At 31.3% G+C, this 129,070-nt stretch overlaps 8 protein-coding genes and 1 long non-coding RNA gene across 15 annotated transcripts in view; 5 read left to right on the forward strand and 4 right to left on the reverse strand.

The window, feature by feature from the left end:
* LOC133694421 (putative glucan endo-1,3-beta-glucosidase GVI) overlaps positions 1-46 on the reverse strand; it is a 1,008-nt gene extending 962 nt beyond the window's left edge. The window contains exon 1 of the mRNA XM_062115920.1: positions 1-46. This exon is cut by the window's left edge and continues 27 nt beyond it. Within this exon, the coding sequence (XP_061971904.1) occupies positions 1-46 (46 nt within the window).
* Positions 47-9,342: 9,296 nt separating this feature from the next.
* LOC133694374 (dof zinc finger protein DOF3.4-like) lies at positions 9,343-10,702 on the reverse strand. Its single transcript, XM_062115874.1, has one exon. The coding sequence runs from the start codon at positions 10,411-10,413 to the stop codon at positions 9,652-9,654; it is 762 nt and encodes a 253-aa protein (XP_061971858.1). The 5' UTR covers positions 10,414-10,702; the 3' UTR covers positions 9,343-9,651.
* Positions 10,703-24,926: 14,224 nt separating this feature from the next.
* On the forward strand, positions 24,927-31,856 carry LOC133693770 (uncharacterized). Of its 4 annotated transcripts, none has more exons than XM_062115077.1 (11): positions 24,927-25,190; positions 26,016-26,221; positions 26,321-26,568; positions 26,712-26,796; positions 26,917-27,066; positions 27,330-27,460; positions 27,665-27,934; positions 28,042-30,650; positions 30,741-30,849; positions 30,924-31,004; positions 31,469-31,856. In XM_062115077.1, exons 2-11 carry the CDS (start codon positions 26,029-26,031, stop codon positions 31,553-31,555), a joined length of 3,963 nt encoding a protein of 1,320 aa, XP_061971061.1. In that variant the 5' UTR covers positions 24,927-25,190; positions 26,016-26,028; the 3' UTR covers positions 31,556-31,856. The 4 variants fall into 4 exon arrangements, with proteins under 4 accessions (XP_061971061.1, XP_061971062.1, XP_061971065.1 ...); XM_062115078.1 differs by having other exon boundaries at positions 27,333-27,460; XM_062115081.1 differs by lacking the exons at positions 24,927-25,190; positions 26,016-26,221; positions 26,321-26,568; positions 26,712-26,796 and having other exon boundaries at positions 26,934-27,066; positions 27,333-27,455.
* A 13,135-nt stretch (positions 31,857-44,991) lies between these two features.
* LOC133693383 (uncharacterized) lies at positions 44,992-48,818 on the forward strand. 2 transcript variants are annotated; one of them, XM_062114588.1, is made up of 3 exons: positions 44,994-45,072; positions 45,199-45,235; positions 45,744-48,818. In XM_062114588.1, exons 1-3 carry the CDS (start codon positions 45,033-45,035, stop codon positions 48,613-48,615), a joined length of 2,949 nt encoding a protein of 982 aa, XP_061970572.1. In that variant the 5' UTR covers positions 44,994-45,032; the 3' UTR covers positions 48,616-48,818. The 2 variants fall into 2 exon arrangements, with proteins under 2 accessions (XP_061970573.1, XP_061970572.1); XM_062114589.1 differs by lacking the exon at positions 45,199-45,235 and having other exon boundaries at positions 44,992-45,072; positions 45,769-48,818.
* Positions 48,819-54,369: 5,551 nt separating this feature from the next.
* On the reverse strand, positions 54,370-60,419 carry LOC133694319 (extra-large guanine nucleotide-binding protein 1-like). Its single transcript, XM_062115813.1, has 8 exons — positions 58,883-60,419; positions 58,638-58,775; positions 58,442-58,546; positions 58,162-58,347; positions 56,993-57,173; positions 56,270-56,511; positions 55,552-55,715; positions 54,370-55,317 (listed from the first exon to the last, which is right to left on the reverse strand). Exons 1-8 carry the CDS (start codon positions 60,020-60,022, stop codon positions 54,726-54,728), a joined length of 2,748 nt encoding a protein of 915 aa, XP_061971797.1. The 5' UTR covers positions 60,023-60,419; the 3' UTR covers positions 54,370-54,725.
* An 8,570-nt stretch (positions 60,420-68,989) lies between these two features.
* LOC133694423 (protein JINGUBANG-like) lies at positions 68,990-70,460 on the reverse strand. Its single transcript, XM_062115922.1, has one exon. It carries the CDS (start codon positions 70,458-70,460, stop codon positions 69,054-69,056), a length of 1,407 nt encoding a protein of 468 aa, XP_061971906.1. The 3' UTR covers positions 68,990-69,053.
* Positions 70,461-88,293: 17,833 nt separating this feature from the next.
* Positions 88,294-92,662, forward strand: LOC133693440 (uncharacterized). Its single transcript, XR_009842128.1, has 3 exons — positions 88,294-88,765; positions 90,997-91,173; positions 92,583-92,662. It is a non-coding gene; the product is annotated as an uncharacterized LOC133693440 (long non-coding RNA).
* A 15,372-nt stretch (positions 92,663-108,034) lies between these two features.
* Positions 108,035-112,323, forward strand: LOC133695264 (wall-associated receptor kinase-like 14). Of its 2 annotated transcripts, XM_062117173.1 has the most exons (4): positions 108,035-108,347; positions 108,668-109,465; positions 110,577-110,651; positions 110,918-112,323. In XM_062117173.1, exons 2-4 carry the CDS (start codon positions 108,706-108,708, stop codon positions 112,189-112,191), a joined length of 2,109 nt encoding a protein of 702 aa, XP_061973157.1. In that variant the 5' UTR covers positions 108,035-108,347; positions 108,668-108,705; the 3' UTR covers positions 112,192-112,323. The 2 variants fall into 2 exon arrangements, with proteins under 2 accessions (XP_061973157.1, XP_061973158.1); XM_062117174.1 differs by lacking the exon at positions 108,035-108,347 and having other exon boundaries at positions 108,351-109,465.
* A 6,663-nt stretch (positions 112,324-118,986) lies between these two features.
* On the forward strand, positions 118,987-122,762 carry LOC133694814 (uncharacterized). 2 transcript variants are annotated; one of them, XM_062116518.1, is made up of 7 exons: positions 118,987-119,363; positions 119,954-120,210; positions 120,976-121,182; positions 121,387-121,477; positions 121,671-121,941; positions 122,022-122,404; positions 122,533-122,762. In XM_062116518.1, the coding sequence occupies exons 1-6, from the start codon at positions 119,095-119,097 to the stop codon at positions 122,355-122,357; spliced, it is 1,431 nt and encodes a 476-aa protein (XP_061972502.1). In that variant the 5' UTR covers positions 118,987-119,094; the 3' UTR covers positions 122,358-122,404; positions 122,533-122,762. The 2 variants fall into 2 exon arrangements, with proteins under 2 accessions (XP_061972502.1, XP_061972501.1); XM_062116517.1 differs by having other exon boundaries at positions 122,022-122,762.
* Positions 122,763-129,070: the final 6,308 nt, after the last annotated feature.

Below are 129,070 nucleotides of genomic sequence, written 5' to 3' on the forward strand. Positions count from 1 at the left end.
TGTTTTTGCTCCTTTTCTGGTTGTTCCACTTGTTCGGCTTGGGCATCTTCAATTCTTTGGTAAATTTATGGTTGACTGAGTCCAGCAATACTTCTAGGGAGTTCGCTACAAAATGTCAAGTTTTTAATTGTTTGTAAAGTTAACTAGTCCTAAATCTCTCCTCTCTTCTTTTTATTCTTTTTTTTTTCCTTTCTTTTTTGGTTGAAAAGGAGTCGGAAAAAAAAATGCTGATATATATTCAGTTCAATCAAAGTTCTTCTAAGATTTTGAGTGCATGTATAGTTTTAAAAATTTTGGAAGGAGGTTTTGATTGAGAACTCACATCATTCTGCTTAATTTGAGCTACTTATGTGGTCATATGCATTTTTTTTCTTAAGAAAAATATCATTTTTCACTCTATGTTGTATGTATAGGCTCTTCTAGTTAAAATATATATCTATGATGGCTCTTCTATAATTCAAAAGCAGGCCTTTTTTTTTTTTTTGGAGGAATGATTGCTTTTAGAATGCAATAGTTAGGTGCCAGCGCTGCGCGGCAGGTTTATTTTTTATTTTTATAAAAAATACTGTAAAAATTTATAATACAAGAAATAATATTTTTTTAATATTAATAATAATTTTTTTCAAATTTATTAATTAGTTTATTAATACTATTAATTATAATAAAAAGAATAATATTTATAACACAAATAATACTATTTTTTATATGAATATTTAGAATTATAATAAAAACAATAATATTTATCACATAAATAATTATATTAAGAATTCTTTGAGTTATAATAAAAATAATAATATTTGTAAAACAAACAATAATATTTTTTATATGAACACTTTGAATTATAAGAGAAATAATAATATTTATAACATACATTAATATATTAAGAAAACCGACGTGGGGTTGGGTGTTGACGCGTCCAGATCTAATATGGAGTTGGGCGCGAACACGTTTAGACCCAACGTTGGGTTGGCCGCGGTCACGTCCAAGCCCAACATGGTCGCGTCCAGCCCAACGTGGGGTTAGGTGTGGACGCGTCCAGGGCTAGCATGGAGTTGGACGCGGTTGCGTCCAGGCCCAATATGGGGTTGGGCGGAGTCGCGTTCAGACCCAACATGAGGTTACGCGGGGATGCATCTAGGACCAACATGGAGTTGGCCGCGGTTGGCGCCATTCCCAACGTGGGGTTGGGTGTGGACGCGTCGAGGCCCAACATAGAGTTGGGCGCAATCGCGTCCAGACCCAACGTGAAGTTGAGGGGGGACGCGTCCAGGTCCAACATGGAGGTGGCCGCGGTCACGTCTAGACCTAACGTGGGGTTGGGCGGGGACACGTCCAGGTCCAACATGGAGGTGGTCACGGTCGCGTCCAAACCCAATATAGGGTTGGGCAGGGATGCGTCCAGGCCCAACATGAGGTTGGGCGCCGTGGAGTTGGGTGAGGACGCGTCCCGGTCCAACATAGAGGTGGACGTTGTTGCATCCAGCCCCAACGTGGGGTTGGGCGCGGACGCGTTGAGGTCTAATATGGAGGTGGCTGCGGTCGCGTCCAGGCCCAACGTGGGGTTAGGTGCAATTGCGTCTAGTCACAACGTGGGATTGGGCAAGGACGCGTCCCAATCCAACATGGAGGTGGACGCGGTCACGTCCAAACCCAACGTGGGGTTGAGTTTGGAAAAATCACAGCCCAACCAGGTAAGTTTTAACGTGTGAAGTTTATTTTTTTATATATAAAATTGTAATTTGTTTTGTTATTTTTTTATGTTTAATGAATCTTTGAACTAGATTATATGGATTAGAAGTATAACACACTTACATATGCTAAGAGAAGAGAAGAGTTAAATGACTTTGAAGTGTGAAAGAATTCTAGACCTCCCTACATCACTAAGAGTAATTGGAGAGATATCTAGAATTCTTGACGTCGAAGGGTTTTAGGAGGTGATCACAGAATGAGTCCTCAAATAGAAACAAGGATACTCATGGTTTTATTAGCAAGAATATCGGTGGATCGCTTCCTCTTACTAACCATACAAAACATCAATAGGAGCTTGTGTTATTTTTAAATGTTTTTCTTAAACAGCTAGTGATTATTTGTTACAGTATTTAACTAATGAGTTATTTTTCAAGTTACACAACTTGGGGACAGACTAACTTTGATGGAGTTATATATGGAAACACATATACAAAGAGATGATAGATATATAAGGGTACAATGTAACACCCTGCACATTCTAATGTGTTTATACTTATTTCCATTGATCGAGTGTGTAAAAATATGAGCAATTTTTTTTATATAAGAAAAGTCTCAAAAAAAATTCAAAAATTTTATTAATGAACACAATTTATTAAAACTCATGTTAAAATCACATTCACGTTATCTAAAAATACAAATATTCTTTCTACATAAAACTAGGTAACTTAGTGACCTAAGAAATTGATTTCCTCAAAGGAATTTACCTATGACACATAAAATTAAAATTTTAATCATATTAAACATTTATATCATTCTAGTTAAGAACGTTTAATAACTATACAATCAAAACTAATTTCATAAATTTTTCTTTAAGAACGTTGATTTTATATCAATTTCCAACAATATACATTTTCATAATTCCCTGAAAAATATTATTTCCGTCATTTTATCCATCACATTATCATTCTTACATTATGATAACTTTTTCCTTCATAATCTAGTTTGAAACATCAATATACGATTTATTCCTTACAACTTTAAAATTGATTGGACTCATTTAAACACTTTCTTACAATGTTTCTTTTCATCTCAGATTTATTTCATAACTCTTTCTACTTTTTGAATATATTCAGTTTATATTATTATTTCATAACACATGGGATTTACCCCACAATTTATTTCCTCAACACATAAATAATATAATATTTTCCTCTCTCAACCATCTTTAATGCATATCGTAACTTATTATGTAAGCATATTTAATTTACATCGTTATTTAATCCACAACATATTTAATTCATGTTGTTATTTTACTTCTCTAGCATTTATTATATCTATGATACATCGTATTTTAGTTCATATAACATCCTTGTTATATTGAAAAATTTTCTTGATTCATTATTTATTTCTTGTCCATTTCTATTATTTATAATTTATCACATAATCTTCCATTATTTTTATACTTGCAAAACATACTCAAATCATCTTTCTTTTTTTATTGAACTTTATTTGTAGGGCTAATTGAATACCCAATCATTAACATGTCAACATAGCTAAACTCATATACACCTCCATAAACTCATATAGACCTCCATTATATGTTATTGTTAATACCAAATACATGATCTATAACTCGACACAATGTTACAAAGTACCTTAAAAAAATTTAATACCAAATACAATCAGCTTTATACATAATGATTATTTGCTATTATCTCTTCTATATATTTACTACGTCAATTACCAAACAATTTATTTTTTTACCTTTAACCTTACAAATAAGTACAATTAGCAAAATTTAAGGACATATCAATGTCCTCTCTAGCCTAAACCGGGCATTTGCTTCGTTACTAAAGTAATTGGTTTCTTTGATTGCTCATTTACCAGGGTAATTAGTTTTTCTGATTGCCCATTAACCAGGGCAATTAACCAGGGCATAAATCCTATTAATTAGGGTCATTAGTTTCTCAAATAGCCTATTATCTAGGGCACTATTCCTATTAATCAGAGTAACTAGTTCCATTGTCTATTACCAGGCACTAACCTCATTATCAAATAACTAGTTTCATACATATTAATAGAAAAATAAGAACATACCACATTTAATGTATTTATCATTACTTGAAATAATGAATTTGTTGAATAAGTTATCATGGTGTCAAACACCTTTTCCATAACAATATTTATTCACCTACCAACTATCTCACACGTTAGTTATTTTAGAGTTCTCATCACACACACACACACACACACACACATTAATTTCTATAATGATAGTCTAATACGAATTACATGTGATTCTGACCATATCAATCAGTAGTAGATACAAGGTTTTTTTTTTCATTGTGGTCAATCACATCTAATAATGTACTTACATTACCACCTATACGATTAATTACAATTTACATATCAATTTTTGCCTAGAAGGCATACGACTTCCATTAGCAATAACAACAATAATACACTACACAATTTAATTATCATTATAATTCAAACTATTATAAAAGCATGTATAAATAATTAAAAAGGCAAAGGGGGCAATCCCTTACCGTAAATCTTGTTATCCAAGCTTCTAAGAAGTCATGTTTCTTTCCATATGTTTCTCCTATAATTCCCAACCAAAATATCATTACTACTTACAACATAAATTAAATTAAATTGCTAGCATATCCATAGATCGTAATAACTCTTTCATGTAAATAAACACACATCGAAATTTTTAAATTTCCTTAATACATGCCTAATACAACATCACATCCTAATAAAAATTCATGATTACGTTTCCTTAACACTCAAACACATCATTTCAGTAATATCACATTATCTTTTATACATTCCCATTAATTGAATATTCAATACAATTCCTTAATTCTTTTCAATTTCTTTAAACTAACAATTTGGACAATTTAAAAATATCATTTTCCATCTTCCTATACATCTCAAAATCATTAAAATGAGCATTTAATTACATGCCACTAAGATTAATTGCTCATAGTTCCTTTCATCGACTTTACAAAATCATTGCATATGGCTAAAGTTTTGGTATCAAGATTTTCTTTTAACCAATCTCATTTAAACATTATATGCATGCTTGTAGTTTTAGTTATATAACTACACATACACTTTGCATATCATTAAATGACTTCTTTCCTATTGTTATTTTATTTTATTTAGCCAAAACCAAAAGCACATAAGTTGCTAAGTATTCTTTCCAACTCTTACAACATTTTCCACGTGTTCAAGTTAATACAATTTCCTAATTTTCTCCATTTATAGTTTACAATATACTTTGATTAATTGCACATTCACATTAAAGTTTTCAATCATCCACATACTTACATAACTATCACAAAATTGGAAACCCCCCCCCAAACATCTCATTTGGCCGAAACCTAATACTCCCATATTATTAAATATTCTTTTCAATTTTATTTTATTTTATTTTTTTCATTAAATTCCACATGTTTTCAAAATGACAACTTATGTTATAACCTTTTTTTTTTCATTTCTTACCACCTATCTTTAATTTCACAACTTGATTTCAAATACCTTAAATGTGCCCCTAATTATACTTCTCAATATTTTTCCAGGTTAAAAACCTACGTGATTGTACGCAGGCTTAATTTGATGGTAAGAGTCATTTACGCGTAAAATCATACATTAATTTATTTCTAAAAAAATTCCAAAATACTTTTCTAAACATTTTCACCTTAGATTTATAAAATTTTCCATATTCATCATTAATTCATAAATTTTCGAATCATAGGTCTACATTGTACCCTTTATATTTGTCGGGTTATATTTCCAAGATTCAAACATATTTTTAACACCAAATTTAAGATGACTAGATTGAATTTCATCATATTATATCCCATAATATTGCTTTCCTCTTTTACCTCTTCTATTTGGTTTTTTATTTCTATTTCTTTGTTTTTTTTTAATTTTTCCGCCATTTTCATATTTTTATTTTTAAATTAACACACGAACATTTTATTTCAAATCTTCCAAGTATATCATCATCTTCATACATTAAATGTTCACCTTACACATTTAACATAGTATTTTCCTTATTAACTTTATGAATTTTATCTCGGGATTTACATGCATAAGTTTATGGATAGTCGAGCTGAAACGTTTGTTGCAACTGAACTTTGAAACCTTTTGTATGTTTTTTGGACTACTATTTTTTTATTGACAACTTTTACTTTTTCGTGTAGAAACAATATAACACCGGCATGTGTGCCAAACATGGAGACGATTCTTCAACCCATCTAGAATACAATCTGGAGTTGTAATTGAAGGCTGAAGTAATCATACACTCAATAGGAATATGAAGTTTATGGTATATTTATGACTACAACTCGTGATATAAGGTTGAGTTATATACCGATGGATTAGCCGATAGAAAAATAGTCGACAACTTTTTTTTACGTGAATATTTGCTGATATTTCCATTGCTATTTAAATCATCGACTGAATGATTGATGGATCTGAAATTCCTAATAAAACATTTATCGATGATATGTCTCTATAAAAAAATCCATTGGTGATTATCATATTGATATAAATACAACTTATACACTGACAGAATATTCTGTTGATGTAAATTAATTTTCTAGTTGTGTAAGTAGCCGCCTTATGTACACACCATTATACTTAGATGAGAATTTTAATGAAGGTTGGCCATGCAAGCCTAACATGTAGATGTGACCTAACTGGCTTGGTTGGAGGAATTCTTGTCTTGTGGTAATCTTAAAACTTTTAGGAATTAATATATTGTAAAGGAATTAGTTAAAATAGAGCAAAAAGAATATCAATGGAAATAAATTGTGATTCTCTTTTGCGTTTCTCTCTCTCTTATCTCTCACTTCCTCTCTATGTTGCTTCTTTCTTTTCTTTTTTTATCAAAGCATCCATTTTTATTGTATACACTAGGAAGTACATTATTCAATGGAAGCCTAACCACAATATGTAAGTTTCATTTCCTTTCCTACATGATAAAAAAAATAAACAACAATGGATAATTTTTGAATAATTAATTTCAATGAACAAATGGAATTTCAAGTTCACAAATATAGAGACTACTCATACAATAATATCTATGATGAAATTATCGATGAAAGTGCCTTTGTTTCAGTGAAGTTAGATTTTCAAAAATCCTGAATGAAAACCTATGATTGATATTTGGTTCAGAAAGTTCAAGGTTAATATATACATAAATATTTTATTATTATTTTATTTAGTTAGTTTTTTAATTTTCATAAACTAATTATTTTATAAAATTGACTAGTAAGGAAGAATTTTACTGGGAGAAGGCTGACAACGTTGTTTCCATGAGAGTATAGGAGAATCACAGTGTCATTAGGTAAGATTGAAATTTAAAATGTGATATATTTTTTAAAAACATGTTCAAGTTTTATTTTTCATAATCTCGATGAAATAAATTTTTTTTTTACAAACCAGGTTGTGTGAAATCCGGTATGAGATGCAGAAAAAATCAAAAAAATATGCAAAAGAAAGAGGTCTTCGAGGCTAGGACAACATGGTCGTGTGGAGGAATTTCAGACCTCCATACATCTTGGAGGCTATTTGAGATGCTAATATCCATCATATGATGTATAAGCATTTTGTGCTGCAGTCACAGTTTAATGCAGAGAATTGGAACAATGAGATGCATGGTTCCATTATAACGCACATTGGTAGATCTATTTTGTTCATTGTACATGAAAAAGAAAATGGTAAGATTCTATTTTATAAGATATTTTTTTAATTGTTGTATTATATAAAAAAAATTTAACTAACAATAACTTTCATTTGTAAGCTACAGTACTTGGACGCGATTCAAGACCGATGAAGCTTTTTTTTAAAAAAAAATCATATGTGAAATGATGATCATTGGAAAAGGGGTGCAACAACTCATGGATAATTGAGCTCAGAAGTTTGTGGTAAGTTGGATTTCAACAATTGTTTTCTTAATTTTTTATTTTTTTAAATTTTTCTTACTTTTTTTTCTTTTTAGAAAACATATAACACCTGATTGTAGAAGAGATACGAAGACAATCCTTCGATCCATCCGGAATTCAATTTGGATTTGTGATTAGAGGCTAGGTCGTCTGGTGAACCTGATAGAAATTAGATTTATGGTATCTCTAACACTAGGATCGTGGATATATAGACAAATCATAGTGTATTGACTGTTAGTTCCTCACAATCGAGTTCAAACAGCAATCCTCAACTATCTAGGTGATTGTACAAGAACAAGTTGAAGCTCAAACAACCTGGTTTAGTGTTAAGACGACCTAACTTGGGTCTGATATGGCTGACCTGAGGGATAAAGTGAATGTCTTCAAGCAATTGCAGTCAACCCTCACTAGTACATGTGATCTACCTCGTCGCCCACCTGGTTCCAATAAAGATCTGTCTCTAACACCCCCTCCTCCTTTATCTTTTGTCCACTAGATAAATTGTATTCAATATTGTTTTTAAAATTAATAATAAAATTTTAGTTTTATTCTTTTTTTAATTTTTTCCTTGTTTTGTTTATTTTATTTTTTTCTAAAAAATATTAAATAAATATTGATGAAATTACTGACTAACTTTGAATCACAAACAGAATAAGTCTTTTGAAATTTTCTAGAGAGTTGGAAAAACAACTACAGGACCTGCAACTATTTGATGTAAATCTTTGTGGTTTAATTTTGTTGGTAATATGCATATGATCACAGATGGATTTACCAATGGTTTATTTTGTCGGTAATATGCCATAGTCATTGATGGATTTGCCGAAGTAATGGATGCTAGTAATTTTTTTTGTTTGACATGATATTTTCAACTGTAAATCCATTATAAAATATATTACTGATGGATTTATCAACATAATAGAAATCATTGATGATGTTTTCTAATGATATTTTTTTGTATGTAGTTCCATCAAAAAATTTATTTACAACTGAATCAATGTGTAAACATTAATGGAATATTTTGTCGGTGATATACAATAGTCTGATAGTGACACTCATCGATGACGTTTCCATCAATGATTATTATATTGAAGGAAATACGGTTTATACACTGACGAAATATTCTATCAATGTAAATCAATTTTCTAGTTGTGTAAGAAGTCATCTTATGTACACATTGTTTTACTTAGGTGATGTTTGGCATTGCGGTCCAACTATATTTTTGAAAATTTTTAAAGTTTTATTAGCTTCAAATTAAATTTTTTTTTATATTTTTAGATTATTTTGATACGCTGATATTAAAAATAAATTTTAAAAAATAAAAAATATTATTTTAATATATTTTTAAATAAAAATATTTTAAAAGTAATATGTAACTATAAAAAGAGAACTCTTCGCCGTGGTACTCTTGATACTTCATGGAATTGATATATTGTAAAGGAATTACTGCATAAAGAATATCAACGAAATGAATTGCGATTCTCTCCTGTCGCTCTCTCCCTCTCTCTCTGTCTCTGTCTCTGTCTCTCTCTCTCTCTCTCTCTCATCTCGCATTTCTTCTCTGAGTTGCTTTTTTCTTCTTCTTCTCAAAGCATCCATTTTCATTGTAATCCAATTTGAACCGATCCATCATTATCCCTATATAGATATGGATAATCTTGTTCATAATCTCAACAGAAGGTAGCGAATTCGGTAAAACAAATATGGACCATGCATGTTATAAACAAATTAATATGTGTCCTCAAACAGACTCACTTTCTGACATAGCTCTTGAAGATAATTATAAACGATCATTAATCTTCCTCAAACAACTTAATTAAGAAGGCCATGTAATGATATCATAGCACTTAAATACTACATGGTAATTTTGTTTCTAAATATCAAGCGTAATTTACCATCTCAACACTTAAATACTACATGGTAATTTGACCCTCCCAATCCATAATTAGAACCAAAATCCAGAAGACAAAAACAGGATACAGCAAAACAACATACTACTCCATCATTTAAAACCATTTGCAGGAGTTGAAATTGCAAGCTCAGGCCAAGAAAAGCAATCCCCGCCAACAAAACCATTTTGCCCAGCACTCCCAAACTGCCATGTGTTGTCCAATCCAGCTGTGACAGTAACCCCGCCATGACCACCTACACCAGCACCACCATCTCCTATTCCGGGAAAAGACCAGAGCCCTCTTCCAAGCCCACACCCCACATCTTCAAGCCCGTGCCCAAGTCCATGTCCAAATCTTCCGAGAGCCAAGATCCCAGCTGGGCCTGGAGTATTCAACAAAGAAGTAAAACTCCCACCCAGAGCACCACTACCACAACCACCGTTGCCCTTCCCATCACCGCCACCACCAAAATGTACCGAAAAACCCTGACTGGCTGTGAGGGGAACCAGCACTGGGGCAGCAGGCAACGGTAAGTGATCAATGTTGTTGTCGATAATAGGACCCGCAAAGGAGGCAGCTGTAGTGGCTGAAGTACGTGACCTTTTAGCATTTTTCCGAGTGCCACCACCAACAGGGATGTCTCGGAGAGTGCCACCGTGAGTCCAGTAACGGCGGCAAGACTTACAGAAGTGACGAGGCTGAGAGAAATTGTAGTTGTTGTAGTAACAAAACTTAGTGTTTGTTGAGTCACAACGTGGACATGGCAAGTGCTCTTGTTCTTGAGGTGGTGCCCCTCCAGGCTTATTTAATGTTGGTGTCGTCGATAGCGGTGGTCTCCTAGTTTTTTCACTGCTTGATAACTCTGTTGGCATTTTTGGCTTTTGGTGGCAAAGAAAGTGTTGAATACTTGAAGTTTGGTTATGTTTTCCTGTGTTTGAAGATAGAAACAGAGTTTGTGATCAGGTATTGCAATGTGGAAGACAAAGGGGATGGTGATAGAGGGAATTTATGGGGAGAGAGAGCGGGGTGGCGAGGGGCGGAGAATCTGAGAATTCTGAGGGATATAAGAGGGGGCAGGGGAGAGAGAGAGAGAGAGCAAATTTTACAGTGTTCTGTTATACGGGAGTAGGCAGGCAGAGGCACGACATATTCAGTCGGCTCCAGAAACGGGTTTCTTAAGGGGGTGGGGTCGGCTAGTGAGCTCTACGGTATGCGGCTTCTGTAAGCTCTACGAAACAACATGCTGCTGCTGCTGCTGCTTTGTTCTTGAAATACACAATTCAGATTGGTGTCTGCCTATTCTTTTCTTGGTTTATGAGGTGAATTTGACTTGGAGTCTATGTAACAATGTTGTTTTATTTCATTAGCTTTTGTAATTGTAGTTAAATCTTTATAATTTAATATTATTGACACCATGAAAATTTATTAATTAATTGAAATACTATTTAATTAATAATTTATTAATTTATGTATTAATTTATAAAGGTATTTTTTTTATTTTCAAATATTGAACTTTTTTTTTACCTAATTGTATTTGAAAATTATGAATTGTAATGTATTATGAATTAATATATTTCAAGAATATTAGGTAAAGCAAAAACATCTATAAAACAAAAATATACAATATCACAAATGGTAGAACTAAACATGATAAATTTTTATTTTAAAGGTGTAAAAAAATCAATAATAACATATAAATAAGTGCAACATAAAAAGTTCAACTTGCATCCAAAAGCAATAGCAATCACGAGTGTCAAAAAGTTTAAGCCAAACAACAATATCAAATACAACCAAGGATTATCAAAGTAACTAATAACCAATATTGAAAAAGATGATGTCAAGAGACACAAAACCACAATAATCCCAAAGCTAGAGAAAGTTCTTTATTAGTGGTTTGTTCAATACAAAGAACATGTGAATATAACCGAAGACCTAATCATGAAGAAGCAAAAGGGAGTTTCTTAAAATGATGCACCTTATAGATACACTAGAATTATATTTTTCTCATAGTTAGATCAAGCACTTCAAATCAAGACATATCATCATTTCAAATAATTAGATCGGTTGATATAAAGCTTGTGAAGAGCAATTTGAATTCCATATAAGAGAAACTAAATCAATTTCTCATGGAAGATGTTTTCAATAACACATTATTGTTTTATAAGCTACAACTAGATCATTTTCTCATAATAAAATACTTTAAAGGTAAAAAACCAAGACAATGAAAAAATTGCAATTGTTATTTATTGAAATAAGGATGGTTTTGAGAAAATTCCTTTATGATTCATTGACAAGTACGTTAAACCACTGTGTTTTAATATGTGACCATGAAGAACTATATTTTAAAAATGTGACCTTGAACAATATAAATTGCGAGTATCATGCTAACCAATAAGTATAGATGAATATGATTTTATTCTAGAATATGCTCAACAATTTGATAGAAAAATAGAAGGTAGAAAAGTTCTCTTGCTTGTTGATATTATCCTACTCATCCAAAAACTATTGAAGGTTTGGACAATATTAAAATATTTTCTTACCCCCTAACACAACATCAATGATTTAGCCTTATAATGTGGGGATCGTACGAGTTTTTAAGATGCATTATCATGGTTAATTTCATCAAAATATTTTAGAAGGTTATGAAATTGGGATCTCAAATCCAAGAAAAATAAATGTTTTAGATAAAATGAATCTTGCAATCTTAGCTTGAATAATAGATGCTTAAGCAAGTACAATTACAAATTATTTTTGACATTATAAAATTAGGTCTATGAATAGTATGACTTCATATAACTTGGATCAGCCACACATATGATGAAGATGTTCAACAATTGCATGTTCTAATTAAAAAAAAGAAGTTAAAGTATCGATACAATGAATATTGAATAGCTTTTGAACTACATATGAGAAAACAAAGCAACTTTATAGTTGTTGAGTGATGGGCAAATTATCGAGAATATCATGAAAAATAACATAAAATATGAAATTGAATATGATAATTCTATGTTGGAGCCTATCTTGTGCAAATATGCACTCCAAGAAACAATTACATTGCATATTTTTTTATGGCAATCGAGAACATAACACTAGAACTTCTTATTTCACTAAAAGAAGTTAAAAATGAGGTTAAGAGAGATATCAATTTCAAGAGAAAACAAGTAACATTGGAGTCATATTTTACAAAGGTGACATAGACGAAAGTAACATAAGAAAGACGATAAGCACATGAACACAAAATTATATTGAATATGAATCACACAAAAATCTTAATTAAAAACTTTATTACTAAGTATTTTCTCTTCAAGTAGTCTACCTCTCTAAAATGTTTACATCTCCTTAAATAAATTCAAAATTAACCTAAATAAACTAGAAAACGTGAAAATAAAGGAAAAGCAATGAGAGTAATAAACAAAGCTGGAAAAATAATAAAAGAGTTATAAACCAAATTAAAAAAAACTTAAATCAACTACGAAAATATAGCAAATCCTAAATAATTACTCCTACATCAAAAGATCTTTTAATTGAGTAATGTATATATGTATGTACAATAAGATTATTAATTTATATATTAAGTGATATCTATGTGTATTTTTTTTAAGAATATATTATCTTATAAATTTAGTAAATTATTAATTCACCACATTGGTCCTGAGTTGGGATCCATCAAAAATAATTTTTAATCGATGTTATTAATTTATCAAAGTTATATTGTATTATTTATGTCAAATTTATTTTATTTTATTTTATTTTATTCTTATAACTGAATTAAGTAAAAAAAAATCTTTTATTCATTTTTCCATAACCAGAGAATTCAAATAAATATTACTTTGAAATTACTGTGTCATGCAATTCAGTCTTAAGATTAGTAATTTAGTATCAAAGAGGGTCTAGAGGATTGAGGGAATTGATTTTACACAGTACTCATGTCTCGCAAATGGAAATCGTGCAGTAAATTACATTATCATAAAGAAAGTAAAAGTATTCTAACCAATTGGTATACTCAGGTACTAATTTTTTTTTATTAATTACGAGAATAAGAAACAAGGATATGGATTAACAATACTATATAATTTTCATCATTAGTATACTTTCATTAATTACTGTCACTAATATTATTAAATAATAACATGCGTTACAGCGTTAGTTACTCATAACATGTAATATTTCATTGATGTATATTTTTGTCCATATATTTTAATTTTATTACAAATAAGTCATTGGTTGAATTTTTTGACCTCGTATTTTGCAAAAGATGCAATGTAGTCCCAAAATGATTTTTTCAGTAAAATCCCTAGCTACATGTCAAAACTTAAACTTGATCACAATGGTGTTTATATATATATATATATATATATGGAAATAAAATTTTTATTTTTTAATAAGGATGTCTATTTAAATTCATTTAGAAATAATATATTGATGATGATATGAAAAAAATTAAAATTAAAACATTTCAATGGCATGGCAATAATAATCTAATTTTCAATTAAAAAAACTGTTTTTTATAATATTATAAGAATATTATGAGGATATATAAGTTTTATTTTTTCAATCATCACATCTATTTAAAACTCGATCCATATCTTGTCCATCAACCCATTTAAATTATAGAAAAAAATATTAAGATGATATGAGGGGAAAAAATTAAAGCTAGAGTAAAATCATTTCAATGAACTAATAATAGTAATTTATTTTTAATAAAAAATGAAGTTTTTTTAAAAAGAAGCTCATGAATATTATAGTATAATTATTTAGAGAAAAAATATATTCTCATAATAATAGTTATAAGATATTATAGAAAACAATAATTTTTAATAAAAAAATAAATGACTATCGTTACGTCATTGAAGATTTTTTTATTTTTACTTTGATTTTTTTTCTCATATCATCATAAATATATTATTTATAATAACTTTTTTATATTATTTAAATTGATTGATGAAACTAATTAAGTAATTTAAATAGATATGCTCACAAAAAAAAACTTTTGTTTTCAATAACATCACTTATTTATTATAAATATTTTAAGAATTGATATACGAGAACTTAATTGAAAAAATATTTAAGGACTAAGTTACATCAGTCATTAAAATACGAGGATAAAAAATTCTATTAATAACTTATTTATAAAAAAATAAAATACAGGGATCAAAATAAAAAAATCTAAAAAAAACTTAGTTATCAAAATATACATCAATGAAATATCATACATTATAAAATGAAATATTATATATTATATATTATGAGCAGTTGAAATGTGTCATGATTTAACCATATTACTTATAATCACTTATGAAATAACCTAAACATGATAATCACGCAACGCATAGAGATAATATATATATATATATATATATATATATATATATATATATATAAACAAAATACTACAAAGATCTTTCAGACACAGGAATAATAATACAAATTAAGACGTACAACATCATCATGTTTTTTTTTTTTAATTTTTAATGACATTGTTTCTTTGGTGGTGGGGAAGAGATGTGATAAGTTAGGTAGAAACTTTAGCATTATTAATCCAACAGGACCACCTCTTTAATTCTTGGTTGATCTACTATGGAACTCGAAAAACATGGGATTGGAAAATGAGAACAAAAAAACAAAAAGAAAATACACCACGTCAACAAACCGATAGAATACTACACCTTGATAAGGATAGTAGTGACAAAAGAATTAGCTAGATCCAAACAAGTAGCTACCTTCCAAATTCAAATAATACAGGCATTATAAGAGAACACAACTTTTCTTTTTTCTCTTTTAGATTCCTTGATTAATGCAATTATAGGTAATACATAAGTACCTAAATCATAAATTATTTCAACTAAAAGTTAATTTCTTTTTCAGTTAAAGATTTAACGTGGAATAACTGTCTCGGTCGAAAAACTTAAGTTGTTATGGAAGGTTTCACAAGATATAATTTATAGTATTTTTTAATATATCTTCTCAAGTAAAAGTTTTTTGGACCTGAAACTTGTACAATCCCATACCAACTTGTGTTATTAATTATTTTTAATTAGAAGAGAGAACGACGGTAGTAGATTTGAAATCACAACTGTTTGGTCAACACGATTCTGATATCATGTCGAAGAACTATCTTAATTTAAAAATTTAAGTTGTTAGATCAAGTTTCATGATGTAATTTTATATTATTCTTTCCAATATAATAAATCAAGGCTTATAGATTGCAACTCACAACATTTTTCTTCACCATGCAAGAAAATCCCAGCATTGCTTGCGTAAATATTATATAGCAAATGCAATTATTTAAAATAGATTTAAACAATAATATCTCAGTGAGATTAAAAAAATATAGTAATATAGTAATATAGTAATATATATATATATATATATATATATATATATATATATATATATATATATGCCAACTTCTTTCTTCCATAGTCATAACTAGAATGTTACAACACAATTTTTAAGCAAAGATACCCCAATCCATCAATATAATATAAAACTACAAGTTCATGCTACATATTTTACTATCCCTAGTTGCCACCCAAATTAATGCATAGAATTTGTGGTATGCTGCACATGATCCTAAACATAATCCCAAACATAATCCCACTCTAAACTCTATAATTGGTAAAAATGTTGGATAAAAAAATATAATATGGCTAATGGACAGGCTACAGAGAGCAAAAAAAAATAATTCAAGAAGCCAAGTCTAAGCGTGAGAACAGAGGACAGGGATTTTGAGAGACTGAGAGGAACTTTTGATAAGATAGAAGTAGAAGGAGGGAGGTGGTGGTGGGACAGAGCCGACAGAATCATGGTGTCGGGCAGCGTGGGATACAATAATTGGGTCTTCCCTCTGATTTCGGACGCGTCACGTCGGCATCAGATTCCCTTCCTCCTCCGTACCACTATCTAGCTAGCCATGCCTAGCTACTAGCAAATAGCTACTCTCCTCTCCTCTCTGACTATACTCCTACAACACCAATCTCTTACCGGATTTTACGCTTCACGGTTCTCATTACCAAACAGCACTGTTTCCTTCTTTGGACACACATTATCCTTTCAATGTATCATCACCCTTTTCGTTTCAATCTGTCATGGAGTGCGATGAATTCAAATGAATCTGATTGGTGGTTGGTAATCAAAGTCACTCTGAGCTATATGTTGCAGTCAAAGATTGAATGGTATATATATATAGATGGAGCAATCCTTTTTTATTATTAATGTTAATATTGGTGTCCAACTCTTTTCGTGTGTTTTAGTTCTAAAATTAATGATAATATAAGTTTCTTGTAACCTGAAATTTATGGAATCAAATTAATAATTTTTAAAAAATAAATCTAAAATCTAACCCATTAAAATAACATTAGGGTTAAACATAGAGCATTGTTTGTGCATGTGGAATCAACGGAGAAGAATTCTTGTATATAATATATATATCCAGCATGCAGTTCGTTGGGTTGGAATTTGAAGCTTTAAAACCTGTCATGTTCTTGCTAAATCCACTAATCTCAGGAGTGAGAAGGTGGTGAAACGCAGAAGGCAAATCAGGAGCGTCGTAGTATTTATCTTCTAACACTTGCATGTCATGGGAAAGCTAGGATCTCTGCAGTGTTTTTGCTTGTGCTTGTTGCGTTATTTGCTTCTGTAAAGTGAATATATATGTTGCAGCAATTCTCTTGTTGGCTACCTTACCTTTTATTTTCTGTGATAAAATGCAACTCATTATTCTCACCAAAAAAAGAAAAAAGAAAAGGAAAACATACTTGTATTCGATCGATCCATACATTGATGATGTCGTCATTCACATGGGATATGGATAGATAAAGGATGCCATCATCTTTTTTATTTCACCTGAAAAAAGAAAATCTCTTCATTTTTTGAACAGGACGGACAGCACTGACAAAACATCTCGATGATTGAGGCGGCTAGCTTTGGGCAATTCGCAGTTTTCTTTCCTTGTTTTTCTAGTCATTGTCAAGATGTTAGAGTGTGTTTTTCCCCGAGCCTATCCATTAAATTTTGGGTTTGAGAATTCAAAATGTTATCTCAATCGTTTGCAAAGTGAGACTATCGGTGTGGAGAACTTATTTCATAATAAAACAAAGAACAGTTTTTTTGGGTCCCTACGTAGAACAAAAGAGTTAGTAGAGGCATTGTTACAAATTTGACTACAAGTATCAAACGAAGACCACCATAAACAATCAAACAAGTTACCACACCGAGGAGTCCACTTAAATTTCCAACAAAAACATATATAGAATATTTTTGAGCTGTAACACTTCTTAAAAAAAATAATACAGTACAATTTATTTTATATTGAAAATAGATAGTTTAAAGAGTCACTGATAATGTGCACAACTCTCTCTAAAATAAAAAAATAGGCTAATATAATTTACAATAAATAAAAAAGGAGAGAGAGAGAAGAATAATGATAAAAAAAAAAGATCTCAAACACATATTAAAACTCGGATAATGACACACCAGTATTGTTGGAAATATATTGACGAGATGAATTTAACGATAATAAAAAAGAGTATGCCACGCGAGTTGTCTGAGGGCAAATGAGGCCCAACACATTTGGATGGCTCATATGGACCACTTAGCATTATTTTTTGTCTTATCGATATCTTTTCAATTGTACCGGTGGTGTCATCATCCGAGTTTCGGTGTGTTCTCGGGGTCTCTTTCTTGCTTTCCTTATTTTTCTTTGTCTCTCCTCTCTCTTTATTTTAAATTGTGCTAGCTTATTTTTAGAATTTAAGAGAGTCGCATATGACACTTGCGACTCACGAGTCACATATGTCATATGTAATTCTCTTAGCTGTGCTATTTTTCTAAATATTTTATGTACTTTGTTATTTTATCAATTTTAAAAAAAGTGCTAAAAACCAACAAAAAAATTCGCTTTTATAGCTACTTCTTTAAAAAGGAAATAGATGCTCTACCTCACCAATTAACAAAAAACTCTAAAACCCGTTGAGAAAACAATTCACGCACTTTAAGACCCCGTTTGTTTTATGGAATGTGGTTTTTTATAAATCACTATCTAAATTGTTTTATGTTTGTTTACAATTAAAAAAGTTGGTCAACAAAAAACACTTTCTAGTAAAAAAAAATTTAGCTTGATTTCCAGGAAAATATTTTTATTTTTATTTTGGACGGAAAACACTTTTTAAAAGTTGTGAAAAATTCATAAATGACTCGTTATTTGTTGGTTATATCATACTTAGTCATTAATCTTTTGATTGCTATATATTTTATTTTGAATCAATTTTTTTTTCAATTTCATCCATTAGAATTTGATTTTATTTAATTTTAATATCAACTTTGAACCTTATTCTTTTGATTATTATTTGCTTTTCTCTTATCCTTTTATTAATTGAGATTTTTTATTTATCAAGTTTGGTCTCCATTATTTTTATTGCTATTTATTTTATTTGATTTCATTTATGAAATTAGATTTTTTTTATCTCTCAGATATAGTTTTCATCATTTTGATTGTTATTTATTTTATTTGAAATCATTTATGAAATTAGATTTTTTTTTCAATTTTTATCCTTCTTTAACTTTTTTATCTGTAAAATTTGGTCCTCATTCTTTTAATAAACTTGAAAAAAATGAAAATATTAATAAATTATTCTCCAACTCATTTTTCATGTATAGCCAAATACTGAAAAATATTTTCCAACTCATTTTTCATGACACTACTAAATATCGAAAAATAATTCACTTTTCAGGAACCTATTTTCCATGTAACCTACTTTCTAACAAACAAACAAAGCCTAAATTTATTATTCAATGGTAAAGTATAATGATTATTGTGCCCTTCCAAGAAAGAATAAGAAGACTATAAGTAGGGGTAGTTCGGTCTTTTTGCATGACCTATTGGTCATTAATGAATTGACCAAAGGTATATGTGACTTTTTAGGTTTTTACAAAGAGAAAAATGAATTCAATACCCTTCAGATAAAAAAATTAAATTATCACCTGAGGGTATTTAAGTCTTTCACTTTTTTAAATATAGTGAAAAGACATCTTTAGCTTTGCAATAAAAAAACAAAACATGCGCCCAAGGGCTTTTAATCTTTTCACATTGGTTTTTTTGTTATTTGCACAACCATCAGGGGTTCTTTTAGATCAATTAGTTAATATTGAAAATTAAAAAGTTGATGAGTGATGTACATGCTCCAGAGTGTGGGAGATGCCTACACCTTTATTCTCCTAAAGGTGGTGCGACAGTTTGTTGCCAACGAGCCTGTTTTTTTTCTCTCCTTAAAAAATACAGCTTAGTCTTTTTTATTTTTGGTATTTTGATTTAATTAGTAATTCTCTTGATTTCTAAATTTTATTTTTTGAACTTTTAATACAAGTTTTATTTGTTTTCGATTTAGTCATTTAATTCCAATTTATCATGTTTTACCTTTTCAATTCAGTCCTTATTCTTTTGATTTCTAATTTTTTTTTCCTTGGATATTTTGTAAAAGTGTTGTTGGTTTTCAATTTCATCTTTCAAGTTTATGGTGTAATGTTTTTTTTTCCAATTTGGTCCTTATTCTTTTGACTTTTTTTCCTTTTGTTAAAATTAATTTTCTTTCAATTCAACCCTCTAATCAAGAATTTAGGGTTGCCTTCTAATTTTTTTATTTATATTTTCATCATCATTCTTTTAATTGCTTGCTTTTTTTAATCTTAGATCCTTTTATGTAATTGATTATTTTTCTTGATTTTATCCTTCAATGTTTAATTTGCAAGGAATTGAGCTTTGCATTTTCTTAATGTATGGTGCTTTCAAACTAATGACTTGAGTCACAAGTTTGAAAATTAACGAGTGGTCGACATCCTTTTTTTGCATATTTTGTTTTTTGTTTTCATCATTCAACAATAGTTTTTTAAAACAAGATTGGATTTATGATTTTTTTATATCAACCACCAATATTTTTTTTTAAAGGGTGAGCCAACCTGGGTTAACCCCTATTGTTTATGAGTCAAACATGCATCCAATTTAAATAAAATCTAAACTAATTAAAATAAGGTTTAAAAATAATAAAAATAAATAAAACAATAGTCTAAAATTAGTTTTCACCCATTACCAATATAATAGTGAAAAATACCCAAGATAAATAATTGTTGAAGGATCCTTACTGAATAAAATCCTAATGCCTTGTAAAATAAGAATTAATTTTTGATAAATTAATTTTTTTTTGTTTGTTATGGAATCCTTGTAAAATAAGTAAGCCAAAGGTTGTCATATAAGTTTCCAATATCATTAAGGACTCCTTGTAGTGAATGGAATCCATAACTCTTAAGGAAATAATATTTTTTTTTTGTTTTTGCACTTTGTTGACATATTTTATGCTTAACTTAAAAAACATCTTTTTTTCTTGTCTTGATGAATTTGAGGGTCTACCATATATCATTGAAAATGTACAAATATCTAGTTTCTAATTCAATTGGAATCGCATCCAAATCCTCTTAAATATGATTTGAAAAGTAAACAAAACTCTAGAGTAGCAGATTTGACTTAACTTATTGAACTCTTTTTGGATCCATTTGGTTTTAGGCCTTATAATAGATCCAATGGACACTTTTGATGGATTATTTGATGTTGTAACCAAGATCACATCACTTTATTTTTTGTTTTTCCTCTCTCCTCCTTGTAATTTATGAAGAGATAAAAGAGAGAGAAAGTAAAAAAACCATAGAGACATTAAAGCTCTTATGATAACACCACGAGTACCATAAAAAATATCTTGACAAGACGAATCCAACAATAACAAATAAGGTTGTAAAAGGTGAACGAAGTAAGCCACACGAGCCGTCTAAAGGTGTTCAGGCTCACTTGTCTTTGGGCTGCTCATATGGTCCACTCCGGTCACTGTTAATAACCTTTCTCTCTCCAACTAACAACCACTACCCAAAAACGCTTTTCCTTTTACTGAAAACCTCCTCCTTAATTATAGCCTAGGTCACACAACTACAACATAACCATCTTCATCCCCTCTCACTTCACTTGAATCAATCACCTTTTCTCTTAAAGGATCACCATCAGACCCAAAACTACTAGTCATCATCCCCTTTTACTTTGACCAAACAACCAATCAAATCCATTAAAAAACCCTAATATAACCATACATCATATCATAGCCACGCCCAAACCAACCCATGACAAAATCTTTATAAACAACTAACTCATCAACAACAACATTATAGACAACAACATTTTTCCTCTCCTTCCACTCTAAACCAAATGGCAGAGTAATAATGACCCTTATTCCTCATGTCTAAATAACTAATGACCTAAAAACCTTTTTTCCCTTCTGATCTCAATCCCTCAGCTTGAAATCATAACCTTTTTCTCAACAAAATCAACCTAAAAATAAGCCCGAGATCTATATCAAATCCTAGCCAAAATAACCTAAATTGTTTTTGCCTATATTAAGACCCAACATCCAATGGTTTTAACCTTTTTTTACAAGTCAGTGATGGTGCGTGAAGCTTAGGTGTCACAGTCCACCTACGTTATCTATGCGTTGAAATTATCTAGTCCTGATGCTTCTAGTTAGCATTGGTAACTCCTAAAGGTCATTTTGGAACCCTAACATATTGGATTATTTATTATGGGTAATTGTTAACATGATATTGATTTTTTTTTATATTGATGAATAATTGAAGTGTTGTGTGTCTACATTATTATGTGGCAGCCCGAGGGTATGAAGCTGTTGTAGATTTATTTTTTAAGGTGAAATAAGGATAAAAATCAGTACCTTACAATGGAGTTAGGAGGATTAAGTTTGAGTTTGAATGATCTGAGGTGTAATGGTTTAGTCTCGGTATAGAAATTTGATGCATATATGATTATGTTTGTGTATCGACAATATTTTATTCAAGAACTCAATTTAGGATGAAATGATATGTTATCAGCTCTTATTCTTGGACATTGACTATTGATAGAACTGGTTGATACATGTTTACATATTTTTTTGTGTTGTTTTCATAATTTCCCCTTGACTATGTTATGTATAAAGTTATCTTTTATTCAAGAACTCAAAATAGGATTAGATGACTTATTAAACAACTCATATCCTTAAATATTGATTATCACATCTTTGAATTGGTTAATATTTGTGTGTTATTTATTGTGTGCCTTTTATTCAAGAACCCAACTTATGATTAGATGATCCATTTTTTACTCTTTTCATTGGACGTTGATTATCAAGTATATGAATTGGTGAATATGCATATTTTTTTCATTCATCATGTGCTTCATTTTGTATATGGTGTATGTGTTATGACTTATTTTGAGAACTCGACTTAAGAATAGAGGATATATTATTGGCTTCTATCTTTAGATGTTAACCATCGAGTATTCAAATTGGCAAACACATATTTAGGTACTGTATTATGTTTATTTCTATATTTGATGAATGAGCTTTCATTTATTTTGAGAACTCGTTCAAGAATTAGAGGACCTATTCTTGGTTCCTATCCTTATATGTTGACCACTAGGTACTTGAATTGGTGAATACATATATATAATCATATTGATTTATGGAGCATCTTCCTTGATATTATGAGCAAGTTGGGTTATATTGACATGATCCCACATAATCCATAAGGGTTCAACACCTATCGTTAACTCACTATCATGTAAGGTCAATGCCTGACAGTTGTTAAAGTAGAGAGTAGGATGTTGTCAAGCTTAAATCCATAACCACTCTCTTACATTAGATAAAAGACAAATATAAAGATAGAAATGGGTTTCTATCTTTGTCTCGAGATAATTTTTAGTTGTTTTATTGTCCATCTAAAAAGAAGGAACATAGAGGACAAAAATATAGACATAATTATTTTTTTTCTATAGATGTCTCTTTAAACCTTCTATAACTTCAATCTCTATCATTACATTAAGATACAAATAATTGATTTCAATTAACTTAATTTTCAGATAAGAAAATATAAAAGCAAAACTCATAAAAATATGAGAAACATAAACAAGAGAGAGAAAGAGAAATAGAGAATAAAGAGAAAATGTTGACTAGATGAAATACAATCAAATTACTAAACAAGATCCCCCCAAATGCAAGCTCTTATAACAAGAAGCTCATAGACACCTAATTTGGCAATTTTATTATCCCATTCGAGAGATACATAGATTTGGAGTTCTAGATCTAAAACGTTTAAAATTTAATTTTTATGTAGATTAGTTGTTAAAAATGATTTTTAATGTTAATTTTGTGTTTATAATCTTAAGTGGAATGTTTTCATCTCATTTTTTATATGAAAATGAAGCAGTAAATTAATATTTTCTCAGATGACTGGTTAGTTAATCAAAATTCAATAATAAAATCCAAAAACCAAATAGAGTTTGGAAAAGACAATGATAAATGACGAGTTGTTAAATTTTTTTAGCCCAAGCATCTCAGTTTGATTCCAAACCTAGTAATGATTGGACTTGGTCATAAGCTTGGACATAAATGTCTTTTTTAACTTAAATATGTCTTATCACACACACACACACAACACATTAATTTTTATGAATATTTTTTAAGAATGTAAGTGTACTAAAAGTTTGTTTTCTTATTTCATCAAACCATGGGAAAATGAATTGCTAAAAATAAAATAAAGTATTTTATACAATTTAATAATTTATAACATTAATATCATTATTGAAAAATTAATATAATAGAGAAATGAAAATTGATCATGTTGTCAAAGAAATTGTATTTAATGATGAAGAGATGGGGATTGAATGATAATAAAAAAATCTGTATTTGTGATGAAATTATTATCTTGCATGATAAATTTATTGTTTTAATTATTTATTTTATTATTAAATATATTTAAAAATGATTTAATGATTGAGTAAATTATAATTTAATTATATTATTTTTAATAATGTATTCTCTTTTTTACAATGATTATAATTTTCTTAGCATGACTTTGATGGGTGAAAAAAATTATTATTTCAAGTTAATTAAAAAACAAATCCTCATTATAGACTAGAATAAAAATACTAATATTTATTTATTGTTTCAAAGTTTTATATCAAGGATAAAACAAACTTTTTTCAACATTTTGTTCTATTTTGTTTCTCATCATTCAAACAAAATACAAAAATATTCATCATCTTGTATAACCTTGCCAGCACAACTCCGTATCTTTGTCTTATCCCATACGTTCCATCTATTTCCGTTTTTTTTTATTTTTATTATCCCGACGAGATAATTACTAGAGATTCTGATGAGTTGCATGGGTCTTGAATTTGGGCTCCTGGATCATGGACAGGCCGGGCCGTTCTTAATCCAAAACCAACGGATAGAATTTATTTTATTTTATTTTTTTGTATAAAAACGAAACAAAAAAAATACTTTTTAACGAATGGATAGTTTTGTAATTTGGAAGTTTGATTTTCAATTCCCGCTTCCCATTTCCCAATTTCCAAATCTGAAATCCCTAACCGCTACTATTGCTGACAGCACCAACACCAAGAACTGAAGTATAATAAACTGAAAAGAGTAAAATTTTGCTTTTACATTTGTCTTTGTAATGTAATTGAAGAGAAAAAAATGAAATGTGATTCGCGGAGGAGAAAAGATCGTTCGCTTTGCTGCTTCTTCAACGCCCTGCCTATTTTATGTCTCCAGATCTAATCTCGGTATCTGCTGCATCCTTCTCCAAATTAGGGTTTCTAATTCTTTTCCTTTTTCAACTTCAAATCCAATGGTTAATATTTCTCCTTTTTGTTCATTCCTATTAGTAGTATGATTTTCTTTTTCAATTTTTATGCAAATGACTGCTGAGGCGAAGACATTTTGGATGAAGATTAATTTTATTATTTAGGTTTACTTCTGAAGAAACTTGTATCGATTAATCTTGTTTGCAGCCAAAGGTTTTGCACTTAGAAGAGACTTTGTTAGGTTCCAAATCTGGAAAGTTATATACGAAAACTTCTGAAACTGACACCTTATCTTCATTATTTCGTGGAACATAACAGGTTAATGTTCGCCTTAGCCCTACTATTCTGTTGCAATTGTGATTTTTATGGGAAATGTGGCTCACTTGAAATAGATTTGCAGCAGTAGGCAGTTTTTCATGATAATTTTCATAGGAAGAATATGGAACTATGTTCTATGCTGCGAACTAATGTTGGGAGTTGATAGAAAAGCTACATGTGGATTGCATTTGTGCTCTCTCCTGTTGAATCTCAGATGTTTGTGTGGCCAATAAGGAAAGAAAAAATTGTTTTCCAAAGTGGGGTTCTGGAGAAGTTGCTGTAACCTTGTTTATGAGGCATTACTTGGAAAAACTGATTATCACTTCAACTTGGATTTTTTTAAGAGATCTTATGAATAGTTGATTACTGCTAGATACACATTAAAATTTAATTTTGGGATTGTAAGAGAAACATGCACTTCTCACCTTCATGTCTCACACGTGTTGTTCTCACCAGCTTCTGCTTGTTGACTTTTTTATGGTGCAGAAAGAAATAGAGTATGAAGTGCAATGGGAAAGATACTTGTAAATCAAGCTCCTCATCATGTATGGATGTTATGATTGATGAGGAAAGTGTTACCATGGACAAACTACATGTGCCCAGACTTAATCTTGAGCCACAGCAAATGAAGCGAAAGAAATACAATCTGCGGAAAAGCTTAGCATGGGACAAAGCTTTTTTCACTGAAGAAGGTGAACAATGAACCTCGGAATCAATTGTTCTCTTTGGTTACTAATGTTTTGCACCTCAACTTTACCATCGAACCTTGGGGTTCCTTTCTTTTTGGCCAGGTGTTTTAGATCCATTAGAATTATCAACACTCAGTACAAGAGTTGACAGGCATGTGTCCCGTGGAGGGAGAGAGTTACTATCCGGTGGTTTGGACTGCATCAATGAGCTACCAGATATGCAAGCACTTGAAGATAATTTGTTCAAGGAATTGCCTCCAAACACTCTTGCTGATGGAGGCATGGCTGCTCGTGTCTTCTCTTCAAAGCCTGTTTCATTAGCAAGAGATGAAGCTGGCCCAGCTTCTGTGGTTGGTTTTTCCAAGTTCATCTGCACCCCATTTCTTTATACTTTTTTATTGCTTAAGCTGTTCTATTTCTCTTGTTTCATTCATCGCATTGTTTAAAAATTGAAGGAAATTTTACTATTCTTTTTGTTATACATGCTTTTCAGGCCAAGCGAAAAATTCTTTCAGCCACTAATATTAGTCAAAGTGCATCCAAACGCAGTGGTTGCCCGCGACCGGTGGCATCATCTTCATATCCTTTAGGTTCTGTTTTGTAATAAATAATGAAACAATGGATTGTCCCCATAGGCTTATCAATGTTGTTCTTAATCTATTTGTTCCCATGGAAATGTTATTCTTAACTTCTTTGAACTCTTAGAAGGCCTCCCACTACAAACAAAACTAAAGCGACAGCAAAAGACTCAAAAGTTTCAAAACTATTAGCTCCAAAGCCAGATCCCTCGAATGTTTATGCTGCTCCTAGATCCAGCCACTTGAAACGTAATCAGATTCCTCATCCAGGTGGTCTTTGTGTATATTTGTGTATTTCATCTGTAACGCGGTTTAGATTTTTATGTCTTTCTTGTAAGTTTCAAACCTATTTTTTCATCTGCATGACTTTCAAAAAAATAATAAGATTTCATAATTAGTTCATGGGTGATAAATTTTGCTTACAGAGGGTTTTCTTGTTCAATTTATAGTTTCTTTTCTGTTATATCTGAATTTGAATAGTCAATTTCACATAGAAAAGCAAATTGATATTTCTATTTTCTGTTGATTTATAGTAGGTGATGGTCAGAAGAATATTAGATCAAAGGGCACTTCAACTAATACCAGAAACGTTCGAAAAGACATGGAGCTTGGTCCTTCTGACAAACTGTTGCCAAAATCCATTGCTCATCATGCTAGAAGTAAGGTAGTGAGAGCCTGAACTTTTCGAAGTTTTGTAATACTAAACGTGACCTAGAATATCATGTTCCTGGTATTGCTGGTTGTATATCAAGATATTAGTTTTTTTTTTTTTTTTTCAGATTACAGGAGACTAGCAGATTCTGTATCATATCAGTATGTCCTTATTTTCTAATATGCTTGCTTCATTGGGATCTTTTAATATGTACAGGTCAGCCTGGTGCCAAAAAAACATTCATCAACAAATAAACAGCACCCCCAGGTTAACCTAGCAAATAATTGCTCAGAAGTGATCCCAGATCTTGTACGTCCAGTTGCTGCACATCCACTAAAGGGCTCTGATAATAGTACCAGCAAAATTGCAGTTTCTTTCTCGCAAAATGCTTCCTGCAACAGTGAAAACATGCAATGTACAGAGTCTCAAACAGCAAAAGCATCAGGCTTGCGGATGCCATCGCCATCACTGGGATTTTTTAGTCAGGTATGCTCACTTAAACATGACCACATAAATATAATAAGTTGCATTTTAACAGAAATAATGTTTGATTAGATGCTTGTTTTTTTCCCTTCTGTTCATTTATGGTGCAGTCGAAACCTGCTGGTTCGCTTAGCCTCCTAGAAAGAACTCAAACTAGCAAACTTCGTGAGTCTAACATTCCTAGTTTGCACAAAGCTGCCCTCTCAAATTATCAGTGTCCCTGGCAACCATCCAATAAAACATCTGCATCCTTGAATATGAGGAGCAATGCTGCTGCTTCTGTCAATCCTACTTCACAGGGAAAGATCAAAGGCAATTCAGAATTAAAAAATAAAGAGAAGATGTTTCAGGCACCGCTTAACTCTAGGACTTGTGATGGGCTAGATAATCAGCAGCAGTTGCACGACATTCATGACAATCAGTTGCTCTTGCAAGGTGGCCCTTGTGAACAACTGAAGAAAGGTCAACATAGCAAGAAAGTCACTGAGCTTTGCCTCAAAGGTAGAGATACGACTGCGGCTGGATTAGACTACCCCCATTCTAGATTCAATGTTAGCCTCGTAGCAGAAGTTGATAGTCTTTCAGAGAAAAATTGTGTGACTGCCAATCATCACATTGAAGACAGACAATACATTCCTGTCATCAAGGATAACAGTGACTATTCAGATTTTCCATCTCTAGGTATGAGTACTGATAGTGATGAGGGTACCCAAAAAGTGCACGTTCAGTTAGCTAGGATGCAGGGAGTCAATGACCAGACTGTGAAACAATCTGAGCCAATGAAGCTTGACACCTGTCATGTTTATCTTGTTCCTAATGCAGAGAGTTTGAGCCTATGCTTGAACAATGGTACTTCAATTGAGGAGAGATCAGCTGAAGAGTTTAACAACTGTTGTGGTTCAAATCGTGCAAATGCAGTTCTTAAATCCCAAGACTGTAGTACAGCTGAACCGGAAATTCCTTATAGGCCATCTTGCTGTAATGATATACTGTACACAAACAATGAATCTAGTGAAAGTGGAAGCTTGTATACGGAATTGTATGTGGAAAATGTGCAGCTGCAGTCTGTAGATGGTAATCTAACAGTCAAAAGGGACGAGAAAAGTATGCCAAACACTTTGCCAGAGTATAATCTGCCGTCAATGAGTATTAGTGATCCAAGTGAAAAAACTGCAAAACAGACAGAGCTTCCATTTCCATGCCTTGTAACAGAACAAGCTATGGCAGATGATTGTGGATTGCAACATGATGGTTATTTATTGCATGGAAAAAGATTCTTCTCTGAAGAATCCAAGGAGAAGAATCTCCTTCAAAGTGCTGAAGATATGGTATCAAATGTTAATGCTTCTGGAGGTATATTGGAAAGTTCCGGAGTTCTTAGTTCAAAATCACCTGCCAAGCAAGATTCTAGTTCTAATGCAGCTGGAAAGTCAGAGTGCTTGCATGTGGAAAACCCTTTGGTATCTTCCGTAGACAAAGGGCTAGTTAAGGTTGCTTCTGAGATAAATGATATGAGTGGGGACAAAAGTTTAGTAAGTAAATGTGATTCTTCGGTTAAAAAATTCATTGTTTCCTCTTATTTACAGCGAGGAAATGATGCCAATGGAAGGGGTTCTTCCATTCCGGAGAATAATTGCTCCACTTGTATGCATGATGTGAAAGAAGACATGGAGAAAACTAAGGTGATAACTTCTTTCTGTGAATCTGATCAGGACAATCAGAGTCAAAGAGCATTTGATGATATGTTGTATTCTAAGAGCCGATCTCTTGAAGAACAAAGGGAATGCAGTAATAGTAACATTGCAAATGTCAGAGGAACTATTGCAAGTGAAGTGGAAAGTCTAAATGGTATTCACCAATGTGAAATAATGGAACAAACAAATGAACTTGCTCAAGTTAATAGAATTACAAAGGAAACAGTAATGCAAAATGCATACGTGCAGTCCTCAGAAGAAAGTCTGTTATCTGATAGCCACAATTGTAACATTAGTCCTTTGGTATCAAATAAAACTTCTACAGTAATGGTTGATGACATTCGAGAACTTGAAGAACATCTAGCAGTTCAAAATCCTTACGTGATGATTGAGCAAGCTCCCCTGGAAAATCATGAATTTTGTTCGGATGATAGCCTGTTTCTCATGAATAATACTTCTGTAGAACTGCAAAAAGGAGAAGCTCTTCAAAATGTTCTGGGTGTTGGTTTAGAACAGGGTGATGGCTCGTGTGAATCAAGATGTTTTGATGTTGACACTCAAGTACCTCCTATTAAAAATGGTTCAGATATGGATAAAAAAGCTGAGCACACATTTATAGTTAATACAGAGCCAGGTTTCATGGAGATTCTGCCATCAATTGAAAACTACAAATGCAGTATGGATAGTAAGAATAGGAGCGATGATGAGCTGATTGATCAAGCTGCTTCCTTGGAATTTAATTCATCTTCAGACAAGAGCAGGCATCAAATTGCATCATCAGTGGATAATTGTGACTCTAGTTCGTTTTGCTGTTTGAATGAGAAGTCTAAGTTATTAATGAAAACGAAAGAGAAATCAAGTCAGAGAGTCCAGCAGGATGCTGAAGTTGATTTATCAGATAGGAATATTTTGCCAGAGGAAGCTCAGATTAAAGTTCCTCAGACCAGTAGCAGTCCCAGCATTGAAGTGCAGCATGAGTTGGATGTAATGTACCCCACGGAAGATAAGGCTGCAACATTGTCACTGTAAGTGTTTTAATCTGAATCACTCTGATTTGTTATTTTTATAGACATACTCCAATTCTTCAGAATCCAACTGAAAATTTGTAATGACAGCCAGAAACCTGTTAAAAACAAGAAACAAGATGCTTGTGTTATAAAACCACCACCAAATGTGGTTCCTTTTTCCGATGAGTGGTTGGCGGCATTTGAAGCTGCTGGAGAGGTAATTGACTGAGACTACAGTAAATGATTTTTATGAAACATAAGTAGTGGCCTCTAATTAAAAAACTTCTGCAGGAAATTCTAACCATGAAAGGTGGTGCTGTACGAAATTCACCCCCTGACAAGGTTCAACATGAACCTGGTCCGTGGTCCCCGGTATGATCCTGTTTGCTCTACCCTCTTTTCAAATAATGTCAGTAAGTTGTTGATGCAATGGGACTTTTTCGGTGGGTCAAGGGAGGAGGGGACGTTTCTTATATAATTAATGTCTTGAAAATGGTACTGGTGGACGAGTAGGATTCGTTTGGGAGCTGAACTAAATAATCATTTTCTTGGTGATAAAATCTATAAATTTCAGTTAAGATACAGCAGAGCTCATCCGCTTGCTATAATATTCTAGTTAAGAGTTTAATTCACTATTGATCTACAGTAGGACATGATACGAGGAAATCATACTTAATTTTTATGAATCTGGTCATTAGCTTCTGGTTGAATGCATGACTGTTTTGAGAAGTGTGTAGGAGACTGATGCAGGGGAAGTCTACCCTGAGAATTTATGGAAGAGAAGCTGATTATTTACCAGTATTTGGTTTGATAAATATAACTTGCATGGTTTACAGGTACGCCGGAAGAACGCTCAAGGGATTGGGCCATTTGATTGTACAAAATTCACGAACAACAACACCCCACCTTCCACTTCTAATTGAGGCGACATGGTTCGCTAAAAAATCTAGGGCCTGGACCATTGCATCCTATGTCTCTGTTCTAATTGAGGAGATTCAGCTGATCATTCTTCTATGACTAACAATGTCACTCTCTAAAATCACGATATAAAAAAAAAAAAAACAAATTCTGATTATGTTTTTAATTTTCTAATTTATGATTTCTGTTTCCTTCAACTCGGGGAATAGCACTTGTAATATTTGATGCTAAAATGATCACATGTGGAAACAGCACTTTGACATTTGAATATTGATGCTTGAATTCATGAACTTCATTTTCTTTGCATTTTACTTCCACCTGCAGTGTTCTCGGACAAAAATACTTGGATTTTGAATTTCAGAATTTGCTGACAAATGTATTTTATAGAGATATAGCAATATCTCGCTTGCTTCTTAAAAAATGAGGGTTCAAACAGGATTTTTGACCTTGGTAGTGTGATTTATATACTCGCAGTGTTATCATTTAAATCACTTTTTGGATCTCAATTTGCACACATCCTCAACTATTGACTCTTTAGTTGTGTAATTATTAAGCGATGATAACTTTGAATTCCTGCTACTAAATTTCGACACCTTTCTTATGGATGATAATGAGTTTTTACAATTTTTATATTTTATCATAAGAAACTTAAATCTTTATATTCAAATCATGGAGTTTTGAGTATAGATATAACTTATAAGTATTTATTATAAGAGTATTATTTATTATTTAAAATAAAATAAAATAATAGTAATTTCATTATTTAAACTATGTTAAATCAATATTGAGATATGAATATGTTATACTGAATCAGGTTTTAAGATAAATTTGATAATATATATGTTCTATTCATTACCCATCGAGCAAAATAATGATAAATATAATGTCATTGTTATTGTGATCTTCAAAGTGTATCTTGTCAATAGTATCTTTATTTGAAGAAGAATCATTCTATGAATTGTTCTGGTCTCAATTTTACTCGGGCGTGTGGTCCTGAAGTGGACTACAAATTAAAAAAAAACCTAAGACCATTATGGAGAGGAGGCCTTTGACCAAAGTCAACATATTTCCAAGGGACTGAGTTCGCAAAAAAAATTACAGATGTTATGTCATCATTATCTCTTATTTTTAAGAAAGTCAAACTCCTTTTTATTCTAATTTGCTCCTCATGAGTGCTCAACGACTCTTTACTTTTAACAGACACTTTTAGAGATGTCATTTGTTGCTTGTTCTTACTAATAAAACCAACCATTGGCATTTGAAGAGATTAAATGTTATATGGAGATTTTGTTAGGTTCCAACCTTTTTTTCATTTTTAACACTGAAATACTTTTCATGAAATTGAAAATAACTCTTGATACTTATTAATGAGTCTCAAAATCCAAGATGTTTAGAAATAAAGCTGTTGTGTTGGATAATTGATTGATCTCTCAGTTCAAGTAATTTGATTCATTTTCTATAATCAAGATATCTGATGACTTGATATGAAAAGCCTAGAGGGTTGGTAAGTGGTAGCAGGTGATGTCTGATAAGTCAAGTGACTGGTAACTATAGTAGTAGCAAGTGGTGCCTGATAAGTTAGGTGACCGGTAGTTATAATAGTAGTAGGTGGTGCCTGATAAGTTAGATGACCAGTAGTTATAATAGTAGCAGATGATGCTTGATAAGCCAATATGACTAGTAGTTGTGGTAGTAGCAGCTGGTGTCTAGTAGCTGTGGTAGTAAAAGATAGTGTTGGGGAAGCTAGGTGCCTGATAACTATGGTAGTAGTGGGTGGTGCCTGGTAAGTCAGGTGATCGGTAGCTCTGGTAGTAGGAGATAATATCTGGTAAGTCAAGTGATTAGTAACTGGTACCTATAAAATATCCCTTTTGATGGATGTCAGGACTCTCCAACGGTAAAGTCAGTAACTTTGTAGAAAGAGAAAGTGCAATGATATTTTAGAGAGATAGGTTCTAAAAATACATGTGCTAAAAATATTGAGAATGAAGAAATTGTGAACCTTTGACTTAAAGGATTCATGATATATTTATAGCTCATGAATCTTATCCTTTTATAGAGAGGAGAGGATAGAGTGTACTTTTATTCTTTTGATATTTAAGTTATATTCTACTCAAAATAATACGTATTTGATTAGTATAAAATATTAAAAAACTCGTATGATATCCTTGAAAAATCCCCGGTAAGTGTTAGGCTTGGGCTCATTAGAGGTAAGAAATGGGTCCAAATGCATTGCCAAAACCCAAATATGTTGGGCTCGAGGTGCTCTCCCAAGCCTGAGTATGTTTGGCTTGGACATAGAAGCCTAAGCCCACGGGGGTGCACGCCTAGCATGGGCGTACGCCCTACATGGGCTTTGGTTTCTTGCCCGGGCCTATGCCTTCTAAAGAGGTAGGCTCAGACTGTATCTCGAGCCCAAGCTCCTTGGGTGTTGGGCTTGAGCTACCACACTCACGCGCACTCTCTTTGAGCCCTCTGTTGTACATTTTGCTCGGGGTACCAAGCTCGAGCCCAATAAATGATTTTTTAGCCTATATTAGGGGAATGTTTTTGGGTTTATTTGGAGGGGTTGATCCATTTTATTTGGATCCATCACTTATTTTACTTAATACGAGTAACAAGTGTATTGTTAACGACTACAAGATTTATCATTTATTGGCTGAAAACTTTCCTATTAATAATGAAGTTTGTCGGTTGCTAGATATGGTTCTTACATTTTGTAATAAAATATCTTGTATTTTCTCAGGTATGCTACTTCAATATTGTTTTCTTTCCATCATATACTACTCAAAATAGAAATTAGACGTGTCTATGATTTTTTGATCCTTTAAAATGAGACATACAAATTGAATTCTATAGTTGCTCCAAGAAGTAATTGGTTCATATCATTTGCTCTAAGAAGTAACCACCACCAATTAAGGAATATTAATTCAAATATCTCGAAGTTGCTTGAGATTCATGGGAGATATGCATCTTGTGTCTCCATCCAATGGTTGCCTAGCAAGTATGAGTTTGGGCAACCTTACTTAGATGATAAGGGTCCTAAAATACATGTTTAGACTGATCTTGGCATAAGCTAAAAGTTTTTCCACATGAACTTGTCCTTGCAAATTATCCTGCATTTAGTAGAAAAACTTCACACTGAAATGGACTTTCCCTAGTTGAATTTTGGGATTGTGTTGTTCCTGGGAATAAGGGTCACTCTGATACTTAAGTTAGTATTTGAGTTTGGTTGATCAAATGACAAGCATGTAAAAAATCAATGGGATGAAAAATGATTTCTAGTTGTGTGTAGAGAAGCTCTGTGTGTTCTTTCTATCTTGTTGAGGTGAAAAATATTTGTATTCTCTCTCACTACACTTGAGAATATATAGTCTTTCTTGGAAAAAATTTAGAGTAACTTACCATGAAAGGTGACAATTTTATTTCGTAGTCCACTCATGTCACATGGTAGTTGGCATTGCGGTAGCTCTAACTGAAGTCATAGTTGAAGTTGTAACTTATACATCTCAACATACATGGTGGTAACACATAAAAATAAAGTCTAATAATAAAAAAAAAAAGAGAAAAGAAAAAGAGATAAAAGATGTTAAGCTTGTTGGGCTCTGCAAATTTGCTCAACCAAGTTACATGGTAGCCAGGTCTATCAAGTTTACACATGACAACCTAGATCAAGGTTGCACCAGCCTCAGTGTGGGTTGTATGTGTAGCCTACATCTGGGTTATCAAGTCCAGACCAAACCTTGTTTTTTTCATTATTATTATCATTTGCCTTTCCAAATCTTGTAAACACATGTTTGGAAGACATTAGCGAGTTAAAGAGTGGGAGAAAATACAAAGTGTAAAAAATTATCTTTACCATGCTTGCACAAAATTTTTACTTTATAGGCGTGTCTTGGAATGTTATCTATTTTTGGTGAATTTATGAGAGATTTTTGTCAATATTTTCTAGAGAAAAATAAATGATCTTTTTAGAAACAATAGTCACATGGACTTAGAGAAATATCTATAATTCTTGTGAAGACAAGTGGTCACGAGGACTTAGAAATAATTTGTTACAAGAACTTGAAAACAGTTCACGGGAACCTGGAAATAAGTGATCACGGGAACTTGAAGACATGATAGAGATTTAATGGAGATTTTACCATGAAAATTTCATGGAGACATTTTATATTTGGAAAAAACTGGATGAGTTCAAGAGCAAGAACGAGAATCAATTATCAAGCAGCAGAAATATGGCTAATGAAGGTCAGACAAAAAGGACATTGACTTTTTCAAGCAGTGAGGCTGCAGTCTAAGAAGGTGAAATCTGCAAAGGTCAACCGTGAGGTTCATGTCAACCTTGATTTATCAAAGCCTCAATCTGAAGAAATGAATGATGAGTTGGAAATAGAAAAGCACATGCAAAGCAATGGAAATCGGGCCACAGCTTGTCAGACAGACGGGTTATTGGTGTTTTTTGGAAGTGAAGCAAGATCCAAGAACATCGAATCAGCAGGCTCCCATGAGATTTATGACTATCTTGCATTATCAAAGCCTAAATTTGAAGATGCGTGAAAATGAGTTCAAAAGTGAGGAAGGGAAGAAGGAATTGCACTTGACTTAAAAAGAGAACGTTGAAGGCAATATTCTGCAGGAAAGTTAATTGCCTGAAAAGAAGTGGCCAAGATGACGCAGAGATTATGGGGGTGAATTAATGAGAAAAACTCTGATGTGAAATCAGCTGTAAACAGTGTCGTCAGACCGAAGCATGGAGGAAGAGAATGAAATGCACGGTGCAGAACGATAACATGTTGATACCGCTGGTGTATTGGAAAGCAGTCCAAACCTCAAGAAGTGTGCCTGTGCTATTGAACCAGACCCAGATAGTATTGGTGCAAGATTACGACAGAGGCGTAGAAAAAGTAATGGCCAAGATGATGCAGAGTTCATGGGGGTGAATGACAAAACCTCTGTTGTTACAGCAGCTGTTAAAACCATGTCATCAAACCAAAACAAGAGAATAAAAATGAAATGCATGTTGAGGATGGTAAATGTGCTGATGGCACTGCTATCTTGGAGAGCAGTCCAGAGCTCAAGAAGCATGCTCATGCTGCTGAATTAAGCGCAGATAGTGTTGGTGCAAGATTAAGACTGGGGCGGAAAAATGGGCAAAGGCCATGAAAACGAGGAGTTGCTCGGGACAAATGAGAGAACTTAAAATATTTAGGAGGCCCTCTTCTTGAGAAGTTGAGGTCAAAATGAAGCTTATCAAGTATTAGAAAACCTGATTTTGAAGCCTGGGAAATAAACAACATGAAGATCAAGGTATCTTTTCCTTTTTTGTCAGCATCAGCAGGATTGGATATTAAAATAATGCAGCATCGTAAATGCTGCTGGAAACAATGGCTTGCTGGTTTTAGTGCAGTTTGTAAGACATTGGGTTTACCAAAATCCTAGTTCTTTTTGGCTAGGATAAATTTACCTGTTGCGGGATGCAAAATTTTATTGGGGAGCAATCAAGCTGCGCGAGTTTGATGCTTATGAAAAAACCACCTCTTCATAGGCCAAGTAATATCTAATTACTCTCTAATTCCAATTAAATCATGAAAATAACAACCTAGCACTGCGACCAAGTCCTTACGTTTATGAGATAATTATATATTAAACTAAGTTAATTTGTGAGCATCAAACTCGAGTGAATGAATTCACTGATGATATATATATCGCGCGCGTCTTAAGATGTATATGCAGTCATCTTCCATGAAAACTTTATACCAATGTATCAAAATGATCATGTGTCACTATATATCATGATTTTTCTTTAGTAAATTTTTGCAAAACAACGTCCAAAATTAATATAAACTGGTCCCAAAATATGCAACCGTCATCAAAACATAGGATGGTATATGAAATTTCTTCAAACTTGGTCTGAAGTTGATGTTTCTGCATATAGTTACAGATACAGAATAATCAACAAGGTCAATGGGCTTGCCTCTTTCAATTTATCATGATGGCTTCAACTCATAACTAGGACATGGATACGAGAGCAGCATCTTCCAAGTGAAATGCCAAAAAGTTTAGTTTCCAATCCCATTTTATAACGCATCCTCACCTAACACTTTTTCAGTAAACTTGGAAAGAATGGAACACCATGGGGAATAAAAAAAAGGAGAACCAGGAAAGCCTTGTAAAGAAAAAGGGCATAATTACAGAGAAGGAGATAATTCCCTACTCATTACGCTCAATTCAAAACGGAGTTTCCTAAGCCCAGCTTTGACACAGCGAGCTATTGTCTTCCTGCTATAAAAAAGCATATCATTTTGCTTTTCATTTGGCATGGCCATGGTGGGGCTTCAGAGACATGCTAAGTGAGGGACAGTAGGCAAGCCATTTCTTATTTGTCTTGTTAAAGAAGCATGCAAAGCCTTGGAGCCAGCTGATTTGAGCAAAGAGTAATTCTGCTCTCCCTGCATCATTCTTTTTCTTCTTCTTTTTTGACTGGTAAATGATTCGTTCCTTGGCACTTTTGATGCAGTCCGTTCCTTGCGTTTGACCATCGACAATTTAGCCTGAACGCAAATCTCCGTTGAAGATAATCAGTGATTTGAATGTTTAATTAAATTGGATATAATTAAATTATAGAAACAAAATCCGATTAGAGCTAGCTAGTGGAAATAATTAAGACTAGTTTTAGACGAAACACATTGTGCAACTAATTAATTAAGGCAGTGGTTTCTCACCTTAGGCTGTAGTTTTCAATAATTAAACAAGCAAGCACATGCTCTTCCTAGTCAACCATCAGAACAAGTTGAGGATTAATCTTCTTCAAGAATAATATGTTCCTAATCAGATTGATAGAGATGGAAACAAGAATTGAATTGAAAGATAATTAATTAGACAAATCAAATTTGTTGACCATGAAGATAAATTTGATTTGATTACTAATTTGTATTTGTATTGTTCAATTAGGTGACTTTTAAGAGCTTGATTTGTACGTATTATCCCTTTTCTACTTTTCAAATAATGTCACTTTAATTGGTTTATGAAATAAATATATATAAAAAAAGAGCAATAGTTTTTATTTTATAGTTTGATAATGCATGTTGCTCTTAAAATTATTTATAAGTAGCGAATTTTTATTGTCACGGACATAAGAGATGGGATTGTAAAAACAAAAGAAACAGGATAAAAAAAATAAAACAAAGTTATGTTTGATAATGATATATAAAATAAATTTATTGTTTTTGTATCTTGTTTGTTTACGATAGATAAAATAAAATAAAATATATAAAAAAATTATTTTACCTTTAATATATATTGTTGTCAAACTTATATATTTTAAAAAATAATTAGATTTTTTTTTACTTTAGTTTATACTGAGTAATGAAATTAATAATATATCCTTAGATATAAAATCAAGACTGGCTTCACAGGTTGACTTGAGGTCTGAACCAGTCTGAGATTAAGAAAAAATAGAGAAATGATTGATTCGGTCAAAAACTCAGGTCAACCCAGGATAAAACACAGGTCCAAAACCTGTTGAATATTTTGAAAACAAATCTGGTTAAAACAATGTTGTTTTGATAATTGTTTTTGTAAAAAATGGGTATGTCGTGTTAACCCTCCATACTTAGACTTGAGCATTGTCTCGGATCGACTCTCGAGTCATGTTTAAAAACTATGATAATAACAATTTTTATCTATATATTTGACTCTTTTGACACGTGCTTTAGGCTTTGTCTAGGTAGACCCCCAAGTCAGGTTTTAAAACTATAATAATAAAAGTTTGTAATAATAATTACTTTTATTTTATGTTGACCCGGATTAACCTTGCTTTGCTCAGATCGATCATCGAGTTGAGTTTTAAAACTATAATAATTATTATTTTTAATTTTACATGTCTTAGTTGGATAATTTTGAAGTTGAGACTGTTCCATGTATCTCCTATTCTAGAAGTAAAAAATTACTCTAAATTTTTTTTCAAAAACATATATATTTTTATATTTTTATCTTTATTTCTTTAATCAAATATAATTTGATCCCTAATGTCTCTTTCTTTTTTATTATATGATTGTAATCAAATGCTACCGTAAAGAATGGTGGAGCTTTAACTTACAACAACGAACTTGATGAGAGAAGATTGCAATGAAGGTCCCACCGGTTGGTTGGGCATCTAATAGTTTGAATCATAATAATCAGAAACTATATTCTATGATATTTTAGGAATAAATAAATAAAGTGTATATAATTTTCTTCTTGAGGTGGACCACTTTTTCGAAGAATTCCTTAGCCTCGACATATGAACCAGATTATTATTATTATTATTATTATTATTAGTATTATTATAACTTTTGTGGCCTTCGGTCAATTTGTCAAGATAGCAAAGTAGTGTAGCTAATTGGCCGTTTTGGGGGGCTGTGCAGAAGTCCTGCTTGCTACTGAAGAACTGGGAATCCGAGGACCTTACAGGAACCTAACATTTTTATCATCTTCCTCTCTCTCTGAACACTATTAAATATCTCATGTGATAGCCTCATCATGCCTACCTTCGAGTTGACCTAACATTTTTTGTACGTATTCCCAAACATAAATACCTAGGGAACTAGCTTTCCCAACTTATATATTTATTTATTTTTATTTTTTTTATTTTTTTATTTGTGGTGTTGGATTTTCCTATTTATATTTAATAAATACTAACAAGCATGTGGAGGCTGAATATTAGGATGTTTTATGAAAGGGTGTGTTAAAAAGGGACTGTTGGAAGTTTCAGCTGAATTTAGATATTTAAATTCAGTGAGATAAATAAAATTATAAGAAATTAAGTTATTTTTTATTTATTGTACACCAAATCTATTTAATTTTTTTTAGTTTAACATGAGTGTCCGGGCTAGTTTGCGCGCACCTCGACTAATCCTACAAGCCATGAAGTTAACGACCATGTAAACCTCTAGTGACTATCATATGAGCAATCACAGAGCTCAAACCTGATATCATAACTATTTAATTTAAATTTAGAGCAATATGGTTATATAAAAATAAATAAAATTATGAAGTAAAATTGTATTTTTCATCAAAACTATATTTTTTTTATTCATGTAATTTTTTGTGTTGTGACAATAAATTATTCTTTTATTAGTAGTAGCAATACAGAAAAGATATTCACAAAAATTATAATTATTTGAATGAAAAAGGGAAAAATATATTTGTAACCAATAACTTTTTTTTAGTCATGTATTTCTTATTTTCTTGACGAAAACATGCCTTTTCTAAGAGAAACATTGAAAAAAAAAACATATTATGATTGTAAAAGCAAGTCCAATTAAAAAAGTCATGAATTGATCATTTTTACGCATCTATATGAAAAAAAAAACTATAAAAATAATAAATATAAGAAAATTATATTAAAAAATAAAATAAAAATAGATATTTTAATCTCATTCATTTTTAATAATCAAATTATTTTAAAAAGTTTTGTATTTTAGGTTAATACATGATTATTCATAAAAACAATTGCTAATAGTATCATAAAAAGCTCTAATTCTCTTAAAAAAAACATAATAAATAAAATAAAATCATTTTCAATCTTAAAACACCTTCTAATAACTTTAAAATTCAAAACCCAACAGAATAAAAAAAAACTTTATGGATCACAATCGATGCATATTTATAAAGAAAAACTACATTCATTAAACTTTTATCTCCAACACCATCTCATTATACTAAGATCAAGTTTTAATTGGCTGTAATATGTCAACTAAGCCTATTTTCTCTTTATCTCCCTTTTTCTTATGATTTTCTCTCTTTTTTTTTATATCTAGGGACCAAAATGTAATAAAAAATAAAGTTTAGAACTAGAACATATATAAAAAAAAATCATAGGGTCTAAATTGAAGTTTTCTATGCTCCATAAACATTAAATAAACAAAAAAAAAGTTTTGTTTTTTTATTTTAACTTCTATTCTTATTATTCAATTTTTTAAAATTATAAACTAAAATTTTGTTATGTAATATTGATCTTTAATTTAATATCATAGTGTTTCATGCCAACATGAATAAGATAGATCGAGCAAATAAAAAAAATTAGCATAAAATCATCCCAACTTATATAATAATATATAAGGATGAATTAAAAAGAAAAAAGTTTTAGTGACCATAAGTGCGTAATTTTTCAAGTATAAAAAAAGGAGAAAAAAAAAGCTGTGCAATTGCAGTCAAAAGTACAATAATAGAAACCGTGAAAGATCGTTTTAATTTTGTTTTTTTTTATAATGTGAATAGTTAAAAAAACATTATCATAAAAATAATACTTATTTAATGTTATAATCATTATCATTGATTTTTTATTCATTTTATAATATAATCTTATAAGAAATATAGCATGATAAATATATTTAGATTATATTTAATAAGATAACGTCTCACATTGGAGTAATAGTTATTTTTTAAGATGTTTTTTTATTTAAAAATAAATTAAAATAATATATTTTTATTTTTTAAATTTTATTTTTAATAATGAAAAAATCATAATTGAAAGAATACTATTGATCTGGATCAGTGTTCCTTTAACACATGTTTCCCTCTTCCTTGGGTTTGTACTTAAATCATACGAGGGGCTGGAATAGTGAGAGTGTCTCAATGATTTTTTATTTTATTTTATTTTATTTTATTTTATTTTGTGGAGACAGGAGGCCCCACATCACCTAGCACCTTCAATGGGGGCATGTCATGAACACAAAACATTAATACTTGCGAATGCATGTTGTAAATTGACCTGATTTAAAACCTTTATTGCTAACTCTTGAGCAGTTGGCAGTCCACCTAATTACAATCCAACCTGAGGATCCAAGAAAAAAAAAACCTATCTATTCTAAGATATCAAATTCTATGGAAAATACGAAGGTTTCTAAGAAAACGATGGCATTAATTAATTCAAAATTCAAGTAGTGTAGAAGAATCTGAACAGGTTGAGAGGGTTGCTGAGTTATTTAATTTATGTGGCTAACATCCGATGAAGAACTGTTAATGCAATTTATAAGATGCTTAAGATGTCTTCCTTTTTCTTTTTGGTTATAAACTAAAATCGATGACGCTTCAAAATCCAAAATGTCAAGGAAGTTACTTTTCATTGTGTTTAGATGATGGATGATCGTGTGTTCATGTCCATCTCCTATTTTTTATAACTGAGAACTCGAAGGTTTGATGATGAGGGCTGGACTTCTTATAAAAGAGTTCTTTTTTAAGAATTTTAGAGACTCTTCAATGATTAAGTTAGTGATTTTATTATATAAAAAATTATAATAAATGAGCATTAAATTTTTTCTTTAATTTTTTTGGTCCCTTGTAAGAGAGTGAAATAGTGAATTTCTTTCTGGTCAGACTGTATTTATAATCTTAATTTTTCCTTTTCTTACACGAGGGTAGTATGTCTTTTCCTTTTTTTTTTATATCCAAGTGGAAGGAAAACCCTTATAATCAGCATTAATATTGATTGTAAGTGTCTCCTTCTATGACATTAATTATTTATGGAAGTATCGCATGCTTATAAAAGACGATCCTACATCAATATATATATACGACATTAATGTTAGTGGGATTATCTCTTATATTCAATATTAATATTGATTGATGTATAGATGATCTTTATAAGATTTTTTGTACAATTAGGATGTCGGGAGATGATGACCCTAAATTTTTATTTTGGGTCTTGTATCTAGATGAATCTTTGGCTTAAAATGGCTTTGACTCTAGAACCTTGGGTCTGGTGTGTAACCGAACCTAAAGAGATTGAGTTGAATATCTTACTAGATCTATAAGAGTTTGATCTTCATGCATAATCAAGCTTAATTGGAGGACTGAGCCTAATATTTTATCTGACTATCTTGCCATGGGATTTGAACAATCCTGTGTTTCTATAATATATTTTTTATTTTTTTTTATTATATTTTTGGTCCTTGTAGCCATAAACTTCACGAGAAGAAAAGGCTTTACAGTGTCAAATGCATCCATCCATAAAAAATGATTTAATTATCCTCGAATAAAACAAGTAAAGTCCATCCAAGTTGGGTTTTTTTTTCATTAGTTTATCTTGGAATGCCTTGCCTCTAAAGAATTAATATTCATGAACATTATCTTAGTCTCGCACTCGAAGTAAAACCCAAAAGTAAGAAATAATATATTTCACCTACTTCTACCCATAACTAAGACCCAAGCATGACTATAAACAATTTTAATCACCAGAAACTTCTGGGAATTTTCTTAGAATTTGCTTAACTATTTGAAATGAAAAGGACACTGAACTTGTATATATATGGTTAGATGAAGCCAAATGCAGTACATAATTGCCTTTCGTTGCTACAATAAAAAAAAATTAATAAGGTCAATGTTCCTTTTTATATTATGGTCCAAGGCATTTCAAGCGTCATGCACAAATGTGGAGGATAAAAAAACAGTGATATTTTTATCTGTCACATTAAAATTATGTTATATTCATGAGATTTCATTTAGGTGTGACCCAAATTTAAAATGACAAATATCACTTGTAAAAAAATATATTTGCACACTCATGTTAGTAGACAATAATACAACAAATTTTAAAGGTCATCAGTTCGAGTCTCACAAACTTTAGAGTCACTGAAGACTTACATGGTTGTTAATTTCAGGATTCATGAGATTAGTCGAGATGCGTGCTAACTGGCCGGACATCCACATTAATAAAAAAAAACAGCAAATCCACTAGCATTTAAAATTAATTATAGTTTCTTAAATTTGTGAAAAACAAACTTGTATCAGGCATAAGATTCTTCACCAAAATTATTTATTTTTAGAGGATGAAAAAAATTACAAGCACCTACTTTTTCAGAATGAGCTAAAATAATCATTATTAAACTCATTCATAATTTATTAACCCAACTCAAATTTTAAATTGAATTATAAAATATACTAACCTAATAAAACTTGATTAATTTAACTAGATTTCTGGTAAAGTAAATTGATTGATAGGCCAAACTCAATTAAGTTAACTCTAATAATTTTTTTTTAAAATCAAAATAACATAATTATTAATGAATGATTAAAATACCTAATTTAAATTCATCAAATATTTCAATAGTGTGCGTGTGTGTCTATATATATATATATATATATATATATATATATATATATATATATATATCTTTTTGATTCAGTTATCAAATCTAACAACTATTATTATGATTAAAAGACTAAAATAGAAGAAAAAAAACTAAGTAGCAAAATATGAATTGAGGTTTTGTAAGGGAAGCTGAACTTTGGAGCTGCATAGTTGGACAGAAAACAGCTTTTACAAGCCACCAGCTGATTATTTGACTTTTTAGCAAGGACACTGAAGAAAAATGGCAGAGTAGGTCCCACCACACACACAACTCATTAAAAAAAGAAAAAACCCCTTAATTGGCCAAAAACAATACATTGATTACTAGCATAATTAATAAAACTAAACACAGTCACAAAAAACACCTCTGGATGAGCAAAGTCAATGTCCTTTCCATCACTGTTTGCCAAGGTAAGAGAGTCAATTGAGAGGGAGCAGAGTGGGGTTATTATAACTTATCATTATCGAAGCAAAACTGGGCATGTTTTACTTTGATTGGAGTTGTAGTAAATGATCTTTCTTATTTGTGTTGTGCAGTGAGAGAAAGAGAGAGACTTAAAAGAAAAAGAAAGACGTATCCTTTCTCTGAGCTCTCTTTAAGTTTGTGTTAATGGAGTCTTGAGGATACAAGAGTGTTTAGAAAGGGGTTCTTTAAACTGTGTGTCCATTTAATGTGAAACCCTCTTTCTGTTTTCTTTCTTTTGGTAAGATTTGGGGATCTGGATTTTGGGTTCTAGGTCTTAGCTCTCTCTCCCTCTCTTTCTTGGGTTTCTTCTAAATTTGTTTTCTTTCTTATACTCTTTACTGAAATGGGAGTTTGGACGTTCTGGAATTGAGACTTTCCATTCTGAGCTCTGGTTTTTTACCCGCAATTTGTTGAAGTTTACATCTTTGTACAGATTCTGTTTCTTGTTTTTGGGTTCCTTATGAAAAGTCTGATTCTTTGTGGGGGAAAAATCTGTGTTCCTTTCTGAGCTTTTCTTGATCTGGTTAGGGTTTTGAAACTTAGCCTTGTTTTTGAGAAATTTGAGTTTTTCTTAGATGGGCTAAACCAAAATTGTTTTCGTTGAATCTTGAGCTAGATTTGCTTTCTTGGTTTTGTCTCAGTTGATTGGTAAGTTACAAGATTTGATGCATCTTTCTCTGTGGAAGCCTATATCTCAGTGTGCTGCTCTGCTCTTGGACAAGAAGAGCAGAAGGAAAGATGGGTCTGAATCCAGTCTTGATATCAAGAGGGACTCATCTATTCTTCGAAAACTTCAAGAACACAAGCTCAGGGAGGCTCTTGAAGAAGCATCTGAAGATGGGTTACTCCTTAAATCTCAAGATATGGAGTCTGAGACTCTTGCAAACCAAGATGAGAGTCTTGGGAGATCAAGATCCCTAGCAAGACTCCATGCGCAGCGAGAATTCTTGCGTGCCACAGCGTTAGCTGCTGAACGAATATTTGAGAATGAAGAATCTATACCTGACCTTCATGAGGCATTCTCCAAGTTCCTCATGATGTATCCAAAGTATCAGTCTTCAGAGAAGGTGGATCAGTTAAGGTCAGATGAGTATGCACATTTGTCTCCAAAGGTATGCCTTGATTACTGTGGATTTGGGCTTTTTTCATATCTTCAGTCTTTGCATTATTGGGATTCTTCAACATTTAGCTTGTCGGAGATAACTGCAAATTTGAGTAATCATGCTCTGTATGGTGGTGCTGAAAAGGGCACTGTGGAATATGATATAAAGACTAGAATAATGGATTATTTGAATATCCCTGAGCATGAGTATGGTCTTGTTTTTACTGTGAGTAGAGGGTCGGCCTTTAAATTGCTTGCTGAATCGTACCCTTTTCATACCAATAAGAAGTTGTTGACTATGTTTGATTACGAGAGCCAGTCTGTGAATTGGATGGCTCAAAGTGCCAAAGAGAAGGGTGCTAAAGTTTATAGTTCGTGGTTTAAATGGCCAACTCTTAAACTTTGTTCCACTGATTTGAGAAAGCAAATTTCAAATAAGAAGAGGAGGAAGAAGGATTCAGCAGTTGGTTTGTTTGTATTTCCAGTGCAGTCGAGAGTTACTGGGGCAAAGTATTCGTACCAGTGGATGGCACTAGCTCAACAGAACCATTGGCATGTCTTGCTTGATGCTGGTTCATTGGGTCCTAAAGATATGGATTCACTTGGGCTGTCCTTGTTTCGTCCTGACTTCATTATCACGTCATTTTACAGAGTATTTGGATATGATCCTACTGGTTTTGGATGTCTTCTTATCAAGAAATCAGTGATGGGAAGCCTCCAAAATCAGTCTGGCAGTACAGGGTCTGGAATGGTAAAGATTACACCTGAGTTTCCTATGTATTTGAGTGATTCTGTGGATGGGTTGGATGGGTTGGTTGGCATTGAAGATGATGAGGTTGCTGGGAATGCTGAAAAAGCCACAGAAAATCATCCAGTAACACAGTTGCCTGCCTTTTCTGGTGCTTTCACATCTTCTCAGGTGAGGGATGTATTCGAGACTGAGATGGAGCATGAGAACAGTTCTGACAGAGATGGAACGAGCACCATATTTGAAGAAACTGAAAGTATTTCAGTGGGGGAAGTGATGAAAAGCCCTGTCTTCAGCGAAGATGAATCATCGGACAACTCATTCTGGATTGATTTGGGTCAGAGTCCCTTGGGATCAGACAGTGCAGGCCAATTGAACAAGCCGAAACTGGCCTCTCCATTACCACCTTTCTGGTTTTCTGGAAAGAAGAACAACGCGAGACTCTCCCCAAAACCAACATCCAAAGTATATGGCAGCCCAATGTATGATGACAAAGGGGTAAACTCGGGGTCACATGATGACCACCATGTGTTGTCTTTCGATGCTGCTGTTCTATCAGTTTCACAGGAACTGGACCATGTTAAGGAGGTTTCTGAAGAAGAACAATTTTCAGGAACAGACCTCTCTTCAAGAAACAATAAGAAGGGCTCAGATCGTTTGCATGTTCATGAGATTGAGGAGGAACCTGGAACTAGCTTCTTTTCAAACTCTGCCATAAACAGATCCCATCTCAATAATTCAACCTCTGGTTTGCAACATAACCTAACCAATGGCTCAACCGCTGCAATTCGCTCGGAGATGAAAGAAAGTGCCATAAGACGAGAAACAGAAGGTGAATTCAGATTGTTGGGGAGAAGGGAAGGGAGTAGATATGGTGGTGGTAGTAGATTCTTTGGGTTGGAAGAGAATGGACATTCAAGCAGGGGAAGAAGGGTATCATTTAGCATGGAGGACAACCACAAAGAGCGTCTGAGCCATACTCTGGAGCCAGGAGAGATATCTGCAACCAGCCTGGATGATGAAGATTACAGCACTGATGGAGAATATGTCGATGGGCAAGATTGGGATCGAAGGGAACCTGAGATAATTTGCCGACACTTGGACCATGTGAATATGTTGGGTCTCAACAAAACTACTCTCCGACTGAGATATTTGATCAACTGGCTAGTAACCTCTTTACTTCAACTCAGGTTACCCAGTCCAGATGGAGATGGAAGGGTGAATCTTGTACACATCTATGGCCCAAAAATAAAATATGAAAGGGGTGCAGCAGTAGCTTTCAATGTCAGGGATAGAAACCGGGGGCTTATAAATCCAGAAGTTGTTCAGAAGCTAGCTGAAAGAGAAGGTGTCTCTCTTGGTATTGGTTTCCTTAGTCACATAAGGATTCTAGATAGCCCAAGACCACAATACGGTGCTGTGAACCTTGAAGATACTTCTTTATGCAGACCAATGGAAAATGGGCATCATAATGGTAAAAGTGGGTTCATAAGGGTTGAGGTAGTCACCGCATCTCTGGGATTCCTGACCAACTTTGAGGATGTGTACAAGTTGTGGGCTTTTGTTTCCAAGTTTCTTAATCCAACCTTTATCAACGACGGTGGCCTCCCAACTGTTGAAGAGGGCACGGAGGCTTGAGTTTTGGGATACATGTATTAATAGTTTTGTTCCAGGATGAAAACAAATGAACTTAGAAGGCATGGACAATCAATTAGGGTGCAAAATCTGAGAGTCAGAGCCGAAGATTGAGGGCTGTTAAATCTGTGTGGCCAGATCCTTTTGCTCTTCCTCATGACTCTCTGATGCAATGGGTGAATTTGTTAATTCTTGTTTGTTTGATATTTCCCCCTTTCTCCCTTTTATCATTATTTTTTTTTTTTTGGGTAGAGGTGGCTTTAGAATCTGTATCAACCCGGGAAGTTATGTTGACCTCCAAGCAGAATTATATGGATAGAACTTTCAGCACCCAAAACGTTCCTGCTTATGCTCCATATCTGGAAAAAAAAAACTCAAACCTTATTTTGCCTGTTAGTCTATGATAGCTTGAATTTGAGACTGCATGCTTAAGTATTAGCTTTGTTACCACTTAAGTTGTACCTCAAGAGAATCGTGTTTTGTTGGGAAGAGGAACTGGTATCCCATGAAATTCGCAACCTAGTGCATATCTGTTAGGAGATGATGCTGGATATCGACTGTAATTAGGATAACTAGGTTTAACTTGTACTGCAATGCTGGTCTAATTCCGCTTGACAAGCCAACATGAAGCTCGACTAGGACTGAGTTTTTTTTTTAAAAAAAAAATTCAGGTGATTTTCGGAGTCAACTTGTAATTTGGTTGATTCAGTCAAATCAAACACTTCAAGAATATATCTTTCTTTCTTTTTTTAACCCTTTTTTTTTCTCTCTAAAATGAAGTCGTTTTTGTTTTTTGTTTTAATTTAAAAGAATAATAGAAATGGTCTTTAAACTACGTTCTCCTGCCAGCGTCCTCTTGGCTGAGGAAGCATGTAGTTTGGTCTTTAAACTGCCGGCTTTGTCCTTCACATCCTTGTCTTGGTAGATTGCAGGTAGTGCTAAGCAGTAACGTTTGATACGTCTTCATCCAAAGTAGTTGTCTTATTGTTAATCTGCTTCTCTTTTCTTTTAACTTTAAAGCTAACAGTATGGAAAAGAAACGTCCAAGACCATTAGTATGGGCAAAGTCCTGCACCGAGGAATAGTGAGTTGATGTTAGCAGGGAGTGGATATCTCCTTGCATAATGCAAAGCTCATCATCAAGTTCAGGGGGTCTCTATTTCCTTTAGTAATAATCATCATTGGGCCACACCCATTTAACTTTGTTTCCCATGGAAATAATGGTGGACGTATGCATGATTCTGCTTCCTTTTCTTTTGCTGATTGTGGATTCTCGCTGATCAGTGTTCTTGGAGAGCCTGGGCGAGTCCTTTTCGTAAAGTAGGTGTGGGCATGGCATTGCAAATTTCATTTTGAAACCATATCATGATGATCACTACATGCTTTTTCCTAGAAAAAAGAAAAAGGAAAAGGAAAAGAAACCTCAACACTTGACTAACTGCCAGATACTCTTAGTTACCATTTCAAATGGGAAATCCTCTGTACAATTCAGCATAGCATAATAAACTAAGAAAAGAATGGCGCTTGTTTGACAAAACAGCTCTCCTGTCGGGGGGGAGTTGCTTCTAAAGGGAACTTTTACGCTGTTGTTGGTGACCCTGAATCGTTGACAAGCTTCACCTGATGAGATGAGGCTGTTCGTGGTAGCCTGGTTGGCTACTAAACTGAAAGACTTGGAAGATATTGCATGTCATAATCATAAACAAGAAATGTTGCTTGGATCAACGAAGATACTTAAAATGTTCAGCCTAATGCTTCCCATGCCAAATTATTATATCATATTATCAAGAGAGAAGGGTAAGAGTTCCTTCCGATTCAAACTATAATTTTGTTTTCTAAATTCTTTTTAATAGAATAAGATTGATAAGGACAAATAAAAAAAATTCCAATCTCAATAGGAGAAAGCAACATCTCACCAGAAATTGAAGGTCTGGTGTGTCTGTACAAAGTTATTTCTGTCCACTACGCATATTAAAAATTTAAAACCACTGCAATTTCAGCAGGCCAGATCAACCATTTTTAAGCTCTGAGATATTAAACCAAATGTCACTTAAATATTAACAAAAAGCAAAAGTGAAGAATTCCTTCAGCTTGTGATTGGGTCCCGGTTGGTAACTAAAGGAAGATCCAAATCTCAGATCTTCGCAAGATGATATCCCACTTCGCCAGCTTATGGAAAGGATTAACAAATTCTTAACTGGCACTAATGAACACGACTTCATGATCCCATCATCTTCATAAGGATTGCAGTGACTCCTTGCACTGCAGGTATCTGTTTTCTTCCACTATATCTGTAGCCAAATTAAAGCATGTTCACGAGCTCGGGCAGCCCATTTTGATGCGTCTCAAACCCCAAATCTGAAAGATGTCGAAGATAAAGCTCATAATAAGCATATCCCACTAGAGACAAAAGAAAAGGAAGAGCAATCATTGTTTCTAAAAGATGAAAAGAAGAACCACTTCGGCACATAAAGAAGAACCACTTCGGCACATAAAACATGTAATACCAATATTTTATCTGGAAAAGAATTAAATAAGAGTCTTGAATCAGCCATTGCGTTAGGAATCAAAGCCATGAAGTGGATGATATATATATTTCAAGCAAGAATTATGGATCGCTCTAACAAAGAACATGTATTCATAATAATACGTCGGTGTGCACGCGTGCGAGGTATCTCTCTGGTACGACTTCATTTAATAGCAGAAGATTAGCATCCCTCAGTCCCTCTTTCAGGAACTGCACTTAATAAACACAAATTGTGAAAAAGTACGAAGATCCGTCTACGATGTGGGTTTCTTGAAATTCAAGTAGGACATCTATGATATATGCTTGAAGTTAAACCAGTTTATCCACGTTGCAGTTTGCAGCAAAAGTCAGCATCTCTCTACGTGAATTGGATGATGTACTTTGCAAGCTTGATAAAAAAAAAAAAGGCTACTATTCAAAGATGCTTTTTACGGCCAACCGCAGTTTGAAATGCGGGTGCGGTTGGAACACACACTTTAGTTTACTCAGTAATTTTGGTCTTGCCACTATCTAAGGACTTCACCAACTTTGCATGTGTCAAAGAAGAAAAAAGAAAAAAATTCTTTCATGTTTGAGTGTAGGCGTGAGCATGGACTATACAAAGAAAACCTGACAATATGTAGCAAACTACCGTCTGTTAAAGGGTGAGTTATGTATTAACACAGAAGGGGAGTCATATTTCTTACCATTATTCACTTTCTAATCTCATGTTTTTCTTATATTAAACTTAACAGCTTTACTAATCGGTATGTTTTCTTTATTAGGGTTGTAATACAAGGATCTTATGTTTTATTATTTTGCTATGTGCCGTATGGATGCTACTATTATAACTTATTTACTTATGTTATGGTAGTTATGATATTTGGTCATGCTAGCTATTGTGATTGTTATATTAGGTTTACGATGAGGGTGAGCGAAAAAACCAAAAAACCAAGAAAACCAAGAAAATTGAAAAAAAATAATTGAAAAAACCGAATCGTAAAAAAACCGATTAAAATTTTGAAAAAACTGACTGGTTCGGTTCGGTTTCGGTTTTATAAGCCTAAAACTGAAAAAACCAAACCCAAACCGAAAAAACCGGAAAAAAACCGAGTCAAACCGGAAAAAACCGAGCCAAACCAGTTTGAACCAGTTTTTGTCCTAAAAAACCGAACCGAAACCGGCCAGTTTGAACCGGTTTCGATTTTTTTAAAAAAAACTTTCGGTTTGGTTATTTTTTTTTTTATATAAAAACTGAACTGAACTGAAAATAATAACTTCTAATTTAGGATGGTTGAAATATATATATATATTTTTTTGTTATGTTATTCCGTCATCTCTTTACTCTTGATTGTAATCCTTTTTTGATGTGCCAAAAGGGGAGAAAATATAAGGAGGTGATTGTGTTATAAACATATGCCAAGGAGGACAAATAATAATATGTGATTCAAGGGGAGAATAGTAGTATGTGATTATGATTATGAAGAAACTAGACCTGGGCCTATGCTATGCTGGAGGTCAGTATTTTTTCGTATAAAAAAATAATGTCTAGATATTACAAGCGTATTTTAAAGAAATAATAATGTGATTAAAAAAGAAAAATAAATTATAATTATGAAAAAATGTTTGGGAAGAAAATATTTGCCATGCTTATGAATATAGGAGAGCATGAAAAATATGGTTATAATGCATGCATAAACTTAATTATTAATACTTTTTATGGTATGCTATATTTTTAAACCAGGCAAATTTTGTAGGGGGTCATAATATACTTTTTCTACACTTCGGTCCATGTAGTTTCAAACTTTTATTTTAAACATCAAGCTTTATTTTATTTTATTTTTACATTTTAGTCATTAGAAATTGAGATAGAAGAAAAATAAGTTATTGTAAAAGGAAATGAGAGAGAATCTTATTCCGACTATTAAATTCATTGATTTTGGTGTTGATAAATTGTATTTTGATAAGGATAATTCTATAAAGGTTTATTCATTTAATTATGCTAAACAAAATAGATTGAGCTAGAGATATTATACTATGACTTATTTGATTTTGAATTTTTAAGCTTATTAAAATGTGTTTTGTGGTTAGTAATATAATTATTGAGGTTTTTTTTTATTGTTTTTTTTTTATATTTTTTTATACTTCATGTGAAAAACAAGTTAATCTGAGCTTTAAATTTTAAGTTTTGATTTTCTAGCAATTGAATTTAGCTGAAAAATTATCTAAGCTCATGGAGTATTCATTTTAGAGATTATAAGTTTGATATTATGATAGCGATTATTTTTTAAATAATTTTTTATGTTAAAATATATATTAATAATTTTTTTTATTTTTTAAAAATTATTTTTAATATCAACACATTAAAACGATTCAAAACATATAAATTATATTAAATTTTAACAAAAAAAAATAATTAAAAATATAATTTTCAACGCGTTACCAGACAATTTTATTTGTCTACCGCTTAGGCCACGAAGCAGATGGCCTTTATTTTCAAAGGCAAGGAGCGAAGGCTTGCTGAGGCATATTTTGAATATTCTTTCAAGCACACAGAAGTATGCCTAGCCTTGCAAACCTGTATTGTGTTTGGGTTGTTCTTTAAAATAAAATTCTTTTTAAATTAAATTAATTGTTATAATAATATTTTAAAAATCATCTCTTAGGCATACTTTTTAAATAAGATTAGATATTTTTATGTTAATATTTTCAATTACTTTTATAATAATTATATATGATCCTAATATGCCAAAAAAAAAAACAAAACAAAAATTACACAAGAATATTGAATGAAAATAAAATATTTTTTATTATTTTCTTATTGTGAATTTCTTATATATTTTTATAAATCAATTATTCTTTTTTTTTCATATAGCCATATAAAAATTATCAAAACATGATTTTTTAATTTTTTTCTCTAATCATCATGAGAAGTTTTTGTTTTATTTTACCAATGAAGAAAACACATGTTTTTGTTAAAAAATAAAATAAGGAAAACGAAGTTTTCCTTTATTAAATAAACCATGTTGACAAAAATACAAAAAAAAAAAAAACATGCCTCGTAAAAACAAATGCATGAATAAAAAAAAAGGGAATGTTTTGACATAAAAAATATATTCTCATTCAAAATTTAAATCCTCTTACGAATATTTATTTTAATTAATGTTAAATTGACTTTGCAAATTACTGAGCAGCATAAAGCATGCACGATAGTTGCTAGATATATACCTGATGTCTGAGGAAAGGCGGCATTTAGAAGATCTGATGTCATCTTATATTGCAAATGAATATTCGGACCCTGTTCAGATGGAGAAAGAACTACAAGCAAGGTACAAAAACAACATCAAGCGATTCCTTCACAGAGCGTCGAGGAGAGCTAATGTTTCACCCTAATTTCTATGCTAGTATTCTTATATTGTAAATAATTTTTTTGCTGAATGACATTGAGATAAACCTAAAAGGCCGGCTTGACAATCTTCCAGCTGCAACAACTCACGCATGAAGAACTTCTTCTCTCGCTAATTTACATGCCATTATATGTACAGTGGCAATGAGGACTGCTGTTAAGAGCTTGGACCCATATACAAAGTGCTTCTTCCTTTACTCATCAGGGGGAATAGGAGCTTGCCTCGGTGCTATACATTGAATACTCACTGAGACTGAAGTTGGGTTTTTCTTCATCCCACTTCATAATCTCCCTCGCATATTTAAGAGCCGCGTCAACGCTATCAGGTACGAGTCCCTTGACCACAGAAGCATACAACTTCCTTCCGGTGAGTAGAGAGTAAAGCCTCTTGAACTTGACTGCCATATAGTGGGCACCCAGCTGACCAAGTGAGGGGCTAGTATTAATGCTGTTGCTGTTGCTGTTGGAGCGATGGCTACTGATCACTGGATGGAAATCATCAAACCATTCACATTGAGTCAACGGTACTCGCTCAATTTTCTCCTCAAACAGATCAAATTTATTTAGTATCAAAAGAAAATCCATCTGCTCAAATGTTGGATGAGTAACAATGCTCTCAAAGAATTTCCTGCTCAGCAACATCTTGTTAGTAGACAAGCCATTCCCATCAACTGCATACTGATCATAGTCATTCATGGCAACACAGAAAATGACCATCCCAACATCTTCAAACATCTCTAGCCACTTGCAGTTCTCTCCAAGCCCCCGTGAATGTACACTAATTAGTTGGTACCTGGTGACCAGAGTAAAGGGGGGAAATGTTAACAATAAAAGGATACCTCTACAAATAATTACATATTTAATAATGTCCGTGTGATGAGATAGAAGAATTAGGCGAGCCATGCCAGAGGTCCAGCACATAGCACAGAAGCAATACTGTGATTGCTTACGAGCTACTTCATAACAGAGGTGAGAACTAAAACCATCAGAAATTTAAAGGCACTTCTTAATAAACTACAGCTCCTACCTAAGCAAAGTGTCATGCTGGTCTTCAGTGTCATAGTTATCATCAGATGCTGATTGGGGATATGAGAAATCCAAGCAAGCAAGCCCATTTGATGAAGTAACACCCTCAGCGTATAGGATATCCAAATCTGAGGGCTCGTAGTCTGTTCTCAATATATCAACAGCCTGCAGAGAGAATAATTTTAGTAGCGACAACAAAGAAACTGCAGTTGCGTTATCATGTAGATATATTTGGCAAGAGAACAATGACATGAAACAAAATAGTCTGTAAACCTTTGTTCAACACAATGCATAAAGCTTAAACATTACCAATATCTAATGAGCGAAACTAAAGCAGCACTTGGCTCAACCTAGGAAAGCTGAGGAACCAAAATGAATCCCATTTTAACCACGAATCATGTACTATCAGCATGAATACAATACCATCAGGCAACTGTTAAAGCAGAATACAATATCGCTCTTTTTTTCATAAATAAATAAATTAAAAAATAAAAAAAAAAACAATATCAGTCAGTTCCTCTATATCAGTCAGAAAATCAAAATTATTCTCTTTTAAGATATTTTATGGCTCTAACTTCAGCCAGAAATGATGCAAGCATGAAAACAGAAAACTTCACATCTTGACTAAAAACTACCAAGTAACAACAGAGAAGCATGTATAGACCAAATATAGTCTAACAAATTTGAACCAAGCAAATGAACCTGACAAAAGATCTTACCCGCTCCAAGAAATAACTTGACACACTAGGTAGCATTTCCAACTCATTTCTCCGCTTATAAGTGGCCTGAATGGCTTCATCCTTCAACAACTCTTCAACTAGTGGCGCATATTCGCGAGTAGCAGCAGGAAAAATTGCTTCCAAATTCCCAGAAACCATAGTCTTCAGAAGCCAATCCGAGAATGCTTTAAGCCTTGGACCAATTGAGTAGATAGTTTGGTGGTTGGTGTTACTTGTACTCCCTATCATCACACAACATTTTCTTTCAGGCACTTAACAGAATATAAACCCGAGAAGAGTTTTAAAGTAAATGTATATCAATCAGCTGTCACACACCTACTTTTACATTGTAAGTTGTTAGTGGTTTCAATACATTCTGCAACTGCATGCTATTCATCAATGCTACAAATCATATTTATCTAATCACATCTTGAAGACAGAACAACTTCTTAGGGCCATCCCAGTTCCCACATAAAATCTGTTTCCTTATATACACTACTTGGAGACGAGAGGAAGTAAGAATCTAATGTATTCCCATACAACAAAAGAGATTGTTAAAAATTACAAATGTTACAACATCTTTTCCTTTCCCCCCCTTTATGCACACCCACCCACATGTGTTAGCGATAAACACGAGGGTCATTCTCTGAAGAAAAAATACAAAGAAGAAGGAAAAAAATATACAAGTTGAGAAGAAATCAAGAATAGAGAGACTCAACATACCAATATGTTCTGTTTCATCAGTAGATTGCTCTTTTGTCACTGCAGTTAAACTTTCCTCTTCAAATCGATCACGGCCCTCAAGAAGTATACCAAGATAACCATACACATTACTCTGGATTGTCAATTTAATGTTTTCACGCTCATCTTCAGTGAAAGGGACAGGTTTATAAAGAATCTTTGCCTGAAAAAAACATCAAATTAAAATGAAGTAAGCTAGTTTTTAACAGCATTGACTAGCATGTCATAAAAGCCATTGCTTTGCAGGATAAGGTATGATACCAAAATTACCAAAGGCAGAATTAGAGTAACCAAGTATAAGCATCCGTGTACAGAGATCAATGCTTACTAAAAGTATGACACTTACAGAACAAGGTTCATTTACAAGAACTCTTTCAATGTGTAGTCAGGTGTTATAAACCAGTCCCTTATGGGCAATGACAAATGGTGCAATGGCACAACAACCACATGGCCACATAAATTAGTTGTCCTTTTAATTGATCTGGCAGTTTTGAGCCTATTGAACTCACTTTTAATCTATATACATTGCTTTTGTTGATGGTTTTCTTAGTTTCAAAGTTTAACTTTGGCTTACCATTTTTAAGCATAATATCTATGATTGGATTGGAAAAGTTCTGCTTTCTTAAATAAACATCTTTTACTCTCAATTTTTCCCATTTTATCCTTCATTAAATATCATTTATCACACCGTGGGATCTGCTATGGTAAGCACAAAGAAATATAAATGGGATTCACGTTTACTAAAAGTTAAAGTTTTGAGCAAATAAAATAAGGAAATATAATTTGGGACAGAGGGAATGTTTGACAGTTGCTTGAGAATATGCATAGCTTGAATATTGTTACTGGTTTTTACTTCATCATCCAAGGTTCTCCAACTAAATTTGATAATCAAAGCAATGCATTAACATAAGCTAACAGAATAACATCCATGCACCTATATTGAAACATCACTTGGATGTGCTTAGACAGGAAAAGAGACCACAAGCATATAAAACAAAGTAAAGACAGCAAACCCCACTAACATCCATCTACTTTTTGAAACATCTTCGGATGTTTTAAGATGGAAAATGAGACCATGACAATATGAGACTGAGCAAAGATAGGTGATCCTTAACATGAACAAATTTTGAGGAGCCTAGTTGAGAAAGTACCTGCTTAAAGATAGTACTTGTTCCAGAGCCACTAAATCCAACTAAAAGAAGCTTCAGAAGTGTTCTCTGCTCAAGATAGTCTGGGATGCTTCTGCTAATCAGACTGTTAACTTGCTCTCCACAAGAATTCGAAGGTTTGGAAGGAACAGGTAGTGATAAGAAAGCACAAACAAGTTTCATTCCCGCCTGTTAAGTAACAAGCAGACAAATGATTCCAAATGCATTCATAAATGCGGAAAGGGAAAATTCAGGCAGAGATGAGGTTCCATATAAAGCATACCTTGCCCCAAATGTAACCTTTAGTGTTCTTCTGTCCCTCTTCTTGGTATGATCCATCCTCATTCACCCAAAAATGTGGGTTGCCAGCGCATTGAACTCCTGCCAGCTGCAATTTCAACGAAATGTCTCTATACTAAAACCCTTGACATTAAATCATTCAAAACAAACAAAAAGAAGAGCATGTACTGGAACTCAACCTGCAACATCCTAAGCTCAACTTTTGTGATCTCCCGGCCATTCATGAAAACCTGTGTGTTTCCATTGCTAGCATTTGCATTAATTGGACCCCCAACATTCAAATGAGGACTTATAATCTGGGAAGGCTTTTGCCCTACCTGTTAAATTGAAAATTTGAAACAACCATCAAAGTCCATAATAAAGAAACAAACCGTATCAAATCATGACAAGAACATAACCACCAAAAGTATTATGCTAAATTCACCTTTCCCCAAAGACCGGACACTTTATCATACCAATAGTTTCCAGGTTTCATTTTCTTAGGCGGGTTCGAACAAGTCTGCAAAACAACTAACTCCTCATGACACAGAGGTTCTCCATTCACATAAACATACTCCGGGGGCAACTGATTTGCCTCGCACAACTCCTCTGCCTTCATTATCTGTCTAACCTCCAAATTATTCAACAGCCTCTTGAGCATCCTCGAACACTTCCCTAAACTCCCACGCTTTGATTCATCAATTGGAAATCCAATACAAGTAACACACTTTCTCCCTTCTGGCATCGATCCCATCGCTCTAAGCACACAATTGATACAATACTTCGCATCGCAAACAAGACAAACTTCCTTCTCCGTGAACCTACTCCCTTTAAAACACCTATAACAACTCCCTTTCTTCCCTTTACTTCTGGCCTCTGGTTTAATCCGTAGAACCCTCTCCTCCTCCTCGAAAAACCCCTCGTTGCCACCAAACCCATCATCAATATCACCACCACCACCATCATCATTCGATTCAATATCGCGGAAAGTAACAACTGGGGCTTTTCTACCCTCACCATTCACCTCATTATTTGAAACCTTAACACTAGAAACACGCGAAGACGGGTACTCATCATCAACATCAGCACTACTTAAAACAGATTCATTTGACTCCCAATCTCGATTCGAAGACAATTCATTAGAAACCCTCAACTTTAGCAAACTTTCATCACGCGATTTATCATCAAAACTATTAGTACTTGAACTTGTACCAGCATCATTTGATAAACCTGAACTACTTAACTCGCTAGAAAAAACACATTCTTGCAAATTATGATCTACAGCTCTCTCTATAACGGAAGTTGGTGAAACAGTTATAGCCGCCTCTTCAGATCCACAATCCTTACCTGGGTTTTTACCGGTATTAACAGATTTTGGGTTTTTTCTGGGATCAGAGGCGGGTAACAGAGGTTTTACTACAGGTAAAGTGATATTTTGTTGGAAATTAATGAGGGGAACTACGGCGGCGACAGGGATGTTGTTGACGTTGATTGGGACGGCGCGTGGGATGTCGTAGCCCACCGGGGGTCCGGTGTATTCAAGTGCAAATGAGCATTGAACTCCATCTTCAGTAACTGAACACATTTTGGTAAATTTTTAGATCAAAGTGAAGCCCTAATCTTAACCTCAAAGAGAAGAAGAGGAAACATTTGTTTTTTGTTTTGGTTTATGTTTGGGTTGTTGGGTTTTGAAAATAAAGTGAGATTCTACAAAAAGAGAAAAGAATAATAATGCTTGGAGAAGAGGGAAATGGATGAGCTGATTGAAAGTGAAATCTACAAGGAAAGAAGAAGTAGCTTGGAAGGAGAGGACAAAGTATTTGGGGGGAAGTAAGCAGGTGTTCGGGGAGAAGTAGAAAGAGAATATGTTGGGGGGAGTGAAGAAAGTGACAGTAGAAGAAGAAAACCAGGCAGCAGGAACTCCTATGCTTGCTTTATCCTTTAATGGAGTATTGTAAGCTCAATCAACCAATGTTCAGTATTTTATATTTTATTATGTATTTCTTTCTTTGATTGAGATGGATTAGTCTGTAATATATTTGCCGTGATCCGTTGATTCTTAGTAGTACCATTAGATTTAATTAAATAGTTTAATTTTATAATTTGTCAATTTGATTTTTTTAAAAAAATTAAATTTCAAATTAAATTATATAAAAATTATTTAGAATAAATTATTTAATTTAATAAGCTAAAAAATAATTTGAAAAATTAATAAAAATATAACATAACTTTTTTAAAAAACTTTAAGATGATAAATTTTTTTATATTGAGACTATAATAAATTAGATCGATTTTGATCATCTTGCGACCTAGATCATATATTTCAATAAGTTTAATAACTTTATTTTTTTATAAATAATTTTTATTTAATTTTATGATAATATTATATGTTTTTAAAATCGAGCATCAACCATAAAAATAACATTTATTTGAGATCATGATAACCCTATAAAAAATAAAAAAATAAACCATGAATTACTTTTCTCAACCAATCTAATATTAAAAAAAATTAAATTAAAAATTAAAGGACCTAAAACTAAAAAAATAATTATTAGGTTTGATCGGTAAACTCGTTAATTTGCTAACATGTTAAACTCGCAAACCAAGTAATGAATTTCATTGAGATTAATAACTTGTTTTTTTACTAAATTATTATTTATTTAACTATATGATAATAAAAATAGACGATCACGTTATTAAAATAGACGATTGCAAAATCGAGCGTCAAACCAATATTAAGACTTTTTTTTTTAGATTATGATAACTTCATATAAAACAAAACGAAACAAATTATAAAACTCAATTCTCAATTAATCCAATATCGAAAGATAAAAGTGAAAATATGAGTTAAAAAAAAAGTTAAACTCGTTATATTCGTCAACAGGTCCATATACTTTCTAAAATTTAATAACATGTTTTTTTTTCCAAAACTATTTTTTAACTATATGATAAAAAGAAAATAAACAATCACGTAATTGAGTTCAATTAAAAAAAAGGTTCACCACTAAACCCATAACCCGAGGCAACTAAGGTTATTTAGTCAAACTCTCAAACTGAATCATTGACTTCATAAAGTTTAATAATTTAGTTTTTTTAAAATTATTTTTTATTTAACTAAATTTTTTAAAAAATAGATGATACCGCAATGCTAATATATTTTTCTGATACCAACTCGATATTAAGATTTTTTTTAATATTACGATAACCATATAAAAGATAAATTAAAATAAATTATCAACTTTAAATATCTATAAACACATCATTTACATATTAAATTAAAAAAAACCACTAACTAAAAGAAAAATAAAAAAATAGTTAACATTATAAATTACTATTGTAATTAAAAGATTGAATTGGTAAAATGGATAGAAGCTCTTTATATGATTTTTAGTTTAATTTTATATGTTCACAAATATTTGATAGCCACGATTTGCACTATGTAAGTTGTGTTTTACAATCGTATGATTAAGATTATTTTTTAAAATATTTTTATTTAAAGATATATTAAAATAATATTATTTTATTTTTTTAAATTATTTTTAATATCAATGTATCAAAATAATTTAAAAATATAAAAAAATATTAATTTAAAGTAAAATAATAAAAAAAATTAAATTTTTTTCAAAATAATTTTAAAACACAAAAATAAACAATTTCATGTCATCAAGAAACAGGTCAACTAACTTTATATATCACCCTATCATTTTCAGCTTTTATTTATTTATTTATTCAGAATGAAGGTCATCTAACTTTTACGTTACCCAATCAAAGGCTAATCTATAACCAGTGCAATAATTAAATTAATTTCTTTTCTCACCGCATCTTAACCAAAACTATCTATATTTTTAATATTGGTGGCATTTCTTAAGAAGCTTTGCAATCTCACCCAAAATCATAATTGAAGATCAAACTTATTTATACTACAAAAATAATTACCAAACAATTTAACAATCTCTGAATTTGGACGTCAAAGTTAGCATTTGAATAAAATAAAGTTATATCACATGTATAAATAGACGGCGGGCACGGTCCCGTATGTATTCTAATTAAAATTATATATATGTATATATATATATATATATATATATATATATATATATATATATATATATATATATAACAAGAATTGATTTTTCTTTTCTGGACATAGAAGGAGTGTAAGATTTGTATGCATAAAGAAAATTCCCTACAATTAGAAATACGGTTAAAACCGCATTTCATGAAAAAAAAAATTTTACTTGAATTTAATTTTTTTATATTTTCAGATTATTTTAATGTATTAATATCAAAAATAATTTTAAAAAATAAAAAAATATTATTTTAAAATATTTTTAAACAAAAAAAAATTTTAAAAAATAACAACTACAATATTTTCAAGAATTTTTTTTTTGATTCACGTGGGGTGTCCGGGCTAGCTTGCGCGCACCACGACTATTCTCCACGGCCCACTGGACATCCTGCAAGCCCAGGGACAGGTTAGGCACCACGGGGTGACAAACATACACATAGAGAATCGAACCCGGAACGGGACGGAACAAGTCATACGTTGTTAATTTTTTTAGTATATAAGGTGTGGGGTTGGATATGTTTTTCTTCGTTATTATTAGATAGAGGAGGTAACTGGAGGAGAGGCTGGGGATGGTGGGGCATGTGGGTGGAGGGGCACAAACTTTTGTCTTTTCCGTCGTGGGGGTGGAATCGGGGGATAGATGTGGGGCTCGGTTGGGCCCGGGGACCACCGCCACCACCCAACGGGAGGAAGAATATTGCTCTGTATTCTGCGAGGTTGGGGGCTTGATACAGTTTTTTCAGTTGTGTGCTTGGGAAGGTATGTTTTTTCCATGGGAAGTTAGGTGGGTGGTTGCTTGTTGAAAGACAAAGTTGAATTGCACTTGCACAAGGTTTTCGTGATAGCTATAGCATCTCTAATGGATATGGAAAGGAAAAAAAAATCAAAATAATGACTTTGACTTTTTCTTTATTGATTTTGGGTTTATAAGGGTTAATCATGTGGGATGATAAAATATCTTTTAATGTTTACGCTCTGTTACACACTGAATTAAAAGTTAATTTTAGTGTAAAAAGGAATTATGGTAATTTTTTATTTTTTTTTAAAAATAGAAATATTTTAAATTTTTGATATAATTATATGATAACAAAATTAAAAAAAATAAGGAAAAGTGATTGGATAAGATTTGAAATAAAATAAAAACAATCATGAAGAACTATTAAAAAAAGCCCTTGTTAATATTTCAAGAATATGCTATAATCCTATTAAAAAACAAAGTAAAAATTGAATTGGCCTTTATTAAATAATATCCTAAATATATTTTTAATTTATTTATTTAAATAAATTTCAATTAAAAAATATCAAGACCTGATTAGGATTTAAAAAGAAGAAGAAGAAATGTTCTACGCCAGTGTCATTTTACCTTATTTGAAAAACAAATATTAAAAGAAGTATATTTTAGATCGAAATAGTCCAGCCTAATTAACCCATAAAATCCATAATTTTAATCATGAACTTACTAAAATTTAATAAATACTAGCTATGGAGAATGTGTTACGTCACGCGCTGCACTAAAAAAGAATGTTCATGTCATGAGAAATTATTTTGATGGACAATAAGTAAAAACTAAAATCTCATAATTCGTCTTCTTGCTTATATTTAATCAAACCAAATAAAATATCATAAAGCGAGCATCTCATACTTATATTTAATTAATTAATTTAATTTAATTAAAACACAAAATATCTTTTAAAAAACCTAAATTTAAAAAAGATTGAAAAATAAAAAGACTTGAGATAATTCATGTATTTTCAAAATCAGTGAAAAATCTTATAGGAACAAACTAAAAAAAATAACGAACCTTAATCTCCAATTAAAAAAATACTAAATGTTGAGACTAAAAAAACATGAGCTAATAAAATATCATGAAGTGAACATCTTATACTTATATTTAATAATTTAATTTAATTAAATTAAAAAATAGAATATCTTTTAAAAAAGATAAATTTAACAAAGAATAAAAAATAAAAAGACTTATGACAACTTGGGTCATTTTCAAAATCAGTGAAAAATCTTATAGGAAACAGATAAAAAATTTAATAGAGTCCTATCTTTAATTAAATAAATATTGAAGGATTAAATTAATATAAAAAAGCTTAAAAGAGGAAAAAAAATCAAGCAAACTCGAGTGAATCATCCGAACCTAGGTTAATCTTCCAAACTCGCACCCCATGAAATCTTAGACCTGAGTTCAATCAAGAAACCCTCCTAATCAATTTGACGTTGAAGAATGAAATTAGAAATACAATCAATCTAAAAATTTTGCCAATGTAAAAAAATTAAAATAAAAAACAATGATCAAAATTAATAGAAAAAAATTGAAAGGGGGTGAAATCATAAAAAAATTTCAATTATAAAAATTATCTCAAACAAAACAAATAGCAATCAAAAGAACGAAAACCAAATCTAATAGATAAAAAAAATTAAAAAATACAATTGAAAAAAATCCCAATTTTATAAATCAATTCAAATAATAATCAAAACAACATGACCAAATCTGAAGAAAAAACAAATTGAATGACTGCTTTGAAAATTTACAAGGTCATTTGGGAAAATTTAGGATGAGAGAGAAAACAATAGGGGGAAAAAAATACCGTCGACGCTAAATCGGAAGCTATTAAGCTACATGCACCATTTAGAGATGGAGGGGCCACCAAGACGATTTGAACACCGCTATGGAAGACACCGTTTGGCCACCCGAAGCCTCTTAACACGTAACCCAAATGGTACACGAGCAGCTCACACGCTAACATGTGCAATGCATATTTCAACAACTTTTTAAAAATAATATTAAAATTTTAAAATTACTAAGTTTTCCCTCCATCACACACACACACACACCTGTGAATGAGATTTAAACTTTTTAGGGGTAATACAATCATTTTACCTTGCATAAAAACTAAAAATATTAAAATGTCATTGGGCACCAGTTTTATAAATTTTGATTTCAATAGCAATTTAGTTATTTCACTATGTATTATAAATGCAAAAGGAATTATTTGTCCCCCATACATACGGTAATGACCAATGAAGTCCTGCGAAAAAATTCGTATTGCGATAGCTAGTTATTTGGTTTGTTTTGAAAATAGAAAAAAATATAATTTTACCATTGATTGTTACAATAGTTTTCTCACACCTTTTAGATTTTCTTATAATGTTTTAAAATTTATCTTTCATTTTATTATAATACACTAAAAATAGATATTTGCAATGAAGCAGTATAATAAAATTAAAGATAAAAACAAAAAAAAATGAATTGAATTTAAAGTTATTTCAAAGAGGAAAGAAATTAAAGTAAAAAAAAAAAAACCCGGACCCATAAACAAAGGTGGGCTAGTACGCATGGCCTATAAAATGAATGGCCACATGCGTTGGCTTGGAAGGTCATGTTCGCGCGCCTGACCTTTTATTTTTTTACTTGACTCACGTGCAGGTTAACTTTTTTAAAAAAATAAATCAAACCACCTATTTTTTTGTTGCGGTTAACTATGTGTTGTCTAAAAGCCTATATTTTGATCACCAAAGTGTTGATAAGAAATTAAAATGGGTATTTTAGATCTAAGAAACCTTTTTTCAACATATATATATTTTTTAATTTAAAAACACCTAATAACCTCAAAAAACAAAATTTTTAACTCATAAACTCTAAAATTGGTAAAAGAAAAAAAAAGAAGGAAACCCACAAAATCAAGTGAAAAAAAAATCTATGTCAATTATGATCTATTTTTTTTAGCAAGATAAAGATAAACAACATCTAAATAAAACTATTCTCATTAAATGAAATTCATGAACATAAAAAAAACAATTTGTTTTGTCATTGAGAATTGACCAACCTTAATATTCTTTCATTCATCATTTTTTTGGTGACACTCCTCTTTCTTAAACCTAAAGACTAGAAAATAAATAAAATAAAGTTTTGGATTATAATAATGTTCATTAGTCCTTGCTGAGCTGCAAGTTGGATCAAAAGTTTTTTTTTTTTTAACTTAAGACAATATATAGGCATTAATAATTTTTTTTAGTATAAAATATTCTTAAACAGTGTGCGACTACTGTAACCTAGTTAATTTGATGAGTTCAAAAACAACTCAGAGTATCTGTAAAAATTTGATTTGACTCAAAATAATTTTTCAAGATGATATTTTTTATAAATATTAAGACGGCAACATATTGAATCGATTTGGGTCAATTCAGATTAATTTGCCAATCCGGGTCAATCCGACAAATTATGTTCTTAAAATTAAGTTCATGGTTTTTATTTTTTCAATAACAATAATGATGATGATGATAATGATGATAGTAGTAATGTTAGTTATAATAATAATAATGGTTTTTTAAAATAATAATAATAATAATAATGTTATTTATCATAATAATAATAATAATAATAATAATAATAATTAAATATTTGTTATTATGTGTTAACTTAACCCTAATTAATGTTGTTACATAACTAGTTTTTTATATTATTTTTTAATTTTATTTTAATACCTAAACATTATTTTTTATATAAAAAAATAATAAAGCTCCCTTGCAAAATATTGGAACTATGGCCTAGTGGTAAGAGTTTGGTACTAAAAAGTTAGCTCTATCTGTGATTTCAGGTTCGAATCATGTGGTTGCTCATATGATGGTCACTGGAGGCTTATATGGTTGTTAATTTCAGGGCCCGTGAGATTAGTCGAGGTATGCACAAGCTGACTAGAATATCCACGTTAAACTTTAAAAAAAATAGTAACATAAATAGTACTATCCTACGTCTTTTTAAATAAACATTAATTCTAATAAAATGAAACTCCGGAAATTATTTTTGAGGATGTTAAACTTGTGGTCAAGTATTTATAATTGTTAATTCCTCTTTTATATGATTTTTCCCTTCATAATAGAAAACCAACCAAACTTTGGCTGGAAGTCCAGCCACAGCGTGAATTACTAAAATCAAGTTGGCTTGTCTCTATTCTCAGTACTTGGGTCCCTACATTCCTTGAAATATAATATTTTGTTCCTAAGAACAAAAGCCTTATAATTTAGCTTAATTACTCAAGATTAAATGAAAAATGTATATTTTATTGTAAGAGGTTAGGTTAGGGTTTCTCCTGCAAGAAAAATAAAGAATTTATTGTAAGAGGTCAGAAAGATGCCAAACCATTCAATTTGTGAGTTGTGCAAAGACTTTAACAATGAAAAAAAATGATTTTAAACCATTTAGTAAGTGACTCTATGATAAAAATCTAGAACTAAAAAATTTACTTGTAATTTTAAATTTAAATTCTGTGATTACTAATATGATGACCGGAGGTTTATATGATCGTTAACTTCAGGATCCATAAAATTAATCGAGATGCGCGTAAACTGATCCAAACACTCACATTAACAAAAAAAATTAAAAAAATTAGATTCTTTTCAAGCACAAATTAAGAAACAAGAACCTTAGGGTTTAGATCCATATTTGCTTGTTGAGGTTATTATAGATTGATTGATGTTGGAAATCATGGTGTAAATATTTTTATAATATATTTCTTAAATTAATGTTTTTTTGATGGAGACATGTTTCATGATTGAGAGAATTACTATTATGTTCAGACGATTGATAATAAAAAAATATTGATATAGATGGACTTGAATAAATAGATGGGAGTAATTAATCATGTTTTAGAATTACAGGAACAAATGATTTCTTTAAGATCTTTATTCATCATCGTGGTAATAATATATTATAAATTATTTTTTATTTAAAAATATATTAAAATTATTTTTTTAAAATTTATTTTTAATATACCACATCAAAAAAATTTGAAAACAAAAAAATTATCATAAAAAAACTTTAAAAGCTCATGAGATTATCATAGTCTAGACCACAAAATGAAATAGCTAGGAAAAATAAATATAATTCCTCGGCATTGAAGTTTCTCGAGCTTTAATTAACAAAAGATTCTATCAAGTTCACTATCAAATATACTTTCGGTGGTAAGGAATCTTCAAACATTTACATAGTTTGGCTCACACTTCTTAGTTCCTACACAGTTTATCCGAAAACCATCCCTTTAATACATCAATCATACATCAAGCTTCAAAACAAGGAGCAGAAACTCATCAGAGGTAGAATTTCTAACAGTAGCTTTCAGTACTGACAATGCTCTGCTAGATTCTTTCCTCCTTTTCTTAAGCAATTGTATTACTTATGAAATCACACTTTTTTTGATTTGATGGAAGTTGCAAGCAGAAGATAACAGAGGAAAAAAGAATAAAGGAAAGCAATCTGTAAAAACTCAACAGCATGACCACAAATCAATTTTTTTTTTCATGTGATTGAACTGCAATAACAAATGAAGTGGGTATTTCACAAGCTCTGTGCGTACAAGAACATGGGCACTAACACTTGTGTTCTTCAAATTGCGGGATAAGAAATGAGAATTTGCAATTTCATTTTTTCAGCTTTCAGTTTCTAAGGAAAAACTAATAAAACCCAAATCCGCCACCAGATAATGAAAGGTAACAAATTACATTTAGACACGAACAAGCAAGCAGTCAAACCCTTTTGTTTCCTTTAATTCTGTACATCGTTAACCCTGCTCTGAGATGGGAAGCTTGGAGCTGCTGGCAGTGAGCTTGGTATGGCGATAGGAGCACTGCTAGCGCATCCTTTCCACGCCATTGGAGGTGAGTTTTCAGATACTCTCCACATCTTCACAGATTTATCTAGACTACCACTATACAAAATCCATCGCCTCCCGCTGGACGCTGACTCGTCATCTCTCTCTGCTGCCAAGCACTTAACAGGTCCATTGTGGCCTGTTAACAATGACAAGCACGTGTGATCAATTCCCATTCTCCTCCACACACATATTCCCATATCAGCTGAGCCACTAAGCACAAGGTTCCCTGCTGTAATCAAGCACAGCACGGCCAATTTATGACCTCTTAAAACACCACCATGAGATAAATGGTTTTCACGCCCCCAGAAGTTAACAAGCCCATCTGATGAGCCACAATAGACAACTGTGGTATCAGGATTAACTGCCACTGCTGTAACGGCACATTCTTGTTTCAGCAACGTTTGTGAAAAGAAATGTTTGGTTCCTTTCCCTTGTAATTCTCTCCTCCAAACCTTGACAGTTCCATCTGCTGATCCTGTGAAGACTAGACCATCGTATCCGGCTACGATTGAATTAACAGAATCATCATGAGCAATGACTGATTCAATGCATCTGGAATTGGAAATTCTCCAAACTTTGAAGGTCTTGTCCCATGATGATGAATAAAGAAATGTCTTATCTTCGCTTAAGCTAAGACATGAAATTGCGTCATAGTGTCTGAACCATACCGAATTCTTATGACGTCTAACTTCAAAATAATTACCTGTTTTCATCGAGTTCTTGATGTAATCCTTCATGGTTGGTAAGGTGCCTACACGTTTATGAACACTTGGATCCTTGGAAGATACCTTCCATACCCTTATTTTACCATCTTGATGGCCTGTAAATATTCTTTCACCAGATATCACAATTGCTTTAACCAATCCACTATTCGATTTAAAACCCGCAAACTCCTTCTGATTCCTCCAAACCCTAATATTCTTGCTATCAGAACCTGTATACAGAACATCACCAGATGTAGCCAAGGAATAAATATGACCTTCTTCACGTACTAGGGATCCCATTAGCACATTAGGAGAGGAATTATCATCATTGTCTTCAAAAGGAACGTTGACGTTCGTCTGAGAGGACCACGGAGACTTGTCCATTGGAGAGGAAGAAGAACGATCATTATAAGGCGAGCTCGAGTTGGAATTTGTTAAGAACTGATCTTGTCTATTTCTTGTATTGTAAATGTCATCGTCGTCTTCAAGAAGGTTTGTGTTCTTGATTCTGCTAAATTTATGCACGCTAATGTCTTCAGAGAAGATGCGCGCTCCTCTTGATGAGCTCGCTTTTCTTGAACCTTTCTTTAGCATTAAAGAGTTTATGTTTCGATTAGCTGTAAATAAGGTGAAAGAAGAACAACTATAGAAAAATAAAAAGAAGCTTTGTATGATATTCACAAACAGAGAATAAAGAGGGTAGCCAGGTATGATGAAATCCGAGAGCAAAGAGTAAACAAAAAGGCCTAAAGAGGAGAGGATTATGAGTTTATTCCTGACTGTCTATGAAACTGGAATTAGTGGCAGGCCCATTTTCTTTTTGTTGCTAGCAGATTGACATCTTTTTTGCAGCTACTCGGTTAAAATTACAGTTTATCTAATTAGGTTATTATATTCCAGCCATGCTTGCCATGCAGACTATTTTTGTTTTTGGAAATTATAGTCAATAGGGTAGCTAGCTTAGGACACGAATTAGGCCACCAGGCTGTGTTAAACTTAAAAAGGATAATGGATTTATGATTTCATGTTATTATCAGGTTCTTCAACGGTAAAAAAGGGATAATTGGTGGTGTTAAAACAAGGGTGCTTCTAAAAGGAACAACAGGTGACAGATTTTGGGTGTAATAAGAGGCAGAACCGACTTTGACTTGGTCAATCGACAAAATTATAGTTCATGGTTAATTGATTTAGGCTTTTTGTTTGGATTTGTAGATTGCCATCTGAGGAAAGACTCTACTTTTTTCAGAATTGAATTTGTTGTTTACAACACAATTACAACACAATTACAACACTGATGAAGAACACATTCATGATTTCAGTCGCCAAATTTGTGGGGGAAAAGCCTTCCCTTGGTAGGGATTGATTCCGCGATAGTAGATAACATGCCTCTTGAATCGCCTCTTGAATCTTAAGCCGAACATTAACACCGTCTTTTTTTACTCTATCTCATTCCGAATAGGAAACCCCACACACACACACACACACACACACAAAAGGAATCCAAAATCTTCTATAAAATTAATTTCATCTTGATCCAACGGTCGGATAAAAAATATTCTTGATAACGTAAAGTTATGCATTATGAAAAATAAGCCCATAAAGCAAATAGATCATACCCCTTTTATATATAGATTAAATTGACTAAGGTATAATCGTTACTTATTGAAGATGTAGCCTTATTGAAAATCACCTTTACCTAAATGCTTTAAAAAAGCCTATTAAATGCGTTTTTAAGCTTTTTTTTGCCTTTGATATTGTAATTAGCCCATTTAAAACTTCTAATGTATTCTTTGGTGTAGTTTAGATTGCATCATCTTCTCTCTCCTCAAAAGAATTTGATCTTAAATCTTTCCCTACATCAAACAAAGAGAGATTAGAGATATTAAAAGTAGCATTAACATCATAATCACTTAGTAGATCCACTTTGTAGGTATTGTCATTAATTCTTTTAAGAATTTGGAATAAACCATCTGTTCTTAGCATCAACTTAGATCTTATACGTTTAGGAAACCTCTCTTTACACATACATACTCAAATTCAATCACCTGGTTCAAAGATAACTTTTTTTCAGCCCTTGTTAGCTTTGAATGCATATTGCTCATTCTTTTTCTATATTTGCTAAAATATATTTTCATGGAGAGCCTTTACTACCTGTGCTTTTCTATTGCCATCAAGATTTACCCTTTCATCAATAGGCAGAGGAAAATCCAAATGAGTTAAAGGATTAAAGCCATAAACAATTTCAAAAAGGTGAATAAGCAGTAGTATAATGCAAACTTTTATTATATACAAATTCGACAAACATAAAGCAATCTTTCTAATTCTTCAAATCCTTTTAAATGATATAGTTCTTAATAATTTAGTTAAAGTCCTATTAACTAATTCAGTTTGATTATTTATTTGTAGATGACAAGTAATAGAAAATAACAATTTAGTTTCCAACTTATCCCACAAAACCTTTGAAAAATAGTTAAGAAATTTAACATCATGATTAAAAAAAAAATACTTCTAGGAACCCTATAAAGCCTAACTATCTCTATAGAGAATAAGTTTATTATGTTAGTTGCATCATTAGTTTTATAACAAGATATAAAATGTGCTATTTTAAAAAATCTATCTACAACAACAAAAATAAAATCCCTACACCTTTTTGACCCAGACAACCTTACAACAAAATCCATAGATATATCAACCAAGCTTTCTTAGGTATTGGTAAAAGAGTATAGAAACCATGAGATAGAACTTTAGACTTAATTTGTCTATATTTTAAGAACTTATCATAAATTCTTTGCATATTTCTTTTCATCTTAGGCCAATAAAAGTGCTCATGCAAAATATCTAAAGTCTTAACAACCCTAAAATATGTCATTAAACCACTCCTATGAGCTTCACGAATAAGCAGTTCACGCATATAATAATTAGATATACACATATTTTTTTCGTTAATAAATAACCGTTTAACCTATAAAATTTTTCAAATATTGAATTCTCACATAGTTTATAAACCTGGTTGAAATCAATATCATTATTATATAAATCTTTCACATACTCAAACCTAATAATATAGAATTTAAAGTTGAAAGAAGTAAATACATTCACGATAATGCATTAACCATTACATTTTCCTTACCTTACTTATATTTATCACTTATAGGAATGTTTCTATTAACTCAATTGATTTGGCATGCTGATTGTTCAGCTTCCCTTATCCTTTTAGATGTTCAATTCATTTAATAGGTGGAAACCTATTAGAAATTTCATTGGGGAAAATATCCTCATAATCTTACTATAAAAAATAATATAAACATTAGGAATACAAGGATCAAGTTCATTAGTGTTAAAATATGTCTCTATATACACAAGTAAAATCATAGACATGTCAGAAAAATAAACTTTCTTAATCTCATTCTTTTTTACATAAAAACTAACTTGTTTTTTTTTTCCACACTCTTATTTTCTCACACTTTCTTTCTTCTCTCTCTTTTTTTTCTTTTATTCTCTCTTGATGAAATCCCTACTTTTCTTTACTTTGACCGAATTTTCTTTCTAAAGCTTTCATTATTTTCATTCTTCCTCACATCCTTACATGATTGTTTTGTACTTTCAACTTCACCTTATTTTCTCAACTTTAATTGATCTTTATAAACATGTCTAGGTGATATTGGTACAAAGTGAAAGTTTTTTCATCATTTTTAAGAGAATATTTGTTCTTAAACTCATCCTACTTGGCTTTTCTATCAAATTATCAAGGATGCCCTAACAATAAATAAGTAGCATGTATAGGAACCACATCATATAAAACCTTATCCTTATACTTTCCAAAAAAATAATAATTCAAAACATGTTTAGTAACTCTTACTTCACAACATTCATTCAACCATTGAAGTCTATAAGGTTTTTCATGTTTAAAAATGTTCAAACATAATTTCATAACAAGTGTAGCACTAACAACATTAGCACAACTTCCATTATCAATAATCATACTACATCCCTAATATGAACATTAAGTGATCTCATAATCATCAAAGCCTCTCCATAAATTGGATACTCAACATCACTACAATCTTTAAGTGGTGACATCTTATACTCGTTTGATTTGTCACTTTTAAATCTAATTTTCTATGTTCTCTTATAATGATAACACTTTTTTTGGATATTATAAAGCTATATGTCCATTACCCAAACACTTGAAACACTTAATATCATGATTATGATTAGTTTCAGTTTCAGTTTTACCTTGGACAATAGTGGTTGAATCCTTTTATATATTTAGATAGTTCGATTTTGCTTCTTATAGTGTTTTGATTTTGAATGAGTAGCCTCCTCTCTTCTATAATTCGGCCTCTAAGTTGAAAAAGAACATGAATTACATCTTTGGTATGTACTGCCTTTTCTTTTGAATTACATCTCTATCTTAGTAGCCATGTGAACCATATTCTCTAACTCAATATAATGTTGTCCATTTTTCATAAAAAAAAACCGATTGATAAGAGAATATATAAAGTAATTTTATTATATTAGAACTTTTAATTGTAATGCTAATTGATTGTTTACCAATTTTTCATTTTATAGGTTTTACTTTTTCACTTATCTTATGAGATTGATGCAAATCAACGAGCATCACCAAAGTAATTCTTTAGAGGTACCAACTAGGCCTATGATAAGGTCTAAAACTAAGAGAATTCAAAAAGAATTAATTAGGCTGATTCTGGATATTTGAGTTAACAAGTTACAAATATTTTAGACTAGACCTTTTCATACTTTTAGGACATTTTTGAAGCTATATGAGGAATTTTATTGCTATTTTAGTTGGGCTGAAAACTAAGAATCTCAAGCTTTTTATTCATATATGATAGGCTCAATAATTCATCCAAACGAGAGAAACATAATATGTTTGAAATCACACTAAAAGTTGTTCTACGAGTTTTACTATTTATTTTCTTATGATTTATGGACCTTTAATTTAGCAAGGATTTTTTTTTCTTCAAGGAAAACATAGGTGGTAACAATTTAGATTATTTTGGCAAGAGTTTTCTTGTCAGCAACTTGTGTTTCCTTTTGTTTTGTGGATTTTCTTGTCAGAAAGGTTTCGTTATCATTTAAGGACACTAGATGCGGTTTTAGACTTTCTTTTTTCCTAACACATAGTTTTACACTAACAAGAATAAATTTCAATCCACCTAATGGATCGAGATGAAAATTTACCAGAAGTTTTCAGAGGTCTTGTTTTATATTGTGTTGAAATTTTAGGACAATAAAACATTCGAATGGCCTTGAAATAAGGTCCAAAACCTACTATACATGAATTGTGTTAATTTTCTAGTTGATTTAAGATTTTTTTTAACTCTTGTTATTTTTCTAGCATTGTTTACGATGTTTTTATGTATTATAAAGAGGGTTATTTAGCTTGTATTTAAATTTTTTTATAGACTTTGATTTCAACAATTATTATTATTATTATGTGTGTAAGGTTTTGCTTATACTTTTTTGCTCTTTATTGAATTACTTTGACTTATCCAAAAATTGATCAAGTTTCATGGCATCTTCCATACTTCTCGTTAGTGTCTCTTTATAAGTGTTAGGTGAGGTTTTTTTCGGTTACTCATATTCTTGGTGTTTCAGTATAAGTTATCATTATGTCAAGCTCAAAGCTTGAATTTAGCTTTCTTGGGAATGATTGATTTGATCGTGAGTTTTTGAATCTTTATATCTATTGCTTCACATAAGAGATGCTTTTGTTTTATGATTTCATATAGTAACATATAGGGAAAACATGTGTAAAAAGAAAAATAGAAGCATTCGATTCTTTTAATTTATTCTTTACAATATAATGTACTTATGTCAATGTATTTAATTATTAAAGTCTTAAAGGATGTTCCTTGCTTGTAAATTATAAAATAACATAAAATCATTAAAAAAACAAAACTATATCAAATCAGGGCACAAAATACTATATACACACTCACAATTCATTGTTAATTCACTGTTATTTTTTGTAAAATTTTCATATTTTGGTCCTTATAGTTTGCATAGTTTACAATTCGATCATTAAACCTTTTTTTTCCTGATTTCATGTTTCAAAGTTATGTTTCCATGGTTTCATGCACTAAAGTATGTTTTAAGCTATTTCCTTTTGCTTTTTTATGTGTTATTAAATGTTTTAATATTAAATTCATCACTAATTTTATGAAATAGAGTTTTAGCTTTTAGTTAAAAAAAATTGAGAGATTAAGGACTAAAATTGATATAAAAGAAGAAACGAAGCATTTTTTTTCACAAAAGGTGCACAAAAGTTCCATTTGATCCCTCAAGTTTAAATTTTTGCATAATTCATCCCTTTTCTTTTTGGTTATTATATTTTGATCCTAAACTTTATTGTAAAATTCCTATAAGTTGAGAGATGAGAGAGAAATTCTTAAGAAAAATTGAGAAGAGAGAAAACTCTTGGGTGGCTAGATTTTAGCCATTAAGAATTTTAATGGTTGTGTCTATTGATTTGTCTTTAAGAGGGAAATTTAACATAAGTGGTTTGTACCTTTAATTATGTTAAAAAAGTTGATCAAACCTAAAAAAGAATTTTAAATTTAATATGATTTTGAGTTTTTAGGGCGATTAAAATATGTTTCATTGTTATAAGTCGGTTTTTAGAGGCCCATAGGTTTTTTTTTTCATGTTCGTGAGTGAGAAAATAGTTGAGATATAGGTTTTTAGGATCAAAAAATTTGAACTCGATTTTCTGATCACTTAAGCAACCTTCGTTGATTTGAAAAAGTTATAGGTAGATGACTGCTTAGGTAGGCGACGTGTTGTCCATTAAATTAACAAAAATGAGTATTAATGATGTATCATTTACCCTTTAAGCAATTGAAATAAAAACCATGTTCACTTGGGTTTGTGTTTGTTGGGCAGGCATAAAATCTTAATCTTTCAACCCATTCACATCTTACCCTTCTTTTTAGAACGTCCCTTCAAAAATTTTATTTGATTTTTTATGTGTCTCATAAATAGATTTTTTTAAAATATTAATGTGAACTAGATAGAAGGCATGTGAGATGAGTTATTTCACCTGCAAAGAAGTTTACAGACGAAAATATATTTGAGGAGGTTGGCGATTTTGATCATGAACATGGTTGTTTTAGCAGCATAAGACCTGCGTACATAGAAAAGTATGGCCACTTGATTATTTCAGTCGAAAGTTATAGGTAGAAAATAGGAAGGATGGTTTTCATGATGATTTGGATAAATTTTGATCTCAAAATAATCTATTATATGTGTGAGAGGAAATTATTTTATTTTGATTTTTTATTGAATTAATTCATAACAAATAAAAAAATAATCACTTAACAACGCAACACAATAATATAAAGACTCAAGAAGCAATAAAAACTATAAACTATAAGTACAAAACTATAAATAATTGAAAACAAATTCATACCTTTCTCTTTACGTTAAAAATTAATCTAGAATGTTACCTGCAGTGTAACACGGATACTTAACTAATTACAAAATAAACAAAAATCTCAAATATTAATTACCACACAGTCAAAGTCTCAACATTGAAGGATAGCGGACAGCGAAAGAAATTCCCCTTTAATATGCCCCTAGTTTTGATATTTGAAACAAGCTTTTCTGCCCATTGTCTTTAGCTTGGGAATTTGGACCAAAATACCATGGACGCTCCCTTGATGAAGAGTCCTTTGAAAAGTGTGTTTCTAATTAGTTTTTAAATAATTTTTTTATATTATAATATATTAAAATAATATTTTTTTTATTTTTTGAAATTCCTTTTAATATCAGCACTTAAAAATGATTTGAAAACACTAAAAATAGAGAAAGTTTATTTTTATATTTGTAAAATAATTAATTTTTTTACTTTAAATTATATTTTTTAAACTGTTTTTATGTATTAATGTCAACAATAAAATTTTTTTTTAAAAAAATTTAATGTATTTTTAAATAATACAAGCTTTAAAAAATAACCACAACCATAATAATAATAAACAAGGGTATAATCTCATATAATTGATCTTTATTTTAGGATAAACCCGTAAGAAGGTTTTCTAGGCTTATATTTTTCATCAATACATAACCCTTTCTATTATTACTTCAATGAATAAATTAAGCAGCACTATTTGTAATCTAAACTAATTAAATACAATGTGGAATAATAAAGAGAAAGGAATTTAACCAGGATGATGATGTTAATGGGAAGAAAAGAGAGTTGATGATAATGATCCAAACAGTGAAAAGACAGGCCATTTGTTACTATGTTGCGGTCGGATTGCATACGAGAAGAGTAGAACTTGTCTTCCTCGGTGAATCCAAGGAAAGACACAGTAGATAAATCCATTTTTGCAAGTTGTGATGCCGAAGTCTCCACCAACTACACGTATCTCCACCATGCACAGAAAATGAAGCTCAAGTCTCAAGGACAGAAGCATTTCTCTGTCGGCTCCTAGAAAGATTTTCATCCTCCTGTTTCTCCAGCCAAGAGGCTCTAGCCACCTGGTAAATCGTAGATTGAAGATAAGTTTACAATTGGAGGTAGATAAAGATAAAATGCATGGACATCATGATCCCAATTATGCAGTCCTGGTGGTTTTTTTAGTTATTTATTTTCCTATATATATATATATATATTATTAGAAAGTCAGCTATTAACTAATATCAAAACGGGAATATTCAACTACAAAAAAAAAATTGTTTCTTCTTTCTTTATTATTTATAGTTTTTTTAATTTTTTTTTTTGTTTTAACAAGTATCAAATCAAAATACTAGCATGCATATTACATATATAACCAAATTTACAAGGAGATATAAACAAGATCTTAACATGCATACTAAGAATGCAAAATATTTAACTTAAAACTAAAATAACATGGAATACTTACTTGTTGAAATTCTTGGAATTTGATTAAGTTTAATATAAGTTGTTATCAAGAATCAATCATTTATTTTTAAAGTTTTATTACATCTTATTTAGTGCAAATACGATATATTTAATCAGCCTTCTAGGATTTAAACACCACCACCTTATTTAGATCCACTTATAAACAAAGTTTATAAGCTCAAGAAAATATTATTAAAAAAATCTCTCCATATAGGCTAAACTTAAGCTTTAAAGTATGAGAAAAAATAAAGAGGAAAAACATTGGAAAATAAACTAAGACATCAGGTATATAAAACTTGTACAATGTATGTAAAACTGTGCATAAATACTCTTTCTTATGCCTTGTTTTTCTATAAGATTAAACCTCTTCCCATCAAAGAAAAAGATGATAGATTTTTTTTTTAAGGTCATCACCATGTCGGGTGTGACAAAGTACATTGTTAAGGTGAGAAGATTTTCATAAGTCATCTTTAGTATAACCTTCCCAACATCTAATACCTTGGAGGTTGATGAATTTATCATATATAAGTGTTCTGTATTCACTTCTTTGGAAGTGAAATTTTTTCTCTCTCGATACATACATGTTTTACGGTACTAATGTCAACTCACTACTACAGAGGATTGTTAATCAAGTTGACATTGAAAACAACAATAGATAAATTCATTTTCAAAACTCCATTTTCAAAACTCTATTTGTGAGGTGATGAACCTTAATAGTATTAGCTTGAGTAGTCCTACCTTTTTTAGAGTTTCCTTATTGATTTTTGTTCATGCAACCCTTGTCAAAGTGTGTACTCTTGCTATAAATAAAAACTTTTCCAGTGAACTTCATAACAATTCCTCTCCTTTTCATGACCATAGGACTTCACCACTTGTTTTATGATGTTTACTTTAAATTCCATTAATATGGACACCTTCAAAGATACACTAAAATTATATTTGAATAGTTTGCAATTTAACCTAACAAAAACTTGCATTGGAGAACCAAAGTTATATGTCATGATCACTCACACCCTACGCCGATAAAAAGACATGAATGAGTAGTATAAAATCACAATGATGTTGATCAATCATTCGAAGAGTTTGCAAGTTCAATTAATAACTTAGTAAGAGAATGACTCAATCACACAAAAGATAGTAAAAATGTTAATTTCTTTATTAAAAATAGTCTAATTAACGTTAAAAAGTCTTTACAAAATTATATTTCTACTATAAGGAATCCAAAGTCTAATAGGATGTCCCTAATCAATATGGATAAACTTGATAAATAATAATAATAAAATGAACTCAAATTTAAATAAAGATCCTAATATCTCTAAAATACCTAATAATAACTAAAAGATAAATAAAACAATAATCCAACTAATTTAAATAATACTAAAGTTGTTTTTATAATTAGTTGGCAAAATCAAAGTTCAACTTAAAACATATGGTTCTTTTTCTTCTTAATGAACTAGAAGGCCTATCATATATCAATAAAAATCTATAGATGTCTAGTTTCCAGTTCAACCAAAATTGCATTAACATTCTTTATATATCTCTAGTTATGATCAAAATAATAGTGAAAGGTCAAGATTGATATATTTTAATATTCTTATTTCAATCTTTTTATAATGTTTGAATGCCTACCAACATGTCTTTCTTGAACATGAATTAAATTAATCAAAGCTTGTTTTTCAGTATTTAATATCTTCTTGAATTCCATCTTAGCCCATGTGTCTTGAAGAAGTCCATTAAAAGTCTCTTTAAACCTCTTAGCTCTAAATCTTATCACTAGACCAATCGGAACCTCTAACATATCTCTCAGTGTTGCTTAGATTGTATCTCTCTCTCTTTGAAAGAATTCATCTTCAAATCATTACCTACATCAAATAAAGAGATATTGAAGACATTGAATGTAACACTAACACTAACACTAACACTAACACTATACTTACCTGGTAGATCCACTTTATAGAAAATGTCATTAATCCTCTCAATGATATGGGAAGGATTATCTCATCGAAGCATCAATTTTGATCTTTTTTATTCAGGAAACCTTTCCTTCCTCGTATGCACCTAAACTCAGTCTCCTAGTTCAAACCTTACTAGTTTGCATCTTCTATTAGCTTTAAATGTATATTACTCATTCTTTTTTTCTATATGTTGTTGTATCTTTGCATGTTAGACTTTCACCACCTATGCTTTTTATTACAATAAAAACTAACCTTTTCATCAACAAGGAATCAAGTCTAATGGTGTTAAAGGATTAAAAAGGAAGCTAACATCTATACATTTCTATAAATATATGTTAAGAAAAATAAAAAAGAAAGTGCATGAAAATTGCAACATTTAAAGAAAAATCTCGTATTCGGCAATCCCGACTTGAATATCTTGAGTTAGAGAAGTTTATTTGATGAAAACTTAATTTTTTGGATTCCTGAATCCAAGCCTTATCAACCTACCAATTTTCAACAGAAAAGGAGCTCATATGAGAGAGATATGATTTTTCTAAGACAACTTATAAATTCTGCCAGTAAACAGGTTTTGTGAAGAAACAAGACCAACTTACTTCCAAAGCATCCAAACTGACATGAAAAATATTTCTTCGTATGGAAAAGGTCTTTATTTGGGCAATGTAACTTCTCTAAGTCCAAATTCAAAGTTTGAAGATTTTATGCAAGACTATTTTTTCTTATTTTTAGAAAAATACTTATTGTACTACTTAAATGTAGATTTTTTACTTTGAAAATGACTATTTTTATTTATGGAGGATACAAATGGATTGGAAGGATATGAGGACCAAGTCTCTACAAAAGAGTATTTATACTAGAAAGAATCCTAAGTCTAATAAGGATTTTTTTTCATTATTTAATATTTTCTTGAAGTCCACATAATATCATGTGTTTTAAAAAAGTCCATTGAAAGCCTCTTTAACCAATTTAGCTCTAAGTTTTATCATTAAACCAATTAGAATCTCCAATGAATCTCTTGGTGTTGTTTGGATCGCATCAATCATACTAAAAGAGTTAGCTATTCTTTCAAATAATTTGTTATCTTTTTTATCCTTAACCTCAAAATGATGCCTTCAACTCTCATTTCTTTGTGCTTATAGTTAAAGTAGTTCTTGAAGTCTTTTTTAAATGGTGGTCATTTTTTAATAATTGTAGCTATTTGAAAATATTCACATAGAACCATTCCTTCAGCATGAATATCATACAATATGAGCTAAAAATCTTGAACTTAAATAATAGTTCATGAATCAACCATCTTGAAATATATAAAATTGTTGACTATGAATTTTTTTTATACCAGCATTCTCAGCCTTGCATTTTTTATCCAAAGTTTCTTACAATACCTTTGAACTTTTTATTAAACTATACATATTATATATTTTATTACTAAATCCATTCAATATGTAGTTCTTGTATATAAAATCATTGTGATTCCATGTGTCCATAACTACCACAATGGCGAGATCATATTCATTTTCTTATAGCTTTGGCACTTCTTCAGTCAAGAACTTAACCAAGTTCAAGGTGGTTAGATAGAGCAATATTTTATGGTACCTCTTCGTAAAGCCCAATCCATTAAACTTTTCAAGTTTCTCAACATGTTTTGTAAAAGGTGATAGTGAAGTCGTCCCTACTAAAGTAATAATTGTCGAAGCAACATTGGTTAAGACAGTCAATTCATAAGTTGATGTCTTTGTTATTCTAAATAAACAATAGCCAAAAAGTTATAATTAGAATTTTAGCTTCTTACATACAAAAAATAAACAACTAAAAAATTGTATAACTAAGTATATCAACTACAAAAGGTAAAAAATCAAAAGTTTCTAACTATGCAAGATTTTATTAAAGTTGTATACCTTTAACATGCATCATACTGATAGAAAATTATTTAATCGAATTAAACAATTAGCATAACATATCATATAAGATTGCAGAATTACATGTAGAAACTAAACAAATATTAGTTAGTAGAATTAAACATTATTTTAATTACTTAGTTCAAAAGGATATATAATATGCATCAATACAATATGATTCAAAATAACATGAATATAGTAAACTGAATAAAAGTTAAGCTTAAACTTAAAGTTATTAATGACCTTTTTAAGAATTATCTAGTTTGCACATGGAATAATAATCTAAACAAAAACTAATTTACATAAAGCATTAAGATTACTATCCAAAGATTAGAGCAGTGATTATAATTATTTAGTTTATATTCATGCAATTTTAATTTGAGTATGTGAACTTGCAATTGATATCAAATCAAAATATTAGCATGCATATTAAGCATATAATCAAACTTGTAAAGAGATATAACAAGATCCTAGCATACATACTAAGCATAGAAAATATTGAACTTAAACTAAAACAATGTAAAATACTTGTTGAAGCTCTTAAAATCTGATCAAGTTGAATATAAGTTGTTGTCAATCATCATTTTTTTATCCTTAATGCTTCATTCCTCCTCACTTAGTGCAAATATGATGTATGCCATCAGTTTCTTAGATCCCTATAATATTATCTTGTTTAGATACACCTATAAACAAGATCCACAAACTTTAAAAAAAATTATTTCTAAAAAATAACTCTATAAATATTAAACATAAGCTCTAGAGTAGGAGGAAAAACAAACAGGAAAATTGATGTGCAGAAGAGCTGTAAAATCTGTGTAGAAACTCTTCATTCAGCCCCCTTTATAGTGGATTTTTAACCAAAACTAATATAAAATGAATTATGATAATTTACCATAATAGCTTCATTGTCAGCCTTAATTGTCTATCATAAAACAATATTAAACCTGAAAATTTTGGCTTTAATTTTGACATTTTTTATGTGTAAAATTATTCAAGTTGATGAAGAAGAAGACTAATAGTTCAAACTCTTTATATATGAGTTGAACATACTAAAAGACTAATAAAAAATAATTCTTCATTGGCCAAAGAATTATAAAACTCAAACTCAAGTCCAAAATAGGTTGGTAGTAAAAAAATAACTATTTTGTAGTCAAAACAAATTAGTTTACCACAAATTCAAGCTCGGGCTCGGCTCGAAGCGCATGTATGTAGTTTAAGCCTGCAACCCACTTTACTTAGGTCCTTTTTCCCCTAAAATCTTAGGTACCTTTCGGACCCAATTTTAATTCTTCATCTTTTCACTATACAAACAATAAGAAAATCTTGTTTCTTTTCTATTTGGAATATAGTTTTTAGGTTTCATAAAAACATGTCAACCAAGGGTTTTTTTAGATTAATTTCTCATTCATCCATAATTTGTTTGAATAATATTAATGTTCCATGTTAAAAAACTATTGTTGGAGAACAAATTCAAACAAAGTTTTAACCTCATAAGTGAGTGAACATTACTTTTAATTTGACTTTAAATGTGTTCATTAACAATGTTTTAAAATAAAGTTTCCAATATTTTTTCCGTCAAACAAACTTTGGTACAATATTTTTTGTCAAGATATATGTTTTGTGATTTATCTTTCTTTATGACTCAATGTTTTATCTGTTGCATAATCTATTTTTAACAAGTTTTATTGCTTTTTAATAGCTATACACTGTCATGATTTAATGTTTTCTTTATTATTTTTATAAGTGTAATTATCCTCATTTTCCTCTCAATATCTACCAACTTTTGCTAGATATAAAACCCTTAGTCGTTAGGTCTAATCTTTTATTTAATCTTTTAGATTCATTTAATTATCCAATTTGACTATATGTTCAACGAACCTACAAGTCAATGAATGTTTGTATAAAGATTAAAGACAAGAACAAGGTGTACATTGAATTTGAAGTATGTGTCTTATGTATAAGACTTTATGTTTGAATTTGCTTTCTATTCATGCCTTGGATATTGCCTCCGAATATTACAATTATTTTGATAATGGAAGATGGAGATTTATCGATGGATCAACAATTGTTGCTCAATGTAATATTTATAATAAAATGTATATGGCTAAAGTGCAGTCGGTCATATACAGGGCGGAGCTAGAATTAGTTAATAAAAAAAAGGTAAAAACTCGAGATATAATTTATTATTAAAAAATTTATTTATTTAAAATAAAATAATACTATATTATTTTTTATATAAACACTAAATAATAATAAAAAATCTAAAATATTTGCAGGGCTCGAGTCCCTGCTTGTCTTTCCCGGTTTCGCCCCTTGTCATGTATGAGAAGAGTTGTTTAATATATATTAAACAGAAAAAAAAGGTTTCTTTTCTTTCTTTCTTTCTTTATATATATATATATATATATATTCGATGTAAATAAGTGCATAGATTAAAAAAGAACCCTGATGGCGTTGTAGCATGCTCTAAAGTCGGGCTTGTCCTGGCATTATATTTGTTGTTAATATACTCTCTTAATATATGCACAAACCATCCATCTTTCATTGGGATGTTGTCAAGAGGATATTAAGATATATTAAGGGGCACTATTGATTAGGATTATTTTTTAACAAAGAACCATCTACATGATCTCTCCATGCCTTGCTGACATAGATTGGGCTAATAACACTGATGACAAAACATCCACCTCGGCTTATGTTGTCTTCCCTGGTACCAATATTCCAATATGTTGGAGCTTAAAAAAAACAACTTATTGTTGCAAGATCTTCCAATGAAGTATAATATCCGGCCATTGCGTCTACCACTGCGGAAGTTAATTGGCTAACCCAGCTTATTTAAGAACTTGGTTTTCCATTATCCTGAGCTCCAACTATTTATTATTATGATAATGTTAGGGCCACATATCTTTGTGCTAATCCAGTATTTCACTAGTCTCGTATGAAACATATTGTCATTGATCAAGTTGCCAGACATTTAATACGAGTTTCTCACGTTCACTCAACTGATAAGTTAATTGGCAGATTCTCTCACAAAACATCTTCCAAGAAAAAACTGTACCAAGCTTAGCATTCTACCAAATCGCTTGTGCTTGCGGAGGCATGATAGAATGGAAAAGGGAGAAGTTGATGGATCTTCATTAGAAGCATGGATTACGGATGATATGTTGTTATCTGATATGCTGCTCCTAATATGGTGTTTTTGGCTTCTAGGAATTGTATGATTGATTGAACAAATCTCGCTCAACTAATTATGCATAGCAAAGAATTTTATATATATATATATATATATATATATATATATATATATATATATATATATATGTATATGAAAGGATTTGTTACTTGGTGTTATGTATTCTTGAATAGGTATTTCAAAACACGTTGAGATTGATTTATTTTTTTAAAACCAAAAGAGTCGTTTCTTGGGATGAAAAGAGTTATTTTTAAAACGGGAGAAAAAGCCCAGCGTCAAAAGACGTTTTGCTTCATAAGATCTTTGTTTTAAGTTACTCTTTGCCATTCACGAAACCGCAAGTACTGTATTGTTTCTAACTAAGCCTTTCGCCCAAGAGAATAAGTGTCTTTGGGTAGCTTTTGTTGTTGCAATTTAAAGTAAATTTAAAAAATATGTATTTAATTAAAACAGTTGTAAAATAAATGAAAAATTGGTCATGAATTGACAGATAAATGATTTGGCTTTCACCAATTACAGCTTAATTCTTCGTGTCAAGTTGGCTAGCCGCCACTACCACCAAAATGCAACACCCACTGATTTATGTCGAAGCAAACCACTAAACAAAACAAAAGGAAGCTCCCACCGTAACCTCAACACTCACTTTATTTATAGAGAGAGGACATGGGACACTTCTTACTCTCCTTCATCTATCCATCTCCAAAAACAATGTCTTTCGTGGTTTCTAAAGCCCCGCAATCTTTCTCGGAAAACGAGAAATTGAATCTTAACCACCGAGAAGTCGAAGACAACCAAGTACTCACTAACCCTATCAGCAACCAGCTTCATTTAAAACCAGCAGTTCATGCCATGGAGAAAGATGTTATTCTGAAACGTATCCGCCACCATAAGAGCGTAAACAAGGTCAAGAAAGCTTTCCAAGCTCTGGCTGCAACCAGCTTAGACCAAGAAAACATGGCGTCAGAATACCAACAAAAGTGGCTGGACCCTCTTGACGCGTTCTCCTCACCTTGAATGTGGCAATTTTGTTTTCATTAATATAATATGATTGTACACTGCTTGATTAAAGCTTCATTCTGACCAGGTAAAGATATTGTAACCTGCACGTTTATGATTGCTGCATATATTATCTTTTAAATTGACGTTCCTCCATTGCCATGTTTAGCATCAGTATTTTAGCTTCTTTTTTGACAATTAGTGCGCCTCTGGAGCTGTCCCTCAGCAAGATCTCCATAAAACATGAGCATTTAAGCATCTGTAGTGAGAACTGATCCTCTAATATATGTAGTCATCGAAACGACTCAGAATCAGAAGCGATGATAGGTTATAATAAACTAGTTTGTAAGCCTTCAAGGTATGGAACTTCTTACAAAGTAAACGGCTTTGTTCAGCAATTGCAGTTTAACGAACTTGCCTCGAAGAACATTTCTCTGAATTTTAATATAAGCTCGAAGCGTCTTCACCCCCAATCCCATGTTGTTACCAGTCTCAAGGGAAAGAGTCACAGAGAGACTCGAGTGCCCATAATGCATTTGGGGTTAGTTTTTCCTATCCATCTTCGAAACTCTCGAGTCATAATTTATAAAATCTATCATGGTTGGTGTGGTCTCGGATGATAAAGCAGCTCTGGTGTATGCGACGGCAAGTTTAATCACTAATCAAAGAGAAGAAAAGTACAGGAAACTACCTATTATATGCATGCACCGAGTAGATTAATCTAAGAGATTGAATCCAGCAAGACACCAAGATTAAAATAATCCGTAGATGGCAGGAGAGGGCTTCTGAGTGATTCTACAAATTTGTTTATAGGAGGAGACTCCATATCCAGAATGCAGTGGTCCATTTTGAACGATTAACCTGTATTTTCCAGCAACAACGAGACACCAATATGTTCTATCGACTTTTGAAGTACCAATGAAGAGAAGAGAAGAGAAGAAGAATGGTTGGAATCCAATAGGTGTAGTAGTGCCTTGAGATTCAAAATGGGCAAAGATTGAGGAGGTCAGGAGGCAGTGAATGGGTCAGATTGCCGTAAACAATTTCTCCAAAACAGATTAAAAATTTATAATAATCAACAATCAATCTATGGAAATCATAAAATAATTCAATGATATAACACAAAATGCGGGCGTTGATGTGTTCGACGTAACTCAATTTTGCATGCGCTTTAATGGAGTTGAGCGTCATGTAAGAATTACTATGGCGCAATAGCTTGAAAATAAGCTTTGGGCAGTTGAGCAACTGGCTTTGCCTTGCGCTCTCTTTTTTAGTGGCTCCGCGCATCTATATTTAGGATATATTTAGGAGTCAGTAAAAAAAATAAAAAAATATCTAGTTCAATTAAACGGATTAAAATATTTTAAAAAATATTTAGTTTGGTTTGGTTTTCAGTTTTATAATTTTTAAACCGAGCAACCTGAACCGAACTAGTTCGGTTTAGAAATTAAAAAAAAACTTTCTAATAGACAATAACTCATTAAGTCATTAACCCTAACAGACTACCTTAGCACAATCGCCTTTTCCCTCTAAAAATTTAGAGACACAGACACACCACCACAGCTCCTCAGTCCTCAATCCACACTCCACACCCTATTTCAAGATCTTCATCAGTCATCAGACAGACTCATCACCATATTCTAGCGATGGTGAGCCATTATCTTCGTTAAACAAACCCTAGAGCTCTTCCTTTATGTATTGCTTGTCTTTCTTCTCCTCCACTTAACTCTGCTACCAGACTAGGGCTATTCTTCGCATCTCGAAAGAGGTTCCATTAGCAAGTCCAACGAGCTTAGGCTTAGATCTCGTGTTCAGGAAAACCTTCTGTGGTAGTGAATGAAGACGTTAACCAAATCTAGCAGGAAAACCTTTCAGTGCTAGACATCTCCAGATCTAGCATCCTAGCAACACCCTCAAGTGACCAAGCCTTAACAGTAATCCATCTAAGCACCCTTCTTCAGTTCTTTGCAGTAAGATTTTCTTTGACATGTTTTTGATTTCTCAATGTTTCTAAATTCTGTTAAATCATCATGTGTTATAGCAGTAAAGAGTGATTTCTTTTTTGACAACATGATTTCTTCTTCAGTTCGATGTGATTTGTCGTAAAAAAACTAACATCTAATTTCCTTTGATTTTAACACTAGAGAGTTAACAGTAGAGATTTTAAATTCTGTTAAATCATCATGTGCTATAGAATTGAATTGATTTTGCTAAGTTACACCTTTTATTTTATGATTTATTAATTAAAGTATTTTTATTCTAACATGTTTAATCTTTTATTTTGTAGAATTTGGTGGAAAATTGCATCTAACAACGGATGATAATTAGTTCATAAATTGATGTATTTATTGAAAATATATGGTAAAAATACTATTTTTTTATTTTATATCTTCTAATTTAATTTATCATGTTATAATTCTAGATTTTGAATTTCAGGAATCAAAGTGCAATGTTCTTGATGTGCTTTTTTTTATTGATTTAATGTGCAAATGAAGATTTAATTTTTCTAAATATTTTTTATATTAGAATTTTAATATAATAACTTAATAAGTTTAATTTTCTTTATTAACTACTAATTGATCCAAGCTTCTTTTTTTTTTTGAATTATTGTTCTTACCTCTCTTCCTTCTCTAAAATTCCTCTTCAAGTCCTAAACTATTAATTAGTTAAGTAAGTAAGATTTATGTTTTAGGTGAGTTTCCTTCATTTTTTCTATTTATTCCATTGTTTAATTTTAGTTTTGTTCCTTAATAATTAGTTATTAAAAATGTTAGAGTTTATGATAATTTAAAGATTTGTTAAATTAATATGTGTATGGATAATATTATATACATATGAATATGAATTGAAATGAGTTTTGATGAATTAATATGTATTTTGTTATGAATTTCATATGAAAAATGATGGTGATCAACTTACTAGTGATTAAAAATGAAGTACTGAACAACTCAAAATATTAGGGACATTATAAAAAAAATTTAAAATATCTATTAATATTTATATTTAACCCACTTATATAAAACAACAAGTCAACATAGAATTGTTGCCAATAATTTCACTAGTCCCTAAAAGATTTAGAAATAGATGAATGAAAGTTTAATTGTATATATTGAGAAAGAATATCTTTAATGAAATTAAGAATGAAGTCATTATTATGTAATTTCAAAATATAAAAACTCGAAAAGAATAATTATAATATAAGTTTTTTCATTTTAAAAATATTCTTAAATTAATTTTGTTTGACATGAGTTAGTACATGCATTTTAAATTGATTTCTCTATATATAACACATGATATATAGTATATAATATCAAGTATTCGTTAGTAATTTGTCCTCTCATTATAAATGTTTTGGCTTCGCCACTGATCACTGTTCGGTATTTTTCTAAAAATACACCATCTAATATGTGATAAATTTTAAATTCATGGTTTTTTTTTTTTTGTAAGAAACATGTATAAAAATTACCAGCATGTCTAATATATAACTAACATAGGGAATGTAAGAACAGTAAAATCAACTTTTCAATAATAACATAACTAAATATAGATTTGACTGTGAAGGGGGCAAAACTAACCAGGGAAAAGAAAAAGGTAAACCAAACCAACAATAACGACACGAATCTAGGATTACTAATACTGTTTACAGCCTTGGAAAAATAGAAAAAAAAAGCTAATGTTCCATGCATGTTACTAACAAAAGTTTACTGTAAATTAATTAATAAAATTACCATCTTACCTTTGAATGGAAAAAGATAAAGCATTTAAAGAGGGGTTTTTTGATTTTTTTTTTTTCAGTAGCTCATTGATCATTAAAAGATTCTAAAAATTGTTTACATCTTTTAAAAATTTTAAGCATAATAAAAATACTTCTTTATTTTTAAAGTCAATAAAATTTAAAATTAATAACTAAGATTTTTTTAATTTTTAGTAAACTTTTTAACAGTAAAAATATTCACTTGCCCCCAGGATATAAATATTATTGGGTTATTGGATAAGGGTTTTTTAGGGTTTTCAAGTATCCATGTACAATGAAAGTATATCTTTAACCTTGAAAAGGCCAAATATAAGCTTTGTATTTGGGGTATTTTTGTACTTTTATACGGGTATTTTATGTAATTGTTAAGGTCATGATGGGCATTTTGATTTTTTCATGTTGTTTTCAATTTTTTTAATGAGAAAAACTATTGACGTATGTTGCCAGTGAGTGTGTGGCATCCACACCATTTAGGCGGCATGTGTGACATCACCCAGTAGCCAAAACTGGATAGATGTTTCACCGTGTCCTCTTCCATGTGGAGTGGCGCGTGACAACTTACGGTGGTCGAATTGTCATCTGTAGTTGTTTGATTTTCCCCTTTTATTTGCTCTCTTCTGACAGGTAATGTACAACATTGTGCTCTTTGTTTCTTACATTTCAATTTCAGTTCTCGTTCTTTTAATTTCTTATTTCCTACCTTTTTTATTTATAAAAGTTTTTTTTTTCAATTTAGTTCTTCAATTACAATTTCTCGTATGGCTTTTTTTTTCATTTCAATTCTCATTCTTTTAATTTCTAATTTCATTTTTATTCCTTTTATAGATTTTTTTTAATTTAGTCATTTAATTGCAATTTCTCATATGTTTTGTTTTTCATTTCGCTCCTCATTTAAAAAAAAATGATCTCCTTTGCATTTTGTTGAAGTTTTTTTTGGCTTTTCATTTCATCCTTTAATCAATTTATTGTTCCTTTATTTTTTTCAGTTTGACCTTTTTTTTCCCTTTTATTAAACTACTTTTCAATTCAATTTAACCCTCCAATTGAAAATTTGTAACTCTCTAATTAATGTTTTTTTTCACTCTTATTTTTTATATATTTTTTGTGTAATTGATTTTTTTTTCTAGTTTAAATCTTTCAACATTTAATTTGTTAGGGATTTAGTTTCGTACAATCTTATTATTCTACATTACTTTTTTAATATTGGTACTTTTGTGATTATCTTTAAGGTTTTTCTATGGATTTATCATAGTCTTATAACCTAGATCACGGGTTTTGTATGCCTTTTTTTAATATAAGTTTTTTTTAGTTATTCAATTTCTGTTTGATTTTTCAAGATATTATTCTAATTCATCTATAATTTTTATATAAATGAAGTTTATTTTTTAAAATAAAAAAAAATCATTTTTAAATAATATTGCTAAAGTGTTTGACCTTGCATAATAATTTTTATTGTGTGGGTTTATTCAGTCAGTTTCATATGTATTTATTGTTTAAGATATGAGTTTTTTAGGATGTGGATTTATCTTTTATTGATTTAAATAAATAAATTCAATAAAATTAATCGGGTAAATATCTCATTTTATGTGATTGAATATCTTGATCTGTATTCATCACTCGATTTTTTCTATTTTTTTGTTGTTTATTGCGAATAATTATTTTATTTATTTACATAAATAGTTATCGATTTATTTAATTAGATGGATTTATCTTTTATTGATTTAAATAAATAAGTTCAGTAAATACAATCAGGTGAATGTCTCATTTTATATAATTGAATATCTTGATCTGTATTCATTATTTAATTTTTTCAAAAAATTTTTAGTTATTTTATATAAATAGTTATTAATTTATTTAATTAAATTGCTTTTTATTTTACACTTTAAATTTTTTATTAAAATAGCCGCGGATTAAATTGGTAGTATTTCCTGGAACTGGAGAACACTCTTTTATTTTTTCTTAGACTTCCATTTCTGCTGATTATTGATTTGCTACCGACCTAAATCCGTTTTCCTCCCGTAAATGATGGACAGATGCCTTCTCTGCATCCACGCAGATTGTTTACCCTTTTCTCCACCATGTCCCGGTTCATGAAGTGGAGGCGCAGCCGCGCAGGTGACCAACCAGAATTTTCTCAGGCTTCAAACCATGCCCACTTCGCTAAATTAAAATCTAGCGTCACCTCCCAGAAAAATGTCCGCCTTGCTAAAGAGGATGCCTCTACTTTTCACAGGTTTAACATCATCAAGGCATCTTAGCCAAAAGTCCAAGTCTTGCATCAATAGCACTTAGAAAGACTGTTTGGTAGTTGTGTTTGGATTTATGGTTGTGATTGTTTTTTAAAATATTTTTTTATTATAAATATATTAAAATAATTTTTTATTTTAAAAAAGATATTTTTGATATTAGTTTATTAAAATGATCTGAAAATACAAAAAAATATTAATTTAAAGTAAAGAAAAAAATTAAAATTTTTAAAAGCGTTTTTAAAATACAAAAACAAACAGGATTTTACAAAATTTAATTAAAAAAACATAAAAACTGTATGTTAAACTTAATTTTTTAGTGAATATAGTATTACAAAACATAATTTAATTTGCTAGCAAACATTTTACTAGGTTTGTTGCATCGTAAACACAAAAACAATCGGAAAACGAACGCAGCCTAAATGGGCAAGTCACGATAAATCTTTCACCTCATGCTGACACTACCTACCAACATCAACCTAAATGGGCAGTATTCTTCACTATCCTCGCATCAATTACATAAGCTAAAGCCAAGTGTTTCCTGGGAAATTGCAAATGGGCCACAGCCTCACGTCAATAGCAACTGCCTAGGCAAAGCTTACTGCACTGCCAGAGTCAGCTCCTAATTTGTTAACAAAAAAGAACAATTTAACTCCAGAAAGACCTCCACAAATTTTAATGAAGCTTGAAGGGAGCCATACAGAAAAAGAAGGGTAGAACAAAACATAACGCAAAACGACTAGGATTAAAGACATCCTAAGAAGAGGATAGAAAGTATGGACAGCCAAAGAATTCGGAAAAGTCTGAAGCAAACCGCAAATCTTTAGTAGAGGAAGTCCTGTCAGAAAGCAATTTGGCAAATCAAAGTAGAATCCAAGAAAATTCAAGCGGTGCATGTTCTGCCAAGTAAATAGCATTTCATCAGTATAATCAGATTTTTCCCAAGGAATTCTACGTTTCATACTATCAATAAGCTTCTTTCACCCCAATTCTGAATATCATAGCCTTGAGAAGAACGGAATAACTTTAGAGCTTCAAAATTTGCTAATCAATTTCACAACATGTCATCAATACATGATAATTCTCCTAATTCATAACATGAATGGATATAGCTAGTACAATTTCCTGCACGTAGTGATTCAAAATCAATTACTCAACCACCGCATGACTTCAAGAAAATGTCACCGCCCCCTTTTACAGCTCCGTTCCATATAGCCACCACAACAGAAAAAACAAAAGATTACAGCATCAATTCAAAAATCCCAGAATAAAAATAACAAGAGAGAATTTAGAAACAAATTAAAAAAAAATGGTAAAAAAAATTCTGCTGAACTAAGAAAGCAGTTCTCTTTTCAAGGTCTTGCTTGCTAAAATTTGAAACTAGTAGTGCAGAGAGCAGAGTAGGTACCTTGCTTTACTTTCTTTCTGGGTTTTTCTTATCTCTTCATCTTGTTGTATTCCCTGTAAACATAAAAACAAATACAAACTTAGAATTTTTTTAGTAGAAACATTACATTGAAAAGCTAAAAAGAATAAATTTTGAAACCTGCTCTGCTGTGAATTCCTCAGGTGCATCCGATACCGGACTTCTCTGCCCGACATTTCAGGTTTCTTTGTTAGGTTTTGACTTTTGGAGGTTTCTCTCTGGGGTTTTGAGGTTTAAGGATTTAGTATTTTGGTCCATGCCTATGTCTGTGTCTTGTGAAAGTCAGGAAAGAAGGAGCAGGTAACCTCTCATCGATCACTATTCAGAAGCACCGTCCACTTTTGTCTCTCAATTTATTTTTATTTTTTTTGCTTTGATCATCCACCTGTAGTTTCTTTCAATTTGGACCTCAAATGTTCTTTTGAACTTTTTTCATTCTCTTTAAATTACATGTTTGTGTAAGCCCGAACTTTCATAAATTGTTCTGAAACTGAATGTCGATTTTGCATGAAAAAGTTCTAAATGATTGTTAAAGACAAAATTAAAATAACAATGACTAAAAATGACATTAAGAACAAGTGACAATCTTTTTCCTATGTTTTCTGTTCAAGAGGCACATAAATCTACGTTTTGATTCCTCGATTCTAACATCTCACCTTATATTTTTCATTTGTTTCATGATTCAATTCCTAGATATTCAGAGAGAAGCAAGAAAGTCATTAAGAATTTTAAAAAGAAAGAAAGTTCTTTAGCTACTAATAACTTTGATATTGATATTTATAGATTTGTTTTCGAAACATAAAAATATTTTTTATTTGATTTAATTTTAAGTTTTTTTAAGTGAATAATGTTTGTTTTTGTTGTCAGAAATGGTTTCAAATTGTCACCACGTGGGACAGGTAAACTTGCGAGGGCAGCAGTTAGGTGAACTTCCATACATTTTGTCGTAAACCGAATATATCTATATTGGGCCCACATACATTTATAATCCAAGCATATTATCCAGAAGAATATCGATTATATTAAACAATAATGGTCGTGTAATTTTGTCATCAACACGGCATGGACAAGGGGTGCCTGAAACCCGTCATGCCAGTTTTCTCCTTCGAAAATCGAAAGTCCGCTGATTATGTCATGAATATTTTAAAAGATTCTAGAAACAAAATAATCGCCTATCATTTTCCGGCACTTGGTATATATATTCTTGACATATATATATATATATATATATATATATATATATATATATATATATATATATATATAAAAATCAGCGCATCATAGCAGATTGTAAATGGTTTTTTTTAAAAAAAACATGTTATTTTGATATGTTTTTTTATATAAGATATTTGTAAGTGTAAATTAAAATTTTTATTAAAATATTTAATAATTATTTATGTAAATAAAAAAACCATTAACGATAACTAAAAAAAATTATAAAAATTAAAAGATGAATGTGAATCAAGATATTTAATCTTTTAAAATAAAATATTTACCCGTTTTTTCACTGAACTTATTTATTAAATCAATAAAACATAATAAAAATAAAAATACATATGATGAAAAGAAAAACAATTATGCATGGACGAACATGTTATAAATATTATTTCAAAATAATAATAATAATAATAATAATTTTTACAAAACAAAGCTTATCTATATAAAATAAAATAAGAATTCTCCAAAAATTAAATATAAAATAAAATAAAATAAAAACTTTATTCTAACAAGGTTTGCAAAGCCTGTGGTGTTAGTAATGAGATAAAAATAAACTAGTAGAAAAAAAATTTAAAAGTAACCACAAAAACAAATTTGAAAAACAAAAATAGAATGATAAAAAAATAAAAGAAAATGAGGAAAAAAAGATTCCTGACTCTTAAAACTTTTATAAATATTATTTCAAATTAATTATATTTTTTTTTTACAAAACAAAGCTTATCTATATAAAATAAAATAAGAATTCTCCAAAAATTAAATACAAAACAAAAAAAATAAAATAAAAAAATTTATCCTAAAAAGGTTTGCAAAACCTGTGGTGTAAGTAATGAGATAGAAAAAAACTAGTAGAAATTTTTTTTAAAAGTAACCATAAAACCAAATTGAAAAACAAAAGTAGAATGATAAAAAAAATAAAAGAAAATGAGGAAAAAAGGATTCCTAACTCTTAAAACTTGTGACTCGTGTTATTAAATCAGAAACACGATAAATGAAAAAATCATGAAGCTCGGTTCCGAACAAATCAAACACCAAAGGATGTAACCGAGAAAAAAATCAACAACATAAAAAATTGCAATTAAAAGAATGAGAGTGAAAATCAAAATAAAAAATAAATTTAAGGGCATTAGAATAATTTAAATTGGATGGTTAAATTGAAAAGAAAAAAAAAACTTAAACAAAAGAAAAAAAAGAATGCGGGATAAAATGAAAAAAAAAACATAAACTTTGAATGAAGGATAAAATTAAAAAATAATAAAATTTTAACAAAAGAGCTAAGGGTAAAAATGAGAAATCAAGAAAATGAGGAGCGAATTGAAAAAAATAATATTTGATAAATTGTAATTTAAGTACTAAATTGAAAACATAAAAAACTTTTCTAAAGGAAAAAGGAATGAAAATAAACAATAAAAAATATAAGGACTAAAATTAAAAAATAAAAAGAAAAGAGAATAGACATGCACTTTCTATGGAAGAGAGAGAAAACATGAAGAAAAAAAAAAGAAATAACCACCAACAACAAACCGCCCATCATCAACCATCACGTGTCACACTAAGAGGAAGAGAACACGATGACACTTCTAAGGATACAACATAAGGCTAGATTTGGCTACCTGGTGAGATCACACATGCCGTCTAAAAGGCGTTAACACCACCCACATGTTGGCGTATAATGAAAATACACCAGCAGTTTTTGTGGTTTTAAAATTAAAAAAGCAATGTAAAATTATCAAAATACCTCTCATTACCTTGAAAATAATAAATAAACTAATGTGAAAGGACTTAAACACCTTTAAAAGCATAATTTTTTTTTTGTCTTTTCTAAGGGTAAAGAAGTATTTTAATCATAGCCTAAGAAGGGAAAGACAAAAAAAGCCCTTGGACTACAACTAAGTATTTTTTGACCTTGGGGTAAAAAGATGTTTTTAATGTTTTAAGGTTTGTGAAAAGACAAAAACATCATTGGCCAAAAGTTCTAAATTTTATTAATCTTAAGAGTATAAAAATATTTTTATTGTACAAAAATATTGAAAAAAACTAATATATCCTTTATCAGCTTTCTAATGACCAATGAACCTATTTAATTACTTTAATTTTCTTAAAAAGTTGAAAAGACTGATCTAACTCTGAACAATTTAAAAATAACTAGTGAATTTTGTTAAAAGACCATATTATCCCAACAGTGTTAACCTTTTTTGAAATGGCTATTGTAGTGAATAGTGATCTACGTCACTAACACATTGAATTTGTCTTGTGTTTTAGCTTGTTTTAAATTAGTTTAACAAGCATATTGTTTTTTTTTTTTTGAAATGTAATGACTCTTAAGCCACATGTCGTGGTGCCTCACAAACAACCCATGAAATACAAATCAACTATCTATCTATGACACGAGGAGCGATAAATAGATAAAATGAACTAATTTTCTTAACGCTGCTATCAAAGGTCAAAGAACCTGAAATTAGGAACTCTCTTAGTCAACCATTTTAGCTGTGTAATTATCAGATTGTCCAAATCTCATTGTTCTCCTCGCATACATTAAGGTTGCATGAAAATGAAACTTCTACACTGGTAAAATGAAAATGAAAATGAAACTTCAACATTAAATTAAATTAAATTAAATTAAAAACTAATTCTCCTCAGAAAATTAGACTTGTAATACTTTTCATTGTAACGGTGCAATTACTAAATTATCATTAAACAAAAAACATTTCATTAGATCTTGAGGGTAAATTGGTCAATCCACCATGATACAATTGTTTTTCACATATTATATGGGGTTAGATTTATAATTTTCTATTTTTCTTGCATGGTAAAATAACTATTTTATCCATAGAATAAAACACTCTAATGCCTTTCACCCAAGGTTGTTTTTTTTTAATAATGTAATTATTTTGATACTCTTAAAGACAAAACCAACTTAATTCCCTCATATAGCTTTTTGGTCATTTTACATTAGTTTTATTGTAAATGTGGAGGTTAATTAGGGTCATTAATATAATTGACATATAGTAAATGTTATTAAAAATATTGTTGGATATTGCAATTCACGTGCCAGCGTGTGGATGACCCACGCACTGCTTAGGAGGCACATGTTAGGTTGTCCAACCACCAAACAGGCGGCATTTGGAAGATCTTGGGGACCCCTACACAATAGAGCAACCATAAATGCCTCTGCTTTAGTGTTGACAACCATCTCTTCTTTTCTTTTTTCTCCTTGAATTTAGTGTCAACCCCTTCAATCTTTTTTTCCTTCGTGTTTGGTCCTTATTCTTTTGATTATTATTAATTTTATTATTATTATTTTAGAATAAGCTAAAAAATTACAAATATTTTTCAGTTTCACCTTTATGATTTTTTTAATTTTTCAAATTTGGTTCTCATTATTTTAATTGCTATTTATTTTGTTTGCGATTATTTTTTTTATATATTTTTTAAATCATCATCATTGGGTTTTTTTCTGTCAAATTTTATCCCCAATTTTTTCTTGCTATTTGTTTTTTGCTTTTTCAAGTTTTTTTAATATTTTTTTTCCATGATCTCATCTTTTAAAATTAAATTAGTTGAGAATTAAGTTTTTTAATTTAACTCGGGTCTAGGATTTCATAAGTTGTGAATTTTAAAGATTATACAAAGTTTAGGAGGTTCATTCATGTTTACTTGGTTTTTTTTTTCTTTTTTTAAATAATTTTGCTTTGTTATATTTTGTGGTTTGCTTTTTTTAGGTTAACCCCCTACCATTTTTTTTTAATTTCACCTACATACCATTTTTAATATATAAATAATCTATTAAATTATAAATGTTTTTCATTTTACCCCCTATGATTTTTTAATCTTTCAAATTTGTTCCTCATTCTTTAATTTTATCAAATTGCAATTTAATTTTATTTGGGTTAATTTTTTAAATTGTTTTTTTTTCATATTTCATCATTGGTTTTTTTTTTTATCAGATCTTATCCTAGTTGATTTTGTTGATTTTGTTTTGCTTTTGCAAGTTTTTTTTTTATTAATATTCTTTTCAAGATTTCATCCTTCAAAATTAAACTCATTGAAAATTAAACTTCTTAATTTAACCTTGGTCCAGAATTTTACGAGTTGTGAGTTTAAAAGATTAGACTAGGTTTAGAAAGTTCGTTTGGATATGGTTTTCCGCCCTTCCCCTCTTTTTAAGCTAATGTTTTGTTATTTTTAACCTCTTTTTCTTTTTTTAGTTTTGCTTTATTATTTTTTGTAGTTTGCCTTCTATTGGGCTAGCCCCCTACCATTGTTTTTCAATTTCACTTCTACCATTTTTTAGTCTATAAATAATTTATCAAATTACAAATATTTTTTAATTTCACCCCCTGTAATTTTTCAATCTTTCAAATCCAATCTTCATTCTTTAAACTGCTATTTTTTTTTGTTTGGGTTGATTAAAAAAACTCAAATTTCATCCTTAAGTTTTTTCTATCAAATTTTATCTTTATTCTTTTTGTTGCTATTTTGTTTTTGTTTTTGCAAGTTTTTTATAAATATTTTTTAATTAAGTCATTTCTATTCTTATTATTAATTAATTCATTTATCTATTCTTATTATTTTTAATTAAGTCACTTCTAAATAAAAGTATCCATCAAGTAATATAATTTGCATACTTTTTTTTTTCTCAAAAGTCATCTCAATTTATTTTTTCATCTTCAATGTGTCATGATTACCACTACTAAAAAATAGAGCTATTAGCAACTACCCAATTCATTGCAGATAAAACTAAAATCCATTGCCAAAAAAATTAGCAATGGAATCAGTAATGAAAAATATCACATGCAAATTTGTCATTGCTGATTTAGCAATGGATTATTCATTGTTGATAATCATCAACAGAAAACTTTGTTTTTAAAAATTTTGTACTCATCATTATCAGCACTTCTAACCACATCATCACTATCACCACCACCACCACCATCACTATCATCATCACTATCAACACTTTTAACCCTTTGTTACTAAATATATCATTGTTGAATTGGTTTTTTGGGAGGTTTAACTGGATGAATAAAGGGCTTAATTATAAGAATATTGAAGTTTGATGAGCAATTAGAGACTTAATTGAAGAAATCCAAAGTCAAGAACCAAACTAAAAAGGAACGTGATGTAAAAGCTGAAATTGACCAAATCAAGGGCAAAATTAAAAAAAATTAAAAGCTTAATGGTCAATTAAAGGTCAAAGTGCATAATTCAAAAAACAAGAACCAAGATAAAAATGGTTCTAAACTTTGGAGCTGATGATTGAGTTTGAAAGAGGTGAAATTGCATGAAATTAAGAGTTTGAGAGACAATTATGGATGCAATTAAAAGCAATTGGAAGAACATTGATTAAAATGAAATTTGTCAAATCCCAAATTAAAAACTCGAATTTCTAGAGTTTAACCTATACGACGCGTCGTTCAGCTACTGTTTAGCTTCTTCTTTAGCAGTTTTAGCTGATCGAGTAGGCACCTTTAAACGAATGAATATGGCGTCTCTAAACACCTTTAAGGTTGTAACCACCACCATTCAACTACGAAACACCTCCTCTACAAAGATCATTTACTCCCATCAAACATTTACGTCCTATTTGGTTCAACGAATTCAATAACATCTTGTCCCTGATCTGCCATCACTGCATTTTCAGATTCTTGACTGATCGAGTTGGCATATTCAAATGAATAAATGTGAAGCTACAGACCTCCAAAATGAGCTAGAATGGCTTTAATCGCAAAATATGCTTCATTACCAAGTTCAGGTGGTCTCCGATGACATTTACATTGTAGTTACTCTAGAAAAGCCTTGAAATTAGTCAACTTAGTCATCCTTAACTTAGATACCCAATTATGTAAAACCACTCAACTTTTTTGTGTGTTCACACTTAAAAATTCCCAGAGGGTTCTTTTAAGGGTCATAAATTTTTCATCCAAAATCAGAAGGTGAGGGATGCATGCCTTTATCTTCAAGTAAAAAAAAACCACCTGGGAACATTTGTTACAAAACACAATCCTAAAACCATTAAAGGACAAAGGTTCTAGCTGTTAACATTTGTCCAGAACCCTCTCATTTTGATTAGAGGGCTAAGATTTGATCAATCTATATTTGAATCTATCAAGAACCCTAGCAAAACCCTATAAATACCATTGGAAAAATGAAAAAAAAAAGAGAGAGGAAAAACATGGAGAAACACACTGTGAAAATATCCTAGTGTGAGGGTTTAAGAGCCTAACATAAAAGGTCTAATAAAGCTTTGGAAGGAAAAAATAGTGAAAGGTAAAAAAAGGAAAAGAAGAAGGAAAACAACAGTCTATAACCAGCAAGCTTGGAGAAGGTATAACCATGTAAAAGTTCAAGGGTGGAGTCCATGTGGCCTACATATTCATATTTTCTTGATGTTTAAACATGTTTTGATGTTATTTGAGCTTATCTTGCATTTTTTTGTTTGATTTTGGTGCTAGAATAATATGATTTTTTTTCGGCAGAGTACGTTTTGTTTTTGTTCTTGTTTTAAACATGTTTTAGATTGCTTAAGCTTTCATTATAATAGTTTGTTTTAGTTTTGGTCAATAATGTGTTAGAGAGGCTTACATTCAATGCATGATTCTTGGTTTTGATGCTTGTTTGATTTTGTGTTTTTAGCCCAATAACATGTTGATGATGTATTTGAGGGTTGATTGATGTTTGAATTTTTTTTGTAATAAAACAATAAGTTGCTTTTATTTGTGAGTTAAAGCTTTTGAAAGCATGTTAATCAATATAATGTCTTTTAATGCAAGTTTATGATTCATACAAGTATGTTTTGACATATAGATATTAAAAATGTCAAGTCTTGAATCCAAATAGTATAAAATATAAATATGTTTATTATTTAGCTTTGATAGTTTCGAGCTTTGGTAGTTTCGAACTTTGGAACTTCATGCATGTTATTGATGATTTGATATTATTTGTTAGTTTTTTAGATTCAACTATGCATAGTATTGGTAATGTGATTTGTGAAGACAAAAAAAAAACATGTTTCAGAAGCCTAAGAAACAAGCTTTGGGGTTTAATAGTAGGCTAGGATTTTTTTGGTTGTTGGGTTCGATTTCTTCATGTTCTTGAAAAGAATATTGCCTTAGCCTTATGATTTGGATCAACTTTTGTCCAATTCTTTGCACTAAACCATTTAAGCAACTTGATTAGTAGATAATATAGGATTTATTTGCATCAATAACAAGTTTCTAGGGGTTTTAATCCTAGAGTTTTCATTTTAAACCGAAACTATTTTGACAAAATCGTGTTGATTCTTTGATAACTAAAGTGAATAAATGCTAGATTATAGACCCTTGCATGATTTTGAATAAAACCCTACCCTTGATTGCATGAAAACTTGTCTAGATTAAAATTTGTGTTTGCTAGGTTCTTGATGAATGTTCTTTGTGTTCTTCACTATTTGAGTGTTTGATGATCTGTTTTTTTTTGCGAAAATTTTTATGTTTTGTGTTAATTTTCAACTTTGATTTTGTTTCAGTTTAAACCTTTGTTTTGATTTAGTTTTTGGGTCAAACCTTGGTTTTCGATTCATGGTTGAACAAGTGTCTTTAGGTCAAACTGTTTAATTTTGTTTTAGGTCAAATACTTAAGGATTTGTTGTTCGGACAACTTTTTGTTAAAGATTTTTTTGGTTTAAAAAGGTGTTTGACAAACACACCCTTAAGTCCATTTTAACAATTTTATAAGGAAAGAAAAGATGGTTTTGCCAAACATGGCCTTATATAAATAAATAATAATAAAATTAAAAAAACCAAAAAAAAATTTTTTCTTGTTATATATGGCCCAATCCTTACAAAAAAATTGTATTTTATTTTAAAAAAAATGAGAGAAAAATGTTTTCAACATTATTTTAGAAATTGTTTGTGTTTTTTCTTTGGAATTTACAATAAGTTTGTAAATTTTTTTATAGATTTGACCAATATTTTAATAAATCTAAAAATTTTAATTCTTGAAAATTATTGGTCAACATTATAGTATAAACGCTAAACCTACTAATAAGATGATATTTAAGTGCCAAGAGTTTACTAGAAAATTCTCAGAATTATTTTGGATATTCATCAATTTTAATTGATAGTATTTTTCATCACAATATACGAGTTGTGAAAAACATTTTTGCCTTCTAGGATAGGTAAACCCTATCAGGGCATTTACATGGATTTTTTTTTATAAGAATTTACCTGAGCTTATGAGCTCATACTAAATTCAAAATGTTATATTTTTTCATGAGCGTAAATCATTGTTCTAAGCTATTGACGGACCACTGGTTAAGAATCCATTAACACCTTTAAACCATATTCAAACCACATAATACAGCTTACCTTAGGTAAGATGTGATAGAGGTGCTAATATCTTTCCTAGCCACAACTAATCCATTACATTGGAATTTCATATAAGATTAGTCCTACCAAGTCTTCTAGTGACCCTGAACCAAACAAATAGGTGGCGACTCCTTGATCACAACATTGCAACACCGCGCACACACGTGCGACATGTGTGATATGGAGACATGAATAGTCTCTAAAGTCATGGTGTCAATGATACTTAATGAAAAGTATCGGAGTTGCTTCTCTGCCTTATTAAAACATTTACTAGTAGGATTTCTAGGTTTGTATCATGAACTTCCACAAAAGTTACAATTTATTTTCATTGCATATAACTCATAATGTAACATACAATAATTAGGAAACACATCATATTTCTCATAACCATGTCCAAGTTACCTCATAATTTTTTTGGCATCATAAAAATTTGATACTGAGTTTTTAGCATCAGACATACAACTTTTTTTAAAATTAGTAAATTTATTGAAGGCAGTTTGAAAATTTAAAGTCGACTTCATACTAAGTAATTGTACATAAGCAAATGATTTGGATTGCTTGGTACACCTATCCCTAAAAGCTCTTCCGCAACTTTCAATAATTTATAAAAATCAGTTACCTCTGAATTTGAAAGTTCATCTACTATTGTACATTATTAGAAACCTTATCATTAGAGTATGCATCTCCAACCCTTTTGCATCCCAAAAAAAACTTTCTATATGGGTTTTCTAGATAAACATCATTTACAACATGACTAATCCTAATCGATGAAGGTTTGGCCAACATTGGTTATGTGACATAAGGCTCCCTGTGTACAATCCAATTTTCACAACAAGGTAAAAAATCTTTTTGTCAATAAGTTTTTAAAAACATCATCATCTTTTACGAACTTCTGATTTTTGCACCTCACATAAAGATATCTAATTTTTCTCCGAATATATTTTTTATCAATTGAAAATGCAAAATTGATAAATCTTTTAACACTCGGAATGTATTCAAGACAAAGACAACCATCCATAACACAACAATACATCCACGATTGATTATTCATATCAATCTAATTAACATAATAACACCAACAAACATTCTAAAATATTATTTAATTTAATATTTTTATTAATCTAAATTTAAAACACTATATAATAAACTATCAAAACAACTTAGTTAATTATTAGTTCATATTTTAAAAACGTTATTACACACTTGCATTAACCCAACCATGTATCATATATACTTAAATTTTTTTTTCCATCAACAATACATAATACTCCAAAATATTCAGGTAGATTCAACAACAAATTATCATGAATTGACAATACTCCAAAGCTTAGCTCCAAACTTACTTCAAAAAGAACAAGCTGGGATATGCTAATGACTCTGAAAGCCTGGAAATAAAAAAAATAAGAACAATTCAATTTACTTAAACAATTCTAGATAATCAATCAAAATCATATATATATATATATATATATATATATATATATATATATATATATATATATATATATATAACGCTAACTTCCATTTTTGTTAAAAGCATCCACTATCAAAAGTGATTAGAAATTAATTTGATTCAGAGGGAAGACTGATAAGGAGGGCTTTTTTTTTTAAAAAAATTATGCTGGCCCTTTATAACTCTAAAAAAAAAAACAAAAAAACAAAAAGAAATAAAGAAAACCTAGGGTAGGCTGATAGGGAGGATCTTTTTTTATGCAAGTTACTTGGTCAAATATGGCTACCAGGTTAATTACAATGATCTGCTTAGGCAGGTAACATCAATAAAGAATTTTCACCTGGATTTGCTTCAATCAGGACAAGTGAAAAAAAATAGAACATGACAAGTAAAAAGAAAAAGATAAGTCTTCAGTCTAGTCTTCATTAGTTTGGTTTTGGAGAGAAGAAAAATTGCAATTATTCTTGTCCATCTTTTGTTCTTGGTAAGGGCGGAGGCATGTTAAAAGTTCGGGTGTGTTATATCCCAGATTAAGATTTTATCGATATTTTTTTACTAGTTTTATATCAAAACAAATGCGTAATTCTTGATTGAATTATCAAACAATTCTGAAAATTTACGTGGAGTTTTCTAATATGATGCTTTAGCTTGGGTTAAAATTTTAGAATTTTTTAAGAAATTCTGAAATTTGATGAAAAATCATAATTTGACCAGTTTTACATTATTGAGCGTAATTTTCAATCCGATCATTAGATTTAGTTGAAATTTTATGAGGGATCTTAAAATATATTGAATACAATCTGGTTAAAATTTTAGGACGAATGGAGTTTGGTAGTGTTAACAAAAAAAAAGACCATCAAATAAAAGCAAAACGACTCATTAAGAGTAAAATGATTATTTACCATTAAAAAAACAAATCAGCTCTTCCTTTCTTTTATATGTTGCCGACTAGGCAGAAGCAAAATAGGAAAAGAAAAAAAAGAAAAGGCGAGAGAGAAAGAGAGAAAAGTAAGGGAAAAATATAAAAAAAAAATCCAAGAAAAAAAATAAGAAATGTGAGAGAATAAACTTGTAAACTTACAAAGTCCAACTTATAAAACACTAATCTAAAAAAGAATCAAATGAAGGAAGGAGGAATTGAGAGAGGGAAAAAAATTTAATTACTTTATTTTCCAGTTGACATGAGATTATTATTTTATCTCGGTTGAGGAGTTGTTACAATATCGATTCAGATTCGATTATAGATGAATTATATTCCACAAAACATCAAAGAATGTAACTTCAATAGTGAGTTTATTTTTACTTTCACTCTAATTTTATATACTTTCAAATTTATTTTTTAATATTTGGGATAGTGTAATTGAATTAAAACTTAACTATTAATTTTAAAAATTCATGAATATAAATTAATAATTGATCTTCAAAAAAATTTATATATTTATTTAATAATTCAGGACAGAAAAAATTTCTACTCTGCTATTGGATGTTGGCTTAATTGAAAATCCCCAAGCAAGAAAATGTAACTGATGCCAAATAATATGTTGAAGCAGGAATGTGCAGACTTGACTACTGAAAAAAAAATTCCTAGAAAATCATTTTCTCTGTAATTCTCTATATATTAATTAGGGCGTAAATTAGTAAGCCTGAAAACACATGCATTGCCAAACAAAGAAACCAACAAGAAGAAGAAGAAATCCCAACATTACGTGAATCCATTTCAAATTTCTGAGATAATTTTTAAGATAATTTATTGCTTTTCAGCAACGAATTTTCCGCAACATTCGATGCAAATAGCAGTATTTCTTGGTAGTGTTCTAGCATGGTTCCTTTATTTAAAAAAACACCCATTGGATTTAGTTGACTTTTAGCCTTCCCTTCCGTTTTCCTTAATTTTTTTTAATTATTTTTAAGCTTTGATTATTTCTCTGTAAAGAAATGATCATTGGTTGGTTCCACCATTTGAGTTCGGAATCCACGCATACGTAGAATTCCTTTCGTCCAAATAATAATAATAATAATAATAATAAGAAGAAAGTCTTGAAATCATATAAATAGTTCGAATGGACAGAATAAACTCTTAAAATCACATGCTGGTGCAAGTCTTTCAAAGCACAGTATAACAAGTCTTTTGCTTATTTATTACAATAATAGCAAATAATAGCTAGAAAAGTCTCATCCAATGAACTCACTCATTAAGAACATCTTGTCCTAGAAAGTCAAGACTTAATTTATTTACTCTCACTCGATTAGATGCTTGCGGTAGGGATATTTATTGAGTAAACATTTAGAAATAGAGTTGAAATGTTTAGATTTAAATCACCTCGAAAGTATAGAAGAAAGAAACATTAGCAATCCTAAGCAATGGCGCAAGGGATGTATCCGGAGTGTAACTACGAGGTTTTAGACCGTTTTGATGCGATGATAAAATAGAATATCTTATAAACTAAATTTATTTTTTAAAAAAGAATAATTTTTTTATATTTTTAGATCGTTCTGATATGTTAATATAAAAATAATTTTTAAAAATAAAAAATATTATTTAAATATATTTTTCAATAAAAAATATTTTAAATTATAATCACTGTCATGATATCACACAAACCAGTGCAGAATGGAACCTTTGAGTTTTGGGGGGCATGAAATGGGTGGTGGCAGCCTACTTTCCCCACCTTCATCAAAGCATATACCAAAATAAACAAAGGTAGTTAGATGCTGTCCACACATAGCCCATCTTTTCTTTCTCAAGTCAAAATCCTTTTGCAATTGCTTGCTGACTCTGGTTACCATTCCCAGTTTCCCATCCTTTCCCGGTGTAAATTAATGCCCCTCACAAGGGCATTTGGGTACATTCAAGTTTGGAGCACATTGGCATGTTGGTCAACCCATCAAGACATGTCATGGGGGTGCTTTTTATTTTTTTAAGAAGCCACCCACCCGAAAGAAAATTCAAGAAAAATTAAAAAAGAAAAAGAAAAGAAGTGTTTGTTAGAGTCAAAAAACAGCAAGAAGCAGTTTGAAGACAGCCAGAATTGGAAATTGCTAGGCAATTGCTATTACTGCTGCAGGCATTGGAGAAGAATTTGGGAGGGAAACAGGAAATCAAGGCTAAGGTAAGCTCATTTGTTGATTCATTGACCAAGCCCACGAAACAATTATTATTATTATTATTATTATTATTGTAGAACTGGCCATAAATGAACCTCTTCCTTCTATGTTATACCAGCATTTATTGAATTTAGATGGCTTCCCAACGGCACCAAAACTTCAGCATTTAATCTCTACTTTATTGAGTTGTCACTGATTTCTCTCCTTGTAGCAATTAACAACAGAAAAGATTGAATCTTTGATGATGCCTTTGTGCCCTCATCTTTCTTCATGACCAAGCTGTTTGCAGCTTAATTGGTGATTTTTTTTTTTGTGGGTTCTGCAGCAAGGTAATGATTCAATTCCCTTCAAAGACAATAAAAAATGAGTCTTCGACAGGAAAGTTTGCTTCTTTTCATCACCTTCATCACGATTTTTATTGCCACCACAAGTCCTACAACTAAAGCTCAGAAGTCCGGCAGCAATTGTGCCTCTTCATGTGGGATTGGGAAATCAGCAAGAGTTGTCCCGTACCCTTTTGGTTTCTCACATGGATGCCCCATCCAGTTAAACTGCGAATCAACTGAAGGTGAGATCAAGATTGGTGAATTTCAAGTCCAGAACATAACCCCAAATGGTATCTTGGTCAATCTTCCAGCAGACTGTAATCGTTCTATTGAAACAATCAGGCCACTTTTTGGTCTGAACTATGGTCCTTCTTGGCAAAACAGTTTGTTACTTCAAAACTGTAGCAAGCCTTCAAATAGTTGTGTTATTTCAAGAAGTCCGTTTCAGGGAGAGTTGCATTCGAAAAACTGTGAGGCTGCTAAAAATGACAACTTGAGTTGTTACTCACTACCGTACTCAGGTATTGATACTTTGAGTTATGAAGGTGTGAATTCAACTCAGTGTAGGTCTGTTTTCTCTTCTCTTGCTCTTGGGTCGGACAGTCCGGTTGTCTCTTTCCAGTATGAAAGAATTGAATTGGAATGGTGGCTTGAAGGTCATTGTCGGGATACTTTTTGCTCAAAGAACGGGAATTGTAGTGAGGTTAAGCTCCAGAATGGGAGTGTTGGATTCCGATGTCATTGCTATGACGGGTTCGCTGGAGATGGGTTTGCCACCGGGAATGGCTGCCGGAGAGGTGAGCCAACTTGGCTTTATATTAGTTTACATTTATTCTTGTTGTTTATTATGAGTGTACTGTTTGGTTTCCTTTGATTTTTTATTTTTTTAACGGGTTTTTGACTGGGGACAAGTGGGTGTGTGAGTTGGCCAATCGGAGGATGACACCTCAATGCGGGACTAATGCTCGGTCCTTGGTCGTGTACCTTAAACTGTGACTGAGGAGTTTAATGGCAAAAGAGATGGTTCCTACGAGGCCACACTGTTCTAATAAAACTCTTACATCTTTGTATCCAAGGATGATGATAATTATAGCTTCGGAAGGAATAAGGACCATGGAATTTGTCACCACCCCCTTTGGTCCTTCTTAACGGCTTGACTTTGACTAGGTTGTTTTGAATTATGCTGAATCTGTGTGCTTTTTTTCTTATTTTGGGTATTAAATTCATACCAAAAATTTTGCATTGTTAATGGTTAGGTTAACTTTGAAAGATAGAGAGTACCAAAACTCTCTTGTCTCAAGCTTGAGCTCAAGAAATCCAAATTCTCAAACCTAAGAATGGAGTGAAATAGATTAGTATGTCTATCTGCCAAGTGCACTCAGATCCTATCCAAGCAGAATGTTGGCCACATGCATTTGCTCTGTATCTTCCGTGATTAGAGCCTTAGCACTTGGCAGTATTGAAAGTTCACTGTGTTACCTTGACTATTAATCTAGGCAGCCATGGAAATCAAAGCATTCTAAAGTTGGGAAAAGTGAGTGGCGGAAATCAAATAGCTTTTGAACATTCAGGGATTATTTGATCGGATCTGCTGTAACACAAAATGAGTGCTGTTTTGACTTGGCAAAACATCTGGACATAGTTTTTACTTCCATCGACGATTGATTTTTCTATCCATTTCACATATACAAGAAAGTCAAAGTTGCTAACAAGCTTTAATTGTTTCTCTCTGTATGTTTCTATAGACTTTTCTTATATCATGTAGCTGCTCTTTATTGCCACACAACCCCTAGCACCACAATGCAATGAATCCATTTTGCTTTTCTTATTTTTTCTTATTTTTTGAAATGGTAGCTTGTATTATAGGAACAGGCATTTTTGCTGACCATTCTATTTTTGGCTTTCCAGTTTCCAAGTGCAGTGCTTCAAGGTACATGTCTGGCCACTGTGGAGGAACTACTAGAGTAGTTGTTCTTGTTGGAGGTAAAATTTCTGTACCATAACGGTAACATCCACAGATTTCCCCCTTTTGTTTACCCGCTCTTGAAATTCATAAATCGCTATGCTATTCTCGGAAGGCTTATGAACATTTAATTTTCTAGTTCAAAGTATTTTGATACATATATCCTTTTCTTTTGGGCGTGCTTCTCGTCTATTTATGTATTTGATGGTAATGCTATTTGATCTGTGTCTCTCCCGTTGTAGTGTTTGCTGTAGTAACTCCAGCTTTCCTCACTTTTCATTTTCAGGACTTATTGCTGGAGCTTCATTGATGGCTGTTTTCGCCCTTCTCTGTTACTTTGTCAAGAAGAAATCCACTTCAATGCGAAATCGGTCAAGTGCAAAGCGCCTTCTATGTGAAGCGGCAGGCAACTCTAGTGTTCCATTTTTCCAATATAAAGAAATTGAAAGGGCCACTAATGGCTTCTCAGAGAAACAAAGGCTAGGAACTGGAGCCTATGGTACAGTTTATTCAGGAAAACTCCACAATGATGATTTGGTTGCAATAAAAAAGATCAAACAGAGAGATACTGACAGCCTTGATCTAGTCATGAATGAAATAAAGCTCCTTTCATCCGTAAGCCATCCAAATCTGGTTCGTCTTTTAGGCTGTTGCCTAGAGGAGGGAGAACCAATCCTAGTCTATGAATTTATGCCTAATGGAACTCTGTGTCAGCACCTACAACGAGAGAGGGGCAATGGGCTTCCGTGGACTGTTAGGCTTACCGTTGCTGCTGAAACTGCTAATGCCATTGCGTATCTCCATTCAGTCGTGAATCCACCAATTTACCACCGAGACATAAAATCTAGCAACATACTATTGGATTACAACTATAGATCAAAGGTAGCTGATTTTGGTCTTTCCAGACTTGGCATGGAAGAATCATCTCACATATCAACCGCCCCGCAAGGAACTCCAGGCTATCTTGATCCTCAATATCATCAATATTTCCATCTTTCTGATAAAAGTGATGTTTACAGTTTTGGGGTAGTTCTTGTAGAGATCATAACTGCACAGAAAGTAGTTGATTTTTCTCGCCCACACAGTGAGGTTAATTTGGCTGCACTTGCCATTGATAGGATTGGAAGAGGTTGTGTGGATGAGATAGTAGATCCATATCTTGACCCAGATAGAGATGCCTGGACCTTATCATCAATTCATAGCGTGGCTGAACTTGCGTTTAGATGCCTTGCTTTTCATAGGGATATGAGGCCTACTATGATGGAAGTTGCAGAAGAGCTTGAACAGATTAGGCTTAGTGCATGGGTCCCCACCATGCACATGGCATCACCGTCATCTTCCTCTCATTTCTCGGACCATGGAAGTCAGAAATCACTGAGTGTCTCTGTTGGTAAAAAGGCAGCAGTAGCTAGTCGGAGATTACTTGTTCCACAGAGAACAGATAGTCTGACTTCTTTGGAAGAGGTGAAGGATAGCTCTCCAGTTTCTGTGCAGGATCCTTGGTTGAGTGAACAGAGCTCACCATCAACAACCAGCCTGTTGGATAATGTAGTTCATTGACAACAAACCTGTTTCTTTTGGGTGCTTGGATTCAAATCTTTCTTGTGAATACAATCTAGGAATTTGCAGTTTTCTATAACTACCTTGCTACATATTTCTCTTACAGAAATCATATCTTGTATGCTTTACCTAGTCATCGTCTCCTTCAAACATCTTTCGTTTGTCAATGTTGAAACAGAACATACAAAAGTCAATATTAAATAGATTCTATATATGTTCAGTAAGAACATGGAGTGAATGTTTTCATCCATGATTACTAAATTAAATTAAAAGAAACCTAAAAGAGATGGTGATTTCACTGTCCATCATCTCATATTCTGGATATTCTGGATTTCAATAGTGTTTGGCCTTTTTTCTGTCCTTTTTAAGTTTTTTCATTTCTCCTTTCATTAAATTATTTTTTCCTTTCGTCTTCATCCTTTTATATTATGTTGATTGAGAATTAAAATTATTAATTTGTTTTAATTTTATTTTTATAAGGTTATTGTGTTTTCAGAAAAAATATTTTAACATTCTATTGATGCTTGATTTTGCAAAAAAATAATTTTATTTTGTTATTTATTGAAAAATTGAAAATAAGAGGACCAAAATTGATAATGAAGCAAAAATGTAGTTTTTTTTTTTTTGCATTTCAATATCCTTTTAGTTTGATAATTATATATTTTGATTCAAAATTTCATTTTGTTCACATTTCAATCTCTTAGTTTTAAAAATGAGAGAATCATTGGAAAACTATGGAGAAAAGAGAAAGCGATCTCTTGACTAGATTTCATGAACAAAAAAGCTAAAATTTGTGTCAATGCGTTCTTCTCAACGAGGAGTGTCATTGAGGTGTTTTTAAGCTTATTTATTGTTGAAAAAAATAGATCGGGCTGAAATTATTTTTTATTTAATTTTGTTTTTCTGAACTAATTCAAGGTTGTTTTGAACTGAGAAATTAATCTATTGAGATTCTAAATATGTTTTTTAGGTTAAAATAAGTTAAAAATGATTTTTTGAGGTCCGATACACTTGAGCTCAATTTTCTAGTCACATCTTCGCTGGCTGAAATATAGGCAAGCAAACTATGCATCATTTGCTTTATTTTTTTATATAAAAAATAAAAAGGTGGACAACATATCGTCCATCCTTGCGCAAACAAAAAAAAGATATGATATTTAAATTATCATCCAATTTTATCATGATTCTTAAATAAGATTATAGATATTTATGTGAACATTAACAATTTTGTTTTCAATTATTATGTATCTAATATGCAAAAATAAAAAGTAAAAAATAGCTTTTGAATATTTAATGAACATAAAATTTATTTACATTTTTTGATAGATTTTTGATATGATTTTGTTATATTTATTATTATTTTTTCTCTTTCAATCATATACAAAACATTAATATATTCTTTTAAAACTTGTTTTTGAGATAGACCTTATTTTAATATATTCTTCTAAAACATGTTTTTGAGATTATGATAGGTTTATATTTTACAAAAATAACTGCAATAAAAAAAATGCTTTTGTTAAAAAATAGTGAGATACATTAAAAAGGAAATAAAGTTTAGATTGATGAAATTTATTTCTCCTTAATAATTTTATTCTTTGTTTTTCATGTAAATATTTATTTTATAATCATTTAATTAAATAAAAAAATAAATTTCAAAAGAAAGCTTATTTAACCTAATAAGAGCCATGATTTAGGTTATAAGATAAATGAGTTAACTCGACTTGACATAGAATATAGACTAAGTAGATTAACCTGATTTGACTTGGATCAATCCAAAACGTTGTTATTCTGATATTTGTTTTATATAAAAAAAAATTAAATCAACATCACTTTTAGTTTCATTTTAAAAAGGTAGACTTAGTTTTGGTTAGGTCAACTGAGCTATGAGAGCACTTGCTAGGTCGGCTATGCCACACTATATTAGCTTTCACCCGATGTACTTTGAAATCAAGCATGGTCTAAAGATCGGGTTGATGGGTTACCATGTTGACCCAGCAAACTTGGGTAGTTTTAATAATATTGCTGAAAAATTCACCAAGGCCTCGCGCATGCAACTGAAAAAACATTTATTCATGTTACATTGCGAGTCAGATTAATTTTTAAAAAAACATTAAAAAATATCCAGGAATTGTTAATATATTTTCAAGAATGAAAAAAAAATTAAAAACATGTAGGGATTAATTGGATATGACCCGGATGACTTGAAAAATCCAAAGACAACTGAAAAAACATAGTTTGACTAAAAATATTTCAAGACGACATCTTTTATAGAAATATTGAGACAACAATATATTGAATCGACACGGGTCAACCTAAGATATGAAACTATGATAACCTAATAGAAAGTAAATAAAAAAAATTGAAGCCCAATTCTTAATCAACCTAATGTTGAAGAAGAAATTGAAAAAATCAATTAGAAAAAAAGAAAAAACAAGTGAGTCAACTCGGGTTGACCTATAAACCTGAATCATGAGACCGAGATAACTCAATAGGAAGCAATCAAAAAAAATTATAAATCCAAATTTCTAATTAATCCATTATTGAAGGATGCAATAAAAAAAAATAAAGGACCAAAAAAGACTTGGGTTAACCTGTCAAACCTTCGACTTGGGTCATAAGACTAAAATAACCTCATATAAAGCAAATTGAGACAAATTATAAAGTTTAATTCTCAATCAATTCAAATGTTGAAGGATCGGATTGAAATAAAAAATCAATGACTAAAAAGGACAAAAAACCGAGTCCACCGGATAAACCTACAAAACATGTGACCCAAGTTTGAAACTAAGATAACCTCATAGAAGCGAACCGAAATAAATTATAAAACTCAATTCTCAATAAATTCAATGTTAAAAAATGAAATTGAAAAAAAAAGAAGGAAAAAAAGTATTGTTCCAATGAAGATTACTTTGTAATTCATAGAAAACAAACCGAAATAAATTATAAAGTTCATTCCCTAATAAGTCTAATGTTGAAGAATAAAATTAAAAAAAATAAAATTTAAGAAAAAAGGGAGAAAATATTGTTATTAATTTGTAAAGAGGGGATAATGATTTCCCTCTCAATTAGTTTTTGTTAGCAAGGTTTTATCTTTGGCAATAATAACCATATAGAAGAGGTACTTTGAGAAGGCTATAATGTAACTGGATATTATGTTATGTGACCTTGATTATAATAGTTAGAGCTATGGTGCTGATTATTGAATGAGAGCAAATGAATGTTTTCCACAAATAAAAATTGACAAATCAAAACAGAAACAAAGAAAAAAAAAGTTATACTGATTGTTGAATTCTTCAGATTTTTCTTCGTTCATAAACTGATTCAACAACAAAACATTTTCTTTTCTTAATGAATTTGGTTGCATCATGCATGGTTGGTGCATGTAAAAAGCATTTGCACGGTTAAAGAAGATCCAAAACTGAAGGATTCATGGTCTTTCACCTGAAGAATTTATCACATTGTTCCTTATTGCTATAGCAGCACCAACAAAGTGCACCTGCATAGTGATCTCTTATGTATTTAGGTTTAGCAGTCGCTTGTTCTATGGTCACACTAATTTTTCTGTTGTCATTTATGTCAACATTGCCAGTTTTAAAAGGATAACATCTACTCTAATATTATTAAATTTAAATACTTCAAGGAAATCTAAAATAGCTTATCCCAAATATTGTGGAACGATGAATTACAATAGTGAAGTGATAATTTCACCCTTCTTTTCAAAATCATTAAACCTTATATTGTATAGAATAGTCTTTTTTAAATGATCAAAAAGTCATTTATGAATTGGATGGGGCAATAAGGTCTTTACCTTTTTATTCAATACAGTAAAATCATTAAATTCCTCTTAATAGTATAATTTTAGGAACAATTTAGGAGGAAAGCACCACAATTGAAAAATAAAAAGTCTAAGGACTAAAAAAAAGAGGGGAAAATTGTGTCCCGTACAAAAGAGGGAGATGATATAGTTATAAAAGAAAGGGAAAAAAGGCAAGAACCTAAACTTTTTTTTTTTTTTGTAAAAGAAAAGCTCATAGCCTTCAAAGTATCACTTTAGGGTGAGAGTGATGAGGTTGTAGAGAACTTTTTTTCAAACGGGAGAAATACTTATAAATTAAAAAAGGAGAGAGAACTTATAAATATTTCAAGAAAGAGTTCAAGAAAAACAAGAAGAAATAGAGGGATTGTGAAGGAGAAAAAAATATTGATCAAGGTTAAATTGACATGAAACCACTTGGTAAGGTACTTTAAACACCCAAACTTTGTATTGTTGTAGGGAAAAAGTGTAAACCCCTAAAAATTTAAACTAGGGTTTTTATGGAATTAAAAATTGGAATGTGTTTGACACAATCGGTTGTGTTAGTTTGTAGAGAAGTTGAGTTAGAGAGATCATAAGATGAAAAACATAAAAAATTGAAAAAAAGATAAAATCCTTAAATCTTCAAATTAGGGTTCTTAAAGATAATTTAAGGAAAATTAGGGTTATTATGAAAATATGTTTAGATTTTCTAAGTATAAGGTTTGATTGTTAAGAATAGATTGATTTGTTGAAAGAACAATCCCACACCTTAGAGATATAGGTTCGACCAAGACAAGGGTTATTGGAGTGTATTCTTTGTTGCAAATTTATGCATGTTTAATGATAAGAGAACATCTTTAATGAGTTATATATAGTTATTTACATGAAATCTTAATGAATGATTGAGTTTCTTGATTTTAAAGATTTTGAGTAACTTTGGGGAAACAAAATTATGATTTCATGATGAAAGTTTTTGAATAGGGAATGAAATTAAGTATAATTTGGTAAAAGATTGGAAAAGAAAACCTTTAGGGATGAAAATAGGGATTTTGATCCCATGTGTTTTGTGGGGAACCCGGTTATGTAGTAATTGAGTGTGTGTCCTAAAAGAATTTATCATTTAGTGTGTTAAGTATAAAATTTGCATGAGTATGAGTTAATGTTGAAAGGAAAGAAAAACTCAAGATTTCGAGGATGAAGGTTTGACTAGAGAGAAAAAGAAGAAGGAAACTTTTCAAAAGCCAAAATAGGCTAGCTATTTTGAGAAACAGCTAAATCGATTCAAGAAATGGTGAAACCATTTTGGCTACTCTTTTTTGGTAGCTTGATTCTATGTTTTGGCTTTTTATTGGTTTTCTTTGATTATTTTAGGTTAATTAAGGAAGATAGGTGATTATTACGTGGAAAAGAAAAGCATAATATATATGCATGCATGAAATAAGCTCATGTAATAGCATTGTTTATATTGGAACGATAAAAGTTGAGAACCTTAAGAATACGTGTATTTATGAGTAAAAAATAATCAAATTGTTAAAAGAATATTGAGAAGTACATTCTTGATATTTAAAGAGTGAATTTGATGTAAAACCTTAGGTGATGTAGGAGAGGCATCGGTTACGGGATCCCAGGCAAGTGGGATAGGACCAATGAGAGGAACATGTAAGTGCTCATCACCTCAACTTTCTTATTTTTTAGCATTAATTTAATGTTCCATTTCTAAGTTGTACTCCAAGAAGAATATGTTTATGAAAAGTAATGAAATGATGGAGTTTTGTTAAACGTGTACTTTAAATTATGTTATGTATATGGAAGCCGACCATATGAGTAAGGCTTGGAATGATGAGCTATAAAATTATCATGTGATTGTATAATTGTGAGAAAACCAACCCCGTAGTGAAAACTTAGTTTATGAATTTGTGTTGGAAATGAACATGTATGAAATGTGCTCATGAAAGCTTGCCACATAAGTAGAGTTAGTTTTATTGGCCCATGAATGATATATTAAAAACGTATTGAACAAGGGAGTCTACCAAATGAGTGGGGCTAAGTTTGTGGTCTTGGAGGACATGTGGAAAATGTATTTGAGTATGGAAGCCATCCACATGTGTGGGGCTTAAAATGAATACTTCAGGTCGGCTATAAAGAATGAGGACTCGATCATTAAGTTAAGATACCGGTCATAAATATAGGGGTATTTGTCAAACATGAGATAATTATGTAAAAGGAATTACAGAAAAGTGTTGGTATACATCTTGAGGAAGATTGTCTGATTAGAATTTAGATTGTTTATACGATTATATGGATGTTCAATTAACTAAAATATTCAAGAAATTTATCTTGGAGTGAAGAGCTTGTTATGTTTTAAAGTTAATTATTAGTGTAATAACACCAAATTTAGATCTAAGATTATATGACACGTGTCGTTCATGAATTTCAGAGTTTTAAATATTATATGATTGATTAGAATATTTCAATAATGAATACTTAAAATGCCTTAAAGAAATTTAGAATTTTATAGTTAATTCAGGATTCAAATTTATTGTGATATTAAGTCTTGAATGATAAAGGAAAAATAATAAATTTATCGTGTGAATTTATTATGAGTATATACACAATAAAAACATGAATTCTTTTAATATTTTTAATAATCTTAATTTAATAAGTTTTATAATCATTGACTCAAAAACAACCTAGAATATATTAAATAAAAAGTGAAGTTGTTATGCCTCCATTAATTTTTTCTTTATAGTATTTTTTTAATCTATTATTATTATTAGAATTCAAATCACAAGGGCTCTTTTTTATTGAATAATTAATCGAGGAAACACCATGATTATACATATAGATTAAAACATAATATTAGTAACAATGTGATTCAAGAAATTAGCCTATATTTAATCTATTATTTTATATATATATATATATATATATATATATATATATATATATATATATATATATATATATATATATAAGAGTGCTAGTTTGTTTGGTGTCACCAATTTCCAACGACACGGACGACATAAAAAAAGGAGGGCTTTGCCTATAAAAACACGCAAAACATCCTCTCTCCGTTTTCATTTTCGTTTCTCTTCGAAATCGACATTATGGCTTCGGAATCCTCAGTAACCGAACCGAAAACTGACACCATAGAAAACCAAACCTCTGTTGAAGCCACCATCAAAGGATCCACCACCACCTCCTCTCAAGGCGGAGCCGCCGACTCCACCTGCAACGACGACAACAATGGAGAGACTTCAGACCCTCGCAAGTCTCTAGATTTCGCCGTTGAGTTATCAGAGAAAGGAACTAACGCGCTTAAAGAAAATGACTTCAGTGAAGCCGTAGAATGCTTTAGCCGTGCCCTTGAAATCAGGTTAGGGTTTTCATTTCATTTCACTGTCTAGTTTGGTTTTTGATCAGTGAAAAATTTGCAATTAAGTAGTCGAATCTCTGCCCTATTGATGGGTTTTGGTACCTTTTGATTTTAGGGTTTTTGTAAGGTATAGCTTTCCTCGTTAAAAATGTGGTTATTTTCCAATTTTTACAGATTAAATGTGTTTGAATTTTTTTTTGTGAGATTAGGAGTGCCAAGTTTCGGAATTATCTACTTTAATGGAAAGAATTTGATGTTTATGAAAATAGGTATTTTTAGCATTTGGTATGTTAGGGTATATGTAATTAGGACCTTCAGGTTAAAGGAGAGCAAGAAATGGATGCTGTGATTTTATGAATTTTAGTTATGAAATGTCTAGGAGTAAGCAATGACAAATTTTCTTTAGTCATAATTAGAGTGTGAAGTTTTACAGTTTTTAACTTGTTGTGAATGAATTTGATATTTGTGAAAGCGGGAGTGAGAATTTGCTCTAATATATCTTTTCGAATTTGTATGGAGCTTTTGAGAGTGTTCGTTATGTCATGTGTCCCTGATTTCTTCATGTATATATATATATAATATGCTTTTAGGGTTTTGCATCATGGTGAGCTGGCACTTGAATGTGTGAATGCATACTATCTATATGGACGTGCACTGTTGTATAAAGCGCAGGAGGAGGCTGATCCGTTGGCTATGGTACCGAAGAAGGATAGTGAAACTAAACAAGATGATAACAAAGATGGAGCTTCTAGGAATTTTGTAAATGGAGAATTTTCCTCTGCTTCTGTTTCTATTAATGTTGAAGAGGGTGGGGGTTCTAATCATCCTAAAGGTGCAGCTGGTGGCGGTCAGTATTTTGTTGCTCAAAATGTTTGTTCATTAGTTGTCATAGTAGAACATGCTAGTAAATAAGTTGCTTTTTTTTAACGTCTTCTTGTATTTACCAACATTCAATTTCTTTTCTTTAAACTTATGTGATGTGTTGGGTGCAATCTCTAATCAGTAATTGGTTTAAATATGTGAAAATGATTTAAACTGAACCATGAACTTTACAAATTCAACCATATATTGTTCTTTTGATGCTTAAAGGTAATTGGTCTCTCTCTATCTCCATGGTTTGGAGATTGTTTGTTTAAAGAAAATTCTACTTGTGGTGGGATTTGATATTTCTGCTTAAAGAATTGCAACATATATTTTGCATATTTTTGTCTCCGCACAAGCATGGAATCCATGCTTGCAAGGTACTTGATATGCTGACAATAAACAGTATGCATGAATTTGCATCAAGTTTGTTTACATGCTTGAGCAAAATTACTGTCAATGGCTTTTGATCCTTAAACATTCTTTTCTCCTCTACGCACACGCACACGCACACGCACACACACACGCACACGCACATCCATTAAAGATCTATTGTGAGCTAAAGGTATTTGAGATGGTTTTCATGGCAAATGACCAAATTATTTTGTATGCCCTAAAATGGTGGGAAGGCCAAGCCTGGGATTGGACCTAAGCTGCTGTCTCTAGGTGGAGTAGGGCTAGTAGTAGCATCAATCTAATGGTTAAAATATTTCAGACTATTCCTTGCTATGATCTCTTTATTCTGTAACAGCTTCTAGTGGGAAGGACAAAGAAGAAGAAGAAGATGATGAGGGAAGTGACGATGAGGATCTTGCTGAAGCAGATGAAGAAGAGTCTGACCTTGATTTGGCATGGAAAATGCTAGATGTTGCCAGAGCAATTGCTGAAAAACACCTCGATGACACGATGGATAAAGTTGACATTCTATCAGCACTGGCAGAAGTTGCATTGGAAAGAGGTCTGTCTGTTTATGCATTTATTTGAGTTGAATTTCCAAATATGAAGATGTTTTTGGTTTTATTAAAAAAAATTGGTTTTATTAAAAATAAAATAAACACACATTACCAATATTTGCATTTGCTTCTCAATGCCTCTTGCTTGGTTTAAATTGGTGTTGTATTTTCTTTCTTTCATTCATTTTTTGTGCGTGTGCATCATGCAGAGGATATAGAAACATCTCTCAGCGACTACCAGAAAGCGCTATCCATTTTAGAAAGGCTTGTTGAACCAGACAGTAGACATTTAGCAGAACTGTATCCTTATCAAGGTTTAGATACTCCCCTGTTTTGAGATTATAAGTATGACATATCATCAGCTTATTTATTCTCCTGGTCCTGTTAAATGTAATGATAGAGTCATATTTGTTTTGCCTGGGCCAATCACTTTGTCAATTTTGGGATTCCATCTTCTTATTTACCTTGCCACAGCTTTAACTGTACAATTCAGAAATTTTCGAATATGTTTGTGTCTGGAGATTGGGTCTAAGCCTCAGGAAGCAATCCCTTATTGCCAGGAGGCTATATCAGTTTGTAAGGCACGGTTGCAGCGGCTCATCAAAGAAGTAAAGAGTTCCACAGAATCAGCAACATCGTCAGCTGTTTCTGAATTAGATGAGGGTGTCCAACAGTCGTCCAATGTGCAGGCTGATAAATCTGTGACAGATAAAGAAGCAGAGATTGAAACACTTTCTGGCCTGTCTGCAGAGCTGGAAAAGAAGGTCAGAGCTGCTAGCCTCTGTGCAAGTGTTAGAATCTCTTTTAAACCATCCAGAGTTAAATTGTGCATCTGTATTTGCAGCTTGAAGATCTACAACAGCTGGTCCTGAACCCGAAGTCCATTCTTGCAGAAATCCTTGGAATGGTATCTGACAAGGCAAAAGGTGGCGAGAAGAGTGCATCTCCAAATCTCACGAGCTCTTCTCAGTTGGCTGTTGCTAATAGCGGTGGAAGTTTTGACTCTCCAACCATTTCCTCTGCTCACACAAATGGGGTGTTGGGAGTCACAGATCTTGGTGTTGCGGGAAGAGGAGTTAAGCGAGTTTTGACGAGTGCAGGTTCGGTAGGATCATCAAGCACAGTGAAGAAACCCACTCCAGATCCCTCATCAGACAAAGGGGATGGAAAAACCTATTAGTGGTTGAGTCTGAATGGTCAGTGATTTCGTGTTCATAATGCAAGCTGGTAAAGATTCTAGCGTTAACAAATATAACCATTCAAATATTTATGTCATGGGTCCCTGAGGACTGCTTGATTGGTCCTTCTTGGTGACCGGTGTTCTAGCTAGTGTTAATGTGCTAATTGTCATGCAGGTGGCAGTAGCTTCCCTATGTTCTTTCCATGATATGACTTTGGAGAGCAATACTTTATTAGCACCTTGTAAAATATTTTCCTGTATTTCAGTGGTACTAACATGTTAGTGCACTTTATTAATACTGGGAGGAATGGACTGTTTGAATCCATATTTCAGTGTTGAAATGGTGCTTTGTACTGGGGAACTATTATCATTCAGAATGCTCCCTCATAGATAGGGATTTCTCCATGGTTCCTGCTTCCTGCTGAACTTTCTTTAAGCCCCGGTTTAAAGTTGATTTTGTGGATTGGAGCTTAATTCCATGATTGCTGGGGGTTTTTTTTTGTACAGTTAAAAACGTTTTGAGCATATGGCGCAGTGGCATGTGTTTTAGCCATTTAATGGTCTGTACAGCTGATATGTAAATGTATTTTGCCGCAACAATTTAATCAAACCTTGGAGACTTCTTTAGCCAGCTCTTTCTGGGTCCTCTACACTTTATGTAAGAGGATATCTGCTCTTGAAACTTTCACGTCAACCCTTTGGTTGCTGTCAGCGATGAATGATTGCTGGGAAACCTTTGCTCAATGTTCCATTTCCTCTGCTGGGGGAATTGTAGCTCTGGTTGCACGAATTTTCAGTCATGCATGCACATCCACATTGAATTTGGTGGGGGCACTATTTAGGGATAATATAAGTTCGATCCTGGATGATTTTCTTAGTGAGTTGAACATGGTATGTGGTCAGATGTGACAGAGCGATGCTGATATGTTGGATTAGGTTCTCTATGATTTTTCATATTTTCTGATTCAGCACCAATTTCAGATTGAAGCATGATCCCATCATATTGCAGTTGGGAATTATGGCTGAAAGAAACAGATCATGTGAAAGCAGATTATACGCAGGGCCACTAAATGGTAGGAATGAAGGTGTGAGGACCAAAACTAAGAAAATTTATACGGAGCAAAACTATGAATTTCAAGTTTGGAATATGGAGAAAGCTAGCTTTTGGCACAATCCAAAGCAAACCCTCTTTTCGCTGGTGGCGAGAGCAATGGTAAAATGTAACTTGTAATTGTTTTTTTTTGTTTGTTTTCATGGTAGATGTAGTTGTTTTTTTTAAAATTATTTTTTATTTAAAAATATATTAAGATAATTTTTTTTATTTTTTAAAATTTATTTTTAATATTAGTATATTAAAACGATTGATAAATATATAAAAAAATAATTAATTTAAAATAAAAAAATAAAATTTTAAAAACATAATTTGACTGCAAAAACCAACATAATGAAATTTTGTGTTTATACTAGGTATCTGTATCTGATGGCATGACAGCAGACAAGAACAATTCTTCTTGTTGCAAGTTTCCATCGTGCCTCCACCTAGTACGTACAGATACGATGATACGAGGAGAACTTGTAAATGGTTATCTATCTGATCAGGGAAAGGATCATTGGTTGCTACAATGCGGCAGCTTTTTTAATTTTGCAACCACTTGACTGGAGTATCAAAAGCTCCAAGTCTGAACGACACGCATGGCACCAGGCAGGTCGATGATTTCGATTACAATTAGTTTAATTTACAGTAAAGAAGAAGATTTTGTGATGCAAAGGTCGATAACATCAAAGGAAGATCATTGCTTTATAACTGAAGGTGGACAAGAGAGGTGAAGCAGCATCGATAGCATACAAGGTCTGAGTCGAGGACTGCTAAAATCATGTGCTACAGAGTAGAGTGCAAGCAATGCAAAAAATATTCCTGGGGTGGATGCGGCGAGCACCTCGCCACCCTTTATGCAAGCATAGATAAGGGGAAGCACTGCCTGTGCAAGTCATGGCCTGGTGTTGTCGTCCCTACCGAGGAGACAGCTACTGAGCAAACACCATCTGGAGTTGTATCAACTTCAGCTACTACCACTGCAGGTATTTCTCGATTTTTGCACTGACTGAACAGTCTACTGAAATGGGTTCTTGTAAATATCTTGGTGTTTTTTTTTTAATTATTATTGATGTAAGGCATCAGGAAGATGGTGTCATGTGGTTAGATCCGCATGGTTTTCTCAAGTATTTTGATGTCATTACATTGAGTGCCATATCAGTTATGCTCCCAAGATCCCTCCCCCTCTAATTTTTAATGTTAGAAGGCATGAATTCTGTGTTATCTGCAGATTTCTAGGGAGTAACAGTCCTTGCAAGTAATGGGATTTCTTGATTTTTTTTCAGATTCAAGGAAACTATAGACCCTTATCTATTTATTAATATTTCACATCGACCCTTATAGTTTAATAGTTTTCAATGTTACCCTTATAGTTCTTATAAAGTTTCAATTTTTCCTTTTACTATCTGTTAACTAACTAACTAACAAAAAGCTAACTTCTTCCTATTTTTTTTTATCTTGATTGTTACTTATTTCCCCTTTCATGCCCAAGTATATGTTATAATATTTTACAAAAACATTTAGAAACATATATGAGAACTCAAAAATCAAATTTAAATAGTAGGCTATTTAATGATTATGAGTAATATTGAAACTTTCAGAAAATTAGAAGGACAACATTAAAAAGTTTTAGACTACAAAGTTGGGATAAAATTAAAGTTTATATATGTGTAGTAATAATTAATTTTTAATTCAACTTTTCTTTTCTACTTTTCTTGGGGATATAAAATCTGTCCAAATAAAAGTTATCTTGATTATTATTTTTTCATTGCAGTCACTCGGAATTCCTAAGATGGATGCTGGACAGAGAGTGCAATATTAGAGAGTGATGGTGTGGTGTGGATGCCTTGTTTCCTTAAACAATATTTGCCTAAGCTTTGTTATCACATAAAAGTTGCTAATAATGTAGTGAAGTGTGATTATGGTCTCTTCTTTTTCAATTGTCATTTTTAAGGTTATAGAAAGCATCTATATGTGTAAGATAAAGAGACCTGAAATCTATATATGTGATTAGGTGAGGTTGTTGGAAGATGAAGAAGAGCAACAACATTAGCACCTCCTCTAATATTCTCAATTCTTAAAGTAAACAACTACAATGGAGTTTTTTTCTTCTTCTTAAAAAGAGATGGGTAAAATAGTACAACACAGAAAATATTTAGGGATCAAACACAGTTTCACGATTCGTAATTGGTATCTATGACTCGCATGTCACAATTGACAATGATTGTGACTCGATAAAAAAAAATGTTCAGAGGCAATTCTTCCAGGCTTTAGCTCCATACAAAACAAAAAACAAAAACCAAACCAATTCTATCAATGTGTCCAATCCAACTTCAATCATAATTCACAACCTACAATCACAATTAAACACAATGATTCACATAACATAATATTTTATTAAAATTAAACTAACCACATCTAATCATTTATTCAGAATTCTTATAACACTATACTATATAATCTAACTACATCTCAAAATCATCCCAGCTTATGAACGGGTTTGGAGTGCTTGTGAATGAGTCCAAACCACCACCCCAACTCATCCAACTTGAGGATGGGTCTGTAGCAATCATGTAGGGGTCAACACTCATATCACCCTAGCTCGTAAACAGATTTGGATGCTCATGGATGAACCAACATCTCCAATACTTTCATGATAAACAATCTTATATTTCGCTAATGCCGATTTTAGACTCTCAATGTCCTCAACTTTCTGAAGTCCACCATGATATAAATTGAGTTTAGTGTAGGCTATAATACATCCTATCTCATCAACATCTTTACAAATAGTCGTTGCTGTTTTCTGAGCCTTTCATAATATGTAATGAATCTATTTACATTCATTAAAAAGTAATTAGCACTCATCATTTATAATAACATTAACAATATTTAATTGATGTTATATCTAAAAAATATTGCATACATATTAACTATGTCTTAGATATCGGAGTGCATAATGCATCAGATTGTGTGGATGCCTCGAGAAACGCACCACATAGGTGTAATAAACTAGCATGTAATATAAAAATACCATCCCATGTAGGTATTTAGATCAATTATCGGATGTCACTCCTCAAACACCTGATCCCCCATACCTAATCCCTCGTATCATCCCAAAGATCAAGGTAAGCTGTATGAATTACCAACCAATCCCTTTCATGCTTACCCTGATGACTGATATTATGCAGCTAATCATCACTAACATCAATATAATCCGGTATGTACTGAGATAAATGAAACTATTGTATTACTTGATTAGGCAATGCATCACAACTATATAAAAGTAATGTAGTGGGATATGTGCTAACTAGATATCGAATCTTTCATGGCATATTGATGCAACTGATAGTATCAAATCCTTGGTATATGTCATCCATATAACCTATGAAAACATATTAAATACTTATATTAGTAAAAAATCGATGTCCAAATAAAAAAATAGTTATAAATTTATAACTCATAGTTGATGAGGCTTCTAAGAGTCGAACTCGTCCTGTTAAACTCGGGAACATGAATGAAATTTACTATAAATTGTCTAGTCTGTATCATCTAACATGACAAACCATAAAGTTAATATATTTTTTGCATTTAATTTATATAAATAACATTTTATTCAAAATTGTTTTATTCTATTGTTAACCAGATCCAATGGATAATGGCTTCTGAGTGTTAGTGTCAAACATATTATTATCCTAGCTCTCTAGATATTTAATATGAAGATTCTCCTACGACCAGATGTATAATTAATTAACATTGATAGTTCTAAGTTAGAATTTAAAATATAATCAATTCTAACAATCAAAGTACTCGTTGGATCATAGTAGTTAAAATAATTATACTTGGAGAAATAGTAGACAACCAACAATTTATCTTCTCTCATTTGAACATGCTTTATATAGTTATTGATAGAGATATGCAAGAATGCTACCCCCAACTTTAATTTGGAATAACCTAAAAGCCCTTAAAAAGTTCCGGTAAGAATGATAAGCATTGCCAGCATCCATCTTGTTATGTAGACCAATGAATTTTCTATGACCCTTATTTGTTCACCTTCTAATTGGACATCCATATATATATATATATATATATATATATATATATATATATATATATATATATATATATATATCTGAACTAGTATATGCAAGCCATGTTGGCGTGTCAGGCAAGGGTTGAAAATAAGATGTATTTTTTTTTTTACATGACACATGAAGAAATTATTAACAAATTATACATAATCAATATTTTGTAAAGTGGAACATGCGATGAGGTATAAGCATGATTGATATAATTTTCATTTACCACAAGTACAAGTTGTTTTATTAATGTTAATTATTTTCTATACTTCTCATATAACATTAACCATGTGTTGATTATAGACTTAACTAACTCAACATCCTCTTCTTCCCCCATCTTACTTTTTTTTCTCAACTCTATCAATGTGATAATCATCATCTTTATCACTTGGTATGGATTCTCTACAGCAATATGGTACAGATGTTATACCTAATCGATGTTTCATATTAATAATTTCCCATGTTGACTTTTATATCTTTGCATTACCACCTAACCTAGATGAACCAGCTACTCATGATACTTGTATGGATCTGAGTGTTACTTGGAACCTGGGGTTAACTCAATACTACAAGAGTTTCATTGTCTGGGTCAACTATTCAAGTAGAGCTACAACATATTAATCCTATAAATACTCGCAAATCTAAAAGTTGAATTCACACTACCTTCACCATATATAGGTACATAAACATAACAAGCTTGACTAACCCTAGTTTGTAACATCCTCCAAGTGATTTCAACTTATATTTGAAGTATATTTTAGCTAAATCGATCACATAACATTCTTGATAGTTCGCTAAGAGACATATCTAATGTAGTAGTTAAGAACTCATGCCTTCCTCCATTGTAAAGGATATCATTATTGATATTGATAATGGTAACACTATGGAAGCATAATATTCTAATATTACCAAACATCCTGTCAAACAATACAACAAAACACAAGTCTAATTTATCAATAGTGTGGGATTAATCAAGATGCATAATTTATCAATAAAATCATAATGGTAACATAATTGGCGAGAACTTAAATTCATCAATTTTCACCACCATGATAAAATTATCAACTCAATTCATGTATTTCATAGCCAATTAACTTATTTTATACTTAATTTGGAAAAATCCCTCTAACTTTAATTCACAATCGATAAACAACCCAAAATCATATATTATCTTAAAAAATAACAAAAATAACAACTCAAATCAATGTATTTTATATCTAATTAACCTATTTTAAACCTAATTAAAAAAAAACACTACTTTTTTTTCCTAAAAACCCCTAATTATAAACCTTCACATTTTAAAATCAATAATTACCACAAATTAACATAAATTATATCAAATTGATATAGAATAAGTGTTAAATATAGCTTTAAATGTTAAATGTGGGTGATGGTGGCGGCGATCTAAACTTTAGTGGGTGACCCGAGTGTAGGGGGGTTGGAACAACATTGGACAATGGCTTTAGGTGTGTTTCATGGTGAGGAAATGAAGAAATGGTTGTTATAGGTGGCAAGAATGGAGGAGGGTGGTGCCTATGGGGAGA

The sequence above is a fragment of the Populus nigra genome, chromosome 5 (assembly GCF_951802175.1).
Source record: "Populus nigra chromosome 5, ddPopNigr1.1, whole genome shotgun sequence".
NCBI classification, from domain to species: Eukaryota; Viridiplantae; Streptophyta; class Magnoliopsida; order Malpighiales; family Salicaceae; genus Populus; species Populus nigra.

Excerpts from the sequence above, each read along its gene's own strand:
- LOC133694423 (XM_062115922.1), bottom strand. The coding sequence starts at position 70,460 with ATGCTAAAGAAAGGTTCAAGAAAAGCGAGCTCATCAAGAGGAGCGCGC.
- LOC133693770 (XM_062115077.1), top strand. The coding sequence starts at position 26,029 with ATGAAGTGCAATGGGAAAGATACTTGTAAATCAAGCTCCTCATCATGT. Across the intron at positions 26,797-26,916 it reads GCGACCGGTGGCATCATCTT|CTCTTAGAAGGCCTCCCACT; the intron begins CATATCCTTTAG and ends AACTTCTTTGAA. Across the intron at positions 27,461-27,664 it reads CTCATCATGCTAGAAGTAAG|GTCAGCCTGGTGCCAAAAAA; the intron begins GTAGTGAGAGCC and ends TAATATGTACAG.
- LOC133694814 (XM_062116517.1), top strand. The coding sequence starts at position 119,095 with ATGGCTTCGGAATCCTCAGTAACCGAACCGAAAACTGACACCATAGAA. Across the intron at positions 120,211-120,975 it reads TAAAGGTGCAGCTGGTGGCG|CTTCTAGTGGGAAGGACAAA; the intron begins GTCAGTATTTTG and ends ATTCTGTAACAG. Across the intron at positions 121,478-121,670 it reads AGTAGACATTTAGCAGAACT|AAATTTTCGAATATGTTTGT; the intron begins GTATCCTTATCA and ends TGTACAATTCAG.
- LOC133694374 (XM_062115874.1), bottom strand. The coding sequence starts at position 10,413 with ATGCCAACAGAGTTATCAAGCAGTGAAAAAACTAGGAGACCACCGCTA.
- LOC133695264 (XM_062117173.1), top strand. The coding sequence starts at position 108,706 with ATGAGTCTTCGACAGGAAAGTTTGCTTCTTTTCATCACCTTCATCACG. Across the intron at positions 109,466-110,576 it reads CGGGAATGGCTGCCGGAGAG|TTTCCAAGTGCAGTGCTTCA; the intron begins GTGAGCCAACTT and ends TTGGCTTTCCAG. Across the intron at positions 110,652-110,917 it reads AGTAGTTGTTCTTGTTGGAG|GACTTATTGCTGGAGCTTCA; the intron begins GTAAAATTTCTG and ends TTTCATTTTCAG.
- LOC133693383 (XM_062114588.1), top strand. The coding sequence starts at position 45,033 with ATGAGCAAAGTCAATGTCCTTTCCATCACTGTTTGCCAAG. Across the intron at positions 45,073-45,198 it reads TTCCATCACTGTTTGCCAAG|TGAGAGAAAGAGAGAGACTT; the intron begins GTAAGAGAGTCA and ends TGTGTTGTGCAG. Across the intron at positions 45,236-45,743 it reads CTTAAAAGAAAAAGAAAGAC|ATTTGCTTTCTTGGTTTTGT; the intron begins GTATCCTTTCTC and ends ATCTTGAGCTAG.
- LOC133694319 (XM_062115813.1), bottom strand. The coding sequence starts at position 60,022 with ATGTGTTCAGTTACTGAAGATGGAGTTCAATGCTCATTTGCACTTGAA. Across the intron at positions 58,547-58,637 it reads TTGAGCTTAGGATGTTGCAG|CTGGCAGGAGTTCAATGCGC; the intron begins GTTGAGTTCCAG and ends TTGAAATTGCAG. Across the intron at positions 55,318-55,551 it reads CAGCATGACACTTTGCTTAG|GTACCAACTAATTAGTGTAC; the intron begins GTAGGAGCTGTA and ends TCTGGTCACCAG.